At 51.7% G+C, this 123,449-nt stretch overlaps 3 protein-coding genes and 2 long non-coding RNA genes across 11 annotated transcripts; 2 read left to right on the forward strand and 3 right to left on the reverse strand.

Moving 5' to 3' along the window:
• Positions 1–31,454: 31,454 nt before the first annotated feature.
• FOXD2 (forkhead box D2) lies at positions 31,455–34,250 on the reverse strand. The gene has a single exon (XM_089337370.1). It carries the CDS (start codon positions 33,900–33,902, stop codon positions 32,412–32,414), a length of 1,491 nt encoding a protein of 496 aa, XP_089193496.1. The 5' UTR covers positions 33,903–34,250; the 3' UTR covers positions 31,455–32,411.
• A 73-nt stretch (positions 34,251–34,323) lies between these two features.
• Positions 34,324–52,215, forward strand: LOC103350193 (uncharacterized). Of its 7 annotated transcripts, none has more exons than XR_518272.4 (5): positions 34,324–34,717; positions 36,147–36,360; positions 44,538–44,670; positions 47,406–47,465; positions 48,740–49,472. It is a non-coding gene; the product is annotated as an uncharacterized LOC103350193 (long non-coding RNA). The 7 variants fall into 7 exon arrangements; XR_016237364.1 differs by lacking the exon at positions 48,740–49,472 and adding an exon at positions 47,665–47,897; XR_011390729.1 differs by lacking the exon at positions 36,147–36,360 and having other exon boundaries at positions 34,329–34,717.
• Positions 52,216–53,059: 844 nt separating this feature from the next.
• On the reverse strand, positions 53,060–54,221 carry FOXE3 (forkhead box E3). The gene has a single exon (XM_017345585.4). The coding sequence runs from the start codon at positions 54,108–54,110 to the stop codon at positions 53,205–53,207; it is 906 nt and encodes a 301-aa protein (XP_017201074.2). The 5' UTR covers positions 54,111–54,221; the 3' UTR covers positions 53,060–53,204.
• A 17,502-nt stretch (positions 54,222–71,723) lies between these two features.
• LOC138850431 (uncharacterized) lies at positions 71,724–75,535 on the forward strand. The gene is made up of 3 exons (XR_011390173.2): positions 71,724–71,904; positions 74,712–75,028; positions 75,369–75,535. It is a non-coding gene; the product is annotated as an uncharacterized LOC138850431 (long non-coding RNA).
• A 15,227-nt stretch (positions 75,536–90,762) lies between these two features.
• On the reverse strand, positions 90,763–121,382 carry CMPK1 (cytidine/uridine monophosphate kinase 1). The gene is made up of 6 exons (XM_002715114.5): positions 121,166–121,382; positions 98,035–98,181; positions 94,719–94,871; positions 93,074–93,150; positions 92,741–92,837; positions 90,763–91,828 (listed from the first exon to the last, which is right to left on the reverse strand). The coding sequence occupies exons 1-6, from the start codon at positions 121,331–121,333 to the stop codon at positions 91,787–91,789; spliced, it is 684 nt and encodes a 227-aa protein (XP_002715160.2). The 5' UTR covers positions 121,334–121,382; the 3' UTR covers positions 90,763–91,786.
• Positions 121,383–123,449: the final 2,067 nt, after the last annotated feature.

The following is a 123,449-nucleotide window of genomic DNA, read 5'->3' on the forward strand; positions in this document are numbered from 1 at the left end:
AGAGATTAATAGTACTTATTTTGCCGGCGCTGCGGCTCACTAGGCTAATCCTCCGCCTGTGGCGCCGGCACACCGGGTTCTAGTCCCGGTTGGGGCGCCAGATTCTGTCCCAGTTGCCCCTCTTCCAGGCCAGCTCTCTGCTGTGGCCAGGGAGTGCAGTGGAGGATGGCCCAAGTCCTTGGGCCCTGCACCCGCATGGGAGGCCAGGATAAGCACCTGGCTCCTGCCTTCGGATCAGCTCAGTATACGCCGGCCACAGCGCGCCAGCCATAGCAGCCATTGGAGGGTGAACCAACGGAAAAATGAAGACCTTTCTGTCTGTCTCTCTCTCTCACTGTCCTCTCTGCCTGTCAACAAAAAACAGTACTTATTTTTCTGGCAGATGAAGTTGTATACGTGTAATGTGTCAAGTGCAGCATTTTGATAGCCGTCGACATTATGAAATGGTGCTCAGCATCTGGCAAAGGGCCTAACGCATCCCTCGACGAGTTACCATTCGTGTTTGCATGAGAGCATTCAAGACCCACTCCTTGCCAACTCCGGGTGCCCTCTGCACCGGTGCTGCCTGCGGTCACCAGGCTGTTCGGCAGCTCTAAACAGCTCGCCCACACTGCGGAGCTGAGACTTGCTACCTTTTGGCCAGCAGCTGCCTACCCCTCCTTCTAGCCTCTCGTAACCACAGCTCAACTCCGCTTCTGTGAGTTTTCAGATTCCATAGGTAGGTGAGATGGTGCGGTATTCGACTTTCTGTTGTCTGGCTTATTGCACTTGGGCTGATGGCCTCCAGGTCCAGCCACGGGGTCACAGGCGGCAGCATCGCCACCTTCCTGGGGACGGAATGCTATTCCACTGTGTACACCAGTTTCCTGATTCACTCATCTGTGGAGAGACAGATGAGTTTCTGTATCCCAGCTGCTGTGAACGACAGCACCACGCCACCTCTTCAAGATACTGACTTCATTTCCTCTGGCTGCACACCCAGGTGCGGGATTACGGGGTCTCTCCCAGCCGCCCTGTCCAGCGAAAAGAGCCAGACGCACGAGGATCACAGATTCCCGGGAGGTGGTACGCCGGGAGCTTCCATGATGTTCTCTCATCCAATTCTGAGCGCACAAGCCTGAGCGCACTCCAGAGAACCGTGCTGCCCCCAGCCCCAGCCCACCCTGGCCCTAGGTCTCCTAAGCAGCAAGTCCTTGTGGGGCTGCCACTGACCCTGTCCTAAGACCCTCAGAAAGGTAGACTGACTGGCAGGAAGGGTTCCGGTGTAAAATAACACAAAGCAGAGCCGGCACGTACTGAACTTTTGCTAAACGCCAGCATCTCGGCCATGTAGCTCCACAACAACCCTATCAGATAAGCTATCCCCATTTTATAGATGAGGAAACAGAGGCCCGGACAGGCGGAGGGACCTGTAAACGCAGAGCGCAGATGTGAAGGTGGCGAGTCTGGCTCCAGGCCTCATGGTCCTACCCTTGACCTCTGCACACAATGCTGGCGACACCGAGAGGGGAGACGTGTCCCTTCCTCACACACACAGCCTCTGCACTCTCAGTGGTCCAGGCCTCCACGCCTGTTCCCGCCCAGCCTTCTACTGTATGACATCCAGGATGGCCCTGGGTGAGAATCCCTGAGGGGAAGTTTCCAAGACACCAGCTTCCAAGGCGCCCAGTTTAGAAGGAGCTGCCCCACGCATGGGAGGCCACGGGCAGCCGCTTGGCATAGCTTGCTGCTTGTTTAAATACCCGGGGCAGGTGCTAGGCATAGCAGTTGAGCTGCAGCTTGGGACCCTGGCATCTCATGTGGGAGGGTCTGGGTTCAAGTCCCAGCTCCATGTCGGGTTCCAGCTTCCCATTCAGGCAGACCCTGGGCGGCAGCAAGTGACAGCTCAAGTAGCTGGGTCCCTGCCACCAAGTCCTCACCCCCACACCCAACCCTGGCTTTCAAATAACTTCTAATTTTTTTAAAAAAATGGGGAAAGCAAAGTTTAAAACAGTGCTTTCATTTGAATAACTAGATAAATTCTGTGGACCTCAGACTGTGCCCACCAAATGAGGATTTTTGGCTGCTTTCCTGGGCTCTATCCATGGCCTATCTGATACCCTTTAGGAGAGAGTCAGTGATCCTGGCTGAGCTGCTGTGGAAGCCGCCACAGTGTGTGTTTGTGTGTGCCCTGTGTGTGTGTGCACCGTGTGTATGCACTGTGTGTGTGCACTGTGTATGCATGCACTGTGTGTATGCACTGTGTGTGTACATTGTGTGTGTACTGTGTATGTATGCACTATGTGTGCACTGTGTGTGTGCACTGTGTGTATACTGTGTGTGTGCTCTGTGTGTGTGCACTGTGTGTGCATGTACTGTGTGTGTTCATTGTGTGTGCACTGTGTGTGCTCTGTGTGTGTGCGCTGTGTGTACTGTGTGTGTGCTCTGTGTGTGTGCACTGTGTGTGTTCACTGTGTGTGTGCGTGCACACACTCACATGTAACCCTTCCTGCCCCCGGCAGCCATGCATCCCCAGCGTCCAGGCTGTCTTGGAGGAGAGCGAGAGGCGCTCCAGGCCTCCGAGCATCTTCCACTCCCCGGGGACTCTGAGTGCCTGGGCCTGGTTCCCCTTCCAGGGATGACGTGGGGGGATGCTCCTGCTCCTCCAGGGCATCCTGCAGGCCCTGGAAATGCCCGGCCCTGCAACCATCCAGTGCCCGGACCTCAGCGTTCCAGCACCTGGCTCCTCCTAGACTCTGCGGTCAGCTGGGACACCCCACACGGCAGCTCCAACCTTTGGCGGGGGAAAAAACCTTTCAAAGACTCTGTGCCCCACCGCCCGACACCTGACAGAACTCAGCCACAGACTGGGCGTCACAAACTCTGGCCACACGAACAAAAGAAGGAAAGGAATTGTTCTGCAGGTGTGTGTGCAAACACCTGCGGGGGTGGGGGCGTGGGGAGGGGTGGGAATAGCCTCCCAGGTGCTGTCCTGAGGCCCCGCCTCCACCTCAGTCACCTCAGTCACCTCAGTCCCAGCAGTGAGTGCTTCCACCCCCAGGGCCCCTTAAAAGTGAGGGGCCAGCTTGATGCAGATTCCCGGCTCTGTTCTTCTCAGCTCCACATCCAGAGAGACCTCGCTGATGGCCAGATGCAGTCAGAGCATCCCCCAACCCGATGCCTCCATTCTAGTTTGCCCACATCTTGTTCTTTTTGGTAAGAAAAAGCATAGAGGCCTGGCTCAGACAGGCGAGGAGCAGATCCACGGGACACCCTGGATCTGCCAGGGGCGGTTCTGATGGTGCAGCCAAGCGATTGTTCCCGTAATGAAAGACACACCCTGGGCTGCGGGGACAGCCAGTGGGGACTGACTCACTCACGCTGGGACCTCTGAGCAGGCTGCTCACAGGTCCAAGGAGGAGGTGGGCCTGCTTATGGACAGGACTTCTTTTTTCCCTTTTGAGTCAACAAGACAGCCCAGCCAAGACAGGGATGCTCCTGTCAACTGTAAACCAAAAGTCCAGGTCTCAGCCTCCCTCCAGCACAGGCCCGGAGCGGTGACAGCTTCCATGACCGGGAGCCCCAGGGGTGCCCTGCAAGACAGCGTGGGACCAGCCCACCTTGGGGCCACCTGACCGGGACAGAGTCCTGCCCTTCACATGTCCATCTCTTGTCTAGTCGTGGCTGGGGAATGCCTCCCGCTCCAGCCTCCTGGCTCCCACCAGCCCCAGGAACTCAGCACAACGACCCTGCAGGCGTCTCTCCCCTCCCCAGGGCTCCTCACTGCCCAGCCAACACTCCAGCCAGATCCCAACTCCTCCCTCTCCCTGACACCCCACCCCCACGGGTCGCCAGATGCCATCAGTTCAAACCCCAGTGAGCTCCCGAGGCCATCAGTGGCCCCCTACCTCCCCAGCACTGCCCTCGCCCTGGCAACCACCCTCACCTAGGCCACTCGGGTGCACCCTTCACACGGCAGCCACAGGACTGGCCCCAAGCCCAGGTGTGACCCAATCTCTCCCCTGCTCAACCCTTTTCTGCCTCCCCTCAACTCAGAGGACTAAGAGGACTCAGGCTCGGAGCCGGGCAGGTTCCCCTGGATGTCCACCTCTCCTGACACGCAGTCACTCCCAGCACCCAGCCACTCCACTTTGTCCCAGCAGAGCCCAGGGGTGACTCTGGCAGGACGCACAGTCTCCCCTCTCCTGACTGTGGGTCTCACTGGGCGCGTGGCCCCTCCGTGTCTCCCTGATGCTTCATAAGAGCTTGGCACGTAATAGGTGCCCAGCATTTCCAGGGCACAATCAGGAAAAGATGGAGGAGTTGGTGGGTTTCGATGCTGAGTCCAGAAATGGCCCATGAGCACTGTGCGCCAGGCTCTGACTGTGAATAAAACCCAGCTGCTCCAGCAGGATTGCAGAGCAGTCAAGAGAGATGGAGCATCACCTAGCACCTCGCAAAGCCTGACACAGACACGGTGCTCAGAAGGGAGGTGAACAAATCCGTGGACCAAAGGATTCAGTCCTAGAGGTAAACGCCAGCCCAGAGGGCCCGCCTCTCTGTCCTCCGCTGTAGTTCACCCTCCTCCACCCGCCTCTCTGTCCTCCGCTGTAGTTCACCCTCCTCACGTTAGAGGCAGCCTCTCCCCGCCACCAGGATCCCTTCTGCTCTCTTGGATGCTCAGCTCCTCTGTTCCATCCAGGGCTGGGGCCAGCCCTCCCCGTCCAGCGCCTGCCCCCTCACCTCCCTGGTCCACGCAGCTGGACTTACCAGCTTCACTTCCCTGTCCTGAGCCCATGCTGGAGGAGGACTGGCTGCCGTCCCCTCCCCAGTACAAGCCTCAGACTTCCTCCCCCAGCTTCCATCACGGAGGCCTCAGCCCCACCCCTAACCCTGGGGTGGATGGAAACCCTAGCCCGCCCCACCCCCCACCCCACCCCGCACTTATTGCCATAGCTGCACAGTTACAAATGGAGACAAGGAGAGGAGATGGGTGGGGGAGGCTCCCTGCTCACTGTGCTCCCAGTGACCTCAGCAAGAGGCCTGCTGAGGGCCCCTTCCCACTGAAAGAAGCAATCAGGAGAACCACATGTGTATTTGCATAAAATTTGCATTCAATTTGCTTCTGATTTACATAAGTCCCCGCCTGGGCCCACCCTCTTGGGCAGTTCCCTAGGTGAACAGGTCCCTCTTGTTTTGGAAAGTACTTGGCAGCCCTGTCTCAGCACTTCTGAGGGCTCCTCGCTTGGCCTGCCCAGGTTACCTGGGGCATGAGCTGGGGGCTGGATTCCTAAGGATGGAGCCTGCCAGGCTGGCCAGCGTCCTGCATGTGGATCCACCACTCTGAAACAGATGAGGGAGACAGGGAGGCGAGGAGAGGTGCCCTACAGTCTTTCCATGCTGCCTGCCCCCACGCACACACGGGAACAGCAAGAACAGGGGGCTGGAAATTCTGACTAGGGTGGAGAAACCATGGAAGAGTTAAAAAGCAAGTACATGAGCTAAGCCTTCAAGGAACAGTGGGCTATGAATAGGTTGATAAATAGATAGGAGTAAGGATAGAGGACCACAGTAGAGAAGGATGGAGGCCAGTCTCCTGTGGCGTGACTTAACTCTGCAAGCAAAAGAAGTAGGGAGACAGAGAGATACGAAATCATTGATGGATGGATACCGAGATTACAACGATGATGACGAATGACTGATAGTATATGATAGGTGATTGATTAATGGGTGATAAATGCTTACTGGACAACGGAGAGACAGACAGACAGGACTACTGGCCCAGCTCTGTGCCAGGTACCAGAGATGCCAGGATGGGTTAAGCATACACCCTCCAGCCAGTGAGACAGACAAGCATGCAGTTCATTAAAATGCAGCATGGCAAGAGCTGGGTGAGGGAGAAGCACGATTTGTTGTGGGAGAGGGGAGGGCACCATTAACTCAGCTGGGAGGGGAACAGGTGACAGACATGGAAGAGACATTTGAACTGAATGTCCCGAAGAATAAAACAGAAGGTCACCAGCAAGAGAGGGTGCAGGAAAGGGCAAGTCTGGCCCCGGAAATGGTCTGAGCCCAGGCGTGAGGCTGTGAGCGAAATACAGGGAAATACAGGCAGGGAGAGTTTAAGTAAGAGACGGTAACGAAAGCTGGCCAAAGAGGTTCCCAGCAGGAGGAGCTCCGTGGAATCCAGACAAGCCCTCTAGCTGGAAAAGGTAGTGAAAGATGCTCTGTGGACACTGCCTGCAGTTTCTTTCTTTCTGCCTTTTCTTTCTTTCTTTTTTTTGAAATTTATTTTATTTATTTGAAAGGCAGAGTTACAGAGAGAGGGAGAGACAGAGAGAGATCTTCTATCCACTGGTTCACTCTCCAAATGCTGCAGTGGGTAGGGCTGGGCCAGGATGAAGCCAGGAGCCAGAAGCTTCCTCCAGGTCTCCCAAGTGCAGGAACCCCGGTACTTGGGCCGTCCTCTGCTGCTTTGCTTTACCCACTATGCCATGACATGGCCCAGCTACCTACCTACAGCTTCATGGGGGCATCTAGACTGGAGGCTGCGAGACCAGCAAGGTCAATCAGAGAAATGGGATTGCTGAGGTGAAGAAACGCTGCGGAAAGGAAATGGTGAAAGGTGGCTGGCTGGGTGGATGGATGGATGGATGGCTGGGTGGATGGGTGGATGGGTGGGTGGATGGATGGGTGGATGGGTGGCTGGCTGGGTGGATGGATGGGTGGATGGCTGGGTGGGTGGATGGCTGGGTGGGTGGATGGCTGGGTGGGTAGATGGCTGGGTGGATGCCTGGCTGTGAAGGGTGGGCAGATGGGTGGAGGATGGAAGATGGATGGAAAGTTAGATGCATTATCTGGCTTATGACATCTGTAAATACTTGGTAAATTGAATTGGTGAATAGGTGGTTGCTGGTGGATGGAGCAGCCTATGTGATGAAAGGAAGGGAGACAGACACGCAAGAGAGGTGGTGACCCAAGAGCTGAACATGGATGACTGGGTGGATGATCATGGTGTGGGAGAGAAGCCTATGCATCTGTAGGGCCTTCAGAGCAATGAGAAGACCCCAAGTTGGTAGAGAAGGTGATCTCTCCTTTGGAAGGAGCTATAGAGACCCTACTAATGTTATGCTAATGGTGGTGGTGGAAGTTTACATTTGAAGCTAAGTATTTAATTTACAAACAATACCTGTTCTACTGCACACTTGAAAATGTTCAAAGATGTGAGAGGTGGGGTTGACACCCTAGGACTACCACAGCTGGCAGCTACACAGCCCAAGTAGAGTGCCCTGGGGAACAGAGTGACGGCAGAATGGAGCATCTGGCATAGGTGCAGTCCTAAGGAACCTGGGAGCTGTGATGGCTGTCGGTGTGGCTCCTGGCAATGGCAATGGCAGCCAAGGCCAAACTCACAGGCACGCCTAGGGCAAGGGGTGGGCTGAGGGAGGAAGGAGTGCAGTGAACGGCAAGGGTGCACAAAAAGGCAAGAGGTGGCATGTGTGCACCCTCGCACCTGCGCACCCCAGGCCACACACAGGTGCCAGCCGGGGAAGCCCAACAGGACTGGAGAGCTTCCCGGAGAGGGTCACATGTAGGCCCAGGCGAAAGCTGGTTGCTGTCTTGGCTGAAACGGGGATCCCAGAGGAGGAGGAGTTTGATAGACAGGGAGGAGAGGGAGATGGGCGGGACATGGAGTTGGGAAATGAGACAGCCAGTCAATCTCCTTCTGTCCATGCGTTCCACCTGTCTATGAACCTTCCTTCCTGGGACGTCTCCAAGGGTAAGGGACACCAAGGGACCATGACCTGGAAAGGCAAAAAAAAAAAAAAAAAAAAAAAAAGATATCCCACTCCCCAGGTCCCCTACTGGAGCTTCAATATCTTTCTGCCGGGCTTGGGCCAGCTCTGCCTCCACCGCGCCATCTCCCTCTTCCCACACTCCCCAGCTCGCCTGGACTAATTGGAAGGGATTCTGTCTCTTTCATCCAGAAGAAGCAAGGAGACTTGTGCGGCCTGAGTCATGTCAGCAACACTTCTTGGCCTATAAACCAAACTTAATGGTGCCAAGGCTTCCAGGCGAATGCAATAAAGTGCAAACTGTCACCCATTGTCTGAGAGACAGAAGCACAGTTGCATTACTCCAGCTTTTTACTTTGAGATTTACTTATTTATTTGAAAGTCAGAGTTAGAGAGAGAGAGAGAGAGAGAGAGAGAGAGAGAGAGTGAACCAGCGGATGGTTCACTCTCCAAACGACCACAAGACCCAGGGCTGGGCCAGGCTGAAGCCAAGAGCTTCTTCTGGGTTCTCCATAAGGATGCTGGGCCCCAAACACTTGGGCCATCTTTCGCTGCTTTCCCAAGCACATTAGCAGGGAGCTGGATCGTAAGCCAAGCAGCCAAGACACAAACCAGTGCCCATATGAGATGGCAGCATCGCAGGCTGCGGCTTTACCCACTACACCACAACACTGGCCCCTACTCCAGTTTTTGTTATTTCCTTTTTTTCTCATAGTAATTTTTAATGTTTTATAGTGAATAGGAATTACTTGTTTAATAAGATGAGAAAGTAAAAATTTGAAAAAAAATTATCCTTGAGATTAAGAAACATCTGCGTTTTTTTAAACTATGCGGGCATGTCTGGTTAATCTGAAGCCAAGAGCCAGGTGCTTCTTCCTGGTCTCCCATGCGGGTGCAGGGGCCCAAGCACTTGGGTCATCCTCCACTGCCCTCCCGGACCACAGCAGAGAGCTGGACTGGAAGAGGAGTAACCGGGACTAGAACCCGGCACCACAGGTGGAGGATTAACCAAGTGAGCCACAGCGCTGGTCCCTCTTGTATAGATATTACTGTTATCATCATCATGCATTAGGGGTGATTATCCGCATCTTACAGATAAGGAAACTGAGGCTCAGGAAGACTAGGTAATTTGCCCAAACGCATCCTTGATCTCTGAGTCTCGGAACTTTTAAAAATTGTTCTTTAAAAATAGGACCCTCTTTTCCTAACTTCTTACTCAAGACGTGCAGGGAGTAATGTAACCAGTTCGGAATGCCCCGAGGCAGGCGCCCGGTCCCGGCTCCAGCCGCCTGCCTGCAGCCTCATCCTCTGTGGCCTGCTTTCTCACAGCCAGCACTGAGTGTGTTGTTACCACGGGCATGGTGCGAAGCAAGTGTTAAGTGGGAGGTGCCACTCCTGTTTTATACCCAGAGAAAGGGCGGTACTGAGAGAGGAAATGACCAAGCTCAAGGACACAGGACTGCCAGGCCAGGGGGCCAGCGGGCCAGTGTTTGAGCCCAGGCAGGGCAGCTGTGGTGCCAGCACCAGGTGCTGCCAGCTCCAGCACTCAGAGGCCGGCGGCCAAGATCACAGACGCCTGGCCTGGCCTTAGCCAAGGCTCTGGGGAGAGAAAGCGCGCGCCCTTCTAGACACGCCACGAGGCCTCCTGCAGCCCACGGTGGGGCTACCGCCCCAGCCCCGCCCATGGTTGCCACCGCTTAGAAAACTCAGAGCTCCCCAGCGTTTCCCGCTGGCGTCCATCCCACCAGCGCTGAACTTTATACCTTCAGCTTTTTTCTGGCTCTTGACAAATGGAAAAAAAAAAAAAAAAAACCAGTCTTAGGACTGGGGCGTGTGTGTATGTGTGTGTGTGTGTGTGTTGCCCTGCCCATAGAAGGAAAGACCATTTAGTGCCCTTCCCCCACCCCTTTGCATAACACCGGAAGCTCAAGGAGGTGGCCACAGCCTCCTGCCCACCCAGCCCACCCCGCCCGGGGCCACCCAGCAAAGCCCTCTGTGGCCCAGTCCCTTCCTTCCCTTCTGCAGGGAATTACTGCCGTGGCCTCAAACCCGACCTGGAAAATGCAGCACTGCTGCCCACCTTCCAGCCTCATCGCCCGCAGCTCCCTGGCACGAGCCCCTTTTTCCAGACACACCAGGCCCCTCACTGATCCCAACACATGTTTCATGCTTTCCTACCTCCGTGCCTTCGCCCACACGACTTCAGAAGTGCTTCCCTCCTGCCTCCCCTTTCCCCCCGGTCCTACCATCGATCCGGCCCCACCAGCCACAAGCACGTGACTGAGCACCTACTGTGTGGTGCCAGGTGCTGGGGGTCCAATGTCAAATAAGGCAGGGAGGGCTCCTGCTCATCAAAAAGTGGCCACAGAGTGGGCGCTCGGGGCAGCGCCTGAGTCGCTACTTGGGATGACTGCATCCCATACCCAAGTGCCTGGTTCGAGTCCCAGCTGCTCCGCTTCCAGTCCAGCCTCCTGCTGGTGTGCATGCACATTTGGAGGCAGCAGGTGATGGCTCCAGCACTTGGGTCCCTGCTGCCCACACGGGAGATCTGGATTGGGTTCCGGGCTCTTGGCTTCAGCCTGGTCCAGCCCTGGCTTTTGTGGCCCTTTGGGGACTGAACTGGGGGGGATGAGAGATCTCTGTCTCTCAGCCTTTCAAATAAATGTGCTAAGTGTGTTAGTTGCTCATGTACCCTCTGCTTCAGACGTCTACGCCGGCATGCTGCACCTGCCCACGGTGATGCTCGCTCACCATCACTCTCTCCCATCTCAACACTGCCACTCAGGGAGATGCTCTTAAATCTTCAACACCTTCAGCCAATTCCTGCCTCTTCCAGGGAACCATCCACAGTCCCACTGTCCTATAACTCTAACCCCCACTAGGTCAGGCGGACTTCTCTTTGGGCAGCCTTGGACTCAAACTCATCATGGACTCCCCACAGGGGAATAGTCACTGGCCCTGCAGCCCTGGGGCCTCTGCCCGGCCACCCCCTCTCCCGCCTGGCCCAGAGTACCCCACAAGGGCCGGCAGCAAGGTTGGGAAGCGTGCCGGTGGGATGCCCTCAGGGCTACAGGGCGCTGCTGACGGTGCAAGCCCGGCATGTCCCAGTGTCACCCGAGCGTGGCCAGGAGTCGGTGCTGAGCAGTGCCACCCCTACAGGTCGTCTTTAGCTTTTCTGTTTTGCTCAAGACTCTTTTATCTGAGTGCTTTTCGGTGTATTTTTAGCGGCTTGTAAGTGAGTTTCTGGACAGGGAAAACAGAGTTTCGTGTGTTCAACCCAATTTCAACTGGCAAAAATCGCCTCTGTTTACTGCTCCCAAAATTGTCCGCGAGTTAGAATGATGACATTTTTTTCAGAAATGACTATTGGTTAAATATGCTTTGGTAAGACGAGAAACCTCAGTGAGGAAAAAGGCCAGCCCCGTGTGAGACTGTGTTCTTTGTAGAGTATGCTTAAGACGGGGTGAAAATAAGTCAAACGCTCTGGCTGCACCAAGCACTGAGGAAGGGCGGCTCAGCGATGGGCCCGGTCTGAGTTCCCGGTGAATGATTCCGCTCTCCAGGGGTGGGAGTTCCTGGGGGGAGCTCACTACCAGGGCCTGTTTTTAAACGGAGAGGTAGGTGCCCGAGCTGGGGGTGGCAGGAAAGGCTTCTGCCACTGATCAAGGTGCTGGTCACGCTACAGAACCGACCGTGACCTTGCTCCAGCCCCCCAGACCCTGCTGTGACGATGCCCCAGGCGGCGGCAGGGTGGCTAGTGTGTCCCGTGTGCGGACAGCCATCTGCCACGCAGAGATGACCGGCTGGACTCAGCCATCTTCAGAAGCCATCTTCAGAAGGCACTGTCCCCTGGGACAGAGCACCTGGGCCCACGCCAGGTTTCCTGCTGCAAGGACCCATCACCCTCCTTGCACTTGTGCCTGGAACACCCCGTCCCCGTGCCCACAGGCAGAGTGTGCTCACAACTCATCCAATACACCCAAGACTGCAGGGGCAGGGCGCACCAGGAGGCCCAGGCTTCCTGGGAGATGGAAGAACAGCCTCCTGCTGCCGCCAACCAAGCATCCGTCCAGAGTCCCTATATTCTAGGCTGAACTTCACGTGGGGGAATTCAAGACCAAAAGCCCCGTAGTTGGAAGAGAAGCACAGCCACTCACAGAGGTATTACAGAAGAAGTCTTTGTGCAGAATGGAAAGCGCAGCTGTGGCTGTTAACTATCGTCAGGATCATTAGCCACAGGAGAATCACTGCATCCTTATCAAAGAGAGCAAATACTCTGGCAACTGTCAAATGACTCAAGCCTCAGAGAATAGCACTGCCGGTGGTGCAGGAGGGAGCCAGCCGTAAAAGCAATGCTCTCAGGAGACCTAGAAGGATCTCGCAATAACTTGCCATAGAAGCGTAGGAGAAAACATTTACACTCAATAACTGATAATATATGCAGCTCTTCTGAGTAAAAATAAATACAAGGAGCCTTCAACAAGTTTGCAGAAGAGGCAGGGCGTGCTTTGGCACGGCAGTGAAGGCCCGGCCTGGAACACCCGCACTCCGTATTCCATCTCAGAATGCAGTGGGGGAAGTGGGGTTTAGCTTTTAGTCCAGGTCCGTGCGTTCTAAGTACAGGCGCACGTACAGTGCGCAAAGTGATAAAGTTTGTTTAAAAGCTGAGGAAGCTGGGCTGGCACTGTGGCATAGTGGGCTAAGCCTCCACCTGCAGCGCCGGCAACCCAAATGGCCTCTGGTTCGAGTCCCGGATGCTCTGCTTCCAATCCAGCTCCCTGCTGTGGCCTAGGAAAGCAGTAGAAGATGGCCCCTCTACTTGCATGAAAGGTCCAAAAGAAGCTCCTGGCTCTTGGCTTCAGATCGACCCAGCTCGCTCTAGCCATTGCAGCCATCTGGGGAGTGAACCAGAGTTTGGAAGACCTTTCTCCCTCTCTCTCCCTGGCCGTAACTCTACCTCTTGAATAAATAAATAAATTTTTTTAAAAAATGAGGAAACAAACACACACATGTGGGCATAGCTGGGGAGTGGGCCAGAAGGTGAAAAGGGGTAGAGAGGGGACATGGAGAGAGGGTGGCACCTCTTGCCATCTCATCTGCAAAGAGACCCCTCCCAACCGCCAGACTCTCAGAAGGAGAGGGGCTAGTCACAGGGTGCCTCCCACCTCCCAGATCCCAAGAAGGGATGGTTTGATAGACAAGTAGGAGGATCAAATTACTTAGGGGGGTGTGGCTTGTGACTTCTACCTTCCTGGTCTTAAACTAGCTATCCCATATCTGAGTGCCTGCGTTGGAGTCCCATCTCTACTCCGAGTCCAGCTTCCTGCTAATGCTGACCCTGCAAGGCTCAAGTACTCCAGCCCTCACCATCCACATGGGAGGCCCGGGTTGAGTTCTGGGCTCCTGGTTTCGGCCTGGTCCTGTCCTGGCTATTGCAGGCATTGGGGGAATGAACAAGCAGATGCGAGATCTCTGTCTCTGTTTCTCTGTCTTTCAAATAAAAAAAAAAAAATGAGTCACTAAATGCTACCTAAATTTCATGGGAAAATTGAGTTAAAAGATAACTTTACTTGTTGGGGATAAAATTTGCACAATAAACGTCATGTTTCTGGTTTTTTTTTTAAAGGTAACTTTATTTTGATGCAAAAAAAAAATTGAAATCCATGCATAATTCTTTCACAACATGAATTTCCCAGGAACTTTTTGGAGACCCCTGGTACTTGGTGGATTCAGTCCCCTGGCTGATCAGAAGACCAGGCGGAAAGGAGCACCTAACTCTCACCACGAAATTAAAGCAGAATCTCAGAAAAAGTGGAGGCTAGATGAGGCGAAATCGTGATGAGTGTGGAAAGTGGTGGGTCTTTGAGGTTGGGAACTACCCTCTTTGTATTTATGCAAAATAAAGATTCTCCTGTGATTGCAGCAAAATGAAAGGTGTGGTGGAGGAGCAGCGGGGGAGGACAAAGCACAGGAGGCCACGAGGGAAGCCCAGGGCGGGTCCTGTCCCGGTCCTGTCCCGGCTCCATCATACTCGGGTGTATGCGCTACTCTCCGTGTATGGGTTTCACCTTGGGGGAATTAGATTACTGTCCCACAGGCTTGTCCTGTGTTATAATTAAAGAACAGACGCAGGGTACTTGACACATAGTAGGCATGCAAGAAATCCTGACTATTGTTACTTAGTAAATATCTGTACTTTGCAAAACACGGTCAGGAGATTCTTGGCTTTACAAAGGAATTCGCCACAGGGTCCCCTTAAGCCCTCAGTGCTGCGAGTGCATTTTAAATGGGATTGAGCTGCAGAAATCCATTTGCACAGGACTTTTCAAGAAGGCAGCCAAGGCACTAAGGACGGCAGGAGGGTCCACGGGAGAGCACCCCAGGCACACGCTCTCAGGCTCAGATCCTGTCCAGCAGGATTCTCTGAAAGACTGGAGACGAAAAACAGCTTCTCGCAAAACCCACAAAGCCCCACTGGCTGCGCGCTGGGAAGTCTTTTTTTCCATGCATATTTGGAAGGGCTGTGGCAGCCCCAGCTATGGGTCCAGGCTTACGGAGACAATAGCAATAGCAATAGGCTAACAACATTAGCTAACATTTATTGAGGGCTTCCTGCGAGAGAGGCACTGTGTTAATTCTCGTGCATTATCCTGCACAAGGCAATAAAAGCCAATGTCTGTGAAACCACAAGTGCTTTCAGATGAAAGACGTCTGGATAATTCCTCACCAAAATCTCTCAGGGCAGGATGACCTTTGTGTTGCGGGGTGTTCTCCTACACAGAGATGGAGGCACAGAGTAGGTAAGTCATTTGCACAAGGTTGTTCAGCTACAGCTGATGGGTTACTCAGAACAGGTCTGGCTCTGAAACCCACAATAACCCAGACCCACTGCTCCTCTTCCCAGACCCACTCCGGGCCAGCACCAGATCCAGCAGAGACAGGCCTGCAGGCCCAAGGGTCCCTGTAGGAGGCGCTGCCCCTCCCCTGCCCCCCTTCCCACAACGTCACTTAGCCCTCCACAAGCTGTTGTCAATTGCACTGAAGTATTTACAGCAACCAGCGACCGCCGGCACCTCTGCCCACGTGGGCTATAATTTGATGCTCAAGTTGTTAAACAGCCGCTTTCCAGCGCTGAGCTCTTCATACATGAGTGTCTCTCCCAAGAGCCAGCCTGGCTGCCTCTCGGCTGCTTGTGATGCTTGCACACCTCTCCTGCTGGCCCCAGGCGTGTACACGCATGCACACCCACTGGCACAGACACCTCCACACACAGATCCGCCACAAAACGACCCCAGTCCTCCGTGGAGGACACACCTGCCAACACACTTGGTATGCATCACACTCCCCTAGCCCCTCCTGGTTCACACACACTGGTCAGCCACTGTAGCCACTACAGAGAGAACGGCCCAGGACCTGTGCATAAGACAAAATTCATAAGGGAGGGGTCGCTCATAAAGCCCACCCCCCAACACAGTCCCTAGAAATGGACTCTCCCCAGGCAATTATCTATCGGAAAATTATCCACACACTCGACTCTGCATTAGGGCAACCAGATAAATGCTAAACACATTTTTTTTTTGTTTCCTTGTGCTAAATGCAGCTGTCACGTGGACCTACCTGAACCTGTACGTGCTGACTTGCTGGTGAGTTTACCTAAACCCTGACTCCCCATCCCGGTGCCAGGCCTGTGTGTGTCGTGGGCTGAGGGGGCTGAGCGTGCATGCTCTTGCACTAGCGGGCTGCCTCTGGGGTCTGTCTGCACAGGGCAGACCCCGTGCATGGACTGGTGATGGCCTTACCCCAGGCAGCCTATGCAGAGTAGGGCTGCCCTCTGTGCAACTGTCCAGGAGCCAATGCCCCCCACATCCCAGAAACCCAATCCCCAAGCCACCCCCTAATTAGGTCAGAGAGAGGAGAAGGAGCAGAGGAGGGGATAAGGACCATGAGGGCAGAGGAAGCAACTGGGGCCCACGGGCCCGCGGAGAACAGATTCGGGGACTAGCACCTAGGTGCAGTCACCACGGAGACAGCTCAAGCCCTGGATGCTGGCCCGCGGCGGGTCTCAGGAGGACCCACTTGCCAGTTCCTGCACCCTGGGCCTGAGAGTGCAGGGACCAGCCTCAGCCCCCTCCTGGAGGCACTGCTGCAGGGGCGCCAAGGAGGCTGATGGTGTGCACGCGACAGAGTGAGCTGGAGCCAAGGAGCCCTGTGGAGCTGCCCTCCTATGGAGGTTTGGGCCTGCACCAGACAAGGAGATTCAGGCTGGGCACAGGGCTGGGCCAGAAGGAAAACAGGGAAAGAAAGAGGGCGCGGCACCCAAGAGGAAAGGAGAAATGCTGAGGAGGCTGGAGGGCAGAGCCAAAGGAGAGCTGCGCTGCACTCACAGTGGACAGGATGCAGGAGCAAAGGGCTGTCTCCAGCTACAGCAGGCAAAGCCAGCCCTGGGGACAGGCACTGCGGCACCTGAAGCTCCAGCTCCAGATGCTCTCACCCCACATCCAAGTGTCTGGGATCCAGTCCTGCCTCCGCTTCCAATCCAGCTTCCTGCTCATGCACCTGGGAGGCAGCAAGAGAAGGTTCAAGTGCTTGGGCTCCTACCACCCAAGTGGGAGACCCAGATGGAGTTCCTGGCTCCTGACTTCAGCCTGGCCCAGCTCTGGTGGTTTTTAGGGAGTGAACCAGTAGATAGAAGAGTCTCTCTCTCTCTCTCTCTCTCTCTCTCATCTCTCTTTCTCTCTCATATCCTTCTGCTTTTTAAAGAAACATTTTTAAAAGGAAAGGAAGGAAAGCTGGTCCTGGTGGCGGGTTTTAGAACGGCAACTGGGACACCTGCTTCCCGTATCGGAGTGCCAGGGTTCAGGGTTCAATTCAGGGCTCCAGCTCCTGAGTCCAGCTTCCCTCAGATGCAGACCCAGGGAGGCAGCAGCGATGGTTCAAGAGGCCGTGTTCCTGCCGCCTACGTGGGAGATCTGGACTGATTTCCTAGCTTCTCCCTGCTTTCTCCCCAGCTCTGCAGCCATTTGGGGAGCAAACCAGCAGATGGGAGCTCTGTCTCTCGAATTTAAAAAATAATAAGCAAAAGTACACCCTACGCTGTGCCCCGGAAAGCCCGGATGTCAGAGAGGGGGCGTGGTCAGCACCTGATGGAGGCCCTGGGACAGCAAGAAGAGTGGGGCGGGCGGCACTTGTGCCACGGATGCAGAAGATGAGAGTCCTAGGACCAGTGCTGGTGTCGGGGCTGCAACCTTGCCACAGCCGCTCTGGAAAGGAGCAGCCCCAGCATGCACCTCACTGAGCGAGACAGGGGAGGTGGAAATGCTTCCTAGCACTGACCAGAAGCTTCCCCAGTCATCCAGGCTGCCAGTGAAGTCTGAAGACACAGGTAACCGTTTGTGATTACGAACATTGCACATGCTGGCATGTCCTGCCTGCTTCCACAAAGGAGTTGAGTTGGCCGAGAGGGAACGAATACAGGCTGGCTGGGGGACAGAGGATGGATGGAGGAATCTGGACAGGGGCGGTAAGAAGACAAAGGACCTCCTAGGAAAGACAGCCATTCATTAAGACCTTCAGTTCAACACTTAGGTGCTGAGTACCTCTTCCGTGTCGGGTGCCGCTTGGTTTAAGTCATGGTTATGATCAGAGGAGCCAGGTGACTCTACCCAGGAATGCAGCTCTGCCCAATGTGAGCTGATTCCTCCGCTCCCCTTCCATGTACCCGTGTGTCCCCAGGAGAGATCGTTCCCCGTGGAATCCAGTGAAGAGAAAGAGGGGCAGACAAAAGAGTGGTGGTCAGCAGGGCGGTCTCCATCTGCCCGCTGGGAACCAAGGCTGCTCTGAATCACCTCTCTGTACAGAGTGAGACAGGGCTGGTGCTGTGGTGCAGTGGGTTAAGATGCTGCCTGCAACACCAGCATCCCATATGGACACCAGTTCGAGTCCAGGCTGCTCCACCTCCAATGCAGCCCTCTGTTAATGTTCCTGGGAAGGCAGCAGAATATGGCCCAAGTGTTTGGTCCCCTGCACCCACGTGGATGACCCTGATGAAGCTCCTGGATCCTGGCTTCAGCCTGCCCCAGCCCTGGCCATTTCAGCCATTTGGGGAGTGAGCCAGGGGATGGAAGATTCTGTGTGTGTCTCTCCATCTCCATCTCTCTGTAACTCTGACTTTTCTTTTTAAAAAAATCAATAAATAGGGTGGGTAGAACATAGTGAGGGGTGGAGGAGCAAGAGAGGGAGGGGGGTGCTCGGCTCCAGGGAGCCATCCAACACCAGCTGGAACCCAGAGACCTCTGTGCCTCCAGGAGAACTCACCAGCTGTGGAATAAATGAAATCTCTACTCCCTCTGCTCTCCAAGAGACACAGGCATGATAGCCCGTTTCCCAACAAAGCCAGACGCAGCCTCTCACCGGCCCAGAAGCAGGGCAGTGCAGTGGCCACTCCTCTCCCCTCCCTAAGGCTCACACTCCCGGACCACGTCTCCCACTCTCCTACAGCGAGCTGGAGCCACATGGCTGGGCTCTGGCCAGGGAACGTGGTCAGAGTGAGGTTTATCACCTGCAGACTGGACTCTCTTCTTAAAAGGATTGCTTTGCACATTTATTTAGAAGGCAGAATGACAGAGAGAGAGGGAGAGACAGAAAGAGATCTTCCATCTGCTGGTTCACCCCACAAATGCCACAACAGCCAGGACTGGACCAGCCAAAGCCTCTGGAACTCCAGCCCGATCTCCCATGTGGGTGGCAGGGGCCCAAGCACTTGAATCATCCTTCTCTGCCTTCCCAGACACACCAACAAGACCTGGATCAGAAGCAGAGCAACCAGGACTCAAACTGGCACCCCATTATGGGATGCTGGTGTCACAGGAGGCAGCTGAACCCCCTGGGCCACACACAGGCCTCCAGACCTCTAAAAACATCTGCCCGAGAATCCTCCCTTGTCTCCTCCCAGTGGAGGGGGTCAAGAGCCTGGATTTGGGGACATAACCCCATGGCAGAGATGGATAAAACTTGTTGGTCACCAGTCCCATAAATTTGGGTGGGAAAATTGTTCATCTTTATTTTCACAAACTTCTAAGTGGAAACTCAGCATTTTATTCAACTATAAACCGCAGGAACAGCCCTCACACCTGTAACTCTGCCACCCATAGGACTAGCAGGTGTTTTTTCCTGTAGCATGTTAAGTGATTGCAAAAATATCAAAAGGTCATTTATGCAGAGTACGCTTGGAAATTGCTGTTAATCTCATGCTGTATTTTATTTAACATGCTATTATTATATCACAAACTTATTCAGTTAGCTTATCACAAGGAGTATTATATCTCAAGATGTTGAAAGCAATTAGCTTCCTTGTAATTCTGTAATTCCTTTGACTTCACGCATTGAAAAGTCCATTCTTAGGAATCCACAGGCTTCCACAGTCTTGCCCAAAGGGAACCATGGCCAAAGAAACTAAATGATAGCAACTCATCCCTAGAGAATGATGGCGCCACTGGGTAGAAGGCCCCGGGGTCCCTGAACCACTGTGTGAGACAAAGCGTCTCCTCCACCACCTACACCAGAAGTGACAGTAGGGCTAGAAAGGACAAGTAACTCACTTGTTCAACGGCTGAGAGCTGGAGGCCCAGGTATCCCACACGGGAGCCTGTGTGAAGAAGGCAGAGTGCAGTTCACTTGGGACACGTGCTCAACTCTCCTCAAATACCCTTAAGCACAGAAGACAGACCGCCTGGGACGGTCTCCCCTCACACCCAGCCTTCTCTCCAAATTCTCCGCATCCCTCGAGGCCCAACTCGAATGCCACTGCCTCCAGGAAGTCTCCTGGGCCTCTTCCCCCTCAGAGAACCAACTGCCTCTGATCTGAAGCATCAGGATATCAACATGGGGCTGCCAGCTCCCCAGGGAGGAGGAAGTTGTACAAGTTCCCTTCTCTCCCCCAGCCTACACCCTGTGCCCACTGTGGGCCTACTCTGGGATGCTCAGCCATTGCAGGGCCAGTTAGACTTGCAGGGGAAGCAGGTGGGTGGAGAGAGACCTGCTTGATTTAACTGTTACTGCACAGCTGGACCCGGGTCCACACAGACAACGTCTGTGTGTTTAAGGAAAATGTGTGCTCCGAGGGGGAAACTGCAGCGCACCCCACACTGGGGCCTCAGTCTCTTCTGAAAGTCTGCCTGCCCAGCCTGGATGTCCAGCAATTGTCTATCGCCCTCTAGGCCTCTGCACAGTCGTCCCCTCGCCCTCCGATGCAGTCACCCGCAGGTCATGCCAGTTTAGAGATAGGAAATGGAAAATTCCAGAAATAATTCATCATTTTTGAGGAATTTTATTACAGCGTAGTATTGCAGCTGATCCATGTTATTATGCACTATGACTGTTAATCTCTTACTGTGCCTGATTTATAAATTTAGTTTTATCAAAGGTACAGGTATGTATATATAAGAAAAAATCATAGTATAAATAGGGTCCAGTACTATCCACGATTCCAGCATCCACTGGGGGTCTTGGAATGGAACCCCTGCAGGTAAAAGGGACCTACTGTAATTGTGGAGCCAGGCAAGACTAATAGGAACACAGGAAACAAGATGAGGACCAGCATTGTGGCCATAGCAGGTTAAGCCTCCTTGAGCATCCCATATGGGTGCCAGTTGCTCCACATCTGATCCAGCTTCCTGCTAATGCACCTGGGAAAGCAGCAGAAGATGGCCCAAGTGCTTGGACCCCTGCACCCACGTGGGAGACCCAGATGAAGCTCCTGGCTCCTAGCTTCAGCCTGGCCCAGCTCCAGCTGTTGCGACCATTTGGGGAATGAACCAGTGGATGGAAGACCTCTGTCCCTCTCTCTCTCTGTGTAGCTCTGCCTCTCAAAAAAAAAAAAAATAAATTTAAAGAAACAAAAACAAAACGAGATGAGCCCTCTCCCAGCCTGGCGAATGACACCTCCTGTGGGTTCCAGGCTGCCTCATCCTCCCTGGCCCACACCCTTGAAGTCATGCTTTCTTCCCCACCCCTGAGCAGCACTTGGAGTCTCTGCCCTTGGACAGGGAGCACTCATCTCTGCCCAGCTCTGGAGGGCGCAGGTCTGCTTCCCAACAGCTGCTGCACCTCTGGGACCTGGGGTGGCAGGGAGCCAGCTCCCTGATCCCCTCCCCCGGGACCTGCCTCCAGCAAGCTCCTTTAATGGTGGAAATGGAGACGCACCTGAGAGGAGGCCCCTCTCCCCCTTCCGGTGCTCTGCGAACAGTGGGCTCAGAGACCCTCAGGCCCTGCTCTGGACAGACAGCTCCCACCCCCTCCCCCACACAACGGCACCAGAGAGCCTCAAGAGCCATACTTCTGAACAGCATTAACCCCAGTTGTCTTTGGGCAAGAAAAGGCATTTTTGGAGGCCCTGGGGTGGGTACTGGGAACAGAGTGATACATCAATTTAGCTCCTGCTCTCAGAGTTCCCAGTCTAGTGGAGGGAGGTGAAGCAGTAAGCAGAAAATAATGCACTATGGGGCAGGCACTGTGGCGTAGTGGGTAAAACCACTGCCTGCAATGCTAGCATCACATATGGACGCCAGTTCGAGTCCCAGCTCCACCACTTCCAATTCAGCTCCCTGTTAATGCACCTGGGAAAGCAGTAGAAGATGGCCCAAGTCCTTGGGACCCTGCATCTACATGGGAGACCCAGAAGAAGATCCTGACTCCTGGCTCCAGTCCTGACTGCTGTGGCCATTTGGGGAATAAATCAGTGGATGGAAGATCTCTCTCTCTCTCTCTCTCTGTCTCTCTCTCTCTCTCTGTAACTTCTTCAAATAAACTAAATAAATATTTTTTTAAATGCACTACAAGTTGTTGGAGCCCAGGAAAAAGGATGTAATCCCAGGCTAGGGGGGGCAGGGGTGGTAGAAACACTTGAAGTGGGGGTGACACCTGAACAGGAAGCAAACCAGATAGAAAGGGGGGGAGGAAAAATTAGACCCATGACCACAGAATCTTCTGCCCTTGAGCTCATTAATGGGTAGACTCCTAGACTCATTCTTTTAATCAACAACTATTTCTTGTGCCAACCACCATGCTGGGTAAAGAGACAGCACTGGCTCAGCTCCCAGAGCCAGGCTGGCCTCCACTGCCTGCTCTGCAGGGATGGGCTACCTCTTCCAGCTCTGAGGGCCTGGGGACAGGAAAGGGGTCTCAGGATGCACTGGGTGTGGCGTTGAAGGCTGACTCCCTCCTGCCACTGTCCAGGGAGGGCTATCCCACTGGGAGCTCTTTGAGACAGACAATGGGAGGGGTGCTGGCTACCTGTAGCCAAGTGACAGGTGAGCCCAGTGGTCAGAACTCTGTTGGCTGAAGTCAGAGTCAAACAGGGTGGAGCTGGGAATGATGGCCTCTCCCCTCCACAGGTTCTAGCCCAGCAGAGCCCAGGAGCAAATCCCCCCAACCCCCCAGAACCACACCCTGAGGCTGTTCTGTCTCCCTGCCCCAAAGGCCAGATCAGATTTAATTGTGTGTGTGTGTGTGTGTGTGTGTTATCTCCCCCATCACCTGCCACCTGTCTCGCTCATCACTGCATCCTCAGCATGGGGCAGAGGAGCAGGCTCAAAGTGGGTGACCAAAGGCTGCAGACATGAAGTCAGGCTGATGGGTGGGCAGACGAACACCCCAGCAAGAAGGGCAGCTTGGCAACAAGCTCCTTTCATTGTACAGAGTGGGGCCCAAAAGAGGACAGGTGCTGCAAAAATGAAGTTGGGGCTGGCGCTGTGGTGCAGTGGGTAAAGCTGCCACCTGCAGTGCTGGCATCCCATATGGGCACCGGTTTGAGTCCCGGCTGCTCCACTTCTGATCCAGCTCTCTGCTATGGCCTAGGTAAGCAGTAGAAGCTGGCCCAGGTGTTTGGGCCCCTGCACCCCCATAGGAGACCAGGAAGAAGTTCCTGGCTTCGGATGATTCATCTCCAGCCTTTACAACCACTTGGGGAGTAAACAAGTGGATAGAAGACCTCTCTCTCTCTCTCTCTCTCTGTAATTCTGCCTTTCAAATAATAATAGTAATAATCTTTAAAAAAAAATAAATAAATAAAGCTGCCTGCGTAGACAGACAAGGTGGAAGTGCAGTGAGGCCTGGCGCTGGGGGCCGGGACACAGACACAGAAGGGCACACGTGGACCTGGCCCCCAAGTCGCCCTAGCCTCAGTACTGTCAGTTTCCCCTGAGGACGCTTCCCTCCCCACACCCTCGCCGCCTTCTTGAGGTTGTGAACTTCCCGTCTGTGGCTGCGGGATGTGCACAGCTGTGGCGGCCTCCTGTCCACCCAGGTGTCCCAGAACTGCCTGAGGGGAGCAGAATGGAGCTGCTCTGGGGCAGCTGGGGCAGCCTGTTGGGGTGCAAGAGCTCCGTGGCTCCGGGACGAGGGCGAATCCAACACAGTCCGGGTGCCTGTCTGTGCAGGGTGAGCCTGGCCGGCCTGAACACACAGTGGATCTGGGCAGCCCCAGCACAGCTCCCTGGCACAGGATTTGGCCCCCTCAGTTTGGGATCACCCCTGTTGGCTCTAGGCCAGGCCCATTACCCCCCTACTAGGCTAGGGTCATCCTTTGTAGCACCAGGTCATCCGGCTCCACAGCAAGGTCATTCCAGGTTGCAGAGTCAGCCTCTAACGGTGGGACCACCCCAGCCAGGCTGGGTCATCTGTCAGCTCAGGAGAAGCTCCAGGTACTTTGGGGCCAGCGGCGCCCCCAGGTGGCTGGGCCCGCCGGTGTTTGGGGTCCAGTGCCCGCAAGGGTTTCAGGAACCTGGGTCCTGAGCACTGCCTCTGGCTCCTCCCATCCTGCAGCTGGAGTCTTGCCCCCCAGGCATTGCACCTGCTTCCCAATATTCTTTACACACATCTTCTGGGACGCCTCTGCTCACAGAATGAACTCGGGCAAGAGCACATCTGTGCCGAGGATCCCTGACACGGGTGGAGAGAAGACTTGGCCCTGGGGAAACCCAGTGCCTGCTCCCGAGAAGCTGCTACAGAGTCTGGCCCGCCCCCTTGGCCCCCACCCCGTGTCTTGGTTCTCCCACGCCCACTCTGCTCTGTTGCTCAGAGGGCTGTCCTCCCCGCCAAGCTCTGGGCAGGTCAGCTCCTAGGCTTCGAAACTGGAAGTTCTCAAGTTTATCCTAGGGTGGGGCCATCTGGGAAGGAAGCAGAGCCCATCTCCCTCCCCACTCTGGCTCCTGGTCTCCAGCTCTCCCACCTACCCCCTGGGGGCAGGGTGAACAGAGATGGGAGTAAAAGGGAACAGTATCGCTGCAGACCCAGGAACAGGGCTTAGCACGGAAAGGCCACCCATCTTCACGCTCATCCACACTGCCCCTCTTCAAAGGAGGCAGAGCCACAGAGAGCAGGGGACCACCACGCCCACAGCGACTTGTCCATCGCTCCAGAGCTCTGCCTGGGGAGGAGAGAGCCCAGGAGCTTCCTGGATCCAGAAAGGGAGCAAGCCCAGCTTCATGGAAGCCCTGGGGTGGCTGCTGCAGCCGTCTCAAGTCCAGCACGTCTTACCCAGCACCCTCCCTGCACAGGGAGACCCGGGTTGGCAGAAAGAACCCTGAGACGGAGAGGGGGCGGTGGGGAGGTAGTTGCTGACCCCAGACCCAGGAAGGCACGCACACTTGGCTTACAGTTACCCCACAAACATATCTCAGTGCCCCACCCCCCCGCCCCCCGCCCGGAGGTTCTGCCAGCACATCTTCCTCCGTGGTTCTTGCCAGGGCTCCCTGGGAAATGGAGCACCCGGATTGTCTGTCTTTATTCTCTGCTGTGGAGGGCTTAGAGTTGGGTGGGGCACAGGAAGCCAGGCTGGGAGCAGTCAGGTGGGCCAGCTGGGGGAGATTCTCCAGGGGGACTCACAGAAGCCGCCAGGGAGGAAAGCCACCGCATCCAAGAACTGAAACGAAAGGGGCGATTCACTGGCAAACTCTGACCATTCCCCACCCCTTCCTTGCCTGCAAACAGGTTGCTGGAACCAGACCTTCTGCACCGGAAATTCCAGGCTGAGGACAGCGCCTGACCCCCTCGCTGGCCTAGGCACCGCCTCTCTTCCGCGCTCCCTTTGCTTGCCTCCAGGTGATCAAGCTCGAGCCCCATCTATGCAGAACAGTGGCTGTTCTACTGCACCTAGCTAGCGACTCTCCGCCGTCCTGCCCCTGGGTCCGAAGCAGCAACGGCCTGGACAACACTGAGATGTCCCTGGGTTTCTTCCAGGTGTCTGGACAAGTGCCTTAATCATCGTCTTCGTTGGTGCATAAAGGCTGCTGAGTCCAACATTACCTCCGGGATCCCACAGAGCACTTTAGGCAAACCCTGCCTCTCACCCCCGTCCCTACAGTGTAGGCAGCAGAGAACCGGCAAGCCGGTGTTACAGGCTCCGCAGTCTGCACTTGCACCTTTCATGCAGGCTGAGTGTCTCCGGGGAACAGAAGGGGACGCTCCAAAGACACACAGGGCTGACAGCCAAGTCCCTGTGTGCAGGCTGCAGAGGAAGAAGCACCAGGCTGGAGAGCAGGTCCTGGGCCCGACAACGGAGCCTCTAGATTATTCCGGAGCAATCTGGAGCGTGAGCCCCAGACAGGCTGCAGAGGCTGGACGTGCTGGGTAAAGAGGAAGCGCGAGCCACTGCCCGCCAAGTCACTGCGCCTCTCACATGCTTCGCGCTGTGCTCGGGATCCCAGACTAGTCTGTGGCAAGGAAGGACAGGTTGCAATCTGCTAAGGAATAAAGGAAAAGGCCCGGAACTGAGGTCTCCTCTCCTGCAGGGACCCATTCCCAACCCTCCACGCACATCCCCCAGTCTCTGTCCAAGCCACCCAAGCCAACTCCCCACACTTTAGGACTCACACTGATGCAGCCACAGACAGACATGCGTGCACATACGCAGTCATTCACAAGTACTCACCCTCAGTGGCCTCCGCACACTGACACCGCGCCTATTCCCTCTCACACAAAAACAGTCACCCAAAACCCCACAGACTCCAAACACCCAACACCCACCTACACACCTGCCGCCGTGACGCTGGAGCCTTCGACATCAAGTGGAAAGCTACGGCCTTAACCTTTAAATCCTAACGCCCCCCACACACACACACACACACATACTTTTTTAAACTTAAAATATGGTTATAATAGCTTGTTTTACTTTTCCTTCCATTTTCAATGGCTGAATTACACTTCTTGGAATGACACTAGGCTGTTTCCTGCTGGTACCTGCAGGACAATGCCCCCAGCACCGTGAGCTCCAGAGAGAGAGAAGGAAGGAGATAGGGAGGGAGCCAGCCAGGAAAGATTCCCAGGGCCACGGACAGCAAATTCACTGGCCTGTGCTTGATCCTTTTCAGGTAGGTCCTCAGGCAGGAAGCTGTTGCTGACTGTGGTCTTGCGCTGCTCCAGTGGTCAGCAGCCGGCAAGATCCAGGGGTTCAGAGAGGTCGCCTTCCCAGTCATCTGCCCTCACAGCCCTGTGGGTTCGCGAGTAAATGCTCCCCATCATCCTCTGGGCACCTCAGCGCGAGTGACCGGGTCGCGGTGAGCTGGACGCGAAGCCGGCCCACCCTCGTTGCCAGCCCTGGAGTCCAGCTCCTCGGCTCCCTTTTCCAGCTCTGCACCAGACCTGCCGAGTTTCACCTCAGCCTGCCCCTTTCCGCCCGGGCCCTGCATACACTCCAGCTCCGCGGTCTGGGTCCTGGGCTAGTTTAAGCGGTAGCCTCTACAGCTGCTCTCTTTGACCCAAGTGTCTCCTGGGGAGGGGGCACCTGGTGCAAAAAGAGTGGGGCACATGCAGGCAACTTGCAGCTGAGGCGTGAGCCCAAAGGACCAGGGGAAAAGAGGTGGCAGGGAGAGAAGGCTCTGCCTGGGGTTAGGGAGGACAGGTAGACTGAAGGCACCGGAGTTGGGGGGGGGGGCACCCAGACATCTGCATCTGAAAGGGAGGGCGCTTCAAAGCCCACGACCCTCCTGCCCCACACCTGCTATGGGCGCAGAAAGAGCGACCTCCGTGAGCCGCGGCGAGTTAACTTCAACAACGTAGCCTCCGGCAGGCTCAGGAGCTCCCCCACCGACCCCCACACGCCGTCTGGGAGTGTCTACGCAGATGATGTGAAACACACCTTTCAGATCCGCAATGAATTTTAGGAATCGAAGGGAGGGATTTAAATATTTTGTTTCCGAATAATTCGCCCTTCCAGTCCTAAGATTCTACCTGAGCAGACAGGAATCCCCGCGTCCCCCAGAGGTGAGCCCATCCTCAGTTAATTTTTCAACATCCAGGGAAACTGAGCACAGCCCTCCCGGGCCCTGGGTTCCCGCGGCAAAGGATGCGGGTCCAGGCAGCCCTGGCCGAGCGCATCCCTCGGAGCCGCACGCACCGGGTCTGATGCGTCTTCCTCGGGAGCCAAGTATCCGGGCGGGATAAGGTCTGGGGGGAGGCAGTAAAGACCAGGGCTCTATCAACCCCCGCCAGGACGACGAGGTTTTGGCAAGGAGGCTGGCGTGCCGGGGCGAAGGCACCGCCAAGAGAAACGCTGTCACGGCCAGCAAGAGACTCCGAGTCCGCGTGGGACGAAAAGACGGCGCTCGGCAGCGACCGCAGCTCGGAGCTGGCGGCAGAGCGACGTTCAGAAAGCACCCGAGGGTGTCGGCGCGGAGTACAGCGGCAAGACACGCCAGAGACCGCCTCCCTCCCACCGCGGTCCGGAGTCTTCAGGCCTCCCCAGCGGCCGCCGCTCCGGGCGGCCGCGCTTGCTCGGCCAGGAAAGGAGGCGGTGCCGCTCCGCCCCGCGCCGCGCCGCGCCCACAAGCCGGCAGAAAAATCTCCTTCCCGAAACCAGAGCTGGGAACCTCCGTCCTCCTGCAGTCTCTCTCTGGGTTCGTGTCTACGCCGCCCTTAACAGAATTATTCCTCTCCAAGCGTCCAGGCGACACCGAATACCCAAACAGGCGAAGCGCTTTGGAGTCTGGATTACCCTATCGGAGCAGCGCGCCCACCTCTAACGCTCTTTCCGTTTCTCCCGAAACCTCCAGCGCCAGACCCAGGGACAGACGTAGGCTGGGTCTCCCCAATCCGGGGTGGCCCTCCGGCACGCCTCCCCAGGCCCCAGCCCAGACAACCTTCGGAGTCGCACATTGGAAGAATTTGGGCGCAACTCCGAGCTCGCCTCGCTTCCCTTGGGCGGGACACGCGGGATTCAGAGTAAACTCCGAATTCGGTCCGTAAAGACGCGGGGCCGAGCCGCCGCGTCCCTCCTCCCCCTAAGTCCGAGACCTTCCAAGGCACGCTCCGCACTCGATGGCTTTTCTCCCTTTCTCTCGCGGGGTCCCTCGTTTCAACGGCGTCGGCGCCTTTATTCGCCTGACCCTGCGCGCAGGAAAACCCGCCTGGTCGGTCATTGTCTGGTCCGCAACTGCCCCCGCCCCCGGCCCAATCAGTGTCACAAAACGCCCCTTTCAACAGATTCCAAACCCTCTTCACCCGGGCGCACCGAGCCTTCAACTTCATTAAGTGCGCGCTGCGGCGGCGCTGGAGGAGGCGAAGTTTAAATAAACCGGAGCGGAGAGCGAGCAGGGGTGGGCCTGGGAGGGCTGCTGGTTGAAGGGGTGGGGGAGAAAGAAGTGTTTTTGAAAAGGGGGAAAAAAAGCCTGGAGGGGGGAGCGCTTTGTAACCACGAAGACGCACCCGCGGTGGCGAGCACAAATTGGATACGGAGGGGAAGTGTCCGCCCCCATCTCAACTCCGGCTCCTGGGTGGTCCGGGGAGCCCCTGGAGAAAGAAAGAAAGATGTGGAGGAATAGGCGGTGAAAAGAATTAACCGCTTTAATTGGGCTGCACGAGACGAGCGCGGAGAGGCGCACCGAGGTGCTTCCGTCACCCCAACCGAATGCCCTTCCATAAAATAAAATGTCTGCCCCTGGCCACGGCTGCAAAACGCACGTCACGGTTGGAGCACCGCGATTGTCCTCAGCCGTGGAGTAAATCCTCGAGATCGGGGAATTCTTCCCGGAAAGGCTCCCTCCCCCTCCTGTGGCCTCGGGCCTCCCGGCGCCGGATGAAAAGGAATGAAATTGAACGAAATTGAACGAAATGAAGTGAAATTGACCAGCGAAATTCGCCAATTTTCTTCCCCTTTAAACTGCCCGCTCTGAGCAGCACTCTCGGAGCCCCGGACCGATTTCTTGCCCTTTTTTTTCTTTCTTTCTTTCTCACCTCGGAGATGAAGGTGTGCCCTGGGTAGTTTCTGATTATTGCTACCGATTGTTGGGGCTTGCTTGGGCAGAAACTCCGCTGCCTCCACGGGAGCTCAGAGGGGATGGCCCAGTTTCTCCCCAGGAGGATGGGCTCCCTTAAGGAGTGAGCCCCCTTAAACTTAGCACCGAGTCCTCTACGCACAAACCCTGAGCCCCTCCAGTCTAGAAGGGGGTGGGGCAGCCAGGGAGACTCTACCCTTTCCTAAGAGGTTCCCCTGGAGGACAACCTTAGGAAGTTAAGAATGTCAAACGCCATCCCTTCTCCCTGCCCTTGTCCCTGCAGCCTCTGGGGCTCCCTCAGTAACTCTCTTCCCCCGTACTTTTGTTGAAGCCTTTGGGCATTAACAGCTTCTCTCTGACCACCCCCCCTCCCCAGCTGTGATCGTCTCTGGCTCGGTTCTGACCTTCTGGAACCACTGAGACATTGGGGTCCGAGTCGTGGATCTGGGCTCCTGAAACCCCTAGAAGCCCCTGTGAGAGGGGCTCTCACTCTTTCCCCAGTCCTCTTTTTTCTATCTTGCCCTGGTACGCATCCTCCAACACACACAGGCAGATGCCAAGCAGTGTGTTCAGATGCATTCGCACGCGGAACGTGCACGCACACACATCTTCACAGGCACAGTGAGAAGCCCACGCAGCACACAGCAATTGTGCAAGTATCTTGTCTGCCCACTATCAGATAGGAATCCTGGCTGACTTCATTCGCTCTCTTCTGCAGAGAAATGATCCATCTTTTCTCCAAACGGTCGATCTTTTACGTAAAGCTCCAACCTAAGGTCTAGGAGTGACATTTGCACGGTTAACTGAGGTCACAAAGCTGCAAAAGGCTTTATGGCCAGCACCCCTGTGCACACGCCCACGTCAACATGGTTACCTCCAGTCTTCCTCCAACAAGAAACGAAATCTAACTCAGAGCCAGGACTTCAGGCAAGCAGCCACTGGCGCCAGTAGACACTCGCCACCCCTCACCTTTGAACCTAACCCCACCTGGACCACTGGACACAATGGTGGGAAGGTGGCCCCCTGCCTTCGACCTCCCTCCACTCCTGCTCTCTCAACAAGATGGAGGACAGGGGCACCCCTCCTCTGGCAGGGGAACTGCATTTCCTAGTGCACCTCCAACCTCAGCTCTCTCCCCTGGGGGAAGAGGATGAGAGACTCTGTAGCCCCAACAAGCCTACCCCAGCTCCAGTGCCTTCTCCCCAGCCTCATCCCGATTCGGGTCCTCTTCCTGCACAGGCCTCTGTCCTCAACCGAGTCCTTCCTTCCTACAGCCCGCTAGCCACTGACGTCCCGGTGTGAGAGGCCCGAGGGGCTTCTCTGCCCGCCCAGCAAGCTCTCTGCACCTGGGTCTCTGCCCCCTTCCCCGTGTGTCACTCCGTCTTTCAAGCCTTGCTCTCCACAGGTGCTGGAGGCTGAACTGCCTCACCCTGCACCTCCACGCTTCTGCTCTCCTATGACCTCGGTGGCACGCAGAGAGAGAGAACTAAGCAACCATGTTTGCTTCCCCCAAAGCAGCACCTTCACCCCAAAACAGCAGGTCTGGCCCCTGGGAGACAGGGCACAGGCAGAGCGGGGAGGCTCCACAGGCTGGTGCAGGCTCCAACCAGGACAATGGACGTGCACCCGAGCAGTTTTCCAGTGAGGAGCACAGCTCCAGGGACTGGGTGGTGTCTCCCAGCAGAGTGAGACCTCACCGGCAGCCACTGTACACCTGCACTCCTCTCGGGCCGGAGGGAGGTTTCCCAGAGCCCAGTTCATGCCCTTCCCTCCACATGTGGGGGCAGGGGACTTCCAGAGGCCCCCCCCCAGCGGTCAGAGAAATCTCTGTCCCCTCCGAGACAGACAGCGATGGAGAGTTCCAAGCACGTGCACAGAGAAATAAAAACGCAGGTGTGCTACGATACAGGAAGAAAGTCGAAAAGCAAGGATTCGTGCTGACTCAAACACAAGAACAAACCAGCAGCTGCATAAAAAGCCCTGCACACAGAAACCCAGAGAACAGGCAACAAGACGGCTTCACCTCCGACCACCTCTAGCAAGCACAGTGTTCAAGAGCCCTTCAAACCCAGATCTGCCCAGGCCAGCCTCAGAGCTCAACCAGACAGAGAAGAGAAGCCTCAGGTGCATCTGGAACAGAATCCTGCCCAAGCTCAGGCAAAATATCCCTTCCAGGACCAGAGTGAAAATGAAACTGCTACACGGGTCACAGCCTTCCCAGTGACCTGGCCCCACCAGCACCTGAAGGCCAAGGCCACAGGGCCCCCCAGAGATCTGATGAGCCCCAGCCCTCCTCCATCTGCCTGGGCCTCCCAGCGGCCTGCGCCGCACTCCCCCTCTGCTGGGAGCCTGGGGTCTTCCAGGAGAGCCGCCCGGGAGCAGCGAGGGCAGCAAGCACACAGCTGGTGACTGCGGAGGTTCACAGACATTTATTCAATTGACACCAATGGGAAGTCTGGGGGGTGGGGGTGGGAATCAGATTTTTCTTTTCTTCCACACAAACCATCAGACGATTTCACAATCTCCTTGGAGTGGAGAAGTCTAAATCGATGCACAGCCAGTGGACAGGGAAGGCAGAGAGCAGCTGGCTGTACAGGTATTTACAGTAATTACAGGACCCCCTGCCACCCACCTCTCCCACCCATCCTCATTGCCTTTAGCTACAATAAATACGGCAGGGCCTGGGCCCGAGCAGGACGCCGGGAGAGAGCCGCCGGCCCTGGATGGCTGGACCCAGCCGGCCACCGGGAAGGGGCAAGTTCCTCTAAAAAGCACCCGAACAAAAGAGAAAGGATTTTCCTCAGTGGGCTGGGCTCTGGGTTCCTGCCGGGATTGTGCAGACCCCTGCTTCACCTCTGCGTTCAGCTTCGCTGGTGTAGACACTGCTTTGGGCTTCAGAGAGAGCGAACTTCCTTGGAGAACAGCAAGAAAAAAAAAGTTGAATTTTTCTCTTAAGCACGGAGCCGAACTAGACGTCTTTAAATTATAAAACCGGACAGGCAGGGTCTGAAAGTTGAGCTTTCAGGACGCAGGGCGAGCAGAAGGGGAGAGCTCCCTCCCGGCGAGGTGGCTGCTTCTGGCGGGCCCGCGGGCCCCGGCGGCGGCGAGGCTCGGAGCGAGGGAAGCTCAGGCTCCCCGCTTGCCCTGCTCACACCGCAGTGGCACGGTGGCCGCGGCCTCGGCGTGGCGCCCGCGTGGCCCCAGCGCTCGGCGAAGCTCTGAGCGTGCAGCGTCGAGTGCCAGGTCGCGCGTGCTGCCCCCTGGCCCGGGGACCCTTCATAAATAAGACTCCCTGAGTTCCGCTGGGACCGCAGGAGCTCCAGGGAGGGGCTGAGGAGTGCGGGCCTACCTGGCCCGGAGCCCGCCGCGGTCAGAAGTGGCAGCCACTGAGGCCGGCGACTTTGCCGGTGAACGGGGGCGCTGAGGACAGGAGCGCGTCCCCGGGGTGCGAGAGGCGGATGTGGCCGGCCACCGGAGCCAAGGCCGGGGCAGTCAGCATGGCCAGGACCTGGGCTGGGCCCCCGGGACCCGCGGCGGCCGCGAACGGCGACACCGGGGAGCCCTCGCCGCCTCCCGGGGGCGCTGCCCCGCCGCCACCGTGGCCCATGATATGGTCTATGGAGAAGGAAGGCCTCTGCCCGGCTCCTGCGCCCGCGCCGCCCGCACCGCCCGCGTCCGTCTTGAGGCCCTGGCGCAGGAGTGCGGAGGATAGGCCCGCCGCGGTGCCGGCGGCGGGAGGGCTTAGGGACGCGGGGTAGAAGGCTTTAGCGCAGCCCAGCTCCGCGCCCAGAAAAGCGGGCAGGCCTGCGGGGCCGGGGCCCGACCCCGGGGCGGGCGCGGGGGCCGGAGCCGAGGCCGCGCCCGCGAACACCGAGGCTGTCGGAGGTCCGGGTGGAGGCGCAGCGGCGGCGCGGCCCGCGGGGACCGACAGCTGGCACGGGGCGGCCGCGGCGAAAGCGAAGGCGTGCGGGTGCGGGTGCGGGGCTGGCCCCGGGGGCGGCGCGCCGTAGGCTGGGAGTGCCAGCCCGTAGCCATAGCCGTAGGCGCCGTAGGCGGCGAAGCCCGGCAGGAAGGCGCCGGGGTCGCCCGCCGCGGCGGCCCCGCCACGCAGCAGCAGCTCGGGGTGCGGGTGCGGGTGTGGGTGCGGCGGTGGCAGCGGCTGCCGCTTGAAGCGCTTGCGGCGCCGCAGGAAGCTGCCGTTGTCGAACATGTCGGCCGACTCCGGGTCGAGCGTCCAGTAGTTGCCCTTGCCCGGGTTGCCCGGCTCGCGGGGGATCTTGACGAAGCAGTCGTTGAGCGAGAGGTTGTGGCGGATGCTGTTCTGCCAGGCGGGGAACTTCTCCCGGTAGTAGGGGAAGCGGCCGCTGATGAACTCGCAGATCTCGCTCAGCGTCAGCCGCTTCTTGGGGCTCTGCAGGATGGCCATGGTGATGAGCGCGATGTACGAGTAGGGCGGCTTCACCAGCGGGCTCCGCGTCGCCGCGCCCCCCGACGGCGGCGGTCCCGGCCCGGGCCCCGCCGCGCCCCGGGCCGCCGTCGCCGCCGCCGCCGCCGCCGCGCCCGGCCCTGGGCTTCCAGCGGCGGCCGCCGCCCCCCGGGGCGCTAGAGCGCGGGGCTCGCCGTCCGAGTAGCCACCCGACTCCTCCTCGTCCTCCGCGACGTCTGCCTCGGCTTCCTCCGGGGGAGGCTTGTGGCCGTGGGGGAGCACGTCCCGGGGGGCGCGGGGCCCGGAGCGGGCTGAGAGCTCCCCCCCGCCGCCGCCGCCGCCGCCCACCACGTCTATGTCTGCGTCGGCCTCGGACAGCGCGGCCGGGGAGCTCTCGGAGGACATGATCTCGCAGCAGCAGCTGCCCAGGGTCATGGTGCCGCCGCCGCCGCCGCTCTCCGGCTCCGCTCCGGCCGCGGCTCGGGCTCGGCCGCGCTGCCTCTGGGGCGAGAGTGTTTTGCGCGCGGGCGGGGAGGGGGCGGGGGACTGAGGCGGGCAGGGAGGGGTGTCCCCCAGCTCCGCAGCGCCCCCTGGTGGCCCAGCCGGGCGGCTCCCGCGGCCCGGTGCGTAGCCAGCCCGCGCGGCTCCCCCTGCGCAGTCCCGGGAGCCGCCTCTGGAACCTGCACCCGGGGCGCGGGCGGAAGGAGCCGAGGGCCTCGCCTTACCCTGACGGGTCTCAGCTCCCCGTGCCCCGGGTGGGAGTGGGGGGTTAGTCCCTCCCGCCTAGCGGCTGCCTAAGGCGGAAGAGCCGCGGGCCGGGGCGGAGCTCCTGGGGCGGGGCGGGGTGGGGAGGGGCGGGGCGGGCGCCGAGTGCCTGAGCGCCGGGGCCCGGCGGGAACAAACCGCGGCCGCGGCGGGAGCTGTGCTGGGGTGGCCGGAGGCGGGTCCTCCTGTGGTTCCCGCACCTCCCGCACCTCCCTGGAGCCGCCTCCTTCAGTGCGCTCAGCTCTTGGATGTGAAGGCTCACGCAGGAACCAGCCCGGAGCCCGGAGAAGTGGCGACAGCCTCTTCCCGCGGCGACGCCCAGGCCACCAAGGCCGGAGCGCACTTGGAACGCGAGCGGGAGCCTGAGACGCCCGGACCAACGTCTCAGAGCTGGGCCCTACGCAGCCTGCGAAGTTTCCGGCCCATGGGACGGACGCGCCCGAATGGTCGAGAGGAGCAAACTTGGCGCTCGCACACTCAGAGAGGTGAGAGATTCGCACCGAGCCCCTGCCTCCCCTCCAGGGCGGGGCCAGCCGGGCATCCCCGCGCAGCGGGACTCCGCGACGCGCACCCCTGCTCCGGGTCCCGGTCCCGAGGCCTCTAGGCGGCTCGGGGCCGCCGTCTCGGACGCGGGCCGGGCTGGCGCTCGGGGTTTACCCGGGGCTCCGACCCTTGTGAGTCCCGGGATCCGCCCGTCTCAGTCTCTGTGACCGCGTCTCTTACGCTCCGTGACGTTGTCGACATTCTGCATGTGAGTGTCCTGGGTCCGTTTTCCTCTCTCTGCAACCCCAGCCTTGCTGAGACCTGCCCCCGCCCCGCTTTCTGGCCGCGGGACCTGCAGGCGCCCCACGGAGACTTCACGCCCTGAAGCCTGCACTCAGCCGCAGACGGGGGTCCCTCTAGCGCTCAGGGTCGTGGGCACCCAGGGTTACTCCTGTGCGCTCTTTCTCGCCAGCCACGTTCCTGCCCACGCGGTTTGACCCATTCTTCCCAAGGTCCCCTCCAGGACTCCGACGCGAGTGGCTTCAGGCCAGACTGGGCCCGTTTCAGCCTAGAGCGTGGAAGGGGCGACGGGCTTTGCCAGGGGGCGAGAACCGAGCGAACTGCGGCGCCGCTGCCCCGACAGCGCCGCTCAGTGGCCAGAGATCCGGCGCGGCCCGAGTCCCCGCGGCGCTCGCTGTCACAGGGCTGCGTGAGCGTCCTTGGGGTACCTTCCCTTCCGAACCTCAGTCAGGCTCGTGGGGTCGCACCCTTGTCCTCACTACTTACTCTAGCCTTCATCTTGGAGGAGTTTCCTAAACGCTGCTCCCCTCTTCTCTGCACAAATGAGAGTAAAAACACCTCCCACGTGACTACTGCGTTAAAGCTAGTTGTATTCGGAGCTGTTTAGGAAGAGGACATTGGGAGCGCACCCTGCAGAGCCCAGGCCCCCTAGGGGGTTAGGGCTGATGGCACCTGCCACCAGGAGCTCGGGCCCTGGTTGCATGGCCTCTGCCAGCCGCCTCCAGCGCCCAGAGCAGGTGAGAGGAAATTCACATCCTGCAGCCCAGGGTGGGCACGAGGGTGGATGGATTCCAGTGTGGAATAGCCTAGTGTGAATCCAACTTGGAGGCCCAGAGAAGAGGGTGAAAGGCCCTACCTCTGCTTGTACAAGATACAGCAGGGGCGGGCCACACCCCAAGCTGAGAGCCCGCAGGTGGTGGCTGGACCCCCACCCCCCACCCCCACAGCCTCTGACCACAAGGGCCGATAGTCCTCCACTGGGGAGAATTTTCCCACAGGATTCCACATACACACACATACCTGAGCTTGTGGCATGTGGCAGATGGGTGCTGTCTGGCATCCCGGGGATCCCTCCGGCTTTCACGGTACTACATGGAACTCTTTCTCACGCTCCTGGGATCCTGCTCGCAGACACCCCACACCGTGGACCACACACCAACTGCAGCCCAGCACGGCTCCGCTAGTGTCTGAGTTACGGAGAGAAAGCGAGCATGGTCCCTGCCACCCGGTGTCCCGGTGTCCCCTCCGGGGAGTCCTCATTTCTGACATGCTGGACGGGAGCCCACACTGCCTTCCTCGCCAGCACTCTTGGTCCCCAGGCTCCAGCTCTCCAGCTGGCTTCAAGGTAAGCCACTCTTCCAGCCGCTGCTCCGACCTGGTCCAGCTGAGCAGCCCAGGCTGTGTTCTGCAGGGCTGGGACTGGGCCCCGTGTGAAGGGATCATCCATCACCCTTTACACACGCTCGCAGGAGTGGAAACTGAGACCCCTGCGATCGTGTTGCTTGGCAGGCTTTTGAGGGGATGCAGGTGGCTAAGCCCCAGGCCCAGAATTAGTAGCCGGCCCTGCTGGCGCAGCACCACTGCCTGGTGCGAGGGGTTTCTGGTGGCCTCCCCATCATCTCTCCCAAGGCCCCGGGGCCAGCTTGTTTTAAACAACGCCGGGGGATGCACACTGGGGCTGGCGGGAGGCCACTTTGGGGCTCCTTTCCTTTGCTTCCTCTGCACCCTCCTCCTCTCTGCAGTGTTGAGGCGGGTGTGCAGCTGTGGTGAGTCGGTAGCTCCTGGGGGGAAGCTGGGCTCCAGCACCCACTCCTACAGCGCCTGCGAGGAGCCGAGGCTGCAGGCTCTGCGGGTCACAGTGCCCGGCCTCCTCCCCAGAGCGGCCCAGAGTAATCGGGAGGAAGGCTTTGGGGAAGGGGGCGGCTGTTGCATGCTCCTGCCCAGCCTGTCAGCGGGGGTGGCCTCCGTTGCCTGTTACCCTCTGAGAGCCCCCAGTAGACCAGTAAACGTGCTGTTATCCGCTCGGCAGAGGCAGCGCCCTCCACGCAGATGTTTTAAGTCGGTTGGGAAACTGACCAAGAGCAGCCTGGCTGGCTCGGGACTTTGTCACAGAGTCGCAAGGCTGAACGAACGAAGCGGGCTTTCGAGGCCCGGATCTCGGTGAATGCCTGAGCCTGCCCATGGGCGCAGCCTGGCTGCCCCGGGAAGCCAGAGTGCAGCACGGGGCACTACCCAGCACACGGCTGCAATCTTGCTACACGAACCAACCAACCGCCCAGCCTCCACCAGTGCGGTGGGGCCAACCCTGCCTAAGCCCTCTGGGACACACAGCTCTGGGGCGACCAGTGGCAGCCCGCACACCTTCCGCCCCCGTCCCAGCTCCCGTCATCGCCGGCTCCAGCGTGGTCAGCTCACTGGGCCAGGTGCAAGGCGGGAGCCTCTGGAGCGCGCGACCTGCAGGGAAGGCTCTCGGGCGTCCGGGTTCCCCGGACAGGGAATTCAGGGGCTGCAGCCCGTGCGATCTTCTCTAATGCACCCACCTGCCCACCCCTGGACGCCTTTGCCTTCCTCCACACCTAGGAGTTTTCGTCTTCCGCTCCTTTCACTATGCCGGGCAGCCTCCCACAGTCCCGTTTACCCCACCCCAGCGCGAACCACGTGGAGGACCCGCGTGAGCTCCCTGCGGCCCCGAGCGCGGCGGTTGGAGTGGAGCGAGCTGTGGAGCCGCCGACTCCGTTTCGCGGGAAGAGGGCTGCACGCTCAGGAAAGGGGAAACAGCGCCGCTCCCACACCCCGGGCCGCGGGCGCCCCTTGGCCGACTCGCGGAGTTCGCAGCGACAGTGGTAGGGCAGGCGCCTCCCGTTGGAGGGCAGCGAAGCGGCCAGGCCAGGGGAGCGGGGCCTCTGGGCGAAGTGCGCCCTTGCGGGTCCCTCGTTCCCTGATCCCAGGGTCTGCTTCTCTGTCCGTGTGTCCGACTGCCCTGCGGGCGCCGGTGGCCCTGTGTGGCCCACTCTGCATGTCCTGTCCTTGCCTCTGGGTGTCACACCGTGTGCTTGCAGAACCGCAATGACGGGGACGTCCCTGGAAGGCTCGCCATCCAGGTCAACGGCTTCCCCCAGAGCCTGCAGCGGAGAGACCTGGTCGGGGCCTGCAAGCTCACTTGGGGCGGCAGCGAGACCCCGGCCCGCAAGGAGAGTGAGCGCGCGCGCGCGCCTGGGTGGTCTCCGGGGACGCCAGCTGGGAGAGGGAGGAGCACGTTCCGTTATGGAGCTGCGGGAGGGCGCGGCGGCCTTCTTCCTGCCGCTTGTGCGTGTTTGCTCCAGCGGCCGCAGCTCCGGCACAGGGGCGGCTGTCCTGGGCTCCGAGTTGGGGCCACCAGCCGGGTCCTCCCGTGCACCCTACGCGTGTACCCCACGCACACCAGCGCGCGTCCGCCTTTAACCCAGACAGGGAAACTGGCGAGGCCATACGTGCCCGCGAGGGCAGGGAAATACCGCCGGGTTCTGGCGTCCTCTGGGCTGGATGAGGAGCCGCCTAAAGCCTCGAGAAGCCCGGCGGGAGCCCGGGCCGGATTCCTGGGGAACAGCGACCTCTGGAGGAGTCTCGCATCCCCGCAAGGAATCAGGAACTAGGGGACCAGGGCTCAGCCCACGGTCGCCCCACGCCCTGGACCCAGTCGTCAGGACTCGGGATCTCCGGTCTCCTCTTCGCTCACCTTTGCATCCTTTTCCAGTCTGTGCCCATGCTTCAAATCCTGCCTCCCCCGGAAAGATGCTTTCTCTCCCAACCTTGCCCCTTCCTGCTCAGAGCTCCTCTGAGCCTTGGACTCCCGGGGTTGCCCACCACGCTGCACAGTCGCCCTGCTTCCGGCCTCGCCTTTCTCCAGAGAGACCTTGGCGCACACCTTTCTCCAGAGAGACCTTGGCACACGCCGTCAGCCCCTTGGAGCACATGCCAAGTGTGCCGCCCACGCGCCTCTCCCTCCCTGGAGAAGTCTGAAGTCATTTCCCCCACACCGGGACAGGAGGTTTTCAAAGCCTGTTTCTCAGAAGGGGAGACGGAGCCAGAGAGGGCTGACCTCCCCAAGGTCACAGCAGATGGGTAGAGTGGTGGAAGTGGACCCCTAGTACCAGGTGTCCCAGCCCCAGCCGCTCCATCTCACACGGATTCGGGGCAGGGCTTATTTTGCTGGAGGAGACCTAGGTGGGGACGTTCTGCCCCAGTAAGGGACAGCCAGAAAGGCAGAGGCAAAAGCTGTGGGGGAGGCGGGACACTTGCTTCCCCAGCTGCTGCCCAAATCAACATACTCTGAGTGGTTCCGAATGCCAGGACTTGGCTGACTGTCCTAGGTTAAGGAGGAGGTGGGGCTGAAGGTGAGGAACACACAAATACCAGCCTCCTCCCACAACTCCCCCACCACTGAGGGGCTGAGAGGCTGAAATGCCTCTGGGGCTAGTGCACATCTGCACCTGCGTCTGAAAATAGGAGGCCTTCCGGTGCTTGTAACTCGAGAGGGGGGAGCTGGGAAGGTGCTTGGCAGGAGGCCCCTGAGACACCTGCCCCCCTGAGACACCTGCCCTGCCCTTGGAGGGCTGCTTCACCTTCTGTAGAAGACACCCGGGGGCCTCACCTCTGCCTCCTCGTCCAGCCTCACCTCCGTTCCTGGTGCATCCTTTCTCACCTCACCTTTGCCCATGGCTCCTGCTCCCCTACCTCACTCAGGCCTTGTCCTTCTTGGTCCATTTCTTAAGTCAGATCTAATGAGCTGCTTCCCATGGCAACACCCACGGCTCCCACCCCCGGGCCCCTAAAGTAATGGGTTTGTTTTCCAGCCTGTCCTCTGTGGGCTGCTGGAGCTCATTGGGAACGGGAATTGTATTGTCTTCATGCTCATCTTTCCTTCTCTACAAAATGAGGGTAATAATTGGACCCACTTCATTGCCTAGTGCCTAAAAGTTTTAAAGGGCTCCATATGTGTTCCATAGCATTATTTTTTTTTTTTTTGGACAGGCAGAGTGGACAGTGAGAGAGAGAGACAGAGAGAAAGTTCTTCCTTTGCCGTTGGTTCACCCTCCAATGACTGCTGCGGCCGGCGCACCGCGCTGATCCGATGGCAGGAGCCAGGTACTTCTCCTGGTCTCCCATGGGGTGCAGGGCCCAAGCACTTGGGCCATCCTCCACTGCACTCCCTGGCCACAGCAGAGAGCTGGCCTGGAAGTGGGGCAACCGGGACAGAATCCAGCACCCCGACCGGGACTAGAACCCGGTGTGCCGGCGCTGCAAGGTGGAGGATTAGCCTAGTGAGCCGTGGCGCCAGCCTGTTCCATACCATTATTAACCATTATATCTGCTGCCAGGCATAAAGCCCAGCATACAATAGGTGCCCAACTAATGTTAGCTATATGGATGCATGAATAAAAAATATAAGTGAACCATGTGGCATAGCTCTGTTTTTGTCTGAGACTGCCCAGAGAGCTAGCTCAGATCATCATGGAAGTGTTCCTGACAGTGGAAGTACTCTTCTGTCAGCTCCCTGTCCCTGGTCAGAACTTGCTTCCCTTGTGTCTGTGGGCCCTGGCCCTGGCCCTGGCTAGCATTGGGTTTCTATTTTGTGCTCTCTGTCTATCCATTCCAGCTTCCTCCTGATGCACAGCCTGGGAGGCAGCAGATGATAGCTCAAATACTTGGGTCCCTGCCACCTATGTGGGAGACTCAGATTGAGTTCCTAGCCCCTGGCTGTTGTGAGCATTTAGGGAGTGAAGCCAGCAGATGGGGGAATCTCTCTCTCTCTCTCTCTCTCTCTCTCTCTCTCTCTCTCTCTCTCTTCCCCTCTCCCTCTCTCCCTCTCTCCCTCTCTCCCTCCCCCCCTTTCTCTCTGTCTCTGAGTCTCTCTGTCTCTGCCCCACTCCTCTGTGTTTCAAACAGAAAAATCGCATTTTTAAAATAGTTGTGGCAAAATAAAGCAAGTGCCAGACTGAGACCTGGAAAAATCTCCCAGGTGCTCCCCACTTGTTGTAAAGACACAACTCCATCTCTTTTGCGTGGTGAGCGGAACATATGTGCAGTTTGGGGTGTCCCAGCTCTCTGTTGAAGGAAACCTCCCCTCTGCTATTCCGAGCCGTTCTGACGGGGCTGTCCAGTCTCTGTCCCCCTCACACTCCCAGGAGCAGAGGGGTAGCATGGCTGGGTCAAACCTAGCTTTCCAAGTCCAGGGCCCAGCGATTGTCCCAGGCGGGAGCGAGTGACCTCAGCCCTGCAAGACACTGCTTCCACGTGAACAGATACTCTGATACACGGACTCTGGGAGTTGGCGCTAATTAAACGATGGGGTTCTGGGCCAGCCCCTTTCGGGCCACGTCATCACCAGGGAACACTGAAGCCCACACACAGAGGCAAACACCCTAACTAGAGACGCCTGAGTTCCTGGATCCAGTTCTGCCTGAAACTAGAGCTCTTAGCCTTTGTAGGCATTCCAAAGAAAGAAGGCTCCCCTTTTGCTAAACTAGCTTGAGTTAAATTTCACAAACAGCAGAGCCACAAGAGAGAAGGATTCTGGGTGCCCGAGACCACCAGACTGCGGTACCACCCTGAACTGCCGGCATAGGCTTATGTGAAAAGGAAATGAGCTTCGACCTTGTGTAAGCCACTGATGTGGGATTTGGAGGGGCAGCCTGTCACTCACAACTGAACCTAACCTTAACAGGAAGTGATGGGAAAATGTCCCATGGGAGCAGGCGCCGTGGCACAGTGGGTTAAGCTGATGCCTGCGATGCTGGCATCTGATAATGGAGTCTTGGCAGCTGCTCTACTTGCTATCCAGCTACCTGCCATTGCGCCTGGGAAAGTGGTGGAAGATGGCCCGAGTGTTCAGGCCCCTGCCACCCACGAGGGAGACCCAGATGGAGTTTCTGGCTCTTGGCTTCAGCCTCGCCCAGCCCTGGCCAGTGCAACTGTTTGGGGAGTGAACCAGCAGATGGAAGATATTTTTCTGTCTCTCCCTCTCTGTGTGTGTCACTCTGCCTTTCAAATAAAATAAAATGACCACCAAGAGGTCAGTAGTTGAGTCAGCCTGGAGAGTAAAGGGTTGACACAGCTGCCATCTCTCTCTTTTTTTTTTTTTGATTTATTTATTTACTTAAAAGAGTTACACACAGAGAGAGAGAGAGAGAGAGAGAGGTCTTCCATCTGATGGTTCACTCCCCAGTTGGCCACAGCAGCTGTAGCTGAGCTGATCAGGAGATTTTTGTGGGTCTCCCACGTGGGTGCAGGGGCCCAAAGACTTGGGCCATCTTCCACTGCTTTCCCAGGCCATAGCAGAGAGCTGGTTCAGAAGTAGAGCAGCCGGGACTCGATATGGGATGCCGGCACTGGAGGTGGCGGTTTTACCCGCCATGCCACAGTGCTGGCCCCACAGCTGCCATCTCCAAACAGGCCTGACCTGGGTCAGAGACCAAAGCCAAAGGGAGCCAGGAAGTTGTAAAGAGAGCCGGTTTCTGTGACCTCACAAAAGAAACACCTTCCCACAGGACAGTCCCTGGAGAGGCAAGAGGTGACCTTGATGGTAGTGAGCCCTCTGACATGGCGTGACAGGCACAGGATGTGCCATCATGGAGCAGGGGTCTCAGGCATCCAGTTGTACCAGAGAGAGTTCGGGTCTTAGAGCTAAACTCAAACTACGCCCCCAGTCGCCGATGAGTCCCAGCCTGATGATCTCTCTAAGTCTCCACCGCCTCGTTTGTAAGGTCTTTATATTGCTGGGTTGGAGACTGGGGCGAGGGCACCTGTTCTCAGCCCGCCTCCTCATGGGACTCCCGGGATTCCTGCTCTAGCTAGGGCCCTCTATGGCAGATGTCACCGTGAGCACCCTCGCCTTCCTCCCCCACCCAGACGTGATAGGATGCTTCCTCCAGCCAGCCGGGATCGTCCCTGCAACTGGAAAGGAGCAGTGGGCTTGAGCCCTCGCCTCCCGGTGCGAGCTGAGGCATGGCCGGGCCTTTCCCTGGCTGACAGGTGAGGAGTGCGTGCCCTGTGCAGGACAGCCTGGCCCTAGACTCGGGGCGGGGTCCTGCCGTGTCCACCCACAGCTGCACACATGAGCAGCGGCTGTTCCCAGCAGTGTTCATCATGTTCCCCTGAGGCCTTGCCCTTGCTCTGTCCAGCCCCTGAAGACCCCGCTGGCACAATTCTCCCTGCCCCCCAGTCAGGCCAGTGCCGAATGGCACCAACGGCCACACAAGCTGACGTCACGGGTCTGGGCCAACCCAGAGGTTCCCAGGCTGCCCAGGGCCCTGTTTGCAGCCGCAGGGTTTGGCTCCCCATTCGCCACATGCATGCACGCCTTCACGAGGGCTCCATTGGATCTTCCCTTGTTCCCTGCTTCCTTCAAAGCGGGGCCACTCCTTCGTGGGGGATTAGAGGCAATGAAATGGGGAAACCCGAAGTGGGAGTGGAGCGGATCCTAGGAGGCAATGCTCTGGTCAGAACAAAGAAGTCTCATCAATGGCCTGGGTGGGGCCTCCGCAGTGTTGGGCAAGAAGCCCCAGGCCTGAACAGTGTTGGTCCAGGAAGTGATCCCCTGCCCCTACCACTGATGCTGGGGCTTGGAGCCCTTCAGGGCATTCGGAACCATCGCCCTGGTCTGATTAACAGCCCGAGCTGTACAGGCTCTACCAGGGGAGGAGTGCAAGTGCCCAGATGTTTCAGATCCAGAGACCGAGGCAAGGGGCCCTGCTGACAGACTTCGACCAGGGGAGGAGGGTGGTGGTGTTTGAGCAGCTATGACTCTGACCACGGCCAGCGAGGGTCCCTTTGAGAAATAAAAGGGGACAAAAACAAAAGGAGCCAGTGTGGCTACACCAGAAGCTTGGTGTCCTGACAAAGGCTGCATGGAAATCCACTTTTAGAAATTTCTCCTGCTGGGTCTGGCATAGTGATGCAGTGGGTTAAGCTGTCACCTGCTACACCAGCATCCCATGTCTGAGTGCTAGTTCCACTCCTTGCTGCCTCAGTTTCCAATCCAGCTCCTTGCTAGTGCACCTGGGAAGGCAGAGGAAGCTGGCCCAAGTGCTTGGGTCCCTGCCACCCATGTGGGAGACCCAGATGGAGCTCCTGGCTCCTGGCTTCCGCCTGGCCCAGCCCCTGCTGTTGCTGTGGCAGTGAAGCAGCAGATGGAAGCCTCTCTCTCTCTCTCTCTCTCCCTCCCTCCCTCTCCCTCTCTCTCTCTCTTTCAAATAAATATATATTTAAAGAAAGATCTTTCTTCTGCACTTGCACATACGTGGTGTGCCGTGTGCAGGGGCTCATTGCTGTTTGGAATGTCAGTGTGTTGGAAACATCGTACGTGCCCATCCGCAGGGGACTGGTTCAACACATAATGGCCCAACCACATTGGGAGTGTATACTGTGAAAATGGATAAGTACATTATGCATTGATCTCAGAGAGCTCCAAGATATATCATTGACTGAAAAATGAAGACATAAAACAGTGTAAGCTTTATTCCTGCAATTGTGTTTTTTTCACAGGGATTGGAGCAGCCAGCACTCGTCCTCCTTCCTTCAGGACTCCAACTCAGAGCCTGCCTCTTCCAAGAAACTCGCTCTGTTAAGCCTCCAGAGCCCTGCCCTGCACAACTCAAGGAGACAGACTGATCTCCAGGTGAAGACCACCTGGCCTGTGGTCTCTAATTCTCCTTTGCCCCTATAGCTCCAGTGCAGCCCTCAGATGGTCAGCTCTGGCCAAGGCCCCAGAGCGACCAGGCTGGCCAGGCTGCCTGTGAGGGAGACAGTGGAGCAGAGAAGACCTAGGCCCTGCCTGGGAAGCCCCGAGTCGGCAGGTGGCAAAGCCTCACCCGCCATCACAGTGCTTTAGCAGGTGCAAAGGCCATCCCCACCTAGGCAGAGAGGAGAATGCATATTCTCCCTGGCGTTCAGAGCACACGGAGGCTCAGGGCAGGGCAGAGGCACAAACCGATGCCCTCTGGGTGGCCTAAGAGCCCCCTCATTCTGTAAAACACTGCATGCTATACTGTCATCCACCGGTGTTGGACTTCTCTGGGCTGGGGCAGTGTCTGATTCACCTCTGAGTCCTCCACTGGGAAGCAGAACAGGGCCTGGCACAACCTAAGAGTCAGGAATGAAGGGCAGAGAAAGAAAAGGATGTGGCCACGTGCGGGGTCTGGGACTTGACCCTAGGTCTTCTGCCCCAGCCTAGCCCCCTTCCTCTGTTTCTCCTGTATGGAGTAGATGAGTTTTCTGTACCCGCAGCCCCCTCCCATGCCCCTCTGCAGTGGGGCAGCTACTTAGGACTTAAGATTTGGGAGGGCTTCTCAGAGGCGGCGGGAAGTGCAGCCAGCCTTCTTCTTGCGCACCAGATGCGGGAGCTCCCGGCTAGAACCAGCCCTTACCAGCCACCGGAGGCTCCCCACCAGCCCAGATAGATCCAAATGGATCTGGGCTTCCTTCCAGTGTTTTCCTACATACAAGATGGCCAATAGGTGGCGCCTTTGTCACCCCAAAAATTGATGGCTGAGAAAGACAGTTGGCGTAGTACAGGGAAAGAGGGAGGGAGAAGGTGGAAAAGGGGTTCATGGAGAAAGGAAGCCCAAGGCCTGTCACTGGGCTTGGAAGTCAGGACTGTGGGAGGGAGGGCGTGTGCGGTGAGCTGAGGGCTGCACTGGGGCCTCTTCCAGCCAAGCTTGCACTTCCACTTGCCTCTTCCCCAGGCGAAGGAGAATAACTTTGGAGTCAGGCATACTTTGGGGTCTCCCTCTAGCCTGAGCTGGGAGATCCCCAGTTTCATCATCTATATGGGTGATGATCTATAGCGCTTAGAAACGGGAGATAGCAGTTCTAATGTCACCTTTGCATTCCAGGAATAAGCTGTACTGGCTTATGCATCTCTAAAACACTACCAGATTTAGTTTGCTGAATCGTTCTTGAGGAGCTTAGCGTCTTCTTGCATATGTTTCATTCTCTATGTTGATAGCTGAGTAGATATAAATGGGATGACAGCTGTGTCCTGTGTCCCAGGACAGTTTCTACAGCTAGAGAAATAGGTCTCTGGGTGGCTTGATAGAATTCCCCGGAAAAGCAGCTGGCCTAGGTGCGCTGTGGTGGGAGCAGTGGAGGACTCCTGTCCCTAATGTGCTAATTGGTCTACTGAGATTAATTAGTCCTTGAATCAGGCATGCCAGATTTTCAGGGTCAGCATGAGGCTATGACCAAATGGGAAAGGTTGTAGCCACGGTGGATTAGGAGGATTTTAACCGGTGGCTGGTTCTTTCTATAGTTTCATATGACTGCTTTTTTCCCCACCCCCTCCAAGCCACCATCCTTTCCTGCCTGGAAACCTCAGGCTTTTAACTGGTTTCCCTACCCTACCCCACGGCCTCTGGTTCCATCTCCGTGGCATATTTAGGGCTATGAAATTTCCTCTGAGCACAAGTTTGGCTACATCCTATGGTTTTAATTTAACGTACAGTTTTGATCTTTTAATTTATTACTAGTCTGTTATGTCAGCTTTCTCCTAACCAAAGTTACTTATTTAAAAGAGTATTTACAAATTTTCCATTGCTTAGTTTGAAGTATAGTCAAAGAATATATTCTTATACATGTAGGAGTTCATGAACAAAATCAATGTAGTTTTCACCGCAATAATCATCTTTAGCACATTCGTCTAAACATATTCTGAGTCACCAGGTGACCCCCTGATAACAGAGACCTGATGTTTAAAGGTCTTCATTTGTGTTTCTTTTCAAGTCATGCTGCTTTAATCCTGAGATGGAGCAAAAAAATGTATATTTTATAAGCGAAATGCTGCATTTGCGCTACATAAAGAAGTCCTTGCCTTTGTTCAGAGGAAGGAAATGGTGAGTGGGGTGAGCACTTGGTTCAGCTGTTAGGTGCCCTCTTGGGATGCCCACATCCATACAGGAGTGCCCGGTTCCAGTCCCAGCTGTGCTTCCAATCCAGCCTCTTCTAATGTGCACCCTTGGAGGCAGCTGGCTCAAGTGTTTGGACCCCTGCCTCCGACATGGGACACTGAGATTGGGTTCCAGGCACCTGGCTGCTACCTGACCACTGCAGTCCCAGCTGTTGCAGATGTTTGGGAAGCGAGCCAGTAAGTGACACATTCTCTCTCTCTCTCTCTCAATAAACGTGATAATAAATAAATAAAAAGTTTTTTTTTCAAATGGTGAATAAATGTAGTCATTACGTGGTTCAAGGCAACCAAACTCGAAAGACTGCAGAAAATCAGGGTCCCGTACACAGCGCAATGAATTTGTTTCAGCAAAACCATATCTTCTTTTATGTTTGATTCATGTTACGTATTTGAGTTTTCTATTTTGTTGCTCTGTTTGAATTTAGTTTATAAAATATTTTCATTTACAGTTACACAAGAAACCAAGCCTGAGAAATTCATAATTTATATCTGCCCAAACTGACATTATGGTAAGTTAAAGTCAGGTTGGAGGCCCACAGAATGTTTTTCCTTTAAAAGTAGATCACACTGGGGCAGGCATTAGAGGGGTTAAGACACCACTTGTTGAGGGGGGCAGTGTTGAGGTACAACGTGTTAAGCTACCTCATGCAGCGCTGGCATCTCCTATGAGCACCAACTAGAGTTCTAACTGCTCCACTTCTGATCCAGCTCCCTAGAAAGCAACAGAAGATATCCCAAGTGCTTGGGCCTCTGCCATCCATGTGAGAGACCTGGATGGAGTTCCAGGCCTCTGGCTTTGGCCTGACCTAGCCCCAGCCAATGTGACCATATGCAAAGTGAACCAGCAAATTGGAAAATTTCTCCCTTTCTCTCTCTCCCCAACTCCCCCTCCCTCTCCATATTACTCTGCTTTTCAAATAAATAAGCGACAATAAACACCACTTGGGATATCCACATCCCTTATCAGAATGCTGGGTTTGAGTCCCAGCTCCACTTAGGAGTCCAGCTTCCTGCTAATTTTATCCACCCTGGGATGCTGCAGGTAACGACTCAAGTATCTGCATCCCTACTACCTATATGAGAGATCCAGACTGAGTTCTGGGTTCCTGGCTTCAGCCCGGCTTAGCCCCAGCTTTTGTGGGCATTTGAGGAGTGAACCAGCAGATGGAAGATGTCTCTGTCTCAAATAAAACGAAAATTTTTAAAACACATTTAAAATGGACCCTATTAGCCTCCTGTGTATCCTCCTTCCCCTACCCCCGTATTCCTAGGACTTCCCAGAGAGCTGCTTCACATGGAGGGTCACAGTCGAGGGTCCCCATGTTGCTCTTTGCTCTTTCCCTGGTATTTACCTGCCTCCCCAGGGGATGCCCAGAGCTCTGACAGCTGTCATCGTACCCAGTCTCCATCCAAGTGTCACCTTCCTATGCACCTAATCCAAGTGCCGGGGTAATGCTGGCTCCTTCTTTGAGCTGGATCCGGGAGGCCCTCAAACCAGCTAATGAGCAGCGTGGGCCCAAAGCCACCCTTCCTGTGTCCCAAGCGCCCACAAGCCAGGGAGAGCCCTTGCCTAAGGCTTCCCAGTGCTCCATCTCCTCTGAAGAACCCTCGATGGCTCCCCTGCCTCCTCTCCTGCCAACACCCACCCCTCACTTGCACAACACAGCCACCTTGCCAGCTTTCCCACCCCCAGCTCACTTCCCAAATAGAAGTCTGACTCAACAACTTCATTGTCAGGGTGCCTGCTTGGCTTCTCATGCTGAAATAGTCATCTCAATTTTAGATGAGCAAAATTTCCCAAAAGCTTTTCCTCAGCTGAAACATGGGAATAAACCAAGAAAAAGGAGGACACAGAATACAGGAGCAGGAAATCCTCACAGGAAGGGAACAGAGGACTCCCGGGACAACAGACAAGGAAGTTCCAGCTCCCCACGTGCGCAGTGGAGGTGCAGCCGTCTGTCCAGGTGAGAGCTGGAAGCTGATGACTCCGAGGGGATGCTCCCAGAAAGGGAAACACAGCCACCAAACCCAGTGCCGTATTTCCTGAGAAGTGACCTCATGAAAAACTGAACCACAGTGCTACTGGCAGGTATGGGAAGATTTAGCCGTAGGTAAAAAGGGAATGGAACAAAGGAAAACATAAGGCATTATTAACTCCAGGAAAAAACAAAAGTTGCGTTTAAAAAATGAATTTTCGGGACCAGCACTGTAGTGAATTGGGCAAAGCCGCTGCCTGCAGTGCCGGCATCCTATATGGGCACTGGTTCAAGTCCCGGCTGCTCCACTTCTGATCCAGCTCTCTCTCTACTATGGCCTGGGAAAGCAATAGAAGATGGCCCAAGTCCTTGGGCCCCTGCACCCGCCTGGGAGACTCTGAAGAAGCTCCTGGATTTGGATTGGCTCAGCTCCAGCTGTTGCAGCCAACTGGGGAGTGAACCAGCAGATGGAAGACCTCTCTCTGCCTCTCCTTCTCTGTGTAACTCTGACTTTCAAATAAAAAAATAAATCTTTAAAAATGAATTTTAATCATAGTACACTAGTAGCTTATCTAATAACAGTTTTTATAGAATATTATAAATACCAAAATCTAATTTAATGGAAAGTTGGTGATTTGGGTGAAAATGGGAGGAAATAAGAGTTTTTAAGGAAAATGATCATATATCATAATAGAAGTTAATCATCACTGTTTCGGCTGGCGCCGCGGCTCACTAGGCTAATCCTCCGCCTATCGGCGCCGGCACACCAGGTTCTAGTCCCGGTCGGGGCGCCGGATTCTGTCCCGGTTGCCCCTCTTCTAGGCCAGCTCTCTGCTGTGGCCAGGGAGTGCAGTGGAGGATGGCCCAGGTGCTTGGGCCCTGCACCCCATGGGAGACCAGGAAAAGCACCTGGCTCCTGGCTCCTGCCATCGGATCAGCGCGGTGCGCCGGCCGCAGCGCGCTGGCCGCGGCGGCCATTGGAGGGTGAACCAACGGCAAAGGAAGACCTTTCTCTCTGTCTCTCTCTCTCACTGTCCACTCTGCCTGTCAAAAAAAAAAAAAAAAAAAAGAAGAAGAAGAAGTTAATCATCACTGTTTCAAGAGAAACACAAGCATGGAAATAATGGGAATATTTACCCAAAGCAGCAAATATGAATCAAAAGGAGGTGCTGTAGGGGACACAGAAGGGATCCTGACGGTGGGGCAAGGCACCACCATCAGCCTGTGGTTGCTCTCTGACTTCCACTTTTGTCAATCCCATACAGCTAAAAGCAAAGCAAAGCCGATGTCCAGGTTTCCACAGTATAAAGAGGGGAAGTGTATGTTTATTTCTAAAGCTTCCAATCAGATTATCGTCTCCCCAAAAGGGGGGAGAATAATGCTAAAATCTCACTTCTAGATAAAAAGCGCTTGGTCATTTAGAGTTGGATTAAGTTTTCGTTTTGTTTGTTTCAACATCTGCCAAATTGTCAAATTCTTAGGACATTCTGGGATCTGTAGGAGAGTAGGAACCCTTGGAAAGCATAAAGAGTACTGTGTTGTATCTGTACTGGCTGCAGGATCCAGCACAGAGCCAAACACAGAGGATGCTGTTAAATAAAGGAACATTGAGGAGGCATTCTAAAAATCAATCTACCTGGCGTTCCAGTTCAGCACTGACCTTCCTAGTATCTCCCTACAGATATTTTCCTACCCCATCCTCCACGCGTTCCATGATCCTGGGGACCAAGACCTGCAGGGTGGTGGCAAGGATGGAATTCAGAACTCAGGAAGTGGCTTCGGGGAAGTGAGAAGGGCCCGACCTTTCCTCGGAAGTTTCTTGGATTTGGAAGAAATTTATCAGGCAGGAGTGGCTCTAACCCCATTTGGACAGAACTAAGCTGGCATTTAAACAAAATTTGTATCCATTTGTTTATTATTTGAAAGGCAGATAGTTCCCATCTGGTGTTTCACTCTACAGGTGACTGCAACAGCCAGCGCTGGAGCAGGCCCAAGTCGGGAACGCCGAAGTCCACCTCCAACGGTGCACATTCGCAGGAAGCTGGCATGGGAAGTGGAGCTGGGACTCAAAACCAAACTTCCATAAGGAATGCAGGCTTCCCAAGTGAAGTCGTGGCCACTGTACCAAACACCTCCAAAACAGGCATTTTGATGTTGGTGCAGCTCTGCTTCTTAGAGAACTCTGGCTGGACTGTCTACTACCTGCTGGGTCCAGGGAGGGGCGGGTAGTTTTCTGAACGTGAATGTGGGGGAGTAACCTCCAGTACCACCCCTCAACTCTTGTCAGCTTGTCACAGAACACCGTGAGGATTTCAGGTGAGAATGGAAAAGGCGCCAAAGTGCCACCCAGTCAGCCACTGTTCCACAGGCCAAGGGTTTGGGGGTTTGCGTTTGTTCATTCCATCAGTCAGCAAGTATTAAGTGGAGGGCAAATTCAATCTGACCCTTGCTCAAAGGGGTTAATAGCTGGGGGCGGGGGTCCTACCCAGGGCACCTGCTATGCACTGTGCATGCCTGTCACCTTCTTAGGTTGCCCACTCCACCTCCTCACCCTCGGTCACCACCCCAGAGCTCCAAACCGTGCCAGCTGTCAGAGGAGCATCCGGCACGCCTATCAAATCCCATTCACATGGAGTTCAAGACACACGGGGCTCCTCCCCTGTCCTTCTCTACCCCTAATCCAGGCTCAGACTGGGAGCTTTGGGATGGGCGAGGGGCTGATGCTTAGTGGTTAAGTGAGCACCAGGGAGCAGAACAGGGTCAGAGGTCAACTCCCCGCCCACACCTCAGCGAGACTCTGTCCTTGGTGCTGGGTTCAGTCATGAGTCAGCTCAGTCTGCTGCCCAAGCAAGGGAAGGTGGGGGGGGGGGGGGCAGAGTGGGCGGGGCAGTGTCCAGCTCCAGAAGTTCAGAGGGAGTGGTGTGGTCTAGTGGCCATCCCAGTCCTCACAACTGGGAGCTTTAAGCCTGTAGCCCGAGCCCCCACCTGAGCCCGGGGCCTTCCTACCCTGTATTAAAATGCAGGAGCTGAGGTGGGGTGTGAGAGCTTGCCTTTGCAATGCGCCCCAGGGGATGCTGTAGCTCCAGAGACTGCACTTGGAAGGCAAGGCTGTAGAACGTTTATCTCATTGCTCTAAGCACTAACAACTGCACTAACGTCTTTTCTCCATTGCTGCAGAAACTCCGGGAGGCAGGAACTTCACCCAGTGGTTCAGTGATGTATGCACTGTGCCCAGCACCATGAGTGGCACATTAACTCTGTGCTTGTTGGGGATGGGGGAGGGAATCAGGACCCATGCCACCTTCTCTGCAGGAGGTGGGAGGAATCCCAAATAGCAGGCACCCCTGCTGCCACACTACTCAGATGCCACACATGTGCCATCTCCTCTCTGCCAGGAGTGCAGGGATCGCATTTGACTGGTCCTACTATGCACAGGGTTACAGCTGACTCTCTTCCTAAATCCACTTCTTGAACCTCTGTCTGATGGCTCACAAGAGAATTCCCCACCCCTGCCGCGTGCATTGTGACACCACCCAGGATCCAAAGCTCACCCACTATCCCCCAAAGTCACCCTCTCAAGTCACCAGCAAGCACACCAAGCCCAGAGAAAGGTTTCTTTCTTTTTAATTAAACCAGTGTTAATTAAAAAATAATAACCCAATAAGGCCTACGTTTTCCGGGGGTGTAGGGGGGGAGCAGGCAGACATAAATCCCCCCCAACACTCCATTTAGTCAGGGAGCCCCTGGCGCTGCGCGTCTCAGCCATCTCCTCAGCTGGGGTGGGGGGCACCAGGGCAGCCAGGTGTTGGAAGGGGCGGGTGCTCCAAGCAAGAAACAGGACAAACTCGTGGGGAGGCAGGTAAGGCCGTGGGAGGATGAGAGGAGCTGGGTGAAGCAGAGTCGTAGAGCACAGGGCTTCCGAGCGAAGGTGTGGCTCCCAGGCGCTGGGCACTCGCCGGGAAACCCGGGGCTGGGGCTCCCTGGCCGTGGCCCAGCTCCGAGGCGGTGGGACCCGTGGACAGCCACGTGGGAGTGCAGAGATGAGGGCTCGCGAGGGGAGGGCGTGGGACAGCCACCGGGGGCTCCCACATCACGGGGTCGTTTGGGGCACGTGATGCGAGGGTGACCGTCTTCCCAGGGGTGGGCACGGACGAGGTCTTAGTGGGTGCGCTCGAGCTAGACTGGGGACTGGGAGGTGGGCTCCAAGCCGGCGTGGGGAAGGCGGCGATGGCAGCGTCCGGTCCTGGGGGGAGGTGGAGTCCTGGCGAAGGCTCACAGGTAGCGCTCCAGCCCCGGCGCGAAGCCCGGCTGCCTGAGGTACGCCTCCCCGGGGCTGAGCGGGCCCAGCGCACCTGCCGGCCCGGCCAAAGCCAGGAGGGGCTCGGCGGGCAGCGGGCCCGGGCCGGGGCGCGTCGGGGGCAGCCCCAGGCGGTCGGGCGCCTGCGAGTAGAGCGGCGGGGAGGCGGCGGCGCAGGGCGGGAAGGCGGCGGCGGCGGCGTCGGGCGCGGCCAGCTCCGGCTGCAGGCTCACCAGGCTGTCGACGCTGAAGAGGCGCGCGGGCGGCGCGGGGCCCGGGGCGGCCGGGGGCGGTGGCGCCAGCAGCCCGGGACCCGGCGCGGGCGCGTAGGGCGCGTAGGGGAAGGGCAGCGGCGGCCCCGGCGGCGCGGGCGCGGGCGCGGGCAGCTCGGCGCGCTTGAAGCGCTTGCGGCGCCGCAGGAAGCTGCCGTTGTCGAACATGTCGGCGGCCGCGGGGTCGAGCGTCCAGTAGTTGCCCTTGCCCGGGTTGCCCGGCTCGCGCGGCACCTTGACGAAGCAGTCGTTGAGCGTGAGGTTGTGGCGGATGCTGTTCTGCCACTTGCGCGGGCTGTCGCGGTAGAAGGCGAAGCGCTCGGTGATGAAGCGGTAGATGGCGGCCAGCGTGAGGCGGCGGCCCGGGGCGTGCGCCAGCGCCATGGCAATGAGCGCGATGTACGAGTAGGGCGGCTTCCCGCGCTGCAGGGGCCGCCGCCGCCGCCGCCCTGGGCCCGGCGCGGGGCCCGGCTCCGCCTCCCCGCGGCCCGCAGCCGCCTCCTCGGGCTCCCGTCCCGGCTCTGCGCCGGCCAGCGGCGACGGCGGCGGCCCCGACGGCGCGACCGAGGGCAGCGCCGGGAAGCCCGAGAAGGCGGCGGGCGGATCCATGTCGCTGCGCCCAGCCGTCGGGACGCGGGCTCCCGTGCCTGCGCGCCTGCAAGGGCCAGGGGCCGCCGACCCGCCTTATATGGACACCTCCCCCCCACCGCCACCGTCGCAGCCGCCGGGGGACAGGGCTCCGACCTTCCCTGCGGCCAGCGCCTCCCCTCCGTTTGGCTTTCCCGCCCCTGCTGGAGCACGCAGGACCCCCTCCTGCGCTTGGCCCCTCCCTCGCTCTCGTCCCTTTAGGCCAATTCCCCCCATAGACCCAGCCTCACCATCTCTATTGAGTCGCGCCCTGGCCCCGGCCCCAGCCTCCTTCCCTGCCCACCCCTCCCTAGCCCCTCTCGCTGTGGGTCCGTCCCAGCCGCAAATCCACCCATTCAGCGCCCTGCCCTGGCCCCCTCCCCATTTTGCCCCTCCCAGTAGCCGGTCCAGTCCATCCTCCTCCCGGTCTTGTGCCCCCAGCTGGAACGGAGCCGTGGGCCGCCTTGGCAGCTCTCGGTGTCCAGGCTGTGTGACTGGCCACCGTGGGAAGTTAGGGAACCGGGCGGGGCCAGGTAATGGAGACTAGGGGGTGGGGGGCAGATCCTAGTCTCAGGGGAGGATGGAGCAGGGCTGTGAGCATAGAGAGGCCAGTGAAGGGCCTACATGGTATGCTGAAGGAGTCTAACAAGGGCAAGGTCAGCATTTGAGAGCCAGGCCTCCTTGAAGTTGGGGCCCTGGTGCCTCCCTTTTGCCCCACCCCAGTCCAGCCGGGGTGGCAGGCCCCTCCCTGCAGCTCCCACAGTGGCATCCTGGAGCTCGAAGGTCCCTCTCTGAGCTCCAAGCTCGCTGCTAACATCACCCCTGCTGCTGAGCAAGTGCAGGGAGTGTGCTCATCTCCATCTTGCAGGTGAGGAGAGTCCGGCTCACAGCCTCACGCAGCCAAGCAGTAAGCGGCGGAGCTGCAGTTAAGCCTGGAGCTCAGAGCACAGGTACGCACACTCTGCCAAAAGCACTCTGTTTGAAAGCCGAGAACTCTAGAAATCATTGCTTCGGGATTCCTGCAGCTCCCACGACCTCAGCGGCCAAAGTGGATTCTGGGCCAGTCTCCCAACCTGCTGGGCGGCATACCCTCCAGACATCGCCAAGTGGGTCTCTCCAGGCGTGGCGGACCTAGCTGTTGTGGATGAAGCACAGCTCTCCCCCCACCCCCGTACCCCCTGCAGCCCCAGCTGCCCCCACCCCTTTGGCATTTGGAGTTAAGCAAGCATAGCTCCCCCTCTCTTCCACTCTGCTCCCTACATCCAGGCAGCGGCTAGGTCCTGTCAGTGCCTCGCGGATCCAGGCCCAGCCCTCCTTCCGCTCCCCTGGCCACATCACTCTTCAGGCACTTCTGGGCCCGGTCCTTTGCTAGTCTCAGGGCAGGAAGGTGTAGTCGATGAGACCCACAATCTGGTGGAGGGGTGGGCGATTACAAGCTACGAGAAGTGGGCAGGAGGCTGTGCAAGCAGAGAAGGAGATTCTATTCAAACAGGGCTGGACCCTCACCACCTTGCCTTCTCCCACAGGAGCACAGGCCACGCCCAACACAAGAAGGCTTGCGAGCAGCTGCAGTAGCGGGACCCTGGCTCCCAGGCCACGGAGACCCATTTGAGCCTCCATTTCCTTGCCTGCCAGCCCAGCACAAGCAACAGTGTCTCCTCTGGGCCTTGTTAGGAGACTCAGATGATACCATGGAGCAAAGCGCCAGTCCACACTGGTGCTCGGTGAGAGGTGCTTGTTTGTCCTGCTGCACAGTGGCCACTTCCAGGACCAACTCGGCCAGGGAAGGAGCGAGGCAGAGCCGGAGCAGTGACTTCAGAGCCTGCTGCGTTTTCACAGCAGGTGCAGCCTAATTCTTGAGCTGGACTAGGCATGGAGCCAGAGCTGATGGGGGTTCAGCCACTGCCTTCCCCACCTTCCTTTAGGGATGGAGAACCTGGGAAACCCCTACTGTAACCTCTGTCTCACCCCTCCAGGGAGTAAAGGGTCCCAGGGAAAAGTGACTCTTGCCACCTGCCTTGGCCACTGCACTTTTTCCTGTACTTCTCTCTTTTCTGGCCCATGTCTCCCTCCTGGGACGTAGTACATGTTCAATAAATGGTACCCAATGTGTGGTTGGCTGTGCTAATCCTGGGGAGGGGGGAGTGGGGAGCTGGGCCAAGGGGTGAGAACCCAGACTTTTGGAGTTCTTTGTGCCTGTCTGGCCCCCTCCATTGGGCCTGCTTCCCGGAGCCAAGCAGGCCTGTGTCAGGGGGCGGCCCAAGGGCTAATCCGTGTTTTCAGCGTGGCTGGGCCCTCTTTTCACAGGCCCTGGGCCGGACGTGATGCGGCTGAGCATCCGGGCATAAGATGGCCAGTGAAGGCGGCCCCTTTCTCATGGGCCTGGATTCCAGGCGGCCCAGCGTCTGAGTGGAGCCCCTGGGGCGGGAGGAACACAGTGGCTGGGCCGGGCAGGCCTTTGTCTGACCACACTGGGTGGATATTCGGGCTGGCAGGAGGGATTAATGGCCAGGGATTGGCCCTGGGGCCGGCCTTCCCACTGCCCTTTGGAGGCCAAAGGCCCAGGTCAGGGCATACAGCGTTGATGGCTCTCTAGATAGGAGTGGAAATTCCCACCCTTGTCCAGAGCCATCAGCACTAGCCCCCGGGGACCTCCTGCCCCCACCCTAGCTCTGCAGAGGCTCCGCCAGCCGTGACTTCAAGGCGAGAAGCGGAGGGTAGGGGCCAGAGCTTCCCAAGGGCTCTGCCTAAGAGTGTGGGCCTGGCTGGAAGTCATCTCAGGTCCTTGTGCCAAGATTCCCAGCCCCTGGGAGGGTCCCGTGGTGGTTCCTCCCGAGCGCTGGGGAGAGCGAGTCATGTTAACCCAGTGAGAGCTCCAGGGGCCGACCTGACCTGTCACCAGGCCCACAAGGCTCCCTGGAACAGTCTTCAAACAGCTCTAGTTTGAGACTGTCCCACTTATTTAATTCTTTTTAAAGCCCACGTCACAGAGGCTGCGGAAGTGGCTCAGGAGCAGAAGGAAATCCGAGACCCCCTCAGCACCGCCTCCCACCACCCAGGGGTCCTGAGGGCTGCCACAGGGCTTCCTCCCCCTTGCCCCAAACCAGGGCTGCCCAGGGTTTGAAGCGGGCAGTTCCCACCCAGCTGGGGGGCACTGGGGACCCCACTCTAGCCAGGCCTGTTCTCACCAGGGTGCTCCTGGACTGGAGAGGAAGGCAGCGGCCCAGCCTGACCCGCAGGACCCAATGGCACACGGGCCCGAGCCAGACCCGGGGAAGGACACAAGCGCCGGCCTGGCTGTGGGAGCACCAGGGAGGAGCCCAGCGGGAGGAGGACCCTGTCCACGTCTTCGTTCCTCGGGCTCTTTCCTTCAGCACGTCCTAAGGAGCCCAGGCAGGCCGCCCTGGGTGCTGAGTCCGTGCTGTCGCACTGTTCTTGCCCGCTTGGCATAGGACGCGGGCAGAGCAGGGTCGCAGGTGCCCAGAGCGGGGGCTCCCTGAACCTGACAGAGTTGTGAAGGTTACCAGGAGGGTAGAAGGCTCCAGGCTGGGCTGGGGACCCATCACCTGTGCCCCACAGCACCCTTAACCCTGCACTTACCCTATTGTGCTCTCACCATCCCTCGCTGTCTGTCTCCCCCAGTAGATTGTGTGTGCATGGAGGGCATTACCATTCCTCACTCAGTTTTAGATCCCTGCCACTTAATACAGTGCCTAGCACAGGCTGATGGATCAACAACTATGTATCAGAGCAGAAAACAGCAGGGCCAGAAAACTCAAACGTCTGTAGACGGCAAGGGCACAGAGTCTAAGACTTTCAGTGTTTTCTGAGAATTCCACGAGCTAATATGTGTGACGTTCTCCAGGCACTGCCCAGCACGGCTCTGTGCTGTGTAACCAGAGCCTCTTGGCTCTGCTGTGACTCAGTTCTCACTATGACTAGCTATCATAGAGTAGCAAAGGCCTGAGACGAGGCAGGCAGACAGGATCAGATTGTAGATGACTATTTTTGGCAGGCTAAGGGGCTTGGACCTTTTTAGAGACAATAGGGAGAACTTTTCAGTGGGGTGGGGAGGGGGACACGGTGAGGTGTCCCATTCAGATTACTCTGTCCACACTCCCCACCAAGAGATGGGTGAAGCTAGCAGCTGAGAGAGCAGGTGGTGGGGCTGACCCTGTGATGAGGAGTGCACCAGGGCTGTGGCTCCAGAAACCAGCAGACAGCCCATTCCTATCCACTGCAGACCAGGATGCAGAAAGCACCTCCCGCTGTCCATCTCAAATGGTGGCTCAAACACTGACTTTCTGGGTGGGTGTTGTGGCCCCGAGGGGGAAGCTGCCACTTGGAGCACCCATGTCGTGTATCAGAGCGCCAGTTCAAGCCCCAGCTACTCTGCTCTCAGCCAGCTTCCTGCTAATGCACTGGAGAAGGCAGCAGATAATGGTCTAAGCTTGGGGCCCTGCCACCCTAAGGGGAGACTCGGAGCTCCAGGCTCCTGGCTTCAGCCTGGTCCAGCCTCTACTATTTTGGGGAGTGAGGCAGCAGATGGAAGATTCTCTCTCTCTCCCCCTAATTGTATCTGTATCTCTATCTGTATCTCTCTCTCTCTCTGTCACTCTACCTTTCAAATGAAGAAATGAACCTTTTAAAGAACGTCACTGACTTGGTGGGGGTGGGGCCTCTGACGGAGCAGTTAAGAGGCAGAGGGAGAAGCCTGCGTGCCCGCACACCACATTGGAATACTTGGGTTGGATTCCCAGCTCCCAGCTTCTGATTCGAGCTTCCTGCTAAAGCAGACCGTGAAGGGCAGCGCTGATGGCTCAAGTATTCAGGTCCCTCCCACCCACTCGGGAGACCTGGACTGAGCTCCCAGCTCCTGGCTCAGCGCCCTGGCCACGGTGGGCATTTGGAGGAGTGAATTCGCAGATGGGGGGCTCTCTGTCTGTCTCTCAAGTAACAACAACAACAAAAATCTAAAAACGCATCAAGTTACATGCTCCAGAAACCAGCATCTTCCCCATATTCTCTCTCTCTCTCTCTCTCTGTCTTCTCTCTCTCTCTCTCTCTCTCTCTCTCCCCACCTCCAGTGGCTGAGACCTCAGTTCTCAGAACTCTCCCTCTTTTGGCCTCGAGCTCTCCCACCGCCGATGACGGCAGCCTCCTGGCTGTCTCCCTGTCTCCCCCTTGGATTTCTCGCGTATCCAAGCAGCTGGAGAAGTGCCTCATGGCAGCCCCTGCGCACACAGCTCCAGCGGCTTCCCTGGACCTCAGGGCAGGCAGGTGCTAAAGGACCCCACTGCCCCACTGCCCCGCTGCTCACCATGCCCGCCCTCTCTGCCCCCACCCCCCACCCCGGCAGCGCACACAGTACCCCGAGCCAAGTGGAGCCGCTTTCAGCCCAAGCGCCGGGTCTCCCTCCTCCCTCCCTGAGCGGTTGTAACCAAAATCAGCACAACCCAATTTGCCAGCTTTAGATACAAATACAGCGTCATCTGTTGGTCCAACCAGCCTCTCGATGCCCTAAGACCTTTATTAGCAATGAGTTCCATCTGTCCCTCTGCCAAAGTCCCACCTCCACGCTGTCAAGCAAATGACAAACACACAAGCCAACAAAAACCCCTGCGGGGTTTCCCATCCAAAGCCAGGGAGGAACGGATGGCGTCCGGCACTGGCCCCTCTGTCAGGAGGGCCCTTTCTTCCCTGACCTGCTAGTGCATTCCTGCCGCTCCCTCGGGAACCGCGCACACACATGAGAACCATTTTACCTTCTAGAAAAATTTCCCAATTTCTCCTTCCTTTCTCCTGCCCCAAGCAAAAGGCCTGCTCACACCTCTGGCCTGACCCGGCTCCCAGAGAACTTCAACAGGCTGCCTCTGGCCTCGGGACCAACAGGCTGTGGAGGCGGGGCCCTGCCCGCTTCATCCGCGGACGCCAGCACAGGTGCGCAGCCGTGCTGCACAGCAGGGACTTATTGAGCGCCTGCCTCGTTACCCTGCTGGATGAATGAATGAGCGGATGAGTGAGCGGATGACCACCAGTGCCTGGAAAGGCAAAAGCTCCCTGTGCCCGATTTCGAGCTGGGCTCTGACTCCTGCTTTCCCCATTTTTCTGCTCAGTTCTGTGGTTCTGTGGCCCTGGGCCGGGCCCGGACCCCCCACGCAGCTCAGACAATGTTGACTGAGCCCCGAGGACATAATTCCACCCACTCCTAAACCACCCCGCGGCATCTGAAGCATGCTCCGCGTCATTTCGGGTTGTCAGCCTTCTGAGACGGCCACCTCGCCCCATACCCTAGGCAATCTCAGGCCTCCCTGTTTCTCATTTCCAGAGAGCCAGAGGGGAGCGGTGCTGGCAACCAGGCTGGCTGAGCCAACGGAACCCAGGCTGCGGAGGAGGGAGTTCGAACCCTCCGCTCAGTGGCTGAGTGAGCTGAGGTGCGTCGCGTTGCCTGCCCGCCACGGCCCATGTCAGAGCCACAAGCCTCAAATGCCCGGAGAACTCCGGGACGCGCTAGGCCGCTGATTCCCGACCTCTGGGCCCCTCCGCCAGCCGCATCTGGAAGCCATGTGGCGCCGAGCGCTGGCTGTACACGGGATGCACAAAGGGTCTCCCACCAGCACAAACGTTCATGGATGTGGACGCTGCCGTGATGGATAAACACAGCCACATTTGAAAGCTTTGCTGGCATTTTTATTTTTGTCATGGTTTTTTAATCCATCGATGGAAACTAAAAGCATAAAATGGATACCATAAAATGGATACTAAACTGCTATCATATGGGAGTAGCTGGCTGGTGTTTCTTTAGTCCTTCTTAAGCTACTGCTAGAGCCCAATATTCGGCTTTGTGAGTTTCTGACACTGAGGTTGAGGGGAAGAGATTTGCCTGCAGTCCCAAAGCAAGTCGCTGCCGAACCAGGGAGGGGGCCTGGCGCTCGGACCCAGCACCCTCCGTCTGCGCGTGCGCCACACCCCATCCACACGCTGGACACCCGGAGGCCAAAGATGAAGGCCAAGGATCTCACCCTCTGAGGGAAGGTGGATGGTGGTTATGCAGGGAGAGAGACATTGAACAAAGACCTTATCCTAACTGCTAAAGCCGTGAGAGGGGCCGGCATCGTGGCACAGTGGTTTGAGCACCGACCTGCATTGCCCGTATCCCAAATGAGCGCCAGTTCGAGTCTGAGTTTTGCTCTGCTTCTGGTCCAGCTCCCTGCTAATGCACGTGGGAAGGCAGCAGAGAACTGCCCAAGTTTTCGTGCCCTTACCTCCCACGGGGGAGACCCAGACAGAATTTCAGCCTTTTGGCTTCATTCACACTGGCCCAACTCCGGCTGTTGTGACCATCTGGGGAGTGAACCAGAGGGTGGATGATCTCTTTCTCTCATTGTCTCTCCCCTTCTCTCTGCCTCCTTGCCATTCAAATAAATAAAAACAAACAATTTCTTTAAAGAAGCTGTTAAAGAATTTGAATCATGAAATGCATCTGTAATGTGGGTAGTGGACTAGAAGGCCTTAATTTTTAGGATGTGCTTGGCACCAAATGGCAGAAAACTCAAACCAGTTTAAGCCACAGGGAAGGGCGGAGGCTGGATGGTTCGGCTTTGCTGTTCCTGCGGAGTCAGCATGAGGTGAGGACAGCACCCAGGTGGACAGCCCTCGCGTCCAGGTGTCCAGGGAGATTGACTTTTGCGAGCCTATTTCTTAGGGAAAGAAAGCTCCTACCCTTCCACTACCCAACGCCCCCCTCCTGCTCTGACTGGCAGGACCTGGATCATGTTCTCAGTCCTAGGGCAGTCATTGGAGAGGAGGAATGAATGACTGCCTTGCCTGGGCCTGGTTAGAACTTACTTTCCCCTGGAACTGGGGATGGGTCACCTCCCCATGAGACAGGCTGCTGTGTGGGAGAGAGCAGACACTAAAAGAAAGAGGTGCCAGTAGGGAGGAGGACGAGGACTCCCCAACAATGTCCACTGCAAGCAGAGGATGGAGGCTGGGACCAGACTGGAGCTGATGAACAGGGCAACTTCCACAGAGCGCTTGACCGCCTCGGACAAGCTGCTCCCCTCTGTCGGATCCCCCACACTCAGCTCTCAAGGGCAAGACCCATCCTCTTGTGGATGCAGGTCATGGGTCACGAAGAGGAGGAGGAAGAGGAATGGCTAGGCAAGACCGCGTACAAGGGCAGGCGTGACCCAGCAGCCAAGATGCCTGCATCGCCTGTCAGAGCACTGAGTCTGATCCTCGGCTCAGGCTCCTGACTCCAGCTTCCTGCTAACGCAGACCCTGGAGACAGCGGTGATGGCGCAAGCAACTGGGTTCCTGCCGACCTCATGGGGAGACCTGGATCGCATTCCTGGCTCCTGGCTTCTGCCTCCCTGCCATTGGCAGGAATTTGGGAAATAGGCAGCAAACAGAAATCTCTCTCTCTCTCTCTCTCTCTCTCTCTCTTTCTCTCTCTCTCTTGCCTATCGGTATCTTTCCATTTCTCTCCATCTCAAATACACTGGCAAATATTTTTATAAAGATTTATTTATTTATTTGAAAGGCAGATTACAGAGAGAGAAAGACAGACAGACAGACAGAGACAAGATCTTCTATCTGCTGCTTTACTCCTCAATGGACACAACAGCCAGAGCTGGGCCAGACCAAAGCCAGGAGCCAGGAGCTTCTTCCTGGTCTCCCATGAGGGTACAGGGGCCCAGGCGCTTGAGCCATCTTCTACTGCTTTCCCAGGCCACAGCAGAGAGCTGGGTTGGAAGTTTAGCAGCCAGGACTTGAACCAGTGCCCATATGGGATGCTTTACCTGCTAAGCCCCAGTGCTGGCACCAGTAAATTTTTTTAAAGACAGTGTATTTTCATAGCAGGAAGCCCTGGCTCCTAGCCAGAAGTGGCCTCAGCAGGGACCAGCCCTGTGAAAGGTGCCCGGGCTATCATCATGAGCCTGTTTCTCCCTCAGAGAACTGGAAGAAGCTGCTCTTGTTCTTTAGCAACATTCACCTCCCACAAAATTGAAGTCTCTCTCCCCTTGAAGGAGCCCCAGGATGAGGGGGGTGAATGGGGAGGGGCTAAGAAGAGGGAGAAGAGGTAAACTTGCTTGAGGCTGTGTGCATCTCATCCCAACTGTGCTGTTGGTACTTTGGAACTGGCCACAGTGAGACTATTTATGCCACAGAAATTGGTGCAAGTACTACAAATCAGCGTGCTCCTACCAGCCAGAGAGCCAATTGTTAACCATTTATCAGCTCACCACCAGGCAAGACTCCAACTGCTAAAGCAATAAAGGTCAGACAATACTGACAGAAATAGTAAATAAAATAATACTAATCAGAAAGCAACAAGGAGCGACAGGACAGGGGATTCCCCACCTGGCTCCCTCAGGAGGCTCCAGGCGGGGAAGCCCACATGGAGGACCTCTGGTGGGGCAGGGGGTACTTACCTGCGCTTTGCGCAGAACCCCCTGGGCACACCCTCCTGGGAGCACCAGGGCCAGGGCCTCGCCTGACATCTCCGCGCCTTTCAGCTGCCACTCTGGGGGTCGGGCCCCCACTTTCTAGTTGCCCCCGCGTTCTGCAGGGGACGGGTGAGTTGATTCAGTCATTCTCCTTCCAGGATTCATCCTGTGAGGTGTGCTTGGAGACGCACACCCAAGGACGGTCCTCGTGGTGGCACCCAGCACAGAGGGAACGCTGCCCCAGACATCCTGCACAGCGAAGCTGGGCGCAATTCCCGGGAACACTAGGCAGACATTAGGAAACTATTCTTGAGGAACTTTTAATGGCATGAGGAACTGTTTATAATATAATAGTAAATATAGAAAACAGGCTATAAGGGTTACACAGCATGGTTCCAATGCACACACACACACACACACACTCACACAAGTAATGGGAGGAAAACACACTAAGACATCAACAGTTCTCTCTTTTGGTGATTCTGATTCTTTTCTCTAATTTTTAAAAGGATTGAAATCATGAGCATCAGTCGCTGAGTTGTGTTACCGTGATGTGTGCCCTTTGCTGTACTCTATCAATCTAATACTTCAACAAGGAGTTTTAAGATTCATGCACGTTTAATACACGGGAAATCAATGGTTTCCTCCGAGGAAGAGACCTCGAGGAGCGGGAAGGACAACTGAACTCTGTCCTGCAGTATTTGCTTCCATCTTTTGAATTTGGAACCATGAGCACATAGCCTACTCAAAGACCTTTGATCAAAGTTCTAAGAAACCAATAGGCATGCATGAGTGCTTTAACTAGAAAAAATTGATTTCAAAACTCTCCCCAGTTTAGGGAAGAGGAGGTCAGAGGCAGAGGGGTCTGCCCAGAGGCACGGGTTAGAAGTCCACAGCCAGGGGCTGTAGCCTCGGAGTGCACGTAGGGCTTGAAGTTTGCAATCGGCTGCTCCCCTCCAGCTCCAGGACCATCGGAGGGAGGCCAGAACCAGACACACTCAGGCTTAGAGCCCACCTCCCTCACCCTCAGGGCCCCCGCAGCCATGACTCCCAGCTCGTGCCCGGCACTTCTCCCCCTCCCATCACAGCAACAAACCCTGCAACAGTCTGTTGGGGCCAGGACCGGGAGGCCGCCCCCACCGAGGCCCAGAGAGGGCCCTCACTCACCCCAGGGCCGCCGGTGACCGCACTTGCCCAGAGGCGCAGAGCCCGAGGGTGCCGGGCCTTGGGCGGAGGAAGGCAGGACGGCCCGGAGGCAGGGAGCCGCATCTGGAAGAGCTCCTGCCTTTGGAGCAGGCGTGCAGTCATTAGCAGGGGTTTGGCATATTTGGGGGCAGAAACCGCATATTCTCTCCAGGGTGCATTGTGAGCTGCCTTTCTCAGAATGTAATGAGTATGTTTCCTACAGGGGAGGGGTGTTCACACTCCTCCCAGGCCGCCGAGGCTGCTCCCCTGCCGTCTGGTTGGCATTAGGCTCACTTGCCTTCCTATTTTTAGATGCATCCTTCCGACAGCCCTGGGACCGGCCCCTGGCTGGGACTGCGAGCCTGGCTTCCCTGACGGGCTCAGGACCAGTGGGGCAGCCTCATCGACAAAGAATCATTCGCCCCAGTGCTTTAGTATGGTCAAAAGGCTCCTTGCATCTTCACTCAAAGACTATACTCAGGGGATTTTCCAAGCTTAATAAAAACTGCAGTTTCTTCCCCCAGAGGGAGAGGAAAGGCATGCTGTGTAGCCTGGCCGCGTGCCCCTTCTCCTCCTGCCCCGGGAGAGGAAAGGCATGCTGTGTAGCCTGGCCGCGTGCCCCTTCTCCTCCTGCCCCAGGCTGCTGCCCCCTCTCATTCTCCTTTGAACCCTTGCAAAGGTAATTCCTCTGCTCAGAATCCCTTTCCTCTTCTCTCTGTAGTCATCCCCGTCTGAAAAGTTCAGTGCATGTCACCTCCTCCAGGAAGCCTTCCGAACCTAGACAAGTTTCTTTCTCTGACTCCCCCACAGCAACTGTGCTTTGCTCTGTCCATCATTATCACACACAATACACCTGGAGCTGCTTAGCTCCCTCCCTCCCCAACCTGTGTAAGTCTTGAGCCTCCCCCCCACCCCGCCCCCAGCGAGGTTCTCAGGAGCTGACACAGGGCTGGGGACAGAATAGATGCACAGTGAAAGCTGACAGTAGCAGAGTGAATGAACGGACGAATGGAGCGCCGAGCCTCAGGCTGGAAGGGGACAGCAAGGAGCTGCATCATTCCGCAGTCAAGGAAACAAGGCTCAGAGAGGGAGGGGGAGGTGCGAGTAAAGATATACACAGACTGACAGTGAGAGGATGGAAAGAGATAGCCCAGCAAATGGAAATCAAAACTGAGCAGGAGGAGCCATGCTCCTGAGAAAAAATACACTTTAAGACAAAAACTGGGGCCGGCGCTGTGGCATAGTAGGTTAAGCTGCCGCCTGCAGTGCCGGCATCCCATATAGGCACCAGTTCATGTCCTGGCTGCTCCTTTTCCAATCCAGCTCTGTACTATTGCCTGGGAAAGCAGTAGAAGATGGCCCAAGTCCTTGGGCCCCTGCACCCACATGGGAGACCCCAAGGAAGCTCCTGGCTCCTGGCTTTGGATCGGCTCAGCTCCAACTGTTGTGGCCATCTAGGGAGTGAACCAGTGGATGGAATCCCACCCCTGCACCTCTGCCTCTCTGTAGCTCTGCCCCTCAAGTAAATAAATAAATCTTAAAAAAAAAAAAAAAAAGACAAAAACTGTAAAAAGAGACAAAGAGGGTCATTATGTACTGATTAGAGATTAATTCAGCAAGAAGATGTGAGTACACGCATCCAGTGCTAGGGTACCCAGCTGTATAAAACAAATGTTAATGCATCTAAAGGAAGATGGTTGGTTGTGAGTGGCAGAGTGACACCTCACTCGAAGCTAAGGAAAGCCAGGTGGGGCTGGGGTGAAACTGAGCCCCGGGAAGTCTGGAACCGAGAGCTCAGGCCTCCTCCCCAGGTCGGCTTCGCCTCCACAGACCGCCTCCTCCACACTGGGGACCGGGCTATTGGCTGGTTGTCCGATGTCCGCATCCCAACAGCTCTGCAAAGGCACATCAAAGAGCTGCCACGGGAGGAAACCCCAGAGATGGACCCCGAGTGGTCCAGCCCGGGCCCCATGCTGGCCGGGTGGTGAAGCACCTTGAAGGCTGGCAGCTCTCAGCCAGAGGGAGAGCAATACTCCTCTGGGCACCTGGGCGCATCATAGACACCACCCTTGGGGGGAACCACTGTGGGTTCCAGTGTTGCTGGAACTTCTACAGCAACTCTGTACTCAACCCATGTTAGATATTTTCACTGCCAATTATTTTACAGTAACTCTGCAAGGGGGAGGGTTATTACTCCCATTTTACAGATGAGAAAACTGAGGTCCAGAAAGGGTAATTGAACCAACATATTGGAGAGTTAAGGGGCTCAACAGAAGACATAGTTCCACCTTCCTTGGTGTACAAAGGAGGAGTCCGCAGTCCAAGAAGGCAGGATTTGTCACCAAGGAGGAGAGTGAGCCAGTGTGGCCCTGGAAGTCCTGGGAGCATCTGGCCACGTTGTGATACAGACAAGTGTTGTGCAGCTTTGGGGTGTCTGCTCTGCTCGTGACAACTGCCCTTGTTTCAGAACAGCCCACTCGCCAAGCCTCAGGACCGTGCACCGTGGCTCCCAGGGAGGGGTGCAGCCAGCAGCTACCTTTGTGCTCTGGACGCCCCCCACCCAGAGCTGATTGGGCTCAGTGTCCCATCGCCTCATCTCTGGAGATTCTTTAGATGCGGGTGGACCTGTCAGGTGCTGGGAGCAGTCATCTTTCCTGTATGATCTGAGGGGCAGAAGAGATCTGGGTAAGAAGAGCATCGAGGCAGGGCGAGAGCCGCCCGCTGTGTCCCTGAGGGCTTTCCCGGATCTTGGTCAAGCCCTTCTCTGCAGGTGCCTGTGGTCACGTCCTGTCCTGCGGTGAAACTGCCTGCAGTGGACTTTGTGTGCACACCGCGCCCTAGTGCGCCGTGTGGCAGGGTGCCTCTCCTGTCGCAGGAATCTTCCGTTTCAGCAGCCAGGGGGAAGCCAGCGTGGGCGGGGGCAGTCAGGGCGCCTTCTTCGTCTGCCCTTGAAGGACCAGGTGGACGAAAGGGAGGAAAGAGGTAGCAGGGCTCCTCGGGGGAGGCACAAGGCGAGGCTGCGAGGCTGCGCCTACAACGGGCAGGGCGGCGAAGCAGTAGGCCCGAAACGCAGAGGTCTTCGGTCCCCTCCAGTGTCCGGTGGGAGCAGACAGGGGCTGGCAGGCGCTAAGTCCTGGAAAGGCTTCCCAGGGCTGCTTACAAACCAGACCATCACAGGGAAAGCAGGGGTGTCTCTACCCCACGCTCCCCCCGACAGCCTGGTGTAGGGACCAAGGTGGGCATGACTGTAGCCATGGTGGTTCCATGCCACCGTGCCCTATAGGTGGCCCTGAAAGTCATCCTGAGCCAATGGGAGAAATGAAGTCATGACGGCCATCTGTAGAGCACTGGCTGCTGGGCACTGACCCGGAGTGCTCTCACCGGATGCACGGAACGCCCACATTTCTTGAAAAAGTCCCAGTGTATTCCACTCAGCCACAGGCCACCTTTGTCTGTAACCCGTTTTTCTCCTGCCTCTCAGCGTGGGGCTCGAACTGTCTTGCAGCCGCCCAAGATGACGCTTCTGTCCGAACGCCCCTAATAAATGACGCTTGGTGTGATACTGGATTTGCCAGCCTTGGTCTTTGCTCTCACAGCACCTTCCACTTTGGGTGGCCTGGTTGTTTGTTTGTTTGTTTTATTTTTTAGTGCTAAGCTCATTTTCTTTATCTTTTAAGATGTATTTATTTATTTACTTGAAAATCAGAGTTGTACAGAGAGAGGAAAGAAAGAGAAAGAGAGAAATTTTCCATCCGTTGGTTCACCCCCCGAGACGGCCGCAAAGGCCGGAGCTGTGCCAATCTGAAGCCAGCAGCCAGGAACTTCTTTTGGGTCTCCCATGTGGGTGCAGGGGCCCAAGGACTTGGGCCATCGTCTACTGCCCTCCCAGGCCATAGCAGAGAGCTGGATCAGAAGTGGAGCCACCAGGACTCAAACCAGTGTCCATGTAGGATGTTGGCACTGCAGATGAAGGCTTACTGTGTTGCTCCACAGTGCCAGCCCCTGTGTTTTTGTTTTGTTTTGTTTTGTTTTGTTTTGTTTTGTTTTTAAAGATTTGCTTATTCATTTGAAAGTCAGAGTGAGACAGAGAGAGTGGGAGAGAGAGAAAGATCATCCATCTACTGGTTCACTCATCCAAACAGCTGCAATGGCTGGGGCTGGGCCAGGAGGAAGTCAGGAGCCAGGAGCTTCATCCAGGTCTCCCACATGGGTGCAGGGGCCCAAGGACCCGGGCCATCTTCCATTGCTTTCCCAGGTGCATTAGCAGGGAGCTGGATTGGAAGTGGAGCAGCCAGAACTTGAGTTGGCACCCACATGGGATGCCTAACCTACTGTACCACAATGCCAGCTCTGGTGGCCCCCTTTTTTTTTTTTTTAAGATTTATTTGTTTATTTGAAAGGCAGTAGAGTTATGGAGAGGTAAAGGTGGGGGGGGGAGGGAGAGGTCTTCCATCTTCTGGTTCACTCCCCAGATGGTTGTGATGGCTGGAGCTGAACCAATCCAAAGCCAGGAGCCAGGAGCCAGGAGCCAGGAGCTTCCTTGGGGTCTCCCACGTGAATGCAGGTGCCCAGGGACTTGGCCATCCACTGCTTTTCCAGGCCATAGCAGAGAGCTGGATCAGAAATGGAGCAGCCAGGACTCGAACTGGTGCCCATATGGGATGCTGGCACTGCAGGCCAGGGCTTTAACTCACTGTACCACAGTGCCAGCCCCGGCCCATTTTTTTATACTGAATTTTTCTGCTTATCCAAAATGCTGGTCCTGTCCCCTCTCTTCCATCTGCCATACACACACCTCTGTCCGTCCATACAGTTCTGTCTGCCCTCTATCGCACCTCCGCCCAGGCGAAACCCTCCCTCAACTCCAGAGGGAAATGCAGGTAGGTTGCCTCTGGGACCCACTCTGTGTGGTTTACAATTACCTGGCCAAGTACCTGTTTCCCTGCTAGAACAGGAGCCCCGAGGCCAGGATGGGTGAGAACTCGCTTAGGGCCCGATTGTAGCCACCGTGCACGGCACGGCGCTGTGGGCAGAAGCAGGACATTCCTGCCTCCCCAGCTTCCCATCCCCCTTAGCAATCAGTAGAGAGCGAAGGCTGTGAGGGGCTGCGAGGCCATGCTCCCTCCCGGCGGGTGTGGTAGAGCTGGGAGCTGTGTGTGGCTCTGCACGTGTGTATGCTATGTGCAAGGAGCACCATCTTGGCTGTGGGTCAGGGAGGGCTCCCCTCGGAGCGAGGCTGCAGGCTGCACCCTAGGGCCTTGCTGTGAGGCCATCTGCTGCTGCAGCTCTTCGTTCCATCCCGTGGTCCTGTGGCCAACAGGCGTCGGGCCTGCAGGCCGACGGGAGACTCACTCAGTGGCCTCAAGCATCCATGCTGGGGCCCGGTGGACACCAGTCTACTCTTCTGTGGAATGCTCCCCCACAGGATGCGGCAAATCTCTGCAGACCTGCACTGGGCATTCAGCCCGCTCACGGGCCCCCTGCCTCGTGCAGCTCCCCATGCTCCTCCCGGCCAGGAAAAAGGACTGGGCATTCAAAGGTTCGACCAAGACAAGCTCACCCTTACTGAGTCCCACGGGCTCAGGCTCGGGCTCTGAGAGGCATGTCCCTCGCTCCTCCCAACTACCCTGGGTGCTGGTTATCCTGCTGCACCCTACAAACAAGGCGGGCATGCTCTGTCCCAGGTGCTCAGCTCAGAAGGGGCCGAATGGGGACTCGGGCTGTTTGCAGACGACTGCCCTCCACGTGGCGGCCTAGTGCCCACAAAGGGTCCAGGGGCCCAGCTCCGCTTGTACTGCGGCTTGCTGCCCAGAGCTTGCTGGCTCCCGAGCCTCAGCGGCCTGGACTCCAGTCCTCTCACAAGCAGCCCTCCAGAGCACCTCACCGTGGCCCGCCACAGTCAGAGCAGTCTCACTGCACCTGCCACCGTCCTGCCTAGCACTGATCACGGTTTAGCTGCTTGGTCCCCTGGGCAACTGGCCATCATGTCTGCTTCTACCGTCAGACTGTAAGCTCCACGAGGGCAGGGCCTTTTTTCTTTTCCACTGCTCTATCCCCGCTGTTTCTCCATTGTCCTGGGCCAATATCTCCTTGCAAGCCTGCTCCCCTGGGTCATTGCCTAAGCAACGTAGGTCAAATGTACAAGGTCCCACAGCCCGCAGGGTTCTTTAGGAGAAGACAGGGACATCTCGGAGCCACTTGCAACATCTGAGCTAAGGCTAAGAGTAGAGGCTGAGGGCAATGGCTGTTGCTGGCTGGAGAAAGCAACAAAGAGTTATGGAGCAGCTACAGCGTGACAGGCACTGTGCTAGGTGTGTGGGATACATCAGGAGAAACAAACAGCCCACTCGGCAGCTTCCCTCACCCAGGACAGAGACAGACAGGAAGCAGAACTAACAATTGCTTGTTAGTTACAACCTTACAGTATGCACGGGAAGGTTGGGAAGGTCCTAGCGCTGGGGACAGAAACAAGGCGAGGGAGGATAACAGGGAGGCCGAGGGGTCCAGCGTTGTGCAGGGAGTCGGGAGGGGCATTGGTGGAGGCCCCCGGGAAGCATCCCAGGCCAGAACAGCTGGCAGCAAGGTGTGCAGGCCGCCGGCCCTGGCGTTTTCCAGGAACGGCGGAGAGGCCCTGTGATTGGAGCAGAGAAGCCAGGGCAGGGCTGGAGAGCCAGTAGACACTGTGGGGGGTTGCCTTCCCCGTTCGGGAAGCTGCTGGAGCCTGACGGAGGAGCCCCATGATCTGTTTGGGCCGTGCAAGGGTCGCTGCGCGCACCGTGTTAGGAACAGACAGTCACAGTCTCGGGACAGAGCGGTTCGGAATGAGTAGATGCAGGACATAGGAGAGGGCGAGGAAGGAAAGGCATTGCTAAGGAGGAGGGTGCTGGCCGCAGCTCGGGCGTCTGGCCCCCGCCGGCCTGGACTCCAGCGAGTCTGGTTCTCAGGAGGCGGAGGCGGAGGTGGGGGTGGGGCCTCCTGGCCGTCGTCGCGGTCATCTCAGTGGCACAGGCAGTGCCATCCCTGGACTCAGGAAAACCCAGGCGCTCCGGCTTTCCACAACCAGGGGCAGCCCGCTTGTCCCCCTCCCCGCAACCCTGTCCCCACGGCCCCGCTCTCCTGCCTCCGGCTCCACGCCTCAGGTGGGCTCAGGGGGGTCCCCGTGTCCTCCAAGGTCCCACAGGCCTTTGGGGGGCTCCTTGGCGCATTCTATTCCCTGGCAGGGAACCTGGCTGGGGGCGCGCGGGGCGTGCGGGGCGGGGCCAGGAGGCCCTCCAGGGTGACAGGCGCTCTGCGGGCGGGCGGGCGGAGTCCCGGAGTCCTCGGAGGCCAGGCCGCCAGGCCGAGGCAGGCCGGGAATTCCTGGCCTTAATTTCTGCCTCTAATTCCCCCCAGAAATGAGGCGTGTCAGTCTTCAACTTCTCGGGTTTTTATGGAGCGATTATGATGATTACTCTAAGTCTCCCGTGTGTTGCCTTCAAAGGGACAATGACGTGGAGGAACCGGGCACCATTTTCCTTTCTCATTAAGTGATTAGGGTTTGTTTGGCAAACCCTGACCTCTGGGGCCAGAGGCGGGCTCTGCGGCCTCCACCCACGGTGGGCGTGGGCCTTCGCTCGGAGCCGGGGGAGCGGGAGGGGGCCTTTCGGTGCACGGACTCAGACACCGTGCTGCACCGCGGGACAGGGACAGCCGGCCGCCTCCTGCCGCGGCACGCACCTCCCTCCACGCTCCCGATGGAGACCAGCGCGCGGCTGCAGGTGCCGGCAGGCCCCTTCTTTATCTTGGGTCCTTTGCGCCCTGACCCTTCTCTCTCCTAGAATCACAGCAAGGAGCCTGGCAGGGATGCCCAGCCTGTCTCCCGGTTAGGAGAGGCCACGTGACCAAGTGTGGCCAATGAGCTATGTGGGTGGGACTGGGGATTTCCGGGTAAGAGTTGCCTTCCTCTTTAAGTCACTCAAGGAGAAAGCCAGTGCTCTGTGCTCACTCTCTCATTTCTCCTCCTTTTGCTTTTAAAAAATTATATTATTGGGACTGGTGCTGTGCCATAGCGGGTAAAGCCGTCGCCTGCAGTGTCGACATCCCATGTGGACACCGGTTCGAGTTTCAGCTGCTCCACTTCCAATCCAGCTCTCTGCTATGGCCTGGGAAAGCAGTAGAAGATGGCCCAAGGGCTTGGGCCCCTGCACCTGCGTGGGAGACCTGGAAGAAGCTCCTGGCTCCTGGTTTCGGATTGGCACAGCTGCAGCTGTTGCGGCCAATTAGGGAGTGAACCAGCAGATGGAAGACCTCTCTCAACCTCTCTCTGCCTCTGCCTCTCAAATAAATAAATTGATTTTTAAAATATTATTATTTATTGAAAGAAAAAAAAAAAAAAACAGAGATCTCCCAAAATGCCTGCAACAGCTGGGGCTGTGTGGAACTGAAGCCAGGAGCTGGGACTCAGATCAGGTCTCTCAGCCATCAACAATTGCCTCTCAGGATGCACATTGCCAGGAAGCTGGAATGGAGAGCAGAGCCAGATTCAAACCCAGGCATGCAGATGTGGAATGCAGACATCCCATTCAGTATCAACCTTTATGCCAAATATGCACTCCTTCTGCTTTTAGATGTGGTTGTTTGAAATGATGCCTGGAGCTGAAGCAACCATTTTGTAACTTGAGGCAGCTAAGCTAGAAGAAAGTCAATTGTTTCAATCATCATCACCCCCCAATTTCAGCATCTTAAAACAATTTGTTGTTATCATTCACCATTCTGTGGGCTGACAGCAGAGATTTCACTTGAGGTTTCTCACATGGCAGCAGTGTGATGCAGGCTGGGGCAGGGGTCATTGCCAGTGGAGCCAGAGCTGTGTAACTGCAGGTAAAGCCATCGCCTGCAGCGCCAGTGTCCCATATGGGCACCGGTTCGAGTCCCGGCTGCTCCACTTCTGATCCGGCTATTAATGTGTGGGAAGGCAGCGGAGGATGGCCCAAGTGCTTGGGCTCCTGAACTCACGTGGGAGACCTGGATGAAGCTCCTGGCTCCTGGCTTCATATTAGCTCAGTCCTGGCTGCTGGAATGAACCATCAGATAAAAGATCTGTCTCTGTTTCTGTGTCTCCCCCCATGTAACTCTGACTTCCGATAGATAGATAGATAGATAGATAGATAGATAGATAGATAGATAGAGGCAAGGCCTGTCAGGGCAGATGTCCGAGACAGCTCACTCACTCAGCTGGACGTAGATGCTGGATACCACTCCGACCCAGGAGTCACCCGGGGCTCATGACCATGACACCTGAAATGGCCTCTAATGTGGCTTGGGTGTCTCACATCATGGTGGCTGGTTTCCAAGGGTAGGCTAAGAATTTCAAGAGGCCCAGATTAGAAGCTGTCAGGCTGTGATCTAACCTTGAAAATTCAGTTGTGACTTCTGCCACGTCCTAGGGGTAAGCCAGTGACTAGGGCCGGCCCCAGTTCAAGGGCAAGAGGCTGAAAAGCCACCTCTTGAGGAAGGAATGGCAGCACCGCGTTACAGGGGCACTGGCACAGGCGGGGCTGCTGTGTCCACCTCTAGAAAACAGGGTCAGCTGGGGCCAGTGTGGTGGCACAGCGGGTTAAGCAGCTGCTCCGCTTCCAACCCAGCTCCCTGCTGATGCACCTGGGGAAGCAGCAGAAGCCGGCCCAAGTCCCCAAGCCCCTGCCACTCACATGGGGGACCTGGATAGAGTTCCAGACTCCTGGCTTCAGCATGGCCCAGCCCTGATCATTGCAGTCATTTGAGGGAATTAACCAGTAGGAAAAAATTCTCTCCCTGTATGTCTCTGACACTCTTCCTTTTAAATAAATACATCTTTTTTAAAAAGAGAAGAAAGAAATTGTAACCACCTCTGGACCTCTTGCTAAGTAAACAAAAAGATGCCCTAAAAGTTTGAGCCATTGCGTGTGCTCCATATTCCACTCTGCAGGCATCCTGGAGGAGGCGCGACCGGACATCTTAAGGCCATTACAGGGGCCGGCACTATGGACAGTAAGCTAGCCTCTGCCTGCAGTGCCAGCATCCCATATGGACACTGGTTCAAGTCCTGGCTGCTCCTCTTCTGGTCCAGCTCACTGCGAATGGCCTGGGAAAGAAGCTGAAGATGGCCCCAGTGCTTGGGCCCCTACACCCACGTGGGAGCCCTGGAAAAAGCTCTTGGCTTCTGACTTCAGACCAGTCCAGCTCTGGCCATTGTGGCCATTTGGGAAGGCTTTACCCGCTATGTCACAGCGCTGGCCCCCTGAAGTAAGTGTTTTAAAAAGAAAGAAAGAAGGACATCTCACATCCTGGGAAAGCTCCCCGGTCCTGGGGGAACCAGGGTGGTTGGTGAGATCCTGGCTGCAGGGGAATCTCCAGGTGGGGCAGCCCAGTCTAGGGATGTTCCCTCGCCTTACAGAGCCTGGGAGGAGCCAGGCTGTCCAGCGCCATAGGCCTCCGTGACCTCAGGCTGCACGTCCAGGCCTGGGGATGGAGGGTGGGGCTGAGTGCTCACAGGCCCTCGGTAGCCCCCAGTGGCCTGTCTCAGCCCTTCGGGAGGGGCAGTCTGGTGCCACAGTCACAGGTGAGAGACGCGGTATCATCTTAGGGGCCCGAGATGTACAAGGCCTGCGCTCCTGCCTGGGATCCATCTCCCCCAAATCAAGCCCAGGACAGAGACTGCACGATTTGCACACATCCCAGAAGCTTTCCCCTGGACACACCCTTGGGAAAAGGATCCAGGATTCTTCCCTGAAGCAGAAACAACTGGGAAAGGTGAGGAAGGGGGGCCGGGGGCTAGGGGAAGGGGGAGTGCGCGGGGCGCTTTGAGGGCCTCACGGCTGGGCCATTGTGGTGTCAGGAGTGATCGACAGCCGTGCCCTTCCGCACGTTCTGAAACGAGCTTTCAGGAGCAGACAGGACGCACACCCACGGCAGTGGAGACGCTGGCTGGGCAGCCTCGGGAGACCGCCCTCACAACCCATCTGGGGACGACGGGAAGCAAACGGAGGAGCTGCAAGGGGCACAACCAGGCAGTCTTCCCGTAGGGTGCGCTGCGCAGGTCACACAGCTGAGGAAGGCAGAAGCGGCCCAGAGCTCAACGCAGGGGCCTAAGTCAGAGTCTGTGATTTGCTGTGGTTTAAATGAGATTCAGGTCCGCAACTCGATGACACTTAAACCCCCAACTTTATGTTAATGGTGAGTGGAATAAGGGCGGAGACTGGACCCCATGGGAGGTCACTGGGGTGAGTGTCCCCAGAGGGGAGTACTTGCAAGAGGCTTGGATACAAAAGCCTTCAACGCCAGCATTCCATATGGGCAGTGACTCAAGTCCCGGCTGCTGGCTCCTCCGCTTCTGATCCAGCTTCCTGCTAATGCCCCTGGGAAGGCAGCAGAAACATGGCCCAAGTGCTTGAGAACTCTGCCACCCACGTGGGAGACCAAACGGAGTACAGGCTCCTGACTTCAGCCTTGTCCAGCCCTTGGCTGTCGTGGCCATTTGGGGAGTGAACCAGGAAATGGAAGAGCAGAGGTTGGTCTAAGTGCTTAGACCTGTGTTACCCACATGGGAGGTCCTGTTACCTTGTGGGAGCTCTGAGCTCCTGGCTTCAGCCTGGTCTAGCCCCTGCTGCTAGACTGGGGAGTGGGCCAGCAGATGAAAGATTTTTTTTCTCTCTGTACCTCTGTCACTTTGCCTTTCAAATAAATAAAAAAAAAATCTTTTAAAATAAAAAATTTTCAATATATATGTCTTTACATTAGTAGAATTCTTTTAAAGGTTTACTTATTTGAAAGAGTTACAGAGAGAGAGGGAGAAACAGAGAGAGAGAGAGAGCGAGAGAGCTATCTTCCATCTGCTGGTTCACTCCCCAGAGGGACACAAGGCCAGGGCTGGGCCAGGCCGCAGCCAGGAGCTCCATCTGGATCTCCCATGCGGTGGCAGGGGCCTGAGTTCCTGGGCCATCTGCAGCTGCTTTTCCCAGGCCATAGCAGAGAGCTGGATCGGAAACAGCTGCGAGGACTCCAGCCGGCACCCATATGGCCTTTACCTGCTATATCACAATGCCAGCCCCTAGAGTGTTTTAAAGTTAAGGAAACTTCTCAGAGAATGAAATAAAAAGATGAGAAGGCAGAAAAATATGAAAGAAACTATAGGAGACATAAAAAATTACTCTAGGAAGAAAAAAAATCTAACATAGGGGAATCCCAGCAAATACAACTGAAAATGAAGAAGAGGAATTATTTAAAAGTTACAATAAAAACAGTCCCTTAAACAAAGTTCATGAAGTTCCCATATTAAAATATTTATATGTCCAAAAAAATCATCCACATTTCAGGTACAACATCCTGACATTTTATTAAAAATGTATTTATGAGAGAGAGAGAAAGAGAAAGAGACAGAGAGCTCTCATCTAATGCTTCTCTTCTAAATGCCTGTAACAGCTGGGGCTGGGCCAAAGCTCAAGCCAGAACCCAGAATACAGTCCAGATCTCCCACGTGCGTGGCAAGAACCCAATTGCTTGAGCCATCACCACTGCCACCCAGAGCCGGCATTCGCGGGAAGCTGGGGGCAGGAGCCAGAGCCAGGCCTTGAACCCAGGTATCCCGGTGTGGGAGTGGGCATCTTCACCAGCATCTCAGCTGCCAGGCCAAATGCTTAGCCCAGCCTTGACACTTTTGAACAGAGGGATAAAGAGCTCTGTAAGCTTTCAGGAGGAGAAAAATGAAAATAAAGGAAAGGGATCCCACAGGAATGAGTCAGAATGACTTCCGGATTCTCAGCAACGCTGGGCACTGAAGACAGTGGCAAATGCTTCAACGTGCTGGGAGGACTGCGTTCTAGATCTGGACCCCCACTGGCTGGACTGTCGATTACAAAACATGTGGAGCCTCAGAGGCAGAATAGTGACATCTGTGCACCCTTCCTTAGGTGGCTACTTGGCGAGTATGTTCCAGAAATGTGACCTCGTGCAGGAAGCTGGGAGAGGAAGTCAGAAGCCAGCTGCCCACCAGGATCCCACAGCAGATCCAACGGGGCAGGACAGCAGGGGGCCCTGAAAGGAAGTCTCCCAGGCAAGGAGGAGGTGGGTGCAAGAGAGATTGGAGAAGCTGCAGGGAAAGACAAAGACAGTCAGATCAGGTGGTGCAAGCAAGGATACACAGCCTAAGCCTGCAGCTAGGCTGTGAACCGTGCCAGCATGGTTATCCAAAACACACCCTGGCCCCCCGCATCTGGGGAGTGAACCAGCAGATGGGAGCTCTCTCTGTCTCTCTGCCTCACTCTGCCTTTCTGTCTCTGTCTATCAAATAAATAAAAAATAAGCTCTGCTAGTTTCTAGTAAGCATTTTTTTTAAAGCATAGACTTCATTGCGGCTGAAGAAAAAATTTAAACCTTATCAACTTTGAAAATTCAGAAGTAAAACTACCAATGACAAAAGCTGGAGAAAAGTTGGGAGAGGAGGGGAGGGGAGGGGAGGGGAGAAAGGGAAACTGTGTTCTTTCTTTTGGTTTTAAAGATTCATTTATTGATTTGAAAGTCAGAGTTAAAGAGAGAGAGAGAGAAACACACACACACACACACACACACACACACACACAGACAGAGAAGGTGGGGGGAGGGAGAGAGTGAGAGAGAGGTCTCCCATGGTTGCTTTACTCCTCATATGATCACAAGGGCCAGGAATAAGCCAGGCCAAAGCCAAGAGCTTCATCCGGGTCTCCCACATGAGTGCAGGGGCCTAAGCACTTGAATCATCTTCTGCTGCTTTCCCAGGCTCATTAGCTGAATCAGAGGTAGAGCAACTGGAATTCGAACCAGTGCTCATATGGGATGCTGGCATTGCAGGCCATGGCTTAATCCACCACACTATAACATCGGTCCCAGTACCTACATTCTTATCTCAAAAAATGATTTAAAAATAAAGACTTTAGGTTACAGAAAAAAGAATAAATTGTCAGTATACTAATTTTTTTTTTAGATTTAAAAGCAAGATTTATTAGGGTCAAAGAGCTCCAGCCAGGGTGGCATGGAGGGAGGCTTCCAAGAGAGGGAAAACCCAAAGGACCCCATGGCACTGGGGTTTTTAATACAATTTTGAAGAAAAAAACCTGACAATCAGATTGACATTCAGTTACTAGGCGGAGATAAAACCCATCAAAAGACCTGATTTACAATCCTTTGTACTGCTTACATTTTAAAAGATAACCAGTATAGCAATTTTTAGAAAAGATTTATTTATTTATTTGAGAGGCAAAGTTAGAGACAGAGAGAGGGAGAGACAGAGAGAGGTTTTCCATCTGCTTGTTCATTCCCCAAATGGCCACAACAGCCAGAACTGAGCTGATCCAAAGCCAGGAGCCAGGAGCTTCTTCCAGGTCTCCCATATAGCTGCAGGGGCCCAAGCACTTGGGCCATCTTCTGCTTTCCCAGGCCATAGCAGAGAGCTGGATTGGAAGTGGAGCAGCCAGGACTCAAACCGGCGTCCATACAGGATGCCGGCACTGTAGGTGCTACAGTGATGGCCCCAATAAATACATTTTTAAAGGTAATTTTATTCTGATGCAAAAAAATTTAAAATTCACACATAGTTTTTTTCATAATATGCATTTTCCATGAAGCCTTCTCCTATGCAGCGATTTCAAAGTTATTTTTTTATCCAAATAAACTTCTCTTTTAATCCTATTATGTATGAACTTTAAAAAGCACCTTGTATTTTGCCTAAACATTTTACGAAGGAGAAGTATACATTCCACAAATAGATGGAGTCTACAGCGTCACCTGGAAGGCGTAGAGCAGAAGGCTGTTGCCTTTGACCACAGCATGCATCAATGTGATGAGGCTATCATTTAAAATTGTTTTCCTTGTGGTAAAATCTACCAAACATAAAATTCACCGTTCTAACCACTTTCAATTGTCCAGTGGCCCTACGAACGTTTGTCTGCAGGGTAATCATCACCACCATTCGCCTCAGGGCTTTTGATCCTCCCGACAGAGAGTCCATGCCCACTAAACCAACTCCCTTATGCTGTCCCGAGAAGCGCCCCTGGCACCCACACCCACAAGGCTGGGCCCGGCTCTTACCTGAAGGATCGGGGAGAGCCCACCACCACGCCACCCCCATAGCTTGCGGCATGTACTTGCCTCCGGGCACAGGACTGAGCTCCCATTTCTTTGCAGATTGTCCGCCGAGGGCCTCTGGCATCCTCCCTTGCACATGGCAAAGGCAGGTCAAGTACTTTTCCTAACTCAAATTTCCCTGGCTTCTTACTTTCCTACCAGCTAGAGAAACCTTGGTAAATGGGCTTTTGTGAGCCTACTGCCCCCACCCCCCGCCCAGGTCTTCCCCCCGTTTGCCACATCACCCAACACAATCACAGCTTCAATGCACACTCCCTGGTGAAGAAACCAGGCAAAGACCGAGGTTCCTGGGCGGCCAGCATTCTCCCCCAATTCCCTCCTCTGTGACCGTGTAACATTACACAAGGGGGTTTTTGCAGATGCAGTTCCAGTGGCTAACTGGCTAAGGTGGGAGGACCACCAGGATGGGCCTGCTATAACCCTATGGTCCCTTGAAAAGCTGCCCAGCTGGTGACAGAAGTCAGAGGTTAGAAAGGAGAGGAAGACCCTGCCTTTGCTGTGTTGAGAATGGAAGAGGCAGAGGACGGGCGTGCAGCCTCCAGTGCCAAGAGCACACCGCAGCGCTGACACTTGGCAAGGAGGCCAAGAGCCTGGTCCTGCCATGCAAAGGAGCGAGTGTTGCCAGGAGTGTGCCGGGCGGGGGCTGGGAGGGGGGGAGGGAGGAGTGAGGTGGGGGCGGAGGCCGATCCCTTCCCAGAGCCTGCAGGAGAACCCTGCCCAGCCAGCTTTCTGGCCTTGTGAATCTGTGAGCAGAGAATGCCGGTGAGCCTGCCCAGACGTCTGACCGACAGAACCGAGGTAATAAGCAGGTGTTTTAAGTTGCTGAGTTTGTGGTGGTTTTCTGGGCAGCACCAGGTAACGAATACACATGGCATGGCCTTGCCTCCGTTTGGCCCGTACCATGGAGAGCGTGGAGACTCGGGGAGCACTGACTGTAGACAGGCAAACCTGGACTAGCAGCTTTCTTGCCTGAGGGTGCGCGGCCAGGAGCTCTTAAACGCTCTTTCGGAGGCTCTCCCCCACTCTGTAAACGCCCCCACCCCCTCCACACTCGGCCCCTACTCCACTGTCCCTTGCCCTCCCCGGCAGCTCACTCGCTGGAGGGCAGAAATTGCTGTTTTTCAGAACTTGCCACAGCCCCGACAGAAGAGCTCTGAGAATGTCTGTGGAGGAGGAACAGAGAAGCGCTTTCTAGGAGTCTGAGCTACTCAGTGCTGAGGGCTGCTCAGGGAGGGGGGAGTTCTCCCTCACATTGGCAGCCACCTGTCACGGCTGCCGAAAGGGATGGATTTCACGACGCTGTGGGTCTCTCTGCCCCTAGCTTGCATTCTGACATCAAGATTTGCTTTACAGAAGCCAGGAGACAGGTGCTGGAGGGTGAGAAACCTCTCCAACTGGGGCTATGGGCTGAGCACTAACTCATTCATTCAATTATTTTTACAGGTATTTTTAAAGTTTATTTTCATCTACTTAAAAGGCAGAGAGAGAGAAAAAGAGAGAGAGAGGGAGACAATGTGCCAGAGAGAGATCTTCCACCCACTGGCTTACTCCACAAATGCCCACAATACAATGGGCTAGGCCAGGCCAATGCCAGGAACCCAGAACGCCATTCACTCTACACAGGTGGCAGGGGCCCAAGTATTTGAGCCATCATCTGCTGCTTCCCAGGGTGTGCATTAGCAGGACACTGGATTGGAAGTGGAGGAGCCAGAGCCCAAAGTGAGGCCCCAATATGGGATACTGTGCCCCACTTTTCACATGTACTGCTGACTCTGGCAATGCTGCACTGGGAGATACTAAAATAGACTGAAAATAGGTGGGGTTTTGATAGCTGCTCCCGAGGAAGCAGCTTTAGGTGGAAGCCACCCGACAGTTCTAGTTATCCAAGGAGCAGAGACAGGACAGGTAGGGAGCTCCAGTGGGAAGGAGGAGAGGGGAGTTGCGGTTGTTTCAGTGGCTGGAGCAGGGGATGAGGATGAGCACAGGAGATCCTGGGAGGTTGCTGGTTGGGAGCAAGGAGCCTCCCAGCTCTGTACAGGGATCTGGAACAGGAAGGGGAGTGCAGAAACAATTGACCAGCCAACAGAACCAGGGAAATGTGGGTCCTGGGCGCCCCTTGGTGGCCACTCTGAGAACTACACTGGACACCACCCAGGATCTGGCAGTGCCCAGTTGATGGAGTGTAGCGCCTCACTCATTCATTTCTGGGTGGGAAGGACACACTCTCCCTTTCAGGAGGATCACTCACTGCAGGAAAAATGATTTGTGTGAATACATCTGTGTCTGGGATTGATCGTATGCTTGTGGTGTCAAATGTGTAGGTGTATACACGTGTATGAAGGTACACATAGGCATTCGCGTACATGTCTGAGTATGTGTGTTGCTTTCTATGGGCACATGTGTGTGAGTTGTGTGCATATATGGACTGGGTGCTAGTATGCAAACACTCATGGGCAGACTAGTGCCAAAACGTGCATCTATGTTTGTGTGTGTATCTGTCGCTGTGATCTCATGTATGCTTGTGTCTGAGTGCATGTGTTAATGTAACTTTTTGGGGCTTGGCTTTCTTTTCTGTTACACATTGAAATAGTTAAGCTCCATAATCTTATTGTTTGTTTAAAGTTTGCTCTTGGATGCAGGCCTGTTCCAGAATAACTAGCAGATGCAAAAAGCATCCATTATGTATTTTTGCAATTAGCCGAAAACCCAGAAACTTTTCTTAAATAACAGACACAATTCTGTGGGTTGCTTATTGCTGGGACCCACCTCCTCTCCCCAGCTTGCCCTGGGCCCAGACCCAATCCAGGCCAAGCCAAAGAGGGTTTGCAAACTGTCCCTAGTGAGATGGAAAAACCATTAAGGCTTTCAGAATATAACTCAAGGGACAGCTTACAGTGAGGAGGAAGAAGAGGAGAAAAACAGGAGAGCAGCCTCCAAGATCTGAAAAGCCTTTGTCAAGCTGACTCATCCTGCCTCACAGCCGCCCAACTTTCTAGTCTGGACTCAGCTAGATAAACACAGGACAAAAGCCACATTCCTTTACCTGCTATTAAAGGTTTTTCCATTACATTTGCATTTCGCCATCCCCCGCTGCCATCTTTTTGCTAGTGCTGTGTCTGTCTACTGGACCACACATTTCTCTTGCCCAGTACAACCCGGGCACCTCCTGGCCCCCAGCAGCACTATCGCCCGCAAACTTTGTTGAGCACCTCCCTCCCTATCCTAGACACTGGTGAGAGCACCCAGGAGGCATAAGGAACATCCTCAGCATCTGAGTCCTTATGGGAAGAACATGATGCTCTTTAGCTTTCCCTCCCCCCATCTATGGACAGGGAGTTCCCACGCCATGGTTTCAGGAAGGTCCATGCAATGTGGCTGGGGTTGCAGGTGGACAGACTTCACAGCTGCAACTTGACCAGGGTGGTCCTCCTCAAACCACAGACTCTCAGTCCTGGATGACTACGAATTAAACATTTTGCCAATAGGCATCCAGGCTCTGCTTGCACACTTCTTGGGACAGGGAACTCATCATGTCCTCAGGCAGTCCAATGCTTGAGGCACAGCTTTCCTTCTAAAAAAAAAAAAAATTACATACAGTTAGAGAAAGAGGGGAAGACAGATCTTCCATCTGCTGGTTCACTCCCTAAATGGCTGCAACTGCCAGGACTGCGCCAGGCCAAAATCAGGAGCCAGGTGCTTCTAGCAGGTTTCCCCGAGTGAGTATAGGGGCCCCAGTACTTGGACCCTCCTCTGCTGTTTCCCAGGAGCATTAGCAGAGAGCTGGATCAGAAGTGGAGCAGCCAGGACTCGAACCAGTGCCCATACAGGATAATGGTATCACAGGCAGTGGCCTCACCCTCTGCACCAACCCTAGGCACAGCTCTCACATTGGTTCTTTATATTGCTTCCACTGCCCTAGCTGTGCCCTCAAGCTCACACTGAATACATCTATGCTGTCTCCTTTTAGAGGCCTGGAGGCAGTGACGGTGGTTTCATGGGCTCCCTCCCTTCACCCTTTAAGACAGTGGCAGCTGAATTAAAAGGTGGCCCCCACTATGATAAGTTGGTATCTATTCAACAAGCCCTGTAGTGGGCGAACACCTCAGCTCCTCTCGCAGTACTTCTCCGTCCACATCTGTCAGCTTCAGGGATGGCAGACTAGGCAACTGTCTGCCGTGTGGGCTTCCATTAAGGTTGTTACCAAGCATCAATTCTTCCAAACAATAACAGCCACTCTATGCTAGGCACTAAGGATACTCACACAAGACCTGGTCCCTTGTTGCAAAGTTGTTAGTTTCCAATTTCTGCCCTGGTAACAGTGCTTCTCAAAAGGTAAATATCAGCATCACCTGGAACTTTTTAAGAAATACAAATGAGGAGCCAGTGCTGTGGCCTAGTGGGTTAAGCCACTGCCTGCAGTGCCAGCATCCCATATGGGTGCCGGTTCGACTCTCAGCTGCTCCACTTCTGACCCAGCTCTCTGCTATGGCCTGGAAAAGCAGTAGAAGATGTCCCAAGGCCTTGGGCCCTGCACCACATGGGAGACCTGGAAGAAGCTCCTGGCTTCGGATCAGTGCTGTTCTGGCCGTTGTGGCCAATTCGGGAGTGAACCAGTGGATGGGAGACTCTCTCTCACTCTGACTTTCAAATAAATAAATATATCTTTTTAAAAAAAAATACAAATGCTTGGGGCCAGTGCTGTGGCGTAGTGGGTAAAGCTGCTGCCTGTGGTGCCAGTATCCCCTGTGGGCACCGGTTCGAGTCCTGGCTGCTCCTCTTCCGATCCAGCTCTCTGCTATGGCTTGGGAAAGCAGAAGATGGCCCAAGTGCTTGGGCCCCTGCACCTGCATGGAAGACCAGGAAGAAGCTCCTGGTTCCTGACTGGCTCAGATCCAGACGTTGAGGTCATTTGGGGAGTGACCCAGTGAATGGAAGACCTTTCTCCCCCTCTGTCTGTAACTCTACCTCTCAAATAAATAAAACTTAAAAAAAAAAAGAAGAAGAAGAAGAAAATAAATACAAGCACTTGGACCCCACCCCAGCTCTGCTGAACCAGCTGGGTCCAGCATCTGGGTTTACAAGCTCTCCAGATGATTCTAGCACACTCTGAAATCTGAGACCACTCGCAACCACTGGCGAGCCTTCAAAATTAGGGGACAGGTGTGTGGAGGGGAGGTCTAGATGCTGCTCCACTTCCCATCCAGTTTTCTCTTAATGCACATGCTGGGAGACAGCATGTGATGACGTAAGTACTTGGGCCCCTGCCACATGAGACCTGGACTGATTTCCAGGCTCCTGGCCTTGGCCTGGCCCAGTCCCAGCTGTTGCAGACATTTGGGGAGTGAACCAGTGGATGGAAGATCTGTGTGTCTCTCTCTGATGCTCTGCCTTTCAAAAAAAAATTTAAATCAGAATTTCTGGGGGTATAGCCTAGAGAATTTAAAAAAATATATATTTTATTTGAAAGAGTTAGAGAGAGGGAGAGAGAGCGATCTTCTGGCTTCTGTTTCACTCCCTATATGGCCTCAACAGCCAGGGGCGGGCCAAGCCGAAGTCAGGACATTGGAGCTTCATCCATATCTCCCACATGGGTGCAGGGGCCCAAGGAGTTGGGCCATCTTCCACTGCTTTCCCAGGCCATAGCAGAGAGCTGGACCAGAAGTGGAGCAGCTGGGATTCTAACCAGCGCTCATATGGGATGGTGGCACGGCAGACAGTAGCTTAACCCGCTGTACCACAGCGCTGGCCCCAAGCATTTTGTTTTAAATAGCATTTGAAGTAATTTAATATCAGCTCAGCACACCAAATGGAATCCTGCTACACAGTTAACAGTGGTTCTGGAGCATCACGAAATACTGCTTTGCCTTCCCAAATCCTTTATTTATTTATTTATTATTTTTTTTTTCTTGACAGGCAGAATGGACAGTGAGAGAGAGACAGAGAGAAAGGTCTTCCTTTGCCATTGGTTCAGCCTCCAATGGCCGCCGCGGCCAGCGCACCACGCTGATCCGATGGCAGGAGCCAGGTGCTTTTCCTGGTCTCCCATGGGGTGCAGGGCCCAAGCACTTGGGCCATCCTCCACTGCACTCCCTGGCCACAGCAGAGAGCTGGCCTGGAAGAGGGGCAACTGGGACAGAATCCGGCGCCCCGACACGGAGGATTAGCCTATTGAGCTGTGGCGCCGGCCGCCAAATCCTTGATAGGAATGACGGAGGTCAAAGCATGGTGCTGCTGAAGAGTAAGTGGGGAGAAAGGAGAGCTGGGTTCTAGGCCTAGCTCTACTTCTGCCCATTTTCCTTCTTTCACAATACAAAAACTTACGAATCTACTCTGTATTGCGGTTTGGATAACTCTGGATGCTCTCCAAAGGCCCAGGTATTGGGGGCTTGGTCCCCAAAGTATTAGTTTGATGATTAATGATTAATACATTGTTAGTGGCTAATGGATTAAGGTTGGAGACTTGATCTAATTATGGTATCTGGGAGGTGGGCCCCATGGGAGGGAACTCTTCAGATCCCTGGAGGCTTGTGCTCGGAAGGCAGTTTTGGAGAGAAGGTTGGTTGGACAAGCCAAGTGTGCTTCCTGTCTTGCCACAGGATCTCTTCCTAGAGTGTCCTACCTACATCAGATACCAGGCTAATGGGCCATCCAATCTTGGAACTAGGAATCTCCAGAACTGTAAGCCAAAATAAAAATAAACCTTCCTTGGTTTTTTTTTTTTTTTTTTTTTTTTTGACAGGCAGAGTGGATAGTGAGAGAGAGAGACAGAGAAAGATCTTCCTTTTGCCGTTGGTTCACCCTCCAATGGCCGCCACGGCTGGCGCGCTGAGGCCGGCGCACCGCACTGATCCGAAGGCAAGAGCCAGGTGCTTCTCCTGGTCTCCCATGGGGTGCAGGGCCCAAGCACTTGGGCCATCCTCCACTGCACTCCCGGGCCACAGCAGAGAGCTGGCCTGGAAGAGGGGCAACCGGGAAAGAATCCGGCACCCCTACCGGGACTAGAACCTGGTGTGCCGGCGCTGCTAGGTGGAGGATTAGCCTAGTGAGCTGCGGCGCCGGCCACCTTCCTTTCTTAAGAGGCTCCTCTCAGGCGTTTGAATCAAAAGCTGACTACCACACTTTGCTGGGTCATCGAGAGAAGAGACATAGAACTGAACAAAGATTAAATTCCCATTCAGACTCCGTTGATCAAGAATCACTGTGCATTAGAGCCAGCATTGTGCATTGTAGGTAAAGCTGCCACCTACAGTGCCAGCTTCCTATATTCTGTGAAATATTTGCTGGGTACCTACTCTGTATATGCACTGGTCTGGACACTGAGAAACAGGAATGAACAGAAAGACATTTTTGCATCCCGACACTTAAAATCCAGTAGGAGAGTCAACACTAAGTAAACACAGTAACTTCCCATGGTGATATAAGCAATAAAGAACATAAACGAGGGTACCTGGCTCCACTGCAGAGGAAGCATGGTGGGGTGTTAAAGGACACTGCCCTGTTCCAGGTAGGCAGCAGGGGCTGTTAGGAAGATGAGAGGCAGATCTCGCAGGCGCAGATTTCTGGGTCCAGTTCCAAAGCCACAACTATCTAGCTATACGGATCGTAGGCAACTGACTTGGACTTTTTGGGCCTTCATTTAATCATCCATGAAATAGGAAAATCACCATTGCAACCTGCCTTAGAATTGTTAGGAAAACCAAATGAGATCACAGAGGTAAGAAAGTCACTACACAGAGACACAACACAGTGACAGAACCACTAGATTGCAGTTTACCTGCGGAGGCTGTGGAGTGCAGCGGCTGTGCATTAACAGACTGCTGTATCACTATCACTAATGTCTCAGGCATTCTGAACGGCCAGCCAGTTTTGGCAACACGATCATTTTGGTGTTGCTGTCATACCTTGGATGGTGACAGGCACTCTGCCTGAGGAAGATGTAGGACCTGTAACACTCTTGAAACCAATCACACGAGTCCACAGCCCTGAAAACCGGCTTGCTAGTAATCAGTTAGCTAATTTAAGATGGTAAACCCTTGCACAAATGTGATTACAGACTGTGATAATGCCTATAATGCTAGCTATTATTTCACTAATTAGCTATAATCTGTGTATCATATAAAAATGATTTAGCTATGACTACAAATTAAACAATTACTTTCTTAAGTCAAATATATAAAGTCAGAAAAATCCGTAAGATTACTCAAACCACAAATTAAAGATAAGTGAAAATAGATGGTTAAGGAAGTCTCATTTCTGAAACCCATTCTCATAAAAAAATACTCACTGAGGGGAGCAAGCAGGACTGTGGTTTGTGATCACAGGAACTGTGGGTAATTTTCAAGGAGTACTGGTGGAACAAGCTCCTAAAGGAGCCATCTTGTATGAAATGCACTGGACTTAACAGAATCCTACCTTTCTATTCAAATGATCTTACCACCGCACCCACCCAATAGAAAGCACAACTGGATCCAAGAATGTGTATACTGAGCACAGGGATGAGGAAATAGAGACAGAGGAGTAGGACCATTGTTTTCCTTTCTCTGGTACAAAAGTGAGCTGCTTTTCTTTTATTTAAAAAATGCTTAGAAGTAAGAATTTAGCTTTAAATATGCAGATGAGTTAGGAAGAATTGAAATACAGTATGTAAGAATGCCTGAAATTTGGGGCTGGCGCTGTGGCATGGCGGGTAAGGCCGCTGTCTGCAGTGCTGGCATCCCTTATGGGCACTGGTTCAAGTCCCAACTGCTCCACTTCTGATCCAGCTCTCTGCTATGGTCTGGAAAAGCAGTGGAAGATGGCCCAAGTCCTTGAACCCCTGCACTCACATGGGAGACCCAGAGGAGGCTCCTGGCTTCTGGCTTCAGATTGGTGCAGCTCTAGCCATTACGGCCAGTTGGGGAGTGAACCAACGGATGGAAGACCTCTCTCTCTCTCTCTGCCTATCTCTGCCTTTCAAATAAATAAATAAATAAATCTTAAAAAAAAAAAAGCCTGAAATTAACCAACAGAATACACCTGAAGGTCTATTCATACCAGCATTTCAGACAGAAAATTTCTAGAAGGCAGAGAATGCATCTGTAGCTAGCAGCAGTGCAAGCTAAGTATACATGTGAAGATGAAGCTCCATACCTCCAGGAAAAAGATGCTGACCTACTCTGGCTGATACCCTCAGCCACAATTATCTTCAGGGACCACGACAATGTCTGGCAACCACCAAAATTAACAAGGTCCACACAAAGCCCACGTTCTCAGACATACTGCTTGCTGTCAGTTACTCCCTCAAAAAGACAAATTAATGTCTCCAGCAGGTAACAAAATAAACTACTTGTGCCTCAATCTAGATTACTTCTTGAAGGAATGGGATAAAGTCATGCATAAACATAGTACACAGAGCAGAAAATTCTCCTGGATCCTCAACTGAGCTGTTGCCATGTGAGGACTCACACGTTAAATACAATACTTCTTGGGGCTGATGCTGTGCACAGCAGTTTAAGCTGTTGTCTGTAGAGCCAGCATCCCATATGGGCACTGGTTTGTGTTCCAGCTGCTCCTCTTCTGATCCAGCTCTCTGCTTATGGCCTGGGAAAGCAGCAGAAAATGGCCTAAGTGCTTGGACCCCTGCATCCACGTTGGAGACCAGAAGAAGCTCCTGCCGTTGTGGCCATTTGGGGAGTGAACCAGTGGATGGAAGACCTCTCTCTGCCTCTCCCTCTCTGTAAATCAGCCTTTTAAATAAATAAATAAATCTTTAAAAAATATATATATATATCTTATGCTTCTTGATTTTCAACATGCTGAAAAAAAACAGAAATCTGAACCAGCAAGTAACAAAGGCCACAGCACAAAATTTATTGAAATTATTTACTAAATAATTCATACATATCCAACATTACTGAAACGAAATAATGTTAATTTTTTTAAAATAGCAAGAATCAAATTAGGGTCTTTCAAGAAACTCAAAAACTTCTTTGTAACTATATCTTTAACAAATGGAATGACCAAACTAGCAAAGTCGGATGTATCTCAATCAACTCCAACATTCAATATTGCCAACATGTTTTTCTACTTAAAAGCAAAAAAAAAAAAAAAAAAAAAAAGGCAAAGCCTCATAATTTAGTAATTACCATGTTTCTTGGTTTCTGGTCTCAATGCCACAGAAAGATATCTGCTGAAAGCACCTAGTACCAGCAGTCTTCTTCAGAACGTTAAGGTTGTTCTCACATCAGTGTAAATATTTAGACTCCCATCTGACAGACTGCCTCACTCACGTGAGTAGGAATGCTCTCAGAACCTTAGTCTTTACTCTTGCTTCATGCTATGGCTGCTTGATCCACCAATAAAGCCCCTCTGTATTGGGTGGACTGAAACACTGCATTAAAGAACTCATTAAAAAAAAAACTCATTATAGTCTCTTCCAAGAACACAAGATGATCTCAACACAAATTTTGGTAGCCAACATGTTACAGTACTCAGGAATATCTTGTTTTCTCATGGAAAGTATGTTGACAAAGTTATCATTAATAAGCAAATTTCCTAACACACAGATATAAATGACCATTACAATATAAGAACATCCATTAATTTGTCCTTATTATTTCCAGTGACTTTAAATATAAAATCTAATTATACAAGGAAAAACTCCCTTGCCCTATTTAACCCTGTGTACCAAACACTATAAGTGCTGAAAATGAGAAACATTTTCAGAAATTTCCTATTGAAAATCTTGGCTGCAACTTAGCATTAGTGAAAGAGAGAAAAGAAAAGAAAGGAAAAGACAAATTTCTCAGAGGTTTTTTTGATGTTTCAACATGATGCCAAAAAAAAAAAAAAAAATTACTGAATAAAAGTAGCCAAGAAGGGAATCAAACATTTATGATATATTTATTATTTTTATGATCAAAGTGCAATGATTTTTAAATTTTCTTAAACAAATAACTATGAAAAAAGTATTCAAGAAAATAAAATACAAATGGGAACTTTAACCATTAAATTGCTTCTTCTAATTTACCCTACCCCTACATTTAGTATAGATAACAAACAAAAACTTTGAAGTGTTAACTAAAATGAGAACTGAATTGTTTTAGCATAAATCTAGCACATGTGTGTCAAAGTTCCACCACTTGGAATTTTATCAAGCTCCATACAATCATAAACATCACATCACAGAGTACAAGGAACACAAGCCATTAGAAGCGGTCCTTGCCCCATACCCTCAGATTATATCAGAATAAAGCTGATAATTCTGCCAGGCTCTCAGAACCCTCAGGACCCCCAACCCAACTCTTGGAAGCAAAGAGTGTGCCCTGTCATACAACTTTGTACAAATTATAATAAAACAAAGCCTAAACTTTCTTACCCTTCTATAGCAAATGGTCAGTTATTTGCTAAATACTAAAACATTGGTAGGAATCCGTTTTATGAGTTTGTTTACCAAGCACATTGTGCAAGGACTGACTACACAGAGTTCCTTTGAAATTTGGTCCACAAATTCACTTAACAGATTGGAAATTTAAAACCTGCAAGAAAACAGGAAGTGGGAGTCCCTAATCCTAACATGTTGTAATTACTAAACATGCATATTTAAAAAGTCTTGCTCACAGAAGGCACAGACTATAAAAGGGATTTTTTTGAATAAAAACAAAGGACTAGCTGATACCCTTCTTTGTTTTGTGAGCACCATAACTAAGATTAAGTTAAACCTGAATTCACTGTCTAGTCCTGTGACCAAAACAAACAAAGAATTTAATTTGTCTTTAACTAAATACTTTCCAGCCATTAATCTGAGATGTAATTTTGAAAGATTAAAATTGCCTTCAAAAGGGTTTGTGATAGCAGCTATCAAAGCAATATTCAAGCATGATTTCAAGGAGGCCTTCAGGTTTAGAGTTAGCCTTCTTTGTCAAAAATTTTCACAACTTCATCAAAAACCTGTAAAGGAAAATAGAATTTTAAATGAAGATATTATTAAAATACCATATAGCTAAATTTCTGTTAAAAATAGTCAACTTTATATAAATTTTCAAATCGTAATTTCTTAGTTTCATCTATTTCACTTCAGACATAAATAACTTATATAACATTACAAATGTGTGGCGTTCAATTTTACTAGTGTTTTTAGAATAAAACATTTCTTGCTAGGCTACCAAAAATTTTACAAAATGTAAACTGAACTGGCTCATCTTCTTAATTCTGATTCTAAAACACTAAGCCTTCTCAGGCATTATTCATGTCTACAGGAAGCGGCAATGAATTAAAAAAGATTCACCAAATCTTCTTCCTCTAGATCTTTCTTTTCTATTTTAATATAAAAGGAAGGAGATTCAAGAAATCAGAGAAAGGGAATTAGGTGAATTAAGAGGTGCAAGAAATATCTGCCGGCCACCATGGACTTGCAAACTACAATTTAGAGATCACTGCCTCACTGAAGGAAGAGAAGTGATGAGTCATGGAAACACGGCCGCTCTGGGCTGTTTGGGATGGAACAGAAGAAGCATCTGGGGCTCCTGAGCTAGATGACCTGCCATTCACATTGCAGATTTAAAAAATGAACATGAGCCAAATCACAGTACAGTACTCAAAATGCCAATTTTCCAGTGCTTGGGAAAAGAGGTTTGGAATTAATAAACCACTCACTTCTCAGGAAAAGTCTGAAGTTATAAAACCCATTTCAGACTCTGACATTCAAAAAGGAGAAAAAACTAATTCTTCATTTAGTCTCAAATGTCTTGAAAACTAACTAATCTGTCACAGTATTTCTTTTTCTCCTGCCTACCCCAAAAGGAACAAACACACTTTTACGTGACTTCTTTTTCCCCTCAAAGGCAGGCAAGGGATACTCACTTCATCAACAGATTTAGAAGCATCTATTTTCTTGACTTTCCCCATTTCTTCATATAAGTCAATAATTGGCTTTGTTGACTGAAGATAAGTCTGAATTCTGTAAAAGAAACGAATATTGCAGTGTTCTAGGTAAACATCCTTTGTCCTCTGTGTTATAGGCCAGTTCAGAGAACAGCACCAAAACTGACACCGCTGACTCACTCATCAGCTCCTTACAGAAGCCAGCTCACATACTTCAGCATGTTATTTTCTTCTTCTGGACCAAAATGGGGCAGGACTTAATGCGACACTCAGGTTACACACTGGGGTTTAGAGGGGTCATATGCAAAGTACCTCTTTTCCAAGCTCTCTCTGTTGTCATCACTCCTGCCACTACTCTTTCCCCTCTCAAGACATCGCTCAATACAGATCTACAAAGAGATACACAAAGTTACTTCAAAAATAGTGAATTTGACATTCTCTTAACCTGAAAAGAAAAATAAAGTTCTAAGAGATTACAAAAAGAACCCCACATTAAACTGAATATGTCTAATTCATTAATCAACATGTAAAGTTCTTTTAAATTTAAACATGTGGTTCAACTTATATAAACTAGGTTAAATAAGTACAGAGCATAGTAAGAACTCATTCATGACTCAGTTTTTCCTGTGTGTATTTTTTTCAAACCGCAATAAAAAGAAGATCAGTATGTGTCTGGTTCCATCTCGGATATGTTATTAACTTATTAGGTATGAATTATATGCTTCACTCAAACCTGGTTCCATTTTCGCTTACTTTTTGATAATTCTATAAATATCCAAATGTTTAAGAGTCAACATATTTGCATTTGAATGAGGCATCCCTTGTTAATTGTGAATAAACATTCCTTAGTTATAAAGCTGTGGTAACATTCTAAAGTTAACTTTGAAGAATAAGTGAAAACATATTTTTGGGGATTGGAAGAAGAGAGCAACATTTTACAACTCACAGGCTGCAGCAAGTCCAGCAGAGGAACATTTGCAACTCAGCCTAAGAATAGCCAGCTTCTTTCAAGGCACCACTTTAGATTCTTATGCACTCAGGCTGTTGGCATTAACTTAATGAAATTTATATTACAGCAGCTGTCAAGAGTCAGGTCTTTTAATTAAATGGTTCCGAGAAATCCATTTAGTTATCCAAAGGTATCTCTGCGTATGTTATGAGGAATGCCAGAAAGAAAAAGAACACTTTCTTGCCTCTTTCCAGATCATTTTACTCATAGAAAACAAATTAGGCTATCTACATTTCTTTTTTTTCTTTTTCTTTTTTTTTTTTTTTTTTGACAGGCAGAGTGGACAGTGAGAGAGAGAGAGAGAGACAGAGAGAAAGGTCTTCTTTTTGCCGTTGGTTCACCCTCCACTGGCTGCCGCGGCCGGCGCACCGCGCTGATCCGATGGCAGGAGCCAGGTGCTTCTCCTGGTCTCCCATGGGGTGCAGGGCCCAAGCACCTGGGCCATCCTCCACTGCACTCCCTGGCCACAGCAGAGAGCTGGCCTGGAAGAGGGGCAACCAGGAAAGAACCCGGTGCCCCGACCGGGACTAGAACCGGGTGTGCCGGCGCCACAAGGCGGAGGATTAGCCTAGTGAGCCCCAGCGCCAGCCTTACATTTCTTTAAGATAGAAAGTTTACCAACTTCCCAGAAATGTGTTTCTTTTCCAATAAACAATATCCTAAGGCAAGATACTCTCTGATAACAGTGCATCCTTAAGAAAATGATTTGGTTTCATTATCTAACATTATTGTGCACATCAATACCTACTTTTAAATGATTCTTATTTTAAAAATAAAGCAACTTTTAAATCTACAAGGTTTCTGATGCCAAATAGTTTTAAATACTCCAACAGAAAGAAGTGCTGCTGTGTCCATCCAATCTATCAATTCAAGAAAATCACTTTGCTTTTCTAACAGTTGATCCTCAGTCGTTTAAAGTCTATGTGGGCAGATGAAGATTTTCATTACCTCATCATTACAGTCAAAAAACAGAACAAAAGATACATCTGCTTTCCCATCCATAGTCTTGTTCCAACCTTGAAGGTTGTCTTGATTTCTTGGAAATCCATCAATTAAGAATTTGTTCTTCTGAGCATTGGCAGCCATGGTCTGATCCATTTCCTAAAGGAAAAAGAAATCTCAGGTTCAACACTAGCAAAACAAGGTTTTGGTTAAGCAAGGTTGTATTTAGATGAGTGTTTGTTTTACAAGTATTATTATTCTTTAAGCCACAAGTCAAGAGTGAAAGATGCACAGGAAAAAAGTAGACAAGAAATAAATAAGTCAATGATGGGATTATGGATATGTGCTCCTCTCATACTGTACACACATGCAACTTTTTCTGTAGTTTCCAAAATTTCTATAGTAAGCATATACAACAACTTCCACATACACACAAACATTCACAAGATTATGAGTAAACAATCAGTAGTAATAAAAGGAAACTAATCACTAATCAATATTTTTGCCTCATAAACTGAGACCCTGATACTTTTCTTTGCCCTTCCCAAGTCACTTAGCTGTATTAGGAAGTAAGCTGCTTCTACAAGTACTCAGTTCTGCTATAATTCAAGTCTAACAGCAAAATGTTTTGGACAAATATAAAGAAAATTGTTAGTACTAATTTAGTGTAGGATTAATTATTTATTTTTAAAGATTTATTTAAAAAGCAGAGTCACACAGAGGGAGAGACAGGGAGATCTTCTATTCACTGGTACATGCCCAAATGTCCACAACAGCTGGGCCTGGACCAGGCTGAAGCCAGAATCCTGGAATTCCATCCTAGTCTCTCATATTGACAGTGGGATATTTGGGACATCTGTTGCCTTCCCAGGCAAATCAGCAGGAATCTGGATTGGAAGAAGAGTAGCTGGGACCCGAACCGGCACTCCAATGTTGGATGCCAACAACGTTGGCTACAAGCTGCAACTTAACCTCTGCACCATGATGCCCACCATGACCACCTCCTATATGCTTTTTTTTTTTTTTTTTTAAACTGGAGCTAATTAAACCTAAATCCCACTAGTTGCCCCCAAACAGGTAGCAATTTCAGGAAGATGTCAAGAATAACATATTCCACTAACCTCTTTGAAAGCCTGCAATATGAGAATATGTAAATGGGAGATGCAAATTGCAATCTCCAAGTCCTTGCCACTTCCACTCATCACAGGATTAGCACAGATGCTTGACTCTGACAAATCACAAATGAGCTTCTATTCCAAAGCATGCTGATATTACCCTCCGTGCACAAGCTTTACTGGCTCATGAGACAGAGCAATGGCTGTCAGGACCCCTGATTACTTTATCTGAGGGTTGGCTTTATCTCAGTATCTAGTTTTCCCTCTAATAATCACCAAATGCTTTGGACCCCACTGACAGGAGTAGAAAACATCAGAAGAAGGCACACCAATGTTATAGTCACTCAACACACATTCAAGGCCTACTATTAAGGAACATGAAGAGTGGGGTCATGGCTCTTGTCCCTGGGGAGCCTGCAGTCCACTGAGTGACAAATAAGTACACACAGATGTGTTAAGTTCTATGATGAGGCATGTAAATGGTGCCGTGACAAAACAACGAAGTGCAAAATGCCTGAGAAACTGCCAGAGACCTTTATCAAAGAGGTGGCCACAGATGAAACCTAAATATAAATGGCAAGCAAGTCAGGAATCAGTGTTTCCTCTAAAGCAGGAGTAGGGAATCTTTTTTCTACAAAGGACCATTTGGATATTTATACCATTATCATGGGCCATACAAAATTAACAACTTAAAAATTAGCCTGTTATAGACTTATTGAATTTCAAATCCCATCTGCAGTTGCCTTGGCAAGGCCAGACCTGATTTTGTGAGCATAATGTGGCTCCTGGAGGGTGGAAAGATGTATTATGGCTCAGAAATGGGAAAACAGGGGCAAGCACTGTGGCGTAGTGGGTAAAGCTTTCGCCTGCAGTGCTAACATCCCATATGAGTGCTGGTTCGAGACCCGGCTGCTCCACTTCTGATCCAGCTCTCTGCTATGGCCTGGGAAAGCAATAAAAAGATGGCCCAAGTCCTTGGGCCCCTGCTCCCAAGTGGGAGACCCAGAAGAAGCTCCTGGCTCCTGGCTTCGGATCAGCCCAGCTCCAGCCGTTGCAGCCAACTGGGGAGTGAACCAGTGGATGGAAGACTCTCTCTCTCTCTCTCTCTCTCTCTCTCTCTCTCTGCCTCTGCCTCTCTGTAACTCTGCCTTTCAAATAAATAAATAAATCTTAAAAACAAAAAAGAAATGGGAGAACATAACAGCAGCATTGATGAATCTGAAGTAAGCTGAATCTTAGGACATGTGAAGAAAGTGGTGGGAGATATGATAGGAAAGAAAACAGGGGCAAGACTAATGAAGAAAGTCTTAAGCCACATAAAGGATTTTTTGAATTTTATTACAGAAGCAATGTAAGATCATTTATGAATTTTAAGTAAGATAATAACAGGGTTATATTGCCTTTTAGGAAAAAAGAAGATTGTAACTATACCAAGTATGATGAATTAGAAGGGACAAGGATGGATTAAAGGCTAAACGACTAATTAGGAGGTTCTACTGATGGTAAAAGTAAGAAAAAAGAGGAGGCAGACGTCTGGCCCAGCAGTTAAGATGCCACATGGAGAGACTTCATTCCATATCAGAGCCTGGATTCAAGTCCTGGCTCCACTCCTGATTCTCACTCCCTGCTAATGTGCACCCTGGGAGGTAGCAGGTGACGGCACAAGTTGCTGTGTCCCTGCCACCTCTGTGAGATTGCTGGATTAAGTTCTTAGTTTCCAGCTCCTGGATTCTGACTTTAGCCCTGGCTGTTGCCCACATTTTGGGGAGGGACCCAGCAAATGCAAGATCTGTCTCTCTCTGTCACTCCGCCTTTCAAATAAGTAAAAATTCAATTAAAAAAAAAAAAAGAGAAAGAATAAGAATGCTTACAAAAACAAACCAAAAAAAAAAAAAAAAAAAAAAGAGAGAGGGAAAGAGAAGAAAAGGGGGATAAAGAAGAAAGGGAGAATAAGTGAATGTTGAGAAGGAAAAGCCACGTGCATACATATGAACGTTAGGTTGAGTTATAGCTGTTCCTAGACCAAGGCAGGAAAGCCTTGCTACTATCCAATTTCTCCCCAGGTGAAAGTACAGTTTCCAGTTCTGCCACGCTCCAAGTCCATGACCATCTTCTACTAGCAAGAAAATCTCATTACTTAAAATGAAAGGTAGATTAAATTTCTGTTTCCTTGCTGGTTTGAATTGGTTTGTGTTCAGATTCCTTACCCGCTTTAATAAACTAATGGTTATCTCGACAGGCACAATCTTCCCCTCTTTAATGTACTTTTCAATGAGTTCACCATACTGTGAATCTGGATTCTTCCTTTCATCACGAAGCAGTTCTCCTGCAGAAAGGTGCGTGTAGCCATATTTCTGAAACAAAAATCACATAGGGAAAAATCATAATTTATTCAATTCAGGGCTTGCTTATAAAATAATAAAGAAAAAATGTAAAGAAATTTACTAGGGTCCAGTGTCGTAGCTGCCTGCAACATTAGCTTCCCATATGGGTGCTGGTTCATGTGTTGGCTGTCACATGAGAGACCTGGAAGAAGCTCCTGGCTTCCACCTGGCCCAGTGCTGGCTGTTGCGGTCACCTGGTGAGTGAACCAGTGGATGGAAGATCTCTGTCTCTCCCTCTCTCTCTGTTAACTCTTTCGAAATAAATCTTTAAAAAAATTTAATATAGTCCAGCTTGCTCAATAAATACCTATATCCTTTATAACTATAATGTTCACATACCACAAAATTATGTCAAAATTTATCTAACTATTCAAGGCCTTAACACCTCACTATATTCCTTCACAAACACAATCAAAGTTTAAATAGTAATACTGTTCAAAGAAACATTTAAAGCTATACCAAAACCCACAAAATTTTAACCATAGTTTGCTGTACCAAACTTCTACAAAATCTCTTTAAAAAGATGTTATTTACCTATTTTTGTAAAATAGAGGGACAGAAAAATGGAGGGAGAGAGGGAAAGATAAAGATTTTTCATTTTCTGGTTCATTCCCCAAATGCCTACAACATCTAGGGCTGGGCCAGGCTGAAGTCAGGAGCCAGGAACTCCATCCAGGTGTTCTGCATGGGTGGCAGGGGCCCATGTATATAGGCCACCATTAGCAAGAAGCTGGATCCGTGAAGAGGAGCTGGTACTCAAACCAGGCACCTAATATGGAATGCAGGCATCCCAAGGGATGGCTCAACTCACTGACCTGGACACAAGACCTGTCCAGGCAATATAACCTTACTTTTTAAAATATTTATTTATTCCTTTGAAAGGCAGATTTACAGAGAGGGAGAGATAGATAAGAGAGAGTAAGAGAGATAAAGAAAGAGCGCGTACACATGAGTGTGTGAGCGAGAGCACGCTTCCATCCACTAGTTCACTCCACAAACGATGAAAATGACTAGGGTTGGGACAGGCTGAAGCCAGAAGCCTGGAACTCCATCTAGGTCTCCCACATGGGTGGCTAGGGTCTAAGCACTTCAGCTATCTTCAGCTGCCTTCCTAGGCATATAAGCAGGGAGCTGGATAGGAAGTGGAGAGCCAGGACTTGAACTGCCTATCTGATGTACGATACTGTTGTTGCATGCAGATTGCTTAACCTGCCACACCACACTGCCCATGCCTGGCAATGTAATCTTTTCTTTAGATTTTTATTTTATTATGTTTATTTATTTGAAAGGCGGAGTTATAGAGAGAAGGGAAGAGACAGAGAAAGAGAGAGAGAAAGAGAGAAAGAGAGAAAGAGAGAAAGAGAGAAAGAGAGAGAGAGAGAGAGAGAGAGAGAGAACCTTCCTTCTACTGGTCACTCCCCAAATAGCCACAAAGGCCGAGGCTATGCCAGGCTGAAGCTAGGAGCCCAGAGCTTCTTCCAAGTCTCCCACGTGGTTGCAGGGGCCCAAGTACTTCGGCCATCTTCTGCTGCTTTTTCCAGGCACATTAGCAGGGAGCTGGATTGGAAGTGGAGCAGCTGATCTTGAACCGGGCCCCTATGGGATGTCAACCCACTAGGCCACAATGCCAGGCCCAGGTAATGTAAGCTTATGGGACCACAATGACTGACCAAGACATGGCTTAACAGTTTTGATATGAAAGTCAAACAAGGAGATTTGATATAACAGATATGAATATCATATGAAAGGTCAGTAGAATATTTATTATGATTGCAATGATCATTATTAAGGACTTACAATAATATACTGGGTCAAGGTATAGGGTTATAACTAAGCCAAGTCCCACTAGATGTAATGCTATTGTACTGCCACTTCTCCCTGAGTGGAATGATCTAAGAAATAATTCTGAATAATGAAAAGCTTCCTCCACATGAAATTATATACTTTTTAAAATTAAATTCTTGGGGCTGGCACTGTGGCATAGTGGGTAAAGCTGTGGCCTGCAGTGCCGGCATCCCATATGGGCGCTGGTTCAAGCACCAGCTGCTCCACTTCCAATCCAGCTCTCTGCTATGGCCTGGGAAAAGCAGTAGAAGATGGCCCAAGTCATTGGGCCCCTGCACCCACATGGGAGACATGGAAGAAGCTCCTGGTTCCTGGCTTTGGATGGGCGCAGCTCCGGCTGTTGTGGCCAACTGGGGAGTGAACCAACAGATGGAAGACCTTTCTTTCTCTCTCTCTGCCTCTCCTTTTCTCTGTGTAACTCTGCCTTTCAAATAAATAAATAAATCTTAAAAAAATTAAATCCTAAGAACTATATAATCCGTTTTAAAATATTTTTTCTCTCAAAGAGAGAACTATAGTCAATGCTCAGTTACATCACCCATCTCATCCCAAATTCTTTTTTTTTTTTTTTGACAGGCAGAGTTAGACAGTGAGAGAGAGAGACAGAGAGAAAGGTCTTCCTTCCGTTGGTTCACCCCTTAAATGGCTGCTACGGCCGGCACACTGTGCCAATCCGAAGCCAGGAGCCAGGTGCTTCTTCCTGGTCTCCCATGCGGGTGCAGGGCCCAAGGACTTGGCCATCCTCCACTGCCTTCCTAGGCCACAGCAGAGAGCTGGACTGGAAGAGGAGCAACTGGGACAGAATCTGGCACCTCAACCGGGACTAAAACCCTGGGGTGCTGGCGCCGCAGGCGTAGGATTAGCCAAGTGAGCCACAGCGCCAGCCCTCATCCCAAATTCTTACAACTCCCTCAATAGATTTTCATTTTATCTAAGTATACAATAAATAATCGATAAATGTTATCTTTCATTTCAAGGAGTCAACCCACACTGCCACCTTTTGTAAGCTGTTTCAGTTTCACATTTTACAAAAAAAAAAAAAAAGACTCTGAAAAAGACCCAGGTTATGGTACATTTTCTTTTTTTTTCTGAATGGTAGAAGCCATACATTCTTTACCCCTAAATTTCCCCAAATTGCTAGTTAAACTTGTTCTTTTTTTTTTTTTTTTTTTTTTTTGACAGGCAGAGTGGACAGTGAGAGAGAGAGACAGAGAGAAAGGTCTTCCTTTGCCGTTGGTTCACCCTCCAATGGCCGCCACGGCCGGTGCGCTGCGGCCGGCGCACCGCGCTGATCCGATGGCAGGAGCCAGGAGCCAGGTGCTTTTCCTGGTCTCCCATGGGGTGCAGGGCCCAAGCACCTGGGCCATCCTCCACTGCACTCCCGGGCCACAGCAGAGAGCTGGCCTGGAAGAGGGGCAACTGGGACAGAATCTGGCGCCCCGACCGGGACTAGAACCCGGTGTGCCGGCGCCGCTAGGTGGAGGATTAGCCTAGTGAGCCGCGGCGCTGGCCATTAAACTTGTTCTTGATGATTAAATCGCGAGCTAGCAGTAAGGTGGTCAGAAAAGGAAAACAACACTCTAGTTTACCTGCTTACTAACACCAGGTATAAAGTTTGATGAGAATAAACCAAAACCACAAATTCATGTCTATCTCTTAGTTATATACGCCCTCCCATCAGAAGAAATCATTAGGGGTCAGCATTGTGGCATAGCAGGTTTAAGCCACTGCCTGCAACGCCAGCATCTCATATGGGTACTAGTTCAATTTCTGGCTGCTCCACTTCCAATTCAATTCCCCACTAATGTGCCTGGGAAAGCAGCAGATGATCCAAGTGATTGGTCTCCTGCACCCACCAGGGAGACCTGGATGGAGCTCCTGGTTCCTGGCTTCAGCCTGGCCCAGCCCTGATCATTGCAGTCATTTGGAAAGTGAACCAGCAAATGGAAGATCTCTTTCTCTCTCCCTTTCTCTCTGTAAGTCTGCCTTTCAAATAAATAATTTTTTAAAAGAAATGATCTAAAGTGTATTTAATTACTCTAATAGTTTTCTTTTAAAAAATCCTATCACAGAAAATAGAAATAAATACAAAGCTGCTTAATAATTTAAACCATTATTTTAAAATAATTTCCATACCATTTATAAATGTCTACTTTGCTCATCCAGTATAAGAAAACTACTCTAAAGTTGGGTACAAAAATGACCTCACAAAAAATGAGGTGTGACCTACTTTCCCATTTACTATGTATAATTCTCAAAAATCATTTTGCAACTGCCGTCCACAAAATGTTATAGCAGCTTCATCTCCCACTGTTTATCTTGGCTCCTACTTAGAAGTCTCTCCTTGCCGGATGCTCTACTCTGGTCTAGAGATTATAACATACGGTAATATTGAATAAATGCAGAGACAAACAGTACTAAACAATGGCAAACACTCAGTGAAATACCAACAATACAGATGGCTCTGTAATGCTCTGCTGTATGAAAAACACATACATTTAGAAGCCTAACTAGTAATTTAGAAATTAGTACACTCACTGTTTGCTTCTTGACGTTGGAGAGCTCAAATTTGCAAGCTTTATATTGCATTAAAGTGGGGCTTGGCATTATTTCACTCTTTCAAAAGAAAAACTAGTTATAAATTGTAGATAAATACAAATGACATTTAAAAAATAAATTTGTTTAAATTTGTCAAGAAGAGAAAACCACCTGACCTGAAAAATCCTAACAAGGAAATTACAATCATGTCAAACCTATACATGTGTTTCTCAATTTGTCATCCACATTCCATTTTTCAAATTCTCTATTTAATCAGTTACATTTTTATATTTTTCTTAGGGATTATGCTGAAGTTTTCTCCTGCCACAGAGTTCAACGACAAAAGAGAAACTATCACATCCTAGTTATTATGGTGTTTTAATCATAGCTAGGCTTTAGAGAGCATATTTCCAAAGCATTCTGCTATCATTCAGTTGTCTCTGATGCCAATTTTGAGGAAAGCAAAAATGCATATTTTCTAGCCGTAACCAAAACTTTTTCACGTTCTCTGAAGTTTCCTAGCAATTAAAACCTGGTGGGTCACTAACTACAGTCTTAAGAACAACACTCAAAACCACAGCAGCTTGTGAATTCTGTAAACTACAGTAATGACAATTACAAGCTACTATTCAACTAAAAATAGTATTCTAGTGACAAATGTATAAACTCAGTTCTTTTAGAATAGCTGTCGAAATTTTTTATTTCCTCCTTTAAGAAGTTAAAAAAAATTCAATAACCTTTATGATTCACACACTGAGATCTGAAGGGAGAAAAACACCATGCTCTAACAAGTACAGACTAGCACTCCAGTTTACCACTGTTAGGCAAATGTTGACATGTTATGGCATCCAGTCTCAAACCATCTGATCATTTTCTCTCACTTTTTAGCAACTACCTTTCCTTCCTTCTAAATTAAGATATTGTGGTTCTGTATGAATAATAACACAATAAAAAGCAAAGACCAGCAAAAACAGTTTTCAGGGTACAAATAATACATAAATGGGAAGTCCTCAAAGGCGAGCAGAGATCCAAATACCAGGAATTTCCTGTGAAGGCAGCAGGACTGCTACTGACCCTCTCTTGCATTACACAGGAGGAACAAACTAGAAATAGGAGATACAAACATACTTTTAAAGCAACTGAGTAAATTAAAACTCTCATGCTTTATTTATTTATTTGAAAGAGTGACAGAGAGAGAGAGGAAGAGATAGAGAGAAAGAGATCTTCAATCTGCTGGTTCACTGCTCAAACAGCCACAACAGCCAGGTCTGGGCTGGGCAGAAGCCAGGAGTCAGAACTCCATCCTGGTCTCCCACATGGGCCGTAGGGGGCCAAGTACTTGGGATACTGCCTTCACAGGAGCACCAATCAGAAAGCTCCACATCACAGTAGCCCAGATCAAACAAGCACTTCAACATGGGATGCCAGTGTTGCAAGCTGTAGCTAAATCTGTTGTGCCACCACACAGGCCCTTGAGGTATCCATTAAATGCATATGTATGAATCATTTAAGATTAAGTTTACTTTGCATTTTCTGTATTAGTAAACCTTAGGGGGCCAGTGCTGTAGCACAGCAGGTTAAGTTAGTGCCTGCAGCAAAAGCAACCCATGTGTGTGCAGGTTCAAGTTCTGTCTGCTCCACTTTTGATCCAGTTCCCCGTTAATGTGCCTGGGAAAGCAGTGGATGATGGCCCAAGTGCTTGCGCACTGTACCCACATGGGAGACCCAGAAGAAGCTCCTGGCTTTAGACTAGCCCAGTTCCAGCTGTCGCAGCCATTTGGGCAGTGAAACAGTAGATGGAATCTCTCTCTCTCTGCCTCTTCCTCTCTGCAACTCCACCTTTCAAGTAAAATAAATAAATCTTTAAAAAAAGATTAGTGAACCTTGAACTGGGGCTGTAGCATAGCAGGTAAAGCTGCTGCCTGAAATGTTGGCATCCCACGTGGGCACAGGTTCGAGCCCTGGCCATTCCATTTCTGATCCAGCTCCCTGCTAATATGCCTAGGGAAACAGCATAAGATGGCCCAAGTACTTCTGAAAAAGCTCCTGGCTCCTGGCTTCAGACCAGTCCAGTTCTGGCTGTTGCAGCCATTTGTGGAGTGAACCCAACAGATACAAGATCTCCTGTATCTCCCCCCCCCCCAGCCCCATAAACTCTGCCTTTCAAAGAAATAAATCTTAAAACAAAAAAAAGAAAAAAGATTAATGAACCTTAAAATATAAATGCTGGTAATGGGCTGTCAACAATCCACTTCCAGCAGAACTTCCAGAAATACGCTGCTACCACGCAGTCATCCAGACTCCCCAGTCTGGTACCTGTGGCAAATGACAGCTTTAAAGCCTAGCAACATTTCATGTAAAGCTATCATTTGTTTTAAAGACATTTCCAATAGAAGTTTTCCAATTAATCTAAATGATGTCTAGAAAGGACTTTCCAGGAACAATACCTGAAAAACCTGGGAATCATACTTTTCTTTGACTGTCAGATACAGTGCCCAGAGACTTATTGGCCAATGTTTTAGAATTCCTTCCAGTCCCACCCACAGAGGGTTGGAAAAAAAGGTTTCTTCCTATATAATCACCATTAAAGAGAGGCTATCATTAAGAAAAAGACTATTTGCAGTGAGAAAAAAGCTAAGTGTAATATCTGACCTAAATTTATAATGGATTTCCAATCTCATTTTGAGTCTGCCCTCATTGTATTTCTAAATGTGTACACTGCATTTGACCAAGCCTATTTAACTGCAAGTCTACATATTAACTATAAAGTATAGAAGTTATATATGAAGCTAAATCTTTTCTTAGAAAACAAGGAGCTATAGCAGACAGACTTCAGATTAACATGAAACATAGTTTTTGTTCTAATTAAAGAGTGATATTATAAAAGCTTACATCCTGCAGAGGAGAAAAAGAGGAGGGATATAATCTATTCAGCTGTGGACAATTACAGCACCATGTCATTTTCCTTGATATTTTGCAATTCATGTAAGAAAATCTTAACTCAGGCAACACTTTGAACTTATTTTAAACCCATAAATATTTACAGGGTGTCTACAAAGCATGTCTACAGAGTGCTGAGTAATATGCCGATTTAAGGAAGGCAAATACATAAAGTGACTTGAGCCTTACTATTAATAAAGGCAATTCTTCAGATTTGGGTAACTTAAAATCTTTACCTGCACTCTCTTGGGGAGAAGTTGATCCTTCCAGAAGTAATGGCAAGAATACAGAACAATAAATAAAGTTCAGAAAAAGGGTACGTTTGAAGCCACCAAACAATGTTAAGGCGTAATATTTTGCAGAAGGCTTCAAACATACCAAATGGTATAGCGTCTATGAGCTGGAATTTTCACACTCCAATTTCATTTTTTAAAATATTTTATTTATTTATTTAAGAGGCAGAGTTACAGACAGTGAGAGGGAGAGACATAAAGGTCTTCCTTCTGTTGGTTCACTCCCCAAATGGCCAGAACGGCTGGAGCTGCACTGATCCGAAGCCATGTCTTCTTCCAGGTCTTCGTGTGGGTGCAGGGGCCCAAGCACTTGGGCCATCTTCTGCCTGCTTTCTCAGGCCATAGCAGAAAGCTAGATTGGAATAGGGGCAGCCAGCGCCGCAGGCGGAGGATTAACCTACTGCGCCATGGCACCGGCCCCTCCAATTTCATTTTGCAGTTGGTCAGTTGTAGCATTCTCAGTTGTTCTAAATCAATCTGCATCCTGAAGAGGATGGAAAATGGTCAAAGATGAAGACCAGGGGTAGGTGTTTGGCCCAGCAGTTAAGACACTGCTTGGGATGTCTGCATTCCATGTCAGAGTGCCTGGGTTTGAGTTCCACCTCTGCTCCCGATTCCAGCTTCCTGCTATTGCACACTCTTATAGACAGCAGATGATGGCTCAATTGGTTGGGTCCTTGCTAGACACCTGTATTGAGTTCCTGGCTCCTGGCACATGCCTGGCTGTTGTGGGCATTTGAGAACTGAACCAGCAGATATGAGACCTCTATGTCTCTGTCACTCTCTGTGTCTTTCAAATAAATGTTTAAAATTTTAAAAATAAAGAAAGAAGACCAAATAAAGTTCAGGACAATGACTTCTAGGGATTCCAGGAACTCAGAGACAATAATTTGAAAACCTGCAGCATTATGGGATAGGTACAAAGGTCCCCTTACTCTTAGGAAACATTTTCTACTCTTGGTAACTAAATGATCAATTCTTACTGTCACTGCAGAGCCTACAAACTATATATTCATCTTACTTCTGGGCAGAAGCAGTATCTTGAGAAGTCTCTCCTACATCACTACAATCAAAATATTGTTGCCGATGGTTTAGGAATCTGGAATTCAGTTAATTCAGTTCCTGTAAGAACACTTAGAGAAGGGCAGGCAGCAGAGGTAACACAGAACTTCACAACCATCAAACTTCTGGCATGAAGCCTTGGTCTCTATTTTGCTCTTTATAAAACATAGGCTTCTTAACAACAACTAAAAGGACCAAATTGTTTCTTATTTTAAAAAGGTTAATAGTGTTATAAAGGAGAACACAATTTACTCAAGGAATATCAAAAGCAACAAAGTCAGTTTAAGAGAGACAAGTAGTTGAGAATGCAACTTATAAAGAGCCTCATCACTAAAATAACCACTAATGGCTCAGGTGCTCATTAAAAACAAGAATTTAGGGGCGCTGGCGCTGTGGCCCAGTGGTTAAAGCCCCAGCCTGCAGCACTGGCATCCCATATGGGTGCTGGTTCGAGTGCCAACTGTTCCACTTCTGATCCAGCTCCCTGCTAATGTGCTTGGGAAAGCAGTGGAAGATGGCCCAGGTACTTGGGCCCCTGCACTTATATGCAAGACCTGGAAGAAGCTCCTGACTCCTGGCTCTGACCTGGCCCAGCCCCAGTCATTGTGACCATTTGGGGAGTGAACCAGCAGACGGAAGATTCTCTCTCTCTTTCCCTCTCTCTCTCTTTCCCTCTCTTTCTCTCTCCTTCTCTTTCTGTATCTCTGCTTTTCAAATAAATATTAAAAACATTTTTCAGGAAAATGTGCAAAAAAGACAAAATTCTGAATGGCATTATGCAAACATAACATTTGAGCAATAAGCAAAATTATCAAACTAACAGAGATGCATTCAGAGAAACACAGAATTCAGCAAGGATCAAAGGACCTTGTATGAGCAACATACTCAGAACACTGACCTAGTGTGTTTAAGGTTTAGAAACAAATTAAATAAAGCAGTAGATCTAGGAAAGCATTAGAAGATGGCCCAAGTCCTTGGGCCCCTGCACCCATGTGGCAGACCGGGAAGAATCTCCTTGCTCCTGGCTCGGATCAGCTCAGCTCTGACTGTTGCAGTCATTTGGGGAGTGAACCAGCGGATGGAAGACCTCTCTATCTCTCTCTCTCTGTCTTGACCTCTCTCTGTAACTCTTTCCAATAAAATAAATCTTAAAAAAAAAAAAAACAAAAAAAAAAACAAAGAATTATATGAAGAAACTAAGAGGAACACTATAGGACATATATAAAACCAAGATCATAAAGAAAAGGCATTCTCAGGTATAAAGAGTCATACTATAAATATTTAAATTTTCCTCAAACTAATATATAAATTTATTGCAACCTCAAAAAATTTTATTGGAATTTGTTTTATTTGTTTTTAAATGAAATTTGGTAAAATTCTTCTCAAATTTATCAGGAAGAATAAATGTAATTGAATGACCAAAACTGAAAACAATATTATCAACTACAAATGAGGACTTACAAATTGAAACAGTGTGATAATGGTATAAAAACTGACAAAAAAATATGAAACTCTTTAAGAGTCCCAAAACAGAATTGAGTATATATGGGAATTCAGTATGATAGTCGGCATCTAAAAAATCTGTGGGGAAGGATTTTACATAGTATTTGCACAACTGGTATTAGGGGAAAAATTAAATTAGACCTCTGCATCTTATCATACACAAACAAAAATTATAGGTGAATGAAGGTCCTAAAACACCCGCCAAGGAAAAACCCTATGATAGCACTAGAGGAAAAGAATTTTGAGACAGGAAAAGGTATTACTAAATAGGAACCCAAACAGCTAAGAATTAGTTGACCACAAAAATAAAAAAAAAAAACTTTTGGAGAAAGAAAGGTATTATAAACAACAAAATTGCAAGCAATATCCTAGGAGAAAATATTTTTACTATACAAAGGTAAGGAGTGATATACATTGTATATAAATAGATCCTACTAATAAAGAAAACTATTCAATACAAAAATGAGTTAGAAAAAAGGAACAAATCACAGAAAATAAACCAGAGACTCAACCTCACTAATAATCATGAAAATTCAAATTAAAACAATGCAAATCCATTTTCCACCATCAGATGGGGTAAAGTGAAAAAGACTTGTACTTGGAGCAAGGTCAAGGAGATAGGGAAACCAGTAACCTCGTACTTTGTGGGACTATCCAGCCTTTTTTTGAGGGCAATATGTCAAAGTCTATCAAAATTTCAGTTTTTATACCTGTTGCCTCAATAAATCCATTTCTAGGAGTTACAGTATTATTGCAAGTATGCACAAAGGCAACATCATTTGTGTATAACAGAAAATGTTAATGTCCACAATATACTAATACCTAAATATGTTATTGTGTATATTATGAAGAGCTACTTAGATGTTCTAATATGGAAAGCTCTCCAAGATATATTGCTAAGTAAAACAATGCAACTCACATAATAAGCAATGTGTATGTGTGGACACACATACATACATACTTTATATCAGTATACATGAAAAAAGGGCCAGAAAGGCACACAAAAAAGTTAGTAAGTAGTTAAATAAGAAAAGAAAAGTAGGATTAGGCTGGTTAAGACCTTTCATTTTTAACTTTCAGGAACCCGTGCTGTGGCATATAGATTAAGCCTCTACCTGTGGTGCCAGCATCCAATTTGGATGCTGGTTCATGGCCCAGCTGCTCCTCTTTCAATCCAGCTCTCTGCTTATGGCCTAGGAAAGCAGTAGAAGATGTTCTGAGTGCTTGGGCCCCTGCACCCATGTGGGAGACCCAGAAGAAGCTCTTGGCTCCTGGCTTCTGATAGGTCCAGCTCCTTCGTTGTGGCCATTTGGGGAATGAACCAGCAGATGAAAGACCTTTCTCTATTTCTCCCTCCCTCTGTAACTCTACCTCTCAAATAAATATATAAAAGATTTTTTTAAAAAAAATTTTAACTTTAAAAAAGCTTATGTACAAATCTTTAAAAAGCAAATACAAAGCAAGATGGTCAATTTTATTAATAGCAAATCCTAACATCACAGCAAAATTAAATTCAAAATAGCCTCATATTAAGTAAGGACAGGAATCTCAATGTAAGAAACAGGATCTGATTTCAAGAAAAAAAAAGAGAAATAGTACCTGCATAACCAAAAGCTTATTTAAGATTTAAAACTAAATCATTGTAGAGAATAGCAGCTTTGGAGACAGGTATCGATGAATTGCTCCAAAACTAAAAACTAAAAATCAATTCAAATATTTACATAAAATTTCTCTGGAAAGTGATCCACTCCTTAAACAAAGGAGAAACAAAAGTATTATATGGCAAAACAGACACACACTGCGTGGGCAGGGAGTCAAGAGTTGTAGAAGGAGACAGAAAACAGTCCAGTTTTATATCCTCGAAACAGATGGGAATTTAGAGACACACTCAGTTGAGAGGATCCAAAAGGCATAGCAGCAAAGGTTTAAATGGAAACATATTTCACTGAAGCCCTCCTCTCCACCTAGCAGTTCAAGATTAGAAGTCAGGTCTCCTGTGTCTCAGTGACTCTATCAGTCCACCACAGGCCTGTAAGGCAATTCCTAGATGACCCACACAGAGTTGCAGTCTTTGGCCTTAAAGCTACTATAGCCTTTGAATAACAGAATCTGGGGTTAAAGTTTAAAAGAGACTCAAATTTGATGGGGTTTTATTGTATCCTGTGGCAAGAAAAGGTCAGGAACTTTATCCACACAAAAAGCTAAGCATATTTGCCCCACCCTGACTCAGTCAAGTTGCTTCCTCTGCCTCCTCCTTACCTTTCTCTACTTCTGAAGCACTGTCATTTCCGTTTTGTATTTGCTTCACCTGATAATGATAGTCACTAAATGATTAAGTGGCAAAGAAAAATTTTGACCATTTGAGACCTAAATCAATCAATTTGATTCCCAGTACAGTGTCTTCTAGATTATTCCTATATTTCCAGTACACACCAAGAAAACCAAAATTCAGGATAGCTCTGTGGCACAGTGGGTCAAGCCGCCATCTGCAGTGCTGGCATCCCTTATAGGCGCCAGTTCCAGTCCTGGCTGTTCCACTTCAATCCAGCTCCCTGCCAATGGACTGGGAAGGCAGTGAGATGGCCCAAGTGCTTGAGCCTCTTCACCAACACTGGAGACCAGGAAGAAGCTCCTGGCTCCTGGATTCAGCCCACCTCTGGCCGTTGCAGCCATTTAGGGAGTGAGCCAGTAGTTGGAAGAGCTCTCTCTCTCTCTCTCTCTTTCCCTCTCTAATTCTGGCTTTGAAATAAACCTTAAAAAAAAAAAAAAGAAAACCAAAATTCATATACTTATCTAAACCAACATAATTCCAAAGGTAAATCCTGTGGATTAAATATACAATAATTTCCAATAGCAAACATCAATGACTAATATGTCCTAGAAGCTCCAAACAGGAAGTGGGCAGAGAGGCAGTCTTTCGTGTGGCTCCAAGTTATTTATTTCCTTATCGATATGGGATATACATCCTAATGGTGAATGGAACCAATGAATGGGTCTGATGCATGGAATACTGATGGAAACCAGGCATGGAACATGTGTTTCCCAGCCCCTCAAAGTAAAAGTTCCTGAGAATAGAAACAACTGGTGCTTTTTCCTTTACCAAAGTGATGTTTTGTTAACTTTACTCACCAGGCAGCATAAAACTGTCAGCAAACAGTATGTCAGTCACACCTGCTCTCTATTAAGTTCTAAATGCTCTTATCACATGTTTAGTCTGTAAAAATATTCTTGTTTTGTCAGGTTAAAGCAACAGAAATGTGAAAGCAAATACATTTTCATATGATAATTGGGCTAACAGTACTAGCTTAAGGTAATAAATAAGTCAGTGTGACCACTCCAACACAATTCAAATATAATTACCCTCTGTCCTCACCTCTCTCTTACCTGGATTAAAAGCCCCACAACTAGGGCAACTTCTCTGCAATGCTCTGAATTTCAATTCAGAAGGCCAACCATTAAAATAATGGACTCATGGGGTCAGCATCCCACATCAGAGAGCCAATGTTTAAGTCCCAGCTGCTCCACTTCTAACTCAGCTCCCTGCTAATGCATCTGGGAAAGCAGCAGAAAATGGCCCAAGTTCTTGAGCCCCTGCCATCCATGTGGGAGACTAAGAAGGAGCTTTGGGCTTCTGGCTTTGGCTTGGCCCAGCCCTGCCCATCGTGGCCATTTGGGGAGTGAACCAGCAGATGGAAGACCTTTTTCTCTCTCTTATCTCTCCCTCTCTCTGTCATTCTGTCTTTCAAATAAATAATGATTGAAAAAATAATGTACTCCTATGTGACTTTAGGAGAACTTCAGTAACTACAGTCTTCTATTAGCTTATTAAGTGGAATGTAGTGTTCAGTCAGACTAACCTATTGTCACAGAAATTTTAACCTAATGGGTATAAAGCAAGTAAATTTCAAGGGAAGGAAGGAAACAACTGATATTAATCAAGGGCTTTGAGCTAGGACAGACTTAAATTGGAAACATCTAATCGAGTCAGCATCTCATATGGGCTCCGGTCGGCTGCTCCTCTTCCCATCCAGCTCTCTACTAGGCCTGGGAAAAACAGCGAAAGATGACCCAAGTCTTGGGGCCCCTGCACCTGTACTGGAGACCCGGAGGAAGCTCCTGGCTTTGGATTAGCGCAGCTCCAGTCGTTGCGGCCAATTGGGGGGGTGAACCAGCCAATGGAAAACCTCTCTCTCTCTCTCTCTCTCTCTCTCCCCACCTTTCCTCTCTCTGTCCTCAAATAATGTCCTGATAATGATAATCATTAAATGATTAAGTGGCAAAGAAAAATTTTGACTGATACCTAAATCAATCAATTCAATTCCCAGTACAGTGTCTTCTAGATTATTCCTATACTTCCAGTGCACACCAAGAAAACCAAAATTCAGGATAACTCTGTGGCACAGTTACGCTTTCAAATAAATAAATAAAAATCTTTAAAAAAAATCTAATCTTGATTGAGGTGAAAATATATTTTGGGGTAAGAATTATTTTTTTTCCAGAGAAACACTCATATAGAGGGTATTATAAAAACTTCATGGAAAAAATAAAAATAAAAAAAAACTTCATGGAAAAATGAAATTAAAAGATAAATTTTGGTTCCCCCCAAAATGAAATACATATATGAATATTTTATAAAATGCATTTTCCATGAACTTTTTAAAGACCCCTTGCATAATGTACCATATTATTCTCATTTTAAAGATGAGAAAACTGAGACTTAGAGAAGTTAAACAACTTGGGTAAAATCACACACAGGAAGTGGTAGTGTGAAATTCAGTCTTAAGGCTATAGCCATACCACCCTGAACACACCACATCTCGTCTGATCTCGGAAGTTAAGCAGGGTCAGGCCTGGTTATTATTGGATGGGAGAAATTCAGTCTCAGGCAGTCTGGCTCTAGCACCTCACTCTACACATCACTTCTCTAACAGACAATACATAGGATATGATACTTCTAATATTTATTTGTGTGGCTTTCAATTTTTCATCAATGTGATGACTAACAATGTCTACTCAAGAGCATATATTTACACTGCTCAAGACATTTCTTTGAATGACAATAGATAAGCATAAAATGAGGTAAGGCGGAAGGTGCTAACACATATAAAATATCTACTATATACTAGGTACTGTGCTAGACATTTTATTCCATGAGTTTTCTTGATTAATCCCCACCATTTCCTATAAAGTATATAAGTATCACTAATTTTCAATGGAGGAAACTGAAGAGCAAATATTTTAAAAACTCACCAAGGAGTAGGATTACAGCTCTGAGTTGCTTCGAAACCTACTTAACAAATATTTACTGAGCATTAACTTACGCCAAATATTGTGCAATGCACTAAAGCTATGAGGATAAAGTTTAAAGTCTAGGGTTGTTACCCATATGGAGTTTATAATCTAATGGAGTTGTCAAATAATCTTGGACCTAATTACCTTAGAACTTTAACTGTTAGGTATTTCTTTTGGACTAGGGCTGCTGTGAAAAAAAAAAAAATCCCAAAAACACTAAGGATGCCAAGGAACTGAGAACATCTGGGAGTCTTTAAGTTAAGATCTACAAGATAAGTGGGCATCATAAACACGATGTGACTGAGTGAGAGTGGGCAAAGAGAGGGTCCCCATTCTCAAAAACACGGCACTCTAGTTAGGGCAGGCAACATTAAAAGAAAAACATTTTAAAAACAGTTTATGGCTAAGCCTTTAATTTGCAAAATTCTTTTATATTTTATATAAAATTTTATTAAGTGTGTCAATCTCCAGTCCAAACAGAAAGCCTCTAAATGTATCCTCACCACAAACACAGCACATACAGTTTGCATTCAGGAAGTGTTTCTGTGTCAACCTCACTTATGTCGGTTTATTCTCTAGGTTTTTCTCAGAATCGAAACCTCCATTACCCTAGGTTGTAAGTGCTTTACACTCCCCCTCTCCAACCAACTGCTTCTTTCCTACTGTTCTTCAAAACTTGAACTCATACACATCACCCACCTGGGAAGCCTTCCCTGACCCACTGGACTGAAATTCACATGTCCCCATCTGAATGGTATATTGGGCATATTTATACCACAGAATTTACTCACTCTATCCTACAGTCACCACTGATTCGCTTCCTTATCTCCCTACAGCACTGTGAACTTTGGGCAGCTAGGTTTGTTTCTTGCTCATCTCAGCAACTATCGTAACACTTGGCTCTCAAAAAATGCTTTCTAAACAAATTACAAATACAAGGAAGTATTTTTAATACAATCAGCTAATTATGTCATTTCACCTTTATGGACCCCTTTTATAAAAAAATTGAAGAATTTATTCAGAAAAACTTTATAAAGATTAACAAATTTGCAGAAGTTAAAATAATAATTACCCAGTGAAATGCATTAAGTATAAGGTTTCTTATACTTAGGTGGCTAATTTTAGGCATCAACTTGACCAGTTAAGGGATGTCTAGAAAGCTGGGAAAATATTATTTCTGGTCATGTCTGTGAAGGTGCTTCCCAAAGAGACTGACATTTGAAACACAAGAGTACAGACGAGCCTTCCCCAGAGGGCAGGCATGACCCAAACAGCAGAGAGGAGAGTCGTGAGAACAAAAGTCTAACATTTCTTTTCTTTTTTTTTTTTTTTAATTTATTTATTTGAGAGATAGAGTTACAGACAGTGAGAGGGAAAGACAGAGAGAAAGGTCTTCCATTCCACTGGTTCACTCCCCAAATGACTGCAACGGCCAGAGCTGAGCTGATCCGAAGCCAGGAGCCAGGAGCTTCTTCCAGGTCCCCCACAAGGGTGCAGGGGCCCAAGGACCTGGACCATCCTCCACTGCTATCCCAGGCCATAGCAGAGAGCTGGATCAGAAGAGGCGCAGCCGGGACTAGAACCGGCGCCCATATGGGATGTCAACACTTAAATGCAGGGACCAATGTTGTGGCACAGCAGGTGAAGCTACCACCCGCAACACTGGCATCCCATATGGCTGCTGGTTCATGTCCAGGCTTTTCCACTTCCAATCCAGCTCCCTGCTGATAGCTTTGGAAAAGCAGCAAAAGATCCAGTTCCCTGCTAATGGCTGTGGAAAAGCAGTAAAAGAAGGGCCAGGTGCTTGGGGCCCTGCCACCCATGTGGGAGACCCAGTTGAAGCTCCTGGCTCCTGGCTTTGGCCTGTCCCAGTGCTAGCTGTTGTGGTTATCTGGGGAATGAAACCAGTAGACAGATCTCTCTGTCTCTCCCTCTCTCTGTAACTCTTTCAAAATAATTAAATAAATCTTAAAAAATAAATAAAGTGCATAAACCCTCTGATCCAGTAATTCTCTTTTAGGAATCTTGTTCATAAAATAAAGGCATCCACCTGCAATGTTGTATTTACAAGGAAGTTTACTGATAATCTCTGAAAACTATACTTAAGGTCCATCAAAAGGAGATGGGGGCCAGCACCGCGGCTCACTTGACTAATCCTCCGCCTGCGGCGCCGGCACCCCAGGTTCTAGTCCTGGTTGGAGTGCCGGATTCTGTTCCAGTCACTCCTCTTCCAGTCCAGCTCTCTGCTGTGGCACAGGAGGGCAGTAGAGGATAGCCCAGGTCCTTGGGCCCTGCACCCGCATGAGAGACCAGGAGGAAGCACCTGGCTCCTGGCTTCGGAGCAGCGCAGTGTGCTGGCCATGGCAGCCACTTGTGGGGGGTTAATCAACGGAAAAAGGAAGACCTTTCTCTCTCTCTCTCACTAATTCTGCCTGTCAAAAAAAATTTAAAAAAAAAAAAAAGGGAGGCCGGATGGGACAACTAAGCTATGGTAATAGTCACATTACAGAATCTTCTGCAACTACTTATAAAAATGAATTGTATCTACAGACAAAAACCTGAAAATACACTCATGATATTTTCAGTAAAGCACAGAATAATCCCCCTTTGGAGATTAAGAAAGTATTTACAATTCTGTTTGTAAGAATATTGAGAAAGAGATAGGGAAACAATTAATAGAAGAGATATAACTTTTTCTAACAGGCAGGTATTACTTTTATGATTAAAATGGAAAGGCAAAAAAGAATGTTCTCAAAAGTAAGGAGAGTAAATAATCTGAAGATAGTCTCCCCTCCTTCACATTGTTAACATTACAAAGTCTGAGGCCGGCGCCGCGGCTCACTAGGCTAATCCTCCGCCTAGCGGCGCCGGAACACCGGGTCCCGGTCAGGGCACCGGATTCTATCCCGGTTGCCCCTCTTCCAGGCCAGCTCTCTGCTGTGGCCAGGGAGTGCAGTGGAGGATGGCCCAGGTGCTTGGGCCCTGCACCCCATGGGAGACCAGGAAAAGCACCTGGCTCCTGGCTCCTGCCATCGGATCGGCGCGGTGCGCCGGCCGCAGCGCGCCGACCGCGGCAGCCATTGGAGGGTGAACCAACGGCAAAAGGAAGACCTTTCTCTCTGTCTCTCTCTCTCACTGTCCACTCTGCCTGTCAAAAAAAAAATAATGAAAAAAATAAATAAATAAAAAAATCTTTAAAAAAAAAAAACATTACAAAGTCTGTTATAAGCACCCTCAATGAAACAGAGGTGCTTCAGAAGAGTCAGGATTCTCGGGACCATCTCTTTTACAGATAATTTAAGCTTTAACACAAACACAAAACACACTTATTACACAACCTATCATACCAAAAGGAAAAAGGCCTATTCTTAAACTAGATTTTTTTTTAAAGTTTATTTATTTATTTAAAAGGCAGAAAGAGATAGAAATCTCCCCAAATGCCCATCACAACTGGGGCTGGGGCAGGCCAAAGCCAGGAACCAGAAACTTCACCCAGGTCTCCCTTGTGGATGGAAGGTACCCTAACACTGACCTATCATCTGTTGCCTCAGAGAATGAGCATTAACAGGAAGCTGGATCAGAAGTAGAGACTTACTCAAATCCAGGCAATATGACATGAGATGTGGGCATCCCAAGTAATGGCATAACCCACTGTGCTGTAACACCATCACTAAACACTGGATTTTCATCTCCAGTGAATTTTCTTTCCAATCTCACTTCATCTCAGTTCTCACCTGTTTGAGGAATTTGTTATGAGGAGCATTTATTCACCGAGAGTAAACAGAAATAATATATGAGAATCCTGGGAAGACAAAGCTAGGTGTTACCCACATACTTCTGGTCCTAAAATTGGGAGAGTTAACTGCTACTTGGGCGCCCTCTGGGGACCAAATTTTAGAAATTTTTACATCTTGAGATAAATAAAAGTCCTCCCTAAATATTCATCCAATCACGCCACAGGCTACCCTAACAGTTAAGAGGCCCACATACCACATCAGAGTACTGAGTTTGAGACCCAGCTCTAGTTCTTGACTCTGGGTTCCTGCTAACACAGACTTTGAAAGTTAATGCCAATGGGTCAAATAAACGGGCTTCTCTGCTACCTACATGCGAGACCTAGGCTGGTTTGAGACTCCCCAGCCTTGATCCAACCAGGCCAAGGACAGCATGGGTATTTGTAGAGTCAACAGATGGGAAAGTGTCTGTGTTGTCTCTCCACCTCACAAATAAATAAAACTACACAGAAAAGAAATTTAATGAATACAAAGAGTCTCCGAAAAGTTCATGGGACACGTGTGTTATGAAAAAACTATGCATGAATTAAAAAAAATTTGGCACCAAAATAGACTTTTAACTAATTTTCCATAAAGTTTTTGAAGAACCTTCACACAGTACTTATTAGGCACATACTAGCACCCAGTACAATGTTCAACACTGAAGACACAAAGATAAATAAAATCAAGCCTCTGGTTTCTTCATGCCTGAAGTCAATATCACCTAAAAATTTCTAAGCACAGTAAATATGGTGGCCATGCAAAATGCATCCAGGCCCTGGAGGAAGGTACAACAGCAAAATGACAACAGTGCTTTCTGGTTGCTACAGAAAGCACTTTGGCATGGATACAAGCTTCAGTAATAATTTGTCAAAATGTTCATAATCTTTAAGTGAGAAGAGGTTTAAATATTCCTTCCAACACATCCAAAATTATTATTATTATTTTCAAAGAAAAGTTTTAGTATGATGCCATAATTCTCCTGGGCCAAAACAACAAACACAAACAAAGCTTAGTCTGACAAATGACACAGCATCTCCATCATTTTTTAGAAGCACGTTATTACACAATAGTCACTCTGAGCACTCAGAAAGTATCATACTGATTTAGAAAAATGGTTAAGTTTCAAAAACAAATTAACAAAAAACTGGAAAAGATGAGTACCAATAAATGGGCAAAGTCAACCTCGAAACCTCTCTTGAAACTTTCCTTCTCAATTCAGGACACTCAAAAGATATTCTAACCAATTTGCCTTCTCTTCATGATCTTGGGAGAGCAATTAGCAGAGTAAATTCGCCTCCAGAAAAAAATAAGCACCAGCCTCCCTGTAACCACACCCTTTCCATAACTACAATGATCCCGGATGATAAAGGGCAATACATCCTCAGGTCTGTTTGTTCTTTCAAATTTAACTTTTTATTAGCAACAGTTGCACACACTTATAGGCTAACATGTAATATTTCAATATGTATACAATGTGAACATGTATGAATCAAAACAGGGTAATCAACATCTCCCCTTCTTGAGCTTTACTGTAGGACTCGATTCTGTAACCAGGACTCAAAGATGTATTTCTGGAAGCCTGAGTTGGAAATCAACTTAATTTTCCCAGAGAAGCAACTCTATTTCAGACCCTGTGAACTAAATTAGCTTTGGCATGATAGCTGGGGAATTTAACACTGATTTATACAACTCTCTCCCTGCAGAAAAAAATTTAGTTCTAAAATTAATACTCTTTTGGAATTCAATTTATGACTGGCTATATAATAAAATACAGAATCAAAATACAAGGCATTCAAAAAGGGAAAAAACACCTCTGACTAAACTGATATTGAGTGCTTAATCAGCAGGGGACAGCTATAGCTAAATTATACACTCTTTGGAATTATTTGATTACCAGGTTAATAACATTTATTAACAATTGATATCAAGAGCAAGTATTTTCACAAAAGAAAATGACAAAACAGCTTAAGTTCGTAGAATTGTGAAACCTTACATAATGTATTATAGAATGCATTTCATCACAGAATCTTATAATTGGTATTTAACAGGTTTAATAAATATCATCAGCTATTACTGATCAAATAATAATATTAGTTACAGAATTATAGATTATTTTTAATGCAGTGGAGTAATATGGAAATGCTAGTTTAGGTATAGATATTTAAACATATATTACAATTCAGAAACAAAATATTTAAAAGTATTCAAAGATCACAGTCATAAACCAATTTTCAAAAACTAACAGTACTTCAAAATAAAAATAGCCAATAAAAGATCAGGACGTTTAAAATAGAGTAAAAAATTATTTGCATCTGTTTCTTTGAACGCATATCTATTTGACTTTAAAATCTGCTTCTTCCCCCTATTATGCTATTTACATATAAGAGTTAGCCCAGACATAAGACTTTTGTCTTTTAAGTTTTTACTTAAAATCACCCTTTTATTTGCCTTTTAAAAAAATGAAAAGAATCAACAAAAATAAGAAAAATATTGTCTTTTTGTGTTGAGCGAATTTCACTTTCACTCCTAAAAATAATCAGTAATGACTTTGAGAAGACATCCCGGCATCTCTGGATGCTCTTTAGGGAACAGAACAGAGGGCAGCAGTCGGTTGTATGAACACAGAAGCGAAGTAAAAGCCCAGCGCTAACAGAGGCCCTGTCCTGGAAGAGCAGGCAATTATTTTAGGAGTTCTGGGTCAAAAACTTCCGTTGGTCACTGAGCTTCAGCGATCCCCTGAGTGTTCCATGCCACCCGCGGGCGCCTCTCCTTTCACTAGCATGCCGGCTGCCTTCCCTCCCAAACGCTCCTCCGGCTCGTTCAGAGAGCCTTTCTCCTCCCTGAGCCACAGCGGCTAACCATGTAGCTGTCACTCTAGAATGAAAACAGTTTACAGAATTCGACTGGTAACCTCTCACGCCTCGAAGCCAAAGAAAAAGCAAATGATGTGATTCTGAAGTTGGAAGGGTTCTGTGTTCCGAGAAAATCTGGACGCGGAGCCTCTTGTTTTATCACACAAGGGACAACCGAGGCTGAGAGGAAGCGACAAGGACAACGACCAAGTGTGGTTGGCAGCAGGGCCCCAGGTTCAGGCTCCGGCTCAGGACACCGCTCGTCGGCTTTACCAACCGTAGGAACCCAGGCTGAGCCTCTGGGCTGGCCGCAGGGCCCGCCTGCCCAAAGCCTGCCGCGGACCGGCCCGAGACAGCGGCCCACGCTCCGCTCCCGGGGCTCCTTTCTGGGGTAAAACCCCGTCAGGAGTGGTGAGCCTACGGAGAGGGAAAACCGGTCTCCCCGTCCGGCAGCTGCAGGCGCACACGGCCTCTAACCCCAATGTGCGCTCCTGCCGCCTCCACCCACCACAGACGGCGACACGCTGGCCTCCGCGTGCTGGGGGCTCCCAGAGGCTGCCCTCCAGGGCCCTCTCTCCCAGCCCCTCTGGAGACGAACTCGGTCCCCAAAACCTAGGAAAAAGGGGGCGCTGTAACAAAGCGACCCCAAGCGGTTCCCCCCCGCGAGACGGACACACGCGGACTACGAGTCCCGGCATGCCACGCGCCGACGGCCCCTCGACCGCTGCCACGCGGCACCGCGATGGCCGCCGGGGCTCGTAGTCCCCGTTCTGCAGTGCCGAGGGGTGCGGCGGGACAGGCCTGACCGCGACAAGTCAAGCCCAAAGGAGCCTACCAGCTGCCCGGGCCTCACCTCGACGATACGGGCGCACTGCGTCCCCTTGCCAGCGCCAGGACCGCCGAGGACGAACACGACCAGCGGCTTCATGAGGTGGGGAGGGGAGAGAAGAGGCCGGCGGGTCAGCAGCAGAAAGCTTAGGCCCAGGACGTGCAGCAGCCGGCGGCGACAGCGATTCAGCATACACCGCTTCTCCACTGAAGGAGCTGACAGCGACCGGCACGGTGGAGGCGAGGGGCGGGGCGGGGCGGAGAGGTGGCGGGAGAAAGGGGCGGGCCGAGCCGGCGCCCGCCGCGGCCCCGCCGCCGTTGCCGCCTAGGCGTCCGCGCCGGGGCCGGAAGGGGCGGGGCTTGCCGCCGCTCCCTCGGCGGCGCCGCCTGCGCGAGCCTCTTCCGAGTCAGCGCCCCCTTTCCGGTCCTCCCACTGTGGTGGTCTTTTAAGGGTTCCCTGGGTTCCCCAGAGAGGAGTCCTACGTTTCCCTGAATCGGGCGTGTGCTAGAGGCTGGGACGTGATACGTGGGAGAGCAAAGTCCATTGTCTGTGTTCCCTAGCCGTTTCAGTTCCTGCGGGGAGTCAGCCAACCTAAACAAACAGATCACGGATAATAACACACCAGCTGGACAGCCGGAAGCAACACACAGAGAACAAACCAGAAAGGTATCATTGCGTTACGGCAGTCGAAGTCTGAAGACGTGACATTTAAGCCGAGACAAGGATAAGAAAGAGCAAACCCAGGCAGACCAGGACAGAGCATCCCACAAACAAAACAGCTTGTGCAGAAACCCTGAACCGGCTTGGTGCTGTAGAGCAATTGAGAGCAGGCCGGCGAGACCCGGGCCGTGCAGGTTAAGAGGTGGGACGCTTTGGGCTCGTGGGAGATCGAGCCTTTAGGAAAGGGGTTTAGATTTTATTCCAGTTGCAGTGAGAAGCCCTTGTACTGTAACTTCGTTTTCCTGTCCCATCATTAGGGAAAAATCTTAAAGGAGTGAGAAAAAGGAGTCCAAAAACTAAAACTTGGTAAACCTGGACTTTCACAGCTAGAGAGAGGAGGAGCTTAAGCAGGAAGTGTCAGAAAGGTAGGAGGAGGCCCTGCAGATAAAATCGCCCTTGCTGGAGTGCAAGTTGGAGTCCCCGCTGCTCCCCAAAGCCAGCTCCCTGCTAATGGCCTGGGATAGCAGCTGAAGATGGCCCAACACTTAGGCTCTTGCAGCCGTGTTGCACCCAGATGAAGCTCCTGACTCCTGGCTTCTGCCTGGCCCAGCCCTAGCCTTTGCCGCCATTTGGGGAGTAAATCTAGAGATGGAAGATCACTCCCTGTCACTTGCTCCCTCTCTCTCTCTCTGTCAGTTTCAAATAAATCAATCTTTAGAAAAAGATGAGTAGAGATACATTAGATTTGGCAGAAGGGAAACGCTAGGGATCTTGCCCAAAGCAGATCCCACCCTATTTTTAATTTGAAGCAGGTTGCTGTGCTGTGGCATAGCGGGTAAAGCCGCCGCCTGCAGTGCTGGCATCCCATATGGACGCCAGTTCTAGTCCGGGCTGCTCCACTTCCAATCCAGCTCTCTGCTGTGGCCTGGGAAAGCAGTAGAAGATGGCCCAAGTCCTTGGGCCCCTGCACCCACGTGGGAGACCCGGAAGAAGCTCTGGCTTCCAGCTTCGGATCAGCACAGCTCCTGCCGGTGTGGCCAGTTGGGGAGTGAACCAGCAGATGGAAGGCCTCTCTCTCTCTCTCTCTGCCTCTCCTCTCTCTGTGTAACTCTGACTTTCGAATAAATAAATAAATCTTTAAAAAATAATTTGAAGCTATATGGAAAGGAGTGGATAGGAGATGAGGGATGAAAAAGATAGGGGCCTGGAAAATATAAGGAGTTCAGGCAAAGTTTATTTAGGGTATGAGATGGAAGCCATGCTTTCTAATGTGGTTGTCATTAGTTATGTGCAGTTATTTAAATTACATTAAATAAAACTTAAAATTCAGTTCCTCAGTAATACTACATATTGCATGTATCATGATAATTGTATTGAACAGTATACACACAGAACTTTCACATTATCACAAGCAGCTTAGTGTACAAGTACTAAAACTTGTACTGTTTTAGTACTAGTACAAGTTTTAGTACTAGTACTAAAGTACTTGTACAAGTACTTGTAAAGAACAGTACAAGTACTCAAATTTGTACTGAGGCTCATAGGAACGGTTTGATAGAAAAGGAGAGAGCTAACCCAGAGTAGAGAAATCAAATGGGTTCCAAAACATGTAGAAGGGCTTAGATGCCATAAGAAATCTTAAAGAAGA

Source organism: Oryctolagus cuniculus, chromosome 7 (assembly GCF_051225735.1).
Source record: "Oryctolagus cuniculus isolate XC-2025 breed Fujian yellow rabbit chromosome 7, ASM5122573v1, whole genome shotgun sequence".
Classification (NCBI taxonomy): domain Eukaryota; kingdom Metazoa; phylum Chordata; class Mammalia; order Lagomorpha; family Leporidae; genus Oryctolagus; species Oryctolagus cuniculus.

Bases quoted from the DNA above. Each gene is read 5' to 3' on its own strand.
- FOXD2 (XM_089337370.1), bottom strand. From the start codon at position 33,902: ATGACCCTGGGCAGCTGCTGCTGCGAGATCATGTCCTCCGAGAGCTCC.
- FOXE3 (XM_017345585.4), bottom strand. From the start codon at position 54,110: ATGGATCCGCCCGCCGCCTTCTCGGGCTTCCCGGCGCTGCCCTCGGTC.
- CMPK1 (XM_002715114.5), bottom strand. From the start codon at position 121,333: ATGCTGAATCGCTGTCGCCGCCGGCTGCTGCACGTCCTGGGCCTAAGC. The intron at 94,872-98,034 runs GTAAGGAATCTG...TTTTTCCTTTAG, and splicing joins CCATTAGTTTATTAAAGCGG to GAAATGGATCAGACCATGGC. The intron at 93,151-94,718 runs GTAATGAAAATC...ATCTCTTTGTAG, and splicing joins TTTTTGACTGTAATGATGAG to ATCTGTATTGAGCGATGTCT.